This window comes from Ictidomys tridecemlineatus, chromosome 2 (genome assembly GCF_052094955.1).
Source record: "Ictidomys tridecemlineatus isolate mIctTri1 chromosome 2, mIctTri1.hap1, whole genome shotgun sequence".
Taxonomy (NCBI): domain Eukaryota; kingdom Metazoa; phylum Chordata; class Mammalia; order Rodentia; family Sciuridae; genus Ictidomys; species Ictidomys tridecemlineatus.
In genome coordinates this window covers 106,298,154-106,439,980 of record NC_135478.1, presented here as the reverse complement: position 1 = coordinate 106,439,980, position 141,827 = coordinate 106,298,154, and the positions used below count along the sequence as shown (strand labels likewise).

The window sequence follows — 141,827 nt, the reverse complement described above, 5'->3', positions numbered from 1 at the left end:
TGGACCCAGCCCCTGCCTTCTGCGTGGCCTCCTCTCTCCGCCCGCTTCCTTCAGGTCTCTTCCCAGGGCAGAACCCACGCGATGTCCATTCCCAGCCCAGTCTTCCCTCTGTGTCCTTACCACCAGCCACCCTCTGGGGCTGACCCTGGGGGCAGAGTCTCAGAGAAGCACCAGCTCCGCAGCTGGGAAACCGAGGCCTGGAGAATGGACTGCTGTGGCCAGAGTGAGCAGGTGAAGGATGAGGACAGAAGCCAGCCATGCTGGTCTCTGGGGCAGAGCACCTCTCTAAGCTGCCCTGTCTGCTGACGAAGAGGGTCAGCAATGCTGATTCGCACAGAGGACCGTCACCTGTCCATCCCAGGAGCGGCTCTGCCTGGGACCTGCCACTCTGTGGCTGTGACCTGAGTGATGTCATCGCATGGCCCTCATGGCTCACGCTTCCCAGAGTCCTTGGAGCTGTGCGGTCTCTTAAGAGTCCTGTTTCAGATGCGCCAAGGTGTGGCCAGCTCTGAGAAACCTTGGTCTCGTCTCGTCTCCTCTCTAAACAGAGCGTGGGATCAAGGAACATCCAGACCCACCCCACTGGGGTCCAATAGGATGTCCCCCCTGAGATGGCCAGAAGCCTCTTGGGGGACAACAGTGGGGTCCCCCAGGGAGAGCTGCACTGTTGCCAGACCCAGCCCCTCTGCCTGTGGTCCCTGCTCTCGGTGCCTGTCTGTGTTAGTGACGGCCACCAGCACCCCTTCGCCTTCCTCCCAACAGGATCGCAGGGCTAACAGTGTGCGTGGGGTTCAGCAGTGGGAGTGTGGCTGTTCTTTAGAGCTCACTCGTTGTTCACAACCTGATTCCAAATATCCAAATGAGAATCATTCAAAATAAATGTTGCATCAAAAATGGATGTCCATTCAGTGTGCTCGGGCCTCATTTTCCGTATGAGTCCACACACCGGCCACGTGGGCATCCCCTGGAGCTTGTTAGGGATACACTCTCACAAGCCCTGTGAAGACCCTCACATCAGAACCTGCATCCCACAAGCCCAGGTGGCTCACATGTACCTAAGCCTCTAGGATCAGGGTTGATACCTGCTGTGCACTGAGACCCACAGTAACCTCAACTCAGAAATTAGGAGCCTTGTAGGATGTAGTTAAAGCTCCCAGGTGACGCTAATGTGTCAGTTTCCAGAACCACAGATGGAGGGTACTCTGTAAATGTAAACCAGGAGAAAGGCCCTCCAGCAGTGTGTGGCCTTGCTCTACAACAGGAGGGCTGAACTTGGTCCTGTAGCATGGGTGACTTTGGTCCACTCCAGCAGTGGGAGTCCTGTGGCCACAAGGGCTGACCATGGTCCTCCAGCACTTGGTGCCCATAGGCCAGAAGGGCTGCCGCTGGTCATGAATCAGCTGTAGTGAGTGCCCCCTAAGGACAAATGCAGGACTAGAAGGCAGGGCACAAGCCCAGAGCCTGGTCAGGCCCACCTAGGCTAGGGGCCATGGGGTCCAAAGACATCTTGAGATCTGTGGGGCCTCTGGCAGTTCATCTGTGCTGAGGCTGTGCCCTTTGTGAGGGTCATTCCCTGTGGCCTCCTACTGTGGCCTGCTGCAAACACTGCTGTGACCTAGGGACAGACTCTCCCTGGCAGGATATGACCCCACAAGGTGACTGGCTCTGTCTCACCTGGGGTGGCCATGGTGACAGGTTTAGGGCGATCACCCTCACTCACTGCAGGTGGGCTTAGGACCACCCCTAGGAAGGAGGCAGGCCTCCTAGCTGCCCTCAAAGGTCAGTGTCCCTGGCACCCAACCTGGTGCCCTGGGCACTCAGCTGACCACAGATGGACAACTGCCCCTGGTCGTGAGGGATGAGACATGGGCTACTGTACAGGAAAGATGTCGCACCCAGAGGGACTGGTCCTCGGCCGTGGATTTTGACCTTGTGGTAGAAGGGCAGATACGGGGTATGCACAGGCAGACGCGTGGGTGAGGTCTGGTGAGCAAGGAGGACCAGCCTCAAGGGTCAGAGGCCTGCACTGGGCTCCAGTTGAGGGACTCCTACTGGTGACCACCCAGCCACACAGAGCTGCCTCCCAAGGACAGAGCTGGGTGGCACAGACTCAGGAAGTGAGAGTTTTCCACAGCGCTAGAGACATGATTGTGTTCCTTTCTGGGCCTTGGAGAGAACTGTTCCATCTGACCCACGTGGGCCACAGATCCTGCATGGGAAGGCTAATTAGTGGCTATTGTGCAGAGAGAACGGCTGGCCAAGGAGGAGGAGGAGGCCGTCTTTGCAACTGTTGGTGCTGAGGTCCTCCGTGTAGACGGGATGCGCATTCCCAGGGCCTCAGCAGAGCAGGGCGCAGGGACTCCTTCAGTTCTGCCTCCCCTTGGTGACATTCCTGCCTGGCGTCTGTGTGGGGCACACTGAGGAGCTGTCCCCACCTGGCACCTCAGGTCCCCCTGGGTGGATGGTCACAGCCTCTGTCCTCCTTCAGGGAACTTCCAAGGTGCTGCCAGGGCCCAGGGAGGGAAGCGCTTGCCTGCCTGATGTCTCTTCCCAGGTTGTCAGGGGCCACCTGGCCTGGCTACCATCCATCCTGGTGGCATCCCAACCACCCCACTAGGACAATATGATTTCCAGTTCTAAGGGAAAGGCGCTCAAGGCTGCAGGACCACACTGGGCCAGCCCTGGGGAAGTGGCTGCTGCCCAAGTGTCCACACTGCTGTTTTTGTACTGTAGCAAGAGAGACACTGAATGTAGCTGGACACGTGGTCCCCTAGGATAAAGACAAGCCTGCTTCCTTTGCAGCAAGGCACTGTCTCACTGTCACCATTGCCAATGGCCAGGAAAGGCACGTCCCACTAGCAGGTCACCCTCCCACCTGCATTGCCCTCCCTGCTCTCACCCTGGGGGAGGAGGATGCCATGAACACCTGGGATCCTGGGGAGGAAGAAGAAGGACTCACCAGCCTGGGTCCAGCAACTATGTGGACAGCCTGCAGCCTTGACTCCTGGGGTTACCATGTGGCCCTGGGCAGCTTCTGCCCACAGTGTCAGGACAGACGGAAACCTGGTCTGTTCAGGCCACTCTGACTCTGCTCCCTGTCACCGCAGCTGAATGTATCTCATGGCAGGGCACCTTCTCACTCTGGGGAAGCTGGGGGTGTCCCATCCCTCAACCCAATTTCTGCATCCTCCCTGTGCTGGTCAGCTGTCAGTTACTATAACAAAATGCCTGACGTGATCAGCTGAAAACGGGGAAGGCTTGCTCATGGCTCACGTTGCAGACCATGATGGGCTGACCCTGTTGCCCTGGGCCTGTGGCTATCTAGTCCATCATGGTGGGGTGCATGAAGAAGGGAGCTCACTTTCTGGTGCCAGGGAGCAAGGAGAGAGGACAAGGCTAGGATCCCAACATCCCTTCAGGGCAACCCCAGTGCTTAAGGTACTCCTGCTAGTTCCCCTCCAGAGGTCCCCAGGTCCCACAGCCCATGGAGTGGCAGTCAAGCCCCAGCATCTGGGTGACATTGGACCAAATGGAAAATGCCTCTTTGCAGGTAGCCCTGGGGCACAGGAGGGCTCGGGCCACCTGTAGCACCCTTCTGCCGCCCTGGCCAGCCCTGCATTCTGGCCCAGAGGATGGACTTTAATAGCACTTGAATAAATAAGAGACAAAGACCTCCTATCCCTACCCAGTGCTACACAGGGGAGGACGTCCACCCAGAGGGAAGTGTGTTTAGTGGCACCCACGCTGTGGGCACATCCATCAGACCCTGACTTGCTGGGGTCAGGGCTCTGCCCAGGATCCCTTGGGAGGCAGCACCGGCCAGCAAGGGTGGAATCTGTCATAGGAGAGGCCACACTGCCTGGTGAGGCCCCTGCACAGCCTCCACACAGGGCCACAGAGGCCTCTTTCCACTTGAGTTTGCTCATGTCCACTGCCCTGGGAAGAGTGGACCCTGTGTGGCTAGGATATGCTGCGTGTGGGTGGACATAACTCAGCGGGCCACACACTCAGGCCTCCTTCACTCTCCAGAACATGAACAGAGCCTGTGGCTCGGGCTGGAAGGAGCCCTGGGGCTGGTGACCAGTGGCCCTAAGCCTGCAGATGGCCCTGGAGCCTCAGCTTGGTACTGCAGAAGAGGAGCAGACTAGGGGATAACTGTGTCCCCTCCTGCAGAGACTTCAGTGACCGCTGGGAAGTCACCTATTTAGTTTACTTACATGCCCCCAGGGAGCCCAGAAGGGTGGCGTGGGTGCTTGTCTTCTGTGCTGGCCACTCAGACTGGAAAGGCAGGTGCCCAGCTCTCTGTCTTCCTCACTTGACCAGGACAGCAGCAGTGCCCAGAGGCAGAAGGGATTCCAAGGGACGACTCCTGCCAAGGAGGACAGACACTGTCACCCAGAGCAATGTCAGCCATGTGTGGAATGGGGCAGCTTTCAGGAAGTGTCCCATCTCAGTGTGGCCCCCCAGAGTGGCCAGCCTCATCATCTGGATGCTTCGAGAGCACCTGTGTGGACTAGCTCTGCCATCCAGGGACCAGGTGTCTCCTGAGGCTCTGACCCTGTGCTAAGTGGTAGCCAAGGGCAGGAAGTGACCCCAGCAGGCTGAGCTGCATTTCCATGACTGTCTGGTGTGGGTAGCCCCAGAGTCTGGACACCTTCACAGGTGGGAGGAGGGCCTCATTCCAGGTCCAGCAGAGGTGGGGCCCTGGATGCTCTGCTCCAGGCCCCTGGCGCTTTCTGGCCATTCCCTTGACCCCTTTCTGGACACCTGTGTCTCTCTCCATATAGCCAGCCCTGAGACTTCTCCTTGGACATCTTTCCTCTGCTCCTGAGCTGGCCTGGCCCCGTGGCAGATTGCTGGGAGGGCCTCAGAGCCAGTGGGGCAGGAGCCAAGGCCATACCAGAGGTGCACTAGGCCAGGAGGTTACTGCCTCAGGCGGAGGTGGAGGTGGGGCCCGTCACCCTGGTGTGGGCTCCTGAGGCTGTTAGAGGACTCAGCCTGTGATGCCCGGGACCAGGAACAAAGGCCCAGGGTGGCCGAGACCTGGCTCTGAGGGAGGAGAGAGGAGGACATGCAGACCCCTGGGACTCGTGCCTGGGATCCCGCTAGGCTCTGGGGAAACGTCACCTGGGAAACCGCGGATTCTGTGACACAGGGTAGGAGGTCCATGTGGGAAGAGGGCCCTGGACCAAGGAATCACCCACCTGGGGAAAGAGGCGAAGTTGCCAGGTCACCTAGAGGGTGATCCATGTCTGGGACACATGATGTCAGAGTGTGGGTCAGCACCAGGGACAGGACACCAGGAGCCTGGCCATGGAGGGAGCAGGAGCCCAGAGACCTGGAGCCTGACAGAGCCAACACCTGGCCCCTCAGCATGGCTGGTGAAAAGGTCAAGAGGAGCCCCACAACTGTGCCGAGTTCCTTTACTCCTGGCAATGGTTCCTCACCATGTTGCTGTCACATGTGTGCAGGGGATGGGGACACGGGGACATGGGGACATGGGGATATGGGGGCTACAGGGTGGAGGTGAATGGGAGCAACGGTTCCCACCTGAGGCTCCCAGGGAGACGCTGACAAGGGACAAGGTCACACTGCCCTCAGTGTGGACGCGCTGGCCCAGGAGGACCCTGTGGGTGGCACTCTGGGGGAGGGGGGAAGCGTGTGGGGTGCATGGGGAGAGTCACCCAGCAGAGGAGCCCGAGCACTTGTGTCTGCTCAACAACAAGCCCTTCTTCAGGACAGAAGAGCCTATAAAGGCAGAAGGACAGTGAGCTCAGGGGGTGAAGGGCACGATCCTACTGACCCACGTGGCCAACCTCCGCTGACCCCAGCCAGGAGCTCTGCAGGGGCACATCCACACGGACAGGCAGTCCACGGCCAGGTAGAGCACACCTGTCCTCCCAGTGCCCCTGGAGGCCCAGGCAGGGGGACCACAGGTTCCAGCCCAGCCTGGGCCAGTCAGCAAGACACTGTCTCAAAATAGAAACTATAAAGAGCTGGGCCGTGGCTCAGTGGGACAGGGCCAGGTTCAGTCGCCAGTCCAAGGACCCAACCAAACCACGAGGACTGTCGCTAGAGCCATTCAATGGCCTGCTAGGAGGAAATCTTAGGGCAGGTCCTCTAGTAGGTAAATTTCAGCAGAAATAGGGAAGGTGTCATTACATAGTCTTTCAGGGTCCCTGGAGGTGGAGGGACGAGGAAGAGGCAGGTGCAGGAAGGGATAGCTCACGAAGCCAGACACCAGCAGGACTCTGGGAGGACAGGTGCATGGACAGAGCTGGCCACAGCTCAGCCCTGGCTCTGAAGGACCCATGGGCAGGTAGGAGCCTGAACAGGGCTCTGAGACCCCAGGAGAGAGGGCAGCGGGCTGTTCCTCCTGTCTCTCCTCAGGGCCCTCCCTCTGGGCACCCCACCCCATGACACCACTCCATGCTGCCCTGTCTCCAGTCTCGTGGCTGGGCTCTAGATGCTGTCCTGACGTGTTCCCTGGCCTGGGAAGGCTGTGCTGGCTCTGGCCCGCAGTTCCCTGCTGTCCTACCCCACTGTCCTACCCCACTGCCTGCGGCAGACACAAGGAGGAGCCCACCCGGCCTGTGCCCCAGGGGAGGAGGCTGTGGGGCATGTCCCTGGGAGCCCTTCCTCTGGCCCCAGGTGACAAGATGCTCACAATCTGCAGAGTCACTCCAGAAACAGGAGAATGACGGATGGCGCTGGAAACAGCCACTGGCATCAGCAATTTTTCTGCATTTCTCATTTTGTTTCAATTTCACCTCAATCGAAAGGTTTTAGATGTGGGAAACCGTGGGCAGCATCTGTGAAGGTGGCCTTGGGAAAGGCTGGTGGGTGGAAGGTACAGATTTCAGGCAGTGGACTGAGGCCACCCTCTGTCACCAGGGTCGTAGAGGCTGAGGGTGAATGAGCCTCTTGGTGTGGGTGTCCCTGTGTTACAAATGAGAGGCTCCCCGCCCCTGCAGGCTGTCCTTTCTAACCTTTGTGTATCATGTCTGCCCAGCTGGGCTCTGGGGTCCCCCTGGCCATGGTCCTGGGACAGCTCTGGGCCAGGTGCCACTCTGTCCCCTGCCACTGGGAACAAAGGCTGTGGCCAGCCTGTGTATAAACTTCCTGACTCTCCTAAGGCACTTGGAAGTACAAGGGGCTTTGCAGGTCTGGTGGGCAGATCTGCATGGAGCCCTGCCCTGCAGGGTGAGGGGCAGCTGTCCATGAGCCCTGTGGATGCCTATGTCCACGTGTGGTCAGGGTAGAGCCTCATCATGGGGCTGAACCTCCTGCCTCATGTGGGCCAGGCCTTGACCAAGGCTCAGGGTGCAACTGCTCCTGGCCACAGCCTGTACCAACCTCTCAAAACCCAGAGACCTGCTCCCTGAAGGCCTGCCACGTGTGTGGGGACAGATCAGAATGCCTTCAGCAGGCCAAGGCAGTAACGCTGAGAGTAGAGTGAGCGCCCAGGTGCCATGCCTAATGTGCCAGCCACCTGAACCCTTCCTCCCATTTCCGACAAATGCCTATTGGAATCCTACTCCCTCAGGTGGGCATGGGGAAGGTCCAGGTATGACACATCACAGAAGGGCCCTGACAGCTCCCGGCTCCAGGGATGGCCCCGGGCCCTCTGCCCTGCAGTTCCCACGGCACAGGACAATCAGGCAATTGAGCGCAGGCCATCTGGCCCCCGGGAAGGCCAGGGCTGGATGCCTCCCTGTGCAGGACCTGCCTGAGGTCTTCCTCATCTCAGGCCTTGCCCTGAGGCCCTTGAGGAAGCTTTGTGACAAACCTCACTTCACTGTCAGGGAAACAGAGACACTAGGAGTCTGTCCACGGTGACAGGCTGTGGGAGGGCTCAGGCCCAGCCTGCTGTGGGCATAGACTGCCAGCCTAGCTGGGCCCCTGACGGACATGCTGCCTCCCAGATCCATGAACAGCCTAGTGGGCCCCAGCCTCTCTCAGATGTCACGGCCATTCAGGTCCAGTTTCCACACAGACCAGGACACAGGATGCTGGGCCCCTGCTGCCATGGCTGGGGCTCCCCCACAGGCCTGCAGGGATGTGGTTGGCCAGGCCCTGGTCCTAGGCCCAGAAGCCCTTGGATCTCAGTGCCTCTGGGGGACCTAGTATTAATCTGGTGAACACCTGGAGGCCTCAGACGTGGGATTTGAAGGAGTGTCCTTCCCTTGTCCAAATGGACCTGGTTCTCTGGGGGACCTTAGAGCCCACGCTGACATGAGCAGCCAGGATCCCCTTTATTCTGGCTGCAAGATCAAGAGCAGATTCTTGTTCTGTGTGGTTTGCTATGAAAGAGGTCCTAGGCCAAACACCTGTGAAAACGTGCCCTTAAGTTCAAAAAAATGACAAATCTACATGAAGGTAAAGAAATGCTAGTTTTGTGCCCAAATTAGATGAGGTGCTTTTCTTAACCATCCTGGGAGCTGGGGGGCGGGGGTTAATTATGGTAATCAACTACCTGGCGCATCCAGTCCCTTGGAAAAACAAATGCCATTTCTAGTGTTGTAAAAATAAATCCAGTTCCAAAAGCACAGCAGGAATGAAAGTTGCTAATCACCCTGATAAACCATCAATAGTGAAACTCAATTCCACCCCAGGAAAATAAATCAGGTCTGCAGTTAAACTCATCAACAGAAATAAACAAGCCCAGTTTCTGGGGCTGGGCATTTCTCCTGCACCTTCTCTTCAGGCACAGACCTCAGAGGGGTGCAGCTGGCAGTGGAATCCAGACCTCAGGCAGGAGAGGAGAGCCCTCCAAGGCCTGCCTCCACTGTGAGGGCTGGGAGGGGCAGTTCCCCAGGGCCTGCTGCACTCCTCTGGGTGTGGGAACAGAGCGTCTGAGCTGCCCACACCTGCCAGGCTCCCACCAGGTTGGTGCAGCCCCCTGGCCACATGGGCACCTGCCTGAGACCCCATCCCCTGCCGGCCCCTCCAATCAGAACTTGCAGGTAGGGATGCTCAGAGGCCCACATCAGCAGGGAGGGATGGGACCTCTTATGAGTGACTGTAAGGAAAACTCACTTCCCTTAACCACTCTCATTCCTAGGCCTCTTCAGTTAGGATGCGGAGCCCAGCAAGCCTCCAGGCACAGCGTGGGGACCTATATGGGAGACTGATCACTTCCTCCCCTGGAAAACTGCTCTTCATGTTACTTTCTGAAATGAAGCCTCTGCTTGAAATATGAGCCTAATTAGTTTCTGCAATAATGAACCCGAGCCGTGAGCAGGGGAGATGCGTGCCAACCTCTCCTCTGTGCCCATCTAAACCCACTGCACCATTTATAATCCAGCAGGAAGCCTTATGTTTGTGATTGTGGGTGAAGAGCTAGCGGGCACATCATCACCGACAACATTTATCAGGTCCCTGGCGCTCTGCTGGAGGCTTAGGCACCAAGGAGGTGAGGGAGCTGGGAGGTCCCCTGGAGCCCACCTCAGGCCACGATGGCTGCTCCTTGCTCCTGGATCAAGGCCACACAGCCCCTGCCTGCCCCTCCTGCACCCTGTCCCCTCTCATGCCTCTACAGCTGTTCCTCACACAACTGAGCTCCCGCCCTGGATGTCAGGTGGTGGGGACAGCAAGATCCCCTGAGGACAGGACATTCAAGAAGAGGCCTTAGAAATCAGTAGAATTTGGCTGGTAAAGGCTGGCGGAAGGTGTCCAGGGAAGCAAAGTCCACAAGCTCAGCATTCTGGATAGGAAGGAGCTTGGCAGGTACCAGGATAGGGAGGGGCAGCTCTAGACGGGGCTGGACAGCTGGCCAGGCCCAGGTCTACAGGGCCCATTAAGCGAAGGAGTGGCACAGGCCTTGGCAGGTTCTGAGGACAGGAATGGTGCACAAGAGGCCCCACTGCTCTCTGGAAAAGCGAGACTGGCAGGAAAGGACAGCAGGGCCACCGCCAGGATGTCTGAAGGACTCAGGGGGGAGCCAGGTCAGTGGGGCTGGCCTAGGGATCCAGAAAGAGGCAGGAGGGTCTGCAGATGAGCAAGGTGCCATGGGGGATGCATGTTCCCAGACTCCGAGGTGCAGAAGGTGGAGGTCTCCCCGACCTCTGTGCTGGGATCTCTGTCACAGGAGCCTTCCGAGATGACCAGCCTCGTGCCCACAGAGGATGGAGGCCCAGCGAGCTCTGGTGGGCCTGTGACGTGTGCCCACAGCCTCCTTTGCTATCAGTAAGGCCCTCAGAGCAGCCTCCACCCTGTGGAGCCTGTGTCCCTGAGGCCCTCGAGGGCACACTCTGCCCATGCCCCCTGCTCTTCGTTCACAGGGTGGGAGCAGGGCCCTGGAGCTGAGCTTCCCACTATCCTGGGTGGCAAGACTCAGGCTAGGTCCAGGTAAGACTGCCTAGGGAGACAGGATGAGGGGGAAGGTTTCCTAGCTCCCCTGGGTCTGCACCCCCCACCAGAGGAGGCCTGGCTCAGGCACAGGGACCCTGCCCTTCACACCCCAAGGGAGGTGAGGGACCCTGCCCTCTACAGGAAGGCAAGGGCACCCATCTGCCTTGGGGCGCTTGACCCCGCCCCTTCCTGCAGAGCCCCCACAGCCACACCTTCTACCCTGTATGTTGAACCTTGTGAGTCCTCCTAGAATTGCCTAAATCATGTTTTCTGCCTCTGTCAGAATATCGGGGCGAGACAGGGAGGAACATGGAGTTATAGGAGAGTAATTGCATTTGGCCCGACTGACTCAGGATCTGAAATGAGGCCTCCACAGCCGGAAGAGCCTGCAGGACAGGGACCACCAACAAGCAGGCTGCTTCACCCTGACCCCACCCAGGCCCAAGGACGGGGCCTCCGCCCAGGCTGAGGGGAGGGGCCTCTGCCCAGGAGGGCCTGTTTCTGGAGCTGAGACCACGGGGAGGGCCTGGGTGGGAACCAGGTGAGGATGCCTCTCACTGTCCACTGCACATGCCCTTGGATTCAGCTCCCCAGTGACCTGCCACACCCTCTGTCCCCCAGGCTGCCAACCTCCTGCTCCAGTGCTCAAGGCAGGTGCTGTAGACCCCGTCCTGACAGGACAGAAGGGGCTGCGGCATCACATAGCCCCAGGAGCCTCAAAGGAAGGAGTCATAGCAGGTGTGGCAACTCCTCTGTGAGAGGACAGGGCTGACCCATCCTGCTGGACACAGGAACCTCAGCTCTGAGGACTCGGCTGGCTTTCTAGAGCTGCCTGGTCAGTGCCTATGTCCCCAAGGTCCCCACCCCACACACAGGCTCCTGCCTCTCTCTGCTGGGGACAGTGGCCCGCCATGTGCTTGGCTAGGTGAAGCTGTAGTGCACCTGCACATCAGGATTCAGGGGACTAAAGGTGAAGAGGACACAGGCTGCCCTCAGGAATTCCAGAGCCTGTTCAAGTCCACAGGAAGGCCCTGTCCCATGGTCAATCAGGGCCAGGCTGAGGCACCTGGTCTACCAGCCAGGCGTCCTTTCTAGAATCAGCTGTGGCCACCACCCCAGTCAGCAGAGGCACAAGGAGGGCATGTTGGGGTCACCCTGGAGAGCTCAGGGTCCAGCCTCGGGCATGGCCCTCGTCCCTTCTGTGACCTCCAAGGGACACTCAAGGTCACAAGCTTGGTCAGCTACAAGGCAACCTGAGAGATGGAGTCCAGCCCTGTGCCCTGTAGGAGGATAGACAGGGGCAGCTTTGGCCAAGCCCCAGCTCTGCTCAGACTATGCTGAGTGTCCCTCATCGGGAGCCTCAGACCTCCCAGGTGTCCCTGCTGGCTTCCTGGGAGCCCACGCGTCCCCTGGGCCATGAGTCCTGTGTTCTTGCCTCTGGCAGTAGAGCAGCATTCAGGGAGCCGCTGGCCAGGGGCCAAGTGCCCAGGCCGTGTGCTGCAGCCTCTGCACCAGCTCAGTGCTGACTTCCAGCTGAGAAGGCCATGAAGATGCTGGGCATGAGCCGGGCTCCTGAGCGGGGGTGGACAGGAGGCCTGGGGTTTTCCTCGACATTCGAGTCACAGGAGCAGAGGGCACTTTGTGGCACAGAGATCCAAGGGCTTGAATCTGCTCGGGGAAACACAGTCCCAGGTGCACGGAGGTTTCTGCTCAGACACGAGGGGCGGCCAGACAGAAATGCCCGCGGTCCTGGAAACAGCACTGGCAGAAACCGTCCCTCTCAAATCCAACTGTTAAAATTGCATTTCTTTCCCAAGTGCCCCTGGGCAGGGAGAGGCCTGAGCTCCAGATGTGCACTGAGTTCAGGGCATGAGAGCTCAGAGGTCCAGATGTGCACTGAGTTCAGAGCATGAGGGCTCAGGGCTCCAGAGGTGCACTGAGTGCTGAGCCAAGAGCTCAGGGCTCCAGATGTGCACTGAGTGCTGAGCACAAGAGCTCAGGGCTCCAGATGTGCACTGAGTGCTGAGCACAAGAGCTCAGGGGTCCAGATGCACAGTGAGTGCTGAGCACAAGAGCTCAGGGCTCCAGATGTGCACTGAGTTCAGAGCACAAGAGCTCAGGGTCTGGCTGCCCACCCTCAATGACTGCAGCATGTGTCACTGGCAGGACGAATGGGTGCACAGTCTCCTTCCTCAGCATCTTCTAGTGAAGGATTTTTCCCCACACTGTGGTCACGAGACACCCTCTGTACTGATGCTGTTTGTTAGGAGTGTGAATCACTTGCTGAGTGCCTCAAGCTGCAGCCCAGGGAGCTTGGCTGCTCCAGCTCAGCCAAGGACAGTCTCCTCCAGCTCTAGGACCCACCATCGTGCAGCCAGGAGCAGGGACCTGTGTGCCAGGACACTGTGGCTCAGAACCACCCCATTCTGCTGACTAGTGCCACTCAGGCTGTACCCAACTCCAAGGCAGAGGGTGGGGACCACAGGGAGGACAGGGACACCAGAGCCGGGTCCACACAGGCCCTCCTGGTCACATGACCCACCATGAGGCAGGGCCAGGACTCCCCAGGAACACAGGAGAGGACATGAGCTCTAGGTGACCACACCTGGCCCTCTAAGGAGGACACAGGTCTACCAGGTGTTCAGCTCAATGTAGCTGAAAGGGTCTGCGAACACAGAGAAAATGAGGGTGATAGACCAACAGCCTCTCAGTCCCAGGACGACCACTGAAACCAGTCATTGAAATTCTGAGGGAGGGGGAGATGCTAACTGAGCCACAGGCTGAGGGGTGTTGAGGGTGAACCCAGCAGACAGGCCCAGGTGCCTCAGGAGCCAGCCAGGCAGGGAGGGGAGAGGAAGGCTCCAGAATCCAGAGCGCTCTGAAGGGCCTCACACACCTGCCCCAGGTGGGCTTAAAGTACCTCTGGAGGGTCTCACAGAGCTGGGCCCCATGGAGGGCACTGGGGATTCACCTCCATGGGTGATGGACATCCTAGAGGAAGTGACAGGTGTTAGAGTCAGAGCACGTCATGCCCCTGCGAAGATGCACCAACTCTAAGGCCATCGAAGAGTCCAACCTAGCTGTGAACTGGAGGAGGAAGAAAGGATGCCTGGGGAGAGGATGGGCTGGGGCTAGGGTCTCCTTCTGGGTAGGCACTACCTGGAGCTGGGTCCAGGAGCACAGGCAAGGAGTACACTAGAGAGGCAGGGTTTGGAGGGAGGGAGGAGGCAGGACACAGGGCCAGCATGTTCAGCTGGGGCCACTTGGGTCATCAGCACCCCCTTTATGTTGATATTCTTTAAAGTCTCCCTTGGGAAGGGAGGAAGTCTCCAGGAGCTCTGGGGTCTGACAGCGTAGAGACACAGACATGGGTCTGTGTCTGCAGACACCACCCTTCCCTGGAGGACGGGTCCTGACCCTGCATGCCCACTCTGCCCCTCCTGCTGTGTCAACAGTCACATCACCAAGATGTGACTCAGAGGCCCTGCCCAGGTGCCCAGGGGGTCCAGGCAGAGTGAATCAGGTCATGCCTGGGTCTGGACACAGGAGGAGAGCACGTTTTGGGTGCGAAGAGTGTGGACCAGGGGACCACAGAGCACCCTCCTGTGACGACAGGGGACTAGGGCAGGGATGTCCACTGTGATGGTCACCTGCTGATAGACTTCATCCTCCTACCAAGCTGACCCCTCCCAGCCCTCTGGTGAGCCCACCCTCCTCCCCAACCATCAGGGTCAACACCCTCAATGCAGCCAGCAGACCCCCAAGCTCCCTGCCAGGGGAAGGCAGTACTCAGCCCAGGGTCTGCAGGGGTAGGCCCTGGGGAACTGTGTGACAGGGGATGAGCAGGTCATTTCCAGGATATGACACACGTGAGGGGACCCCAGAGCACAGGGAGCAAGGGGAGCCCCTGAGGCAGGCAGGTCTGGGAGGATGGTCCAGACGTATGGGATGTGGAGGGGAAGGGGCCCTGGGGGACAGGCCTATGCTCTGAGCAGCCATGAGCCTGGCAGGAGGGGCCCAGCTGGCGTTGGGCTGGGACATGGATGTTGACACAGCAGGAGGGGCAGAGTGGGCATGCAGGGTCAGGACCCGTCCTCCAGGGAAGGGTGGTGTCTGCAGGAGTGGAAGGCACTTGTGTTCACAGAGCTGGTGTGAAGGACCACGTATGCATCACTCAGTGTTTGGTGGAGGACACTTGAAGCCTGGAAAGAGTCAGAATATCTCTGGTGCCCATAACAACCCGCGTCTGTCATCTCCCCCACACGTTATTCCTTCCCAACTGAACAACTCTGAACACACTGTCTCTGTAAGTACATGAATAGCACTTGAATTTGGGGTTTTTATTCATAGTCAAACAAATTAAGCAAAAGCAGAAAGAAAATGTACTCCAGTTTCTCAAGGAAATCAATGACATTAAAAGGACATTCTTAATAAGGGAATAAAGGAGAACGAGGTGAATATGTTAGTGATGGTGATGGTGATGGTGATGATAGTATTGATGGTGATGATGATAGTGATGATGGTGATGGTGGTGATGGTGATGGTGATGGTGATGATTATGATGTTGATGATGATGGTGATGATGGTGATGGTGGTTATGGCAGGATGGTGGTGATGGTTATGATGGTGGTGGTGATGGTTATGATGCTGATGGTGATGGTGATGGTGGTGGTTGTTATGATGGTGATAGTGATGATGGTGATGGTTCTGATGGTGATGGTGATGGTGATGGTGATGGTGGTGGTGATGGTGATGTTGGTGGTAATGATGATGGTGATGGTGATATTCGTGATTATGTTGATGGTGGTGATGATGATAGTGATGATGATGATGATAGTAGTGGTGATGGTGATGGTGGTGGTTATAATGATGATGATGGTGATAGTGATGGTGATGATGATGGTGGTGATGGTGATATTGGTGGTAATGATGATGATGGTGATGATGATTATGGTGATGACGTGATGATGGTAGTTATGGGGAGCCACTCTGAATAATTCATGCCTTCCATCCTAAAGCGAGAGGCTTTGACTGGTTACCACATTTCATAGTGACCTGGATATTGTCCTGGTTCAGGAAGTTGAAGGCGTGTCTTCAGGTGTAGGCATGTCACCGTGAGGTTGAGCTACGTTCACCTGTTCCATTGTAATCTTACCCCGTTGCCCTGTTTGGGACAGAATGTTCCATGGAAACTCCCTTTGTGTGTCCCCTTCTCTTGCTCTGCCTTTGGGTGTGGCCTTCCTAGATGTCAGTCAACCTGCTGCCAGCAGACATAATGAAGCTAGACTCAACCCCCTGAAACCTGACCCTTTGCCTCATTTGAATGGCTTCTCCTGAATAAAAGGGGTCAGCACATGATCTCTCTTACTCTCTTTTTCTGGGAACACTTAAGGTCAGAGGAGCCATCACAGGACCCAAAGAAACAGGTATTTCTGTCTCTGTGTGGTTATTTTGTGCAGCCCAGTTCCTCTGGAGTGACCCTGAGTATTTTAGTTGTGGAACGCGACAGGTAGTAGTGTGTGACCAGGAGTTTAGAATGGTCACTTTTTCCTTTTTCCCCCCAGAAATTCCAGTTCCCACATTACCAACATAGTTTTTCATTTCTCTGAGATGACAGAAAGCCAGGACATGGGCTTGGCCACCACACCCTACCCATGAACTCAGAAAAAGCGCTTACTGGGCTGAGCTGATGTGACTGTGTGGGTCATCACGGGCACAGGCACATGGGCGGGGATTCAGCCTCAACCACAGAGGCCACTGAGGAGTGGGGTCAGTTCTGGTGTCTGTGCCCTGGGGTGAAGTGACCATTATTTCAGGAGGCACACAGCATGCCTAGCCAGCATCAGCATACAGTAAGCACTGAATAAATGCTGCATGCTTCCCTCCCCTCTGCCTGCAGTGCTGCTGTCATTAATACATGACAAGGAAGGAGTGCGGTCCTCTAGCAGGGGCCCTATGTGTGTCTATTCCCTTCTCCCTCTGCTCATGGAAGAGTGTCCTCAATTTCCACACCCCAGGGACATGCAGGAGCACCCAGGATCTGGAGAAATGACCACCCTCTGAGGATAGTTCCTCCCTCTGCAGCCAAGGACGTGTCCCCACAACCCCCAGCAGGAGAGGATCTATTTATAGACTGCAAGTACCCGCAGATCATCTCATCAGTAAACGGCTGCAATCACACAAAGCTGAATAATAAGGAGGCTCTTGACCTCATTGCATGGAGTAGTTTTCCCAGTGGTGACTTGAAGACATCAGATAAAATCATACAGCAAACAGCACAATAGATAAGGGACACCATTCCTTCAGACGAACGGACATTATTTATTTATCTATTTCATCTTTAAAATTATTTTAAATTACACTGTGATGCATGAACCCAGGCCTGGTCCACCATTGTGGGGGGTTAATTCAGCCAATTGCCCCTGCAAACATTCCCCCTCACACAGCTAAAGAGTGGACAGAGGGTAGAGCACATCCCCGTGTATCGGCACCTGGGGTGACCTTGTCACCTGTAATGCCCGTGGGGAACCTTCGCTGGCCTGTGTGGCTTCTCACATGTGCAGAGCAGCTTGGGACATGGCACTTGGCAAAGCACCATGAGAGTCACCGGCGGGACCTTGCAGTCAGGCCACATCCCTGGATGAGGCTCAGCGTCAGTTCTCTGCTCTGATTCTGTGCCTTGGTGTCACCAGGTGTCACAGCTGGGGAGACGGGGTCAGGTGCACAAGACCCTTACAGTAGCTCAGGACCCGGCAGCTGTCCATGTGAACCTTCAGGTAGCTCAACCAAAAAGTCTAACCAAGCTCACTTAATTAACCTATGAGGGCATAGATTTGTGGAGACGATAGTGGATCTGTGCAGATAACTCTGCAGGCACCGACCATCGTGCACACTGCCCTGCCTCAGGAGCATGCCTGGCCTATGGGTGCTTCCTCAGGCAGTCAGAGAATAGCCATCCCCAGGAGCAACTATAAGGACAAAGATGAATATGTGGCCCAAGACACCAGGACACAAGGAAACCCAGTCTGGGAACTTCAGTGGGAGGGACTAGAAAAGCCAAACTCTTCCCCTTCCAACAGGGGTCTTGAGAGGCTGAGGCAAGTCTTGCAACTTCTGGAAGATGTCTGGGCCCCTTGACAAGGGACACATGTCTCAGAATGCACTGACATACAGGAAAGCACAGTGGGAGGTGGAAAGAGAGCTCTCCTGGATCCAGCCCTGCCTGAAGTTAACTACCCCTGGATGGTTAAGTTACACTCATCAACGAACACTTCTGTGTTTAAGCCAGCTCTAGTGTGTATCACTCACAACTGAAATGGAATTCTCATTATACTGTAATATCTATAGCACCCACATGGAGGAGAGTAGAGCCAAGAGGGGAAAAGAGACAGCATTCAGATAATCTCAGTTTATCTCCTAGATCCAGCCATGCCTGAGACTAACAGACCTGATTGTCATACTGAATCTACAAACTTTCCTTCTTAGGCCAGTTTGAGTTGGGGTTTCTGTCAGCTAAAAAGAAAGTCATGAGCATCCATCTGTATCTCAGTGGATGCTAACCACACCCAGTTGAGCCTGGTGAAGGGCGGCCATTGCTGGTGAATAAAGGGATGATTGGAAATGAACATGGGTGACACCCTATCATACCCTCTTGCTCAGCTCCTGGGAGGGAACAGATGAGGGCTCTGAGAGGGCCCAGCAGATCCCATTGTTACCGCTGTTGACCGGTGACGAGTTCTTGCTCCCCGATGTTGAAGAATAACACCAAAGAAGCACGCCGAGGTAAGGTCAGAGTAGAAATTAGAAGTTTATTAAAGGACAGCAGAAAAGACTTCTCCCGGAGGAAGAAGGGGACCCGAGAGGTGGAATCCGTGGAAGTGAGGTTGTCTCCCCTTTTTATAGTTTTGGTGATGGAATGTAGGTTGGAAGGCCCAAGGGGTGGGACACTGGTGGGCCAAAAGGGCAGGAAGGACTTTTGGGATGGGCTTATCACTTCTCTGGGATGGGCTATCTCCAAATCTGTTGGGGGCTGTTCATTAACACTTCTTTGAGGTGGACTTTGGCCTAGGGCCTTTTCGGGACTTCACTAACATTCTATGAATTGTCCTGAGTTTTCCCTGAGTCATTCCCAGCATGGCCTCCATTTTAGATTTCACTCGATATTAGACCCGATTTACCTAACTACACTAACTACCTAACTTTAAATCTGGCTTCACCATCTGGGGGGAGACTACAGAGGGCATGGGTGAGCTGGGGCTTCATGGAGGGTATGGTGTGCGGTGGGGACCCCATGCAGCAGGCAACAGGGTCCAAGGCCCCAGGGCTGGAGTAGAGAATGGGAGGGACTCTGGGTGCTGGGGCAGAGGACCCCTGGGACGAGAGGTGTGTGAGGGGCAGAGCCAGCAGCCTGAGAGTCAGGGTAAGGAGCAGCTCCACCAGCGTCCACCAGGCTGGGGATCCCCGCAGGGCTTCCTCCAGGAAGGGGCAGCACAGGGGTCCTCATGGAAAAGCTGAGGGCAAAGAGGGCTTGTGAGGGAACCGGGACCTGCACAGCCACCTGCCACTGACCCTGCGTGAAAGACCCAGGCAGGGGCCTGACCTTGAGGCACAAAGCACTCTCTGCAGGACACGCAGCCACACAGAGCCGGCTTCTCCCCCCACCTCCCTGTGGCCACCTCAGCTAGTTTAGGTAGAGACCAGCCCAGTCAGAGCCTGTGAAGTGCAGCCATCCTGGGCTCAGGGACACCCAGGGAGGGGGAAGAGGGGCCTGGGGGCAAGAGCGAGGACAAGCAGCTGCCTTCCTGCCTGACCCTCAGGACAAGCCCTGGAGTCCAGGACCCCAGAAGCCCCACGTGAGCAGCTCTGAATGCCCCTCACACTGAGTGGGCATCAGCCTGGAGAAAAGCAGCCGTCCTGGCGAGAGCCACAGGAGGGGCAGCTAAGTAGTCAAGCCCGCGTCTTCAGCAGGGACGTAAGTAATGGCGTCCCATGGTAGTATGATTTCAAGTACAATTACCAATCCCACTGTCTCTCAAATGTGATTTTCTTCCCTTGGAATGGATTAGTGAAGTGGTCTGGCCTGAACACAATCAGCATTTGCAGCGGCCCCTGGCAGATGCTGATGTCCCCACTGTCTCCCTGCCCAGTCTCTCTGGTCCATATCCAGTCTCTCCTGTGGGAACAAATGGCACCAACCCAGGGTCAGAACATGGGGTCTGCCAAGTGTCCTTAGAGGGCACAGGTGCCCACTGCCAGGAACACACTGCCTAGGGCCCATGCTGGTCACTAGCTGCCCAGCTAAAAGCCATCAGCCATCTATCCATATTGACCTGTAGCTGTGGGCTGCTGATCCCAGTGACCCTCTCAGCAGAGACTGGGACACACACTTGTCATCTGGACTGGGGCTCTGACTGTCAGTATGGGATTCGTTCTCCTGAACACAGTCACGCTGGTGACTGTCCAGTGTCAGCAGCGTGGTCTCGTGGAGCTGAGGGACTGTCCCAGGGCTCTGTCCTGCAGCTCTCAGGACAGGAGGAAGGGGGAGCTCTGGGTGCCATGTCCACCCCTCTGCTGGTCTTGGTGGCCATGCTCTGGGTCCTTGGAGCACCTCTGAGTTTCTCTGGGGGAGTGTGTGTACATGTGTCCCGGTCCTCCCAAGCTCTGTGCCTGGTTTTCTTGGGTGGGCATGTTTCTGGGCACCTGCCCTGACCCCGCCCATCCTCCCTAGTCCTGTGGCAGGACAGATATTGAGGGTAAACCAGGCCATGTAGCTCCCTGGACACACCCTTCTGCAGGGCCATCGGGGGACCCCAGCTGGATTATTGGAGTGAAGACCCGTTCAGCCGCTTCTCAACCGTCACGTGAGCGCCGGTTACCAGGTCTGGTCACGAGCAGCTCACTCCTGGTGGTGCTGCCCCTCGGCCCCAGGAGGTCACACTGATGGACAGGGCTCTGAGGCTGTGCATATCCCACAGGACCCCATTGAGCTGATCTGTGGTGATCAGTGTGGACACCAGGAAGCATCCACTGCAAGGCCCCTCAGCCCAACCCATAGCCGTTCTGCTAGCCCTGGGAGCTGGACATCCACGCTCCATACTGGCTCCCTGGATGCCCAGGTCTCCTTTAGTGCCATCACCTGTTTTCCTGGGCCCTGTCCTTGAGTGGGGTTTCATGGGGCTTCCGACTGGTGCCCTGGGTCCCATGACTAAGCTCACTATGAGGACACTGCTGTGAGGGAAGCTGGGAAATGGAGGCCTGCTCTCCTCCTCCGAGCAGTGAGGTGCACAGGAGGGAAGTGTGCTGACTGGATTGGTGTCCACAAGGACCGCCATGGCCTGAGCACGGCCAAGAGGACCCAGAGGCCCTGCTCTGTACCTCGTCACTACTCCCTCCTGCCTCAGCCACATGGCCACCTCTGTCCATGCCAGCCCCACCCCACCTTGGTTCTAGAACTCCCTCCCACATGTCCATCCAGGCCTGGCCCAAGAGCCGCCGCCTCAGAGAGGCTTTCTCTGACCCCAGTGAGGTGGTCCTCCCACCCCCGTCCTCCAGAGTGTGTAGCCCGTGAGTGCTGACCCTGCCAGGGGCCACCTCTGCCCTGGCCTCCCATGAAAATCCTCCAGGTGTTTCCACTGGGCTGACCCAGCACAGGGTCCAGCAGGTCCAGCTTGCAGTGCTCCCAGGCATCCTCATCACAGGCCCAGGGCTCCCAGAAGCCCTGTCGGGGGAGCTGGCCCTCTCTGTCTCGGGGCCATGCGAGGGCTCTTTCAGCAGACTCGCCCCAGGCCCTCCCTGCCAGCTGGGCAGAGTTGTCCGAGGCCCGCCTTTCCCTCTCACGTCTGTCCAGGGGCGATGCTGGGCCTTCACATGCCTGGTCCTCCTGGCCCTTTGTTCAACCTGGGTGGATGTTAGAGAGGATGCCGATGCTCGGGTGGAAGGAAGCCCAGGACTGGGATCATCTGCCTGCGCCTGATGCAGGGTGGGGAACATGCTGTCCTGTGTCTTCATGGCACTCCATTTCCCAGTCTCCAGAAAGGAGCCCAGCAGTTCAGGGAAGGAACACAGCTCAGATGGCCCAATGGGGTGTGGGCCCATGTGGCCGGCCGTCAGGGCAGCCATGGTCATTGTCCATGGCCAGTGCTCACTGGAATAGCAGGCGGCCCCCTGATATCTCCTGCTGACCTGGGGACGTTAACTGGAGGGTCTCAGGAAGGACACTGGGGTCAGCCTTGTCACCCAGGGCCTTCCCCACTTCCAGGCCTCGTGCACACCTTGGCTCAGCCCCCTGCCCTCGAGGCCATCAATGGGGTACCCACTCTCCAACCCCCTCTTCCCTCCTGGTGCGTCCCTCTAGGCCGGCTGGGACAGGCCTTCCACTCTGAGGACCCGTGCGATGACCCTGGGCCCATCTGGCTCCTCCAGGCCCCCTCCCACCTCCAAACCCCTTTCCCAGGTCAGGGGGCATGGTCACAGGCTCCTGGTATTGGGGCTGATGTCCTTGGGGGCCATCACTCTGCCAACCCCATCACCGTGGGCTCAAGCTGAGGTTCTCCCCATCTTGCTCCCACATGAGACATGGTCCTGTGACGTGCCCAGGTCCTGTCTGTCCCCTCTTGTGACGTGAAGGTTACATCTCCTCAAGGTCAAGGACACTCGCCCAGTTTCCCAAGGTCATTCAGTGACCATGATCGGATGTGAAGTGGAGTCTTCAGGACCCCCTCTTGGGATTCCAGGCACAGTACAGGGGCCCTAGCTAGGCTGGTCAGCACTGCCCCTTGAGGGCTGCCCACAGCTTGGCACCAGGCACTGGCTGCCACGTGGGAAGGGGCTGGTTGGTCCTGACTGTCCTAGAAAACCAGAAGCCAGAATTTCAGGCAAAGGCCCTCAAGCTTCAAGCATTGGATTCTGATTCAAAATCTCTGGGCATTGATGAGGTCAGGCCTGAAGGATCCTCCTGGCCTGTGGCCCCGGGTGCATCTCTGTCCTGGGAAGCTTCCCTTTTACCACACCAGCCCCCTGCATCCTGACGGGCTTCCTGGTCAAATCTGATCTTGTCCCTGCTCACTTCACCCCCAGAGGGTCCAGCCTGGGCAGAAGGCTCCCTCTTGGGCCCTCTCTAGCCTGTCTGGCTGCCCCCCGCCCCACCACACACACACAGGGCCTGTCTCCCCAGCAGTTCCCATCTACCCTGCTCACTCCTGGGCCTTGCCCCCAGTTCCCAGTTCTAGGTGCCCTGCCCCTCGCCATCCTGGAGAACCTCCCTTCGTGGACAGCTCTGCCTCCATCTCCCCACAGGCCCTGAAGCAAAGAGAATACATGTAAAATATTAAGAGTGGCTGGAAGTTGTTTGAGTAAAAACACTAGAACTGATGAAGTGGACACACTGGAACTGATGAAGTAGACGTTCCAGAGCCCTGCAGAAGAGGTGGGTGTCGGACACGCGGGTTGCAGCTCTGTGCCCAGGAATGCAAGACCAGGGGTCCCAGCTGAGCCTGGGGAGTCGCCAAGCATGTCCATGAGGGGGATCAGTCCTGATGGCCATGGCTCCTATTCCATTTGAAGTGCTGTCTGTGGATAATGCTACCAAATTAAAGGTCTGCAGCCATGACACACCATGTCCTGATCTTCCTGTCATGGCCCTGTCTGCGGGCAGCTGTGCCCTCTGCCTGACGTGCACCTTCAGTGATTCTCTGCCATGGCTGCTGCCCCCTCTGTGCGGGGCAGACAGGCTCTGAAGGGACTCACCTGTGAGTCAGACGCCCTGGGATGGAAGTGGCCACGGGGCCTCCATCTGGTAGCACTTTCCCCTAGGTGGAGGGGCACACATATGGTACACGTAAGGGACCCACTAATTGCCCCCACGAGCATCAGAGCAGGGAAACCGAACACCCCACAGCAGACACAGGCCCCATGAGCAAATGCACAGAAACAGCACGTGCCAACCGCACACAGGCACAGGTGACACGGGGCAGGACACAGACTCAGTGACACATGGCAGCATATGGGCAGGTGTCTTAGAGGACATGCAGTAACATCAGCGCAGCACACGGATGAGGATCACATGCAGACAGCAGGATACTGGCAGCACTCACGGGTCACACGTTCACAGTAGAACACAGAACACAGGTCACGGCACACACAAAGCACGCGTGGGGAACACAGCATTACCCATGTGGGACACACAGTGGCAACCCACAGGTCCCCCTGTGAACGATTCACACGGGAACCACACGATAAGGCCCAGCTGCTGACACTGGTACCAGAAACTACCCTCAGGACACCAACTCTCGATTTCCGACCAGGGCCCCCACAGATGACACGGCACAGCCCACCCCACCCCAAGCTCAGATCGGAGGAGCGGCCATGGGCAGATCTTCCCTCTGTCCTGAAGGCCAGTGCTCTGGGGAGCACAGCAGTTCTGGAAGCCAGGGTGGGTGGAGAGGGCAGTGGGCTTGGTCTGGGGCTTGGTCCTTAGAGAGGTGGGCATTATCAACCCCTGGGCCTGGGGTCCAGCACTTCTCAGCATCATCCAGGGGTCACTGCACCCAGGTTTCCAGTGTCCCTGGTGCAGGGAGCGCTCTGCAGTGGCTGTCCCTCCTGCACAAGCTCCATCAGCCCCCTAGGTCCCTCTGCCACAGCTGCAGGATGGGGCCACCCCTCGCTGGAGGGTTCACTGTGACATCTGTGGTGACAATTGAGACGTGAGACCCAGGTCCTAGGAGGCCACAGGAGTCTCTGGTGGCTGGCGAGGGTCCCTCTGCCTCCTGCGTCCATGTTTAACACCACAGAAGCAGGACGAGGCCGGGTTGCTCGGGGGATCCTAACAAAGCCGTGGGAGGTGCTCCTGAGGACAGTTCAGATCTGTACCTGTTAGGTGATGTGGCAAGTTTTCTCCCAGTGCTCAGGGAGCCAGGCACTCACCGAGCAGGGCCCAAGGGAGCTGCTATCCCAGGAGAGTTTGCCCATGCCCCTGCGGGGACCGGTTCCCAGGTGAGGGATGGTGCTGTCACAGGTGTGCCTGTGGGCCACTGGGCCTGAGCTCCCCTCTTCCTCCATCACAGCCACACACTGGCATGAGAACAGGGATGGACACTGCAGTCAGTGGGAGTCCATTCCACTTCAGGGCTTCCTGGTGGTCAGGTGTTAGGCTTGATGCAGAGGCGGACAGAGCCTGGTTGGTAGGTCGTAGGCCTGGCTGAGCTCCTCACATCGAGCCCCCTGGCTGTGAGGGTGAGTGGTGGCGAGGAAGGGGGTCCCGCAGGGAAAGCCTTTTATCTGAGTTGGCCAGAGTCGGCCGCGGCGCTTCCCTGGTAGAGATGATGGCCTGAGACTCGGGTCCCTGGGAGCACAAGTCCCTCCTGCAAACACCCTGACTGTCCCAGCTCAGCCACAAGACTGGCACCCCCCACCCTCTGCATGTGGACCCCAGGTGTCCCCATTGCCACCTGCATGGGATGGGTTGGGGAGCTGGCCCAGCTGACTGGCAGCTCTGCTCATCCTCAGCTCCCCTCCCAGCCTGTTACCTGTCCTCAGAGCTCTCCGCAGAGAACTGAGGGGAAAGACTCTGTGAAATGAAAATGCATTAAGGCTCTCAAAGACATCAAAGTCAATTTCAGCCGTGGAGAACAAAGCGCGTGTCATGGAACAGCACAGCAATTACCTCCCTCACCAGCACCAACCCCCTCAGCACCTCTCCACCGCCTGGCCTCTTACGCATGGTCCTCATGAGGAGTGACGTCTGCCTGGGCTTTAATTACCAGCTCCTAATGCAGCAATGATCCCCTCTGAGGACAGCCGTGTGCTGTTACCGTTTATTTGCCACATGTCTCATTACAGGACTTGGGGGGAGCCAGGGCACCTGTTGCAAGCATTTTTCTGAGTTCTGGCCACATGCCAGGGTCAGTGCTACTGAGGAGGTAAATCTGTACACGACAGAGCCAGCCCTGCCCTCACGGAGCTTCATCCACAGAGAGATAGAGAGACTGAGAATCCCCACCAGCCTAGAAGTCAAACCAATGGGTGTCATGGAGGAAAAGTCCCACAGGCTGTGGGAACGCAGGCGGAGGCAGAGGAGCTGAGAATTCTGAACAGGCAGATGAATGACCCAGAGGACAGCCTGGTGTTTGCCCTGAGGTCACAGACTATCGGGGTGGAAAGGGTACCCTGGGAAACGGACCTGGCAGCCCCAGCCCCCAACCAGACCTGCCCACAGCCTCCCCGATGTGGGGAGGCACCCTTCAGATCCCATGTGCTGCCAGTCAAGAGCCCTGCAGAGGACATGGTCAGAAATGACAGACAGGCAAGTGCCAGAGGAAAAGACCACGGATCTGCAGAAAGCTACAAGGCATGCGTGGGGAACACAGCATTACCCATGGGACACCATCACACACTTTGGTCACCACGGGTTTGGAGACATGGCTTGCCTCAGACATTCTCCTACATTTCCACATAGAATCCCTCCTCCCAGCCCCAAAGCCCTCCTGGGGAAATGACCACAGGCCCATCGTAGAATGACACACAGGGCCCCTCGTTCAGGATAAGCTGTCAGACAGCCACAGGGTCACGCTTAGCTTGCCTCTCCCCCAGGGCAGGGACCTGAGAGGATGCATGGGCTGTCCCCTGACACTGCCCTGTCTTCAGGAGCGTGACAGTTTTGGGTGGCGCTGTTGGGGACAGCAAAGTCCCTGCAAATGCAAATAGCTTGTGGCCAGAGTAGGGTACATGCGAAGGGAGGGAGATGGGGCCACCAGGAAACAGGAGCCAGGCTGCTGGGACCTGCAGGCCATTCCCAGGAGCAGGCTTCACTCTAAGAGGCAGGAAAGCCCTGGTGCCTCTGAGCTATGTCCAGCCAACCTTCCACAGCCACAGTCAAGGCCAGCCCTCTGCATGTGCGTTAGCTGAACCAGGTCCCTGTACAGTCTCCACCCGCGCTCTCCCTCCTGAAGCCCTGGGGCCCTCAGATTCCTCCTTCCCCAGGCCAGACCCCCTGCAGACCCACAGTAGTGTGTGTTTCCTCCTGGCTCTTGTCACATCCCCCACACAGGCAGCACGGGCTCAGGACTTATCTGTCTCTCGTCACCTCGGGATCCCGCCCCTGGAGGAGCCTTGCCATGGTGGTTGAACAGAACTGACCTGATGAGTGAGTGGACATGTGAGGGAGCCCACAGCACTGAAGACAGTGAGAATGCCACCCCCAGTGCCCTCTGAGCTGTGGGCACATAGGCACTGCCCTTCCCCGTCCTGCAGTGGGCACCGCCTCTGCTTCCTACAGTGAGTGACCCTCCTAGCGTGACATGGTACTGGGAGGCTGACTAGGCTCAGTTTCCAGATCACACCCACGCACTGCTCTGTGCACGTGCCTCTGGGGCCAGTGGGGGCTGCCACCAGGCCTGGCTGCCATGAGCAAAGCTGTGACACTCGCAGCAGCGCAGGCACCCGCGACACCCAGGCCTCACGTCCTATGGATGCAAAGCTGGTGGGGAGTCGCTGGGTCACACAGAACTTCTGCTTCTGATGATTTGCAGACCCTCCTGGTGGTCAGTTGACAATACTATCCTGCACATTTGCTAGAGGGTGGCTCCCATGGGTTCTCACAGGAGAGAGGGAGGAGGGGAGGAGAAAGAAAGAGAGGGAGAGAAACATGTCACCACGCCAGGTGCAGGTATGTGGAGCACCTGACTGTGATCATCTTAGCCTGCATATGGACCTCCCTGGGGCACCTACATATTCAGCGCCACAGCATAGCTGTGTCAGGAGGAAGTACAGCCCAGGAAGGAGGACCATAGGCCTGTGTGCCCACACACTCAGGACGGCCGTGAAGCTCTGCCGGCTCTCCAGGGCCATGGCCCCGGGGGACTCCTCCTTCTTTCTGGTTATTGATAATCAACATTTTCCACAGTAGTTGTGAATTTTATAATAACAGGAATAATCTTCCCAGTGCAGCTCTTGTCACTTGGGTCCTTGGGAGTGGACGAAAGGTAATGCCACTAGAGGAACCAACCCCAGGGAAGGTTCCAGAACCCACGGGAGCGACCTGGAAATTGAGAGTTGGAAATGACCATAAATAAATTGGTATCCTTGGAGTCCAACAATCGCTGGATTTTTTTTTTCTCTTTTATGGTTCTGGGGATATAAAAAAAGGTAAGCGCTTGACTAGTATTTTCCTTAAGAAACCACTCTTCAAAAATTAATAAATGCACACTTAAATAAAGAGACAGGCTCCTGGGACACTCCTAAAATTTGATTCCCCGTCCAAAACCAAGCTGGAATGATGGAGACATTTCACCCAGGAAGCAGAAGGCCTGGGGAGGGGGGTCTTCCTAGACCAGGTGGGAGATCCGAGATTCTCCATGTGATCAGGTGATGCCCAGTTGGCTGCTTGCAGAGCTGCCTAGGATGAATGCTCAGCCTCCCTGGACTCCAAAGAGATGCCAGGACAACAGAGGAGTGGGTCCTCCAGCCTGGACCTGCCAAGTCTGCAGGACAGACATGGGGGTGACGATGGGGGAACCCTCTGCTTCCGCTCCAACCCATTGTCATGCAGGGAGCTGAGTGTCTGCAGGTGAGACCAGGGTTGCTGTTGGCAGCCCCACTTCCCACCCAGCTTCTGGAGGCAGAGGGAAGTTGTCCCAAAACCCAGCATGACGGGTTCACGGAGAGACAAGTTTGAATAGAAACTATGAACCGGTCCCCGGTGTCCTCCCAGGACATCATCGCAACCACCCAAATTCCCAGCTATGGAGGGACACTCCCGGGGCAGTCAGGAGAGGCCAGGGGATGTATTAGTGTCCCTCCAGGCTGAAGAGCACTGGAGTGCCCTCCAGAGTGCCCCATCCAACAGAGCCCAGGCTCCCCCAGGCCTCCACTTAAAATCCCTTTGCCCACAGCTTTCCTCAGAGGCTGGACACGTGTCCTGGGTGGCAGGTGGGAGCCCAGCAGGCAGGTGAGTGCTCAGCCTGCTCCTCCAGGCATGGCCGGGGGCCTGGCAGACATGCAGGAGCCCAGGCCTGGCCCTGCCCAGGAATCAGCATCTGCCTTTGCACCAGGGCCGCCAGGGGACTTGTGGGCACACTGTGTGCTGAGGAACACAGGACTGAGCCTCAGGTAGAGGGGACCTCCTGCAGCCACCTCCAAGCCTGGGGACCAGCGTCCCACGCCACACAGCAGCCTGCAGCCTGGGATGAGCATGGGAAGGACAGGGCCTCCTGGCAGGCCAGGTGAAAGGGAGGACTCTGCAGACCCCTGCCTCCCACACACACACAAGGAAATCCTGGCCAGTGTCCATCTCTAGCCCTCACCAGACAGCAAGGGACAGACTCCACTTCATGCAGCTACGGGAACCAAGAGTAGAGCAGTGACAGGCACTGGCAGTGCAGCTGATGAGCACAGCCTGTTAACCTGAGGGAGCAGAGGCGTCTCCAGCAGCCCCAGTTACAGGAGCAGCCTGCCCCATGCAGGGGGAAGCCATTAGCTCATCCCCAGACAGACACCATCAGGCCATTGCTCTCCCTGATTAGATCTGAGTACGTGTGTCCCAGGGGAGTGACAGGGCAATCACACAATTGTCCACGGAGACATGAGAGCAGCAGATGGTAGCCCTTCAGGCCCCCCCCTCAGCTCCAAGCTGCAGGTCTCCAGCACACAAGGTGGGGTCTTTCCCACCACAGGTTGTGCCCACCCAAGACCCCGGGAGCCCTGCTTTGGCACAGGAGAGGTGCCAGGGCCAGGGCCTGGAGAGCCAGGGCCCTGCCTGGGCACAGGGCTGTCCACAGCCTGGCCCTGGAGCCACCCTGGGGCCACGCTTCTCCCTTTCCTCACATATCTCACCTCTCAGTTAACTGTGACTAGAGGCTCTGTTTCCTTGTCTCCGTCAACCTTACCCATCTAGAAAGTGAGCTTTACCACAGGAACACACAGGTGGGACCAAGTGGCATATGAGTAGGGCCCATACGGTCACAGATTCAAGCATCCCTTGGAGGCCTTGGAAGCATGGCCTGGAGACCAGGTGACCACTGAGTACTGTGGACAAGTGCAAGGAAGGACAGGGACAGAAGGGCCAAGAGGGAGGAGCTGGGGTTGTTCCCGGGACCTCAGTGCCCGCGCCGTGCTCTTCATGGAGATGGATCTGGGCAGAGTGGGAGTTGCAAACTCAACACGATCACTAAAATCAAAACCAGAGTCTGAATCCATCAATACTTGAAGACCCAGTTGTGCCCGTCTCCACTGCCAAGGGCCCGGACTGGGGCTGGAGGCTCCTGAGCAGAGGGGAGGGTGGTAAAGACCAGGAGCCAGAATCCCAGCTCTGAAGACCCAGGATCGATAGACGCAATGCCACTAAGACACAGGTGCTGTGACAAGGGGGCCCTTCATCTCACTTCTCCCTCCCCGGGCTTCTGACCATCAACCTGAGGACAACACTGACACCCCTGCTGGGAGAGCCATTCGGCCGTCCCCGTGCTCATCCAGAGCAGGAGGAAAATGATTCCACTTGTATATTTATCCTACACCAACTCAAGTCATAATGATGATGGGAGGGACAGCAGCAGAGCAGATGGTGGGGGAGCCAAAGGGGAGGGTGATGAGACCCACCAGATCATGGCACATGCCTAAAAGCATGGTATCACGAGTGCCACTGTCATGCATAGTCATAATGCACCAAGAACTAAACAAAAACACAAGGAGTGTCAGGACCTGTCCTGGCCTAGAGGGACGTAAGACATGACCACGTGCCATAGGGCTGCCACAAAGCGACAACTTCCATGTGCCACAGGGGCGCCACAAGGGGACAACTTCAAAGAGAAACAAGAAAACAGTGGTAACCAAAGTCCTGTCTGAATCGCCAAATGGAAAGAAAGCTGCCATCAGCCAGAGGTGGGAGACTACCCCAGGTGTCCCAGGCTACCGTGCAAATGAGGCACTTGGGGTGGGGGGGCTCTGGTGGCACCAGGGACCACATAACACACAGTGACCCAGACCTCACAGGAGAGCACAGAAGTCAAGGCCACATGCTGCAGGTCCCTCGCAAAGACCCCGCATCCCAATGAGAAGCAGAGCCTCAGGCGGCATCTGAATGTGACCTGAGGATATGTGTTTTAGAAGGGAAACTGGCACAGACTGGCATGGAGGCTACACAGAGGGTGGGTAGGAAGGAGCCAAAGGTCCATCACCAGAGGCGGGGAGCAGCCAGAGACGAGCAGGCCTCCTCCCCTCCTCCGCCCACACCAGCCTCCTGGGAGCATGGTCACGCCTGGGGAGCTCAGAGACCAAGGCCTCTGGGGGCTGCTCTGGGGCCCAGGATTGCAGGGCAGGAGTGGGACACTGTGTGGAGGTGAATGGGAACCCGGCCCATTCTGGGGGGTCAGCCCGGGGTCCCCTTCACCTCTGTTCCACCCACGCATGCCTAGGGGCCATGAAGGAGGGGTCCAGGCTGGGGCCTGGGGGATGTAGGACAGGAGGAGGGCGTGCCCTGGACAGGGCAAGAGCGGGAGTCCAGGCACACTGCCCTGGTCACTCAGGCCATCCTCCTCCAGCCTTGCAGGTGACAGTGGATAGCAGCAGTATTCAAGGGACTGGCTGCAGGTCAGGGTGTCACCCACCCCAGCATACTACCCGGGTGGTCCATGGGGCTCCCACCAGAGCTCACTGCACACTGACCTGAGGGGAAGGTGACCCAGGCAGCCTCAGCACAGAGTGAGAGAGCTCCCTGGGTAAATGGGAGCCCCCAATACCTTCAGAATCGTCACCCACTCAGAGAACGCAGGGACATGGGACACCACCAACCTCTGCTGTAGCCAGAGGCTTGCAGATCAGGAACTGCTCACACACGTCACACTGGTTACCAAAAATACTGGTGATGCTCTTTGCTGGTCAAATCTTTGAGAGTGTCTCCTTGACAGTGAGAACAGACCCTGGAGCCACTTGGTCAACAACATGAAAGCAGCTTCAAGACTCATGGAAGGATTGATCTTTCTGATGCCAGAACTCACTTTTTATATTTTGACTTGGAAAAGAATTGATACACAAAAAAAGTAAGAAAAAAAAGTCACAAGTACAGAGACATTGAAAACATGGATATCTGTACATCTATTATCTATCAAATATTATAGAAAGTTATAAAATATATTAAAGTACATATGTAGTATATAAATATGTCTCAAAATACATGTACATATAAATAAAGTATCTGCACACGTGCCTAAGTGTGTAACACTGATGCACAAAGGAGCCCAGACCACCTGGTGCAAATGGTAAGGTGAGCTGTATGTGCACCCCACGGCGTGAAGTGTCGATGGGTAGAAATGGCCATGAGCACTGGGCCTAGGGGCAGTGATGGCACTATGGGTGATATAGGGCAGTGGCTGTGGCCCTTCAGCACTTGGCCTGGGTGGGTGCAGCCTGGAGCCTCTGTTGCCGTGTCCCTCCCTCGTCCACTCCCAGCACTGGGATGGAGGCTGCGAGTGCACTGGGTACCCAGGAGATGCTGAGTGTGCGTGTGAGCCCCAGCCTTGCCCTTCACCCTGTGCTTCCTTAGTAGAGACTCCACTACTGACAGATCTCCAAGGCCACACTCCACTCAAGGACACTTCGGTTTTATTGCATGAAAATCACAACATATATCAGTACTCAGAGGCCACCATCGTCTCTCCTGCGAGAACTGCTTTAAACACACATTTCTTGCTGATTTTTTAAGAGGACCACACCGAGTACAGATGGTAAGGTGGGCGGAGGCCAAGGCACCCAGTCCATAAGCAAAGCCCAGACTCTGTCTAGACACAAAGTCTCACAGGCCCTGGGAGCCGCCAAGAGCTGAGGAGCGAGGAGCAAGGACCCCTGTGGAAACCACAGCTCCTAGCACCAAATCTGATCCAGTGTCTGCTAAGGGACCTGGTGTCTAACTTGTGGGTGCTGGCGGCAGGCCAGAGGCTGGCCAGGGCTTACTACTGGTCTGGTTTCAGAAATCACAAGAGACCTGAGCGGTGGCCCCACACACTGGGTCTCACAGTGACCTCGGCCTGTGTCACCTAGGTTCACACCATGGCCCGGCCAGAGGGTGTGGTCACAGTGGGCTCAGCTGGCTGGTGCACTGGGGACTAGCCTGGACATAACAGAGGCTGGTTCTATGGACACACGGCTTTGACTGACAGGGACGGGTGCCCTCCCCATGAGCAGGCCAGCTGTGGAGAGGCCAGTGATGGAGAGGCCAGCTGGGTTGCAGCTCAGTAGAGCACTTGGGGCACTTCCCAGGGTGCGCAGGGCCCGAGGCCAGATCCCAGCACAACAAAGAAAGTAATTGGTTGTTAAAAAAAGGCTCTAGATGACGGTGGAAAAGTCCACAGAAGCATATCAAGTCCAGCGCTGGGCAGGGCGGGTGCGGTGAGGGCCATGACATCGGGTCACAGTGTAAAGTGGAGGCTTCCAGTATCAAAACCAGGTGGACCTGGCTGTGCACTTCATGCCATGCTCAGGCCTGGGTTACAGTGCAGCTGCTCGCGGCCTGTATCAGATGTCCATGGTGTCCCCTCTGCGATCCAGGGCCGAGCACCCAGGAGTGGTCACAGTGGTCCCCCCTCCCCAGGGACCGAGCTGAGTCCATCTACTAGTGCCAGGCAAAGGACTGCCAGGCCCTGCTGGGTCCTCCCTCGGGAGCAGGAAACCTCTATGCAACGTGGCCACCTTGGCAGGACAGGGGTCACTGTGCTGCCAGTGTCAGTCTGCTTCCTAGACACGAAGGAGAAATTGTGGGTCCCTCCCTGGGGACAGAGACACGAGGACACAGGAGATGCAGCAGGAGGCGGTTGGCTCTGTCGGGGCAGATGGGTAGGAAAGAAGGCTTCCGCCAGGAAAGGGCATCTTCAGGCTGACCTGGGTCCAGAGAGGTAGCACTCTCGGGCGTGGGCAATGTCTCTGACAGCCCAAATCCCAGGCCACTGGGCTGTGCCTTTTCCAAGGGTGGACGACCAGTGTGGGCACACCTGCCAGGGCGGCATGACTCCAGCCCAAGTCCCCAGCATGGGTGGAGACCCCAGAGCTGACCACTTGGCAAGGGCTGGCCTCAGTGCTGTGACCCTGAAGGAGACCGTGCACCCTAGCTAGGGCTGGCTCTGGGAGCTGTGTGGGTGGAGTCAGCAGACCAGGGACACCCCACTCTGTTCCCCACGCTCCTCGGACATTCTGGTTGATCCTCCAGGGGTGCACAGAAACCTAAACTACCCCCGCAGGACTCCTCTGGGCCCCTATCAAGGCAGAGGCAACCCCATCCTGAGCGACAGCCTGTGCCCCACGTGCCACAGCTTTACTGGGTGCATGTGGTAAGGAGGGAGGCTCATGATGGGTGTCACAGTGGGCCACCATGCACTCCAGTGTCCTCAGGGGGCAGCCAGCCCTCGGGTGCATGGGGCAGGATCCAGTGTCCTCAGGGGCAGCCAGCCCTCTGGTGCGCTGGGCAGGAGGGCCCCGAGGTCTCTAGGCAGGCAGCCCTGAGTGTCAGGCTGCAGGAGCTGGTGGGTGCTCTTCTGTAGGGTCACAGGTGGAGGCTGCGACCTCATGTCCAGGCAGCAGGGAGAGGGTCCCAACGTGGGTAGGGTACTTGTTCTGCTCTGCTCTGGGAGGCAGTCATCACCAGCTCCTGCTCACACGGTGGACAGGTCCACGCGGGGGGCAGAGTGGCTGCTCTTATCCCAGGGGCTGAGCTTGGTGGAGCCTGTGCCGGGCCTGGTCCCATTCATCTGCAGGCCACAAGCAGGTGAGGAGTGGGAGCTAGGCCCTAGAGGAAGCCCAGACCCCATGCGGGCATGGATGCCCAGAGGCAGGAACCCGCAAGGGTCCACTGCAGGGGCAGAGGCACAGGGTCCCCCTGCTCCCCTGAGAAACAAGGACCTGAACAAGAGGACCCAGACCAGAGCAGCCTCACGGTCCCCTCCCAAGTCCAGGTGTGTCCACCCTCTGCTCCTGTCCCTGTACAGCTGTGCTCTCATTTTCCCTTTCTTCATAGAGCCCCAGGGCCAGGTCCTGTGTGGGCCGTGGGGTCAGAGTGGCCAACAGAGGTAGCCGGCTCCTTACTCCCATAGCATCGTGTTCCAAAGAGGCCAGACAATGGGCAGAATGGCCAGCAATCACGCGCAAGGGCGGAAGCATGGGGATGGGTGGGGCACCCCCACATGAAGTCCAGGAAGGAATCACCTCAGCAAGGACCCATAGGGTATGTGGGAGGAGCCCAGCCCAGCATCTGCTCCAGTTGCCCAGTGGGGCAGAGCTCAGGGAAGGAGAGCCATCTCCGGTGGGCAAGGTAACCACAGAGCAAGAGCCCAGGTCAGCGAGGGCCGCCATTCCAGCAGGCTCAGCAGGGAGAGGGGACCCGAGGTGGGGACCACAAGCACTTACGAGGTCTGAGCTAAGGGGCTTTGTGTTGGCACTGCGGGCGGAGCTGCTCACCAGGGACCAGACCTTGGTTTTGTGCTTGAAGGCGGCTCTCACCTTGGAGGAGATGGACAGGAGAGGCCAGTTAGGACACTTCAGAGGCTGGAGAAGCAAAGCCAGAGGTGTTATCAACAGTGCCCAGGCAGCTCCCGCAACACCCAAGGCAAGTGAGGACCCAGATAGGCAGGATCGGTTGTTATCAGTGTCGACACCTGCGAGCTGGTCATCAACTGGCTGGCTAAGGGTGGCATGGCCAGGCTCCATCTGGCAGGGCAAGGCTGTCCCGCACACTAGGCCCCTTTAGAAATGAGAGCTCCTGCATGGTGGGGAGGTGGGGCGGAGGGAGGTGGGAGGTGGGAGGGTGTTGGGGTGGGGGGGTGGGGCGGTATAGCAGTGGGGAGGTGGGGGGATGGGGATGTGGGGAGGTGGGGGGGTGGGGAGGTGGAGGGTGGGGGTGGAGAGGTGGAGAGGTTGGGGGATGGGGAGGTGAGGGGATGGGGAGGTAGGGGGATGGGGAGGTGGGGAAGTGGGGAGGTGGGGAAGTGGGGAGGTGGGGAGGTAGCGGGTGAGGAGATTGGGGGGTGGGGGATGGGGAGGTGGGGCAGACATACCTCTGAGTTCAGCAGGCAGTGGAAGAGGAAGATGAAGAGGCCCTGGAGGAGGGAGGAGCAGAGTTAGAGTCACCTGCATTTGTCACCCACAAGGAGCTCCAAGGGCTCTTCCCTCACATAGCCCTGGGGCGGCACTGACACCTCGCCTGGGGACTTGCTGCCACACTGTTCCACATGGGAAGGGGCTCTTAGACCCCTCCTGTGACCCTGCCTAGAGCCCAGCAGCTGCTGTGACAGAATCCAGAGGGGGCTGTCCTGTTTGCCAAAGGTGCAGAAACAGGTGGATGCCCAGAAAGGCTTGACTCAGGGAGGGGTGACAATAATGGGCTGGACATTGGCCTGACACCCTGAAACCACAGACTCCCACCCCAATGGAACCTCGGGTGCTCGCCTACAGACCAGGGAGGACGATGACAGTGACAGAAAAGGACATCACCAAGCACCCAGACCTGCCAGCCAGCACCAGCAGACCCTCACGGAGAGGTCCCGCTTGGTGCAGGAGCACCTTAGGGCATCCTGCTATGGTCTTGCTCCTTGGGAAGGACACTGGAGAGGATGGCAGAGGGTGAAGGAGGCCCTGGAGGGCACAGGGGCTGGAGGGGCCACCTACCACCCTGCCCTGTAAGCCGCGTGAGGAAAACTGAATGCTCACAGCAACAAGGAGCTGGACACCAGCTACTGCTGGCCATGGGGCACCCCCACACTATGTGCACCTGCTCAGGGCATGGTGGGAACTGGGCCGTGCTGGTGAAGGAAACCTGCAGCTGCCCTCCCTGGGGATGAGTGGGTCTGAGGGCTTAGACTCTAAGTGTCCCACGTCTGTTTCTGAGGATGGGCCCCCTGCCTCCCCTTCCCACAGAAGACATAACCCCGTCGCCTCCTCTCCCTGCCTGCCTCCCTCCTCAGAGCTGCTGGCAGACCGACCCTCTTCCCTTTTGGGCCGGATGTGCCGCCATAGATGCTGCTGGAGCACAGGCGCCCCACACTGAATGGGGTCCCAGCCCTGGGGCTCTGCCTTCGTAGAGCCCTGTCTGCTGTCCTCAGGCCTGGGGGAGACCCACACTGTGGGCTCAGGGTGGGTGGAGGCTACAGAGGCCACGCCCCCTGCACAATGGCTCGTCAGGGCCACAGCCCACTGGCCTGCCTGGCTGTCCTTGTGGTCTTTTACCTGCAGGGAGTTGAGTATGGCAAACAGGTACTGGAAGACCAGGGCCCCGTCGTTGACGGCAAGCACACCAAACACCCATGAGGTGCCCAGGATGGGCAGCAGCACGGCTACGGCTTTGGCTGTCAACCTGGAAGAGAATGGTGAGGGAGCTGGGGGCAGGTAGGGTGGCCCTGAGGACCGGCCTTGAAACTGAAGGGACCAGAGGATCTAGTGAGGCCTGGGCCTGGGCTGAACTGTGTTCACCTGCTCAGGAAGGATGTGACCCTGACTGTACCCTGAGAGCTGGTGGGCAGGCAGGAGCTCAAGTATCACCTGGGGTGGCCCAGGACACAGGCAGTGGCCCATCCAAGCCTTGCGGAGTGTGCGAAGGCCAGAGAGAAACCAGCCCCGACTTCTGGGGGCCCAGAGAGGTCGGTAGCAAGCGCAAGGTCCCGCCTCTTGGCAATCCAAGAGCACCCAACCCTGTGACGAGAAGCCACGGCACTGGCCTCTCTCCAGGCCCCATGGCTTCAGCCATGGGCACTTTTGTAGCACAGACCTGGAGCTCGCAGGGGACGGGCAGCCTGGCCACCTCCACTGCTCGCAGACATGGCTGGAGGAGGCACCAGACGAGAGCTTGCTGAACCGCACTGCTGATGGCCCCATCCCCTCCCACACAGGGTTTATGGCGGGCATTGCTGTCTCCTTGGCCCACAGGTCCCTTGTACAGGTGGGGCAGGGGACACTCTGACCCCAGAGGCCCCACAACCCCCAGTGACGGCTAAGACGGCACAGGTTTCATCAGTGGCAGAACCAGAGGGCCTATAAATGTCCCCCCCCTCCTGGCCAGTGCTGACCCCCACCCTGCCCACAACCTAGGACACCTCCAGGCAGCTTTCTACGACTCAGATTTGCCCTGCCTGAGCGGCAGAGCCCCAGAGCCTCTCCTGCAGGGCATCACCCCTCCTGGGCTTAACTCTGCCCTTTCCTCATTGGCTGAAGTCTCACCAAGACAGCCAATCGTGTTGCCCACTGTCCTCTATAGAAAGGAGCATGTGACTCAGGCCAGCCAACCAAAGCAAGTCTCTGGGTGAAGACCATAGGAATCTTGCACAGGCCGGCACCTGACCCTGTCACAACTGCTTCCTCTCAGCCCTTGACACTTGTCCCTGTCTGTGGCCTTTCTGCAACTGGTCCCTTAGCCTCTTCCGTGAACCACTGGCTATCTCTCAAGACAGGATTTTCTGTGGCAGCCTAGAGCAGTCCTGCAAAGGAGCCCTTCCCCATGAAGTAAAGTGGGGAGAGATGGCAGAGGTCAGGCACAGACCACCTGGGCACAGAAGTCCCTGAGGGCCAACTCTGCTCTGGCTCACAGTACTGTGCCCTAGTAGCTGGCGTTGGGTGCAAGAAGCCAGGGGCAACCTGGGCATGCTCAGGCAGACCATCCTACCCAGCCAGTGTCCGGGCAGAAGTGCCAGTCCCAGCTGCCACAGTGGGAGACACACCAGCCTTAGAACGTCAGGAAGAGAAGCCTCACCAGGGCACCCTCAGAATGAGAGCCTCAGGAGACTGAGTCTCAGTCCCCACTGTGTCTACAGAGCCTGGGACTGAGGTGGCATGGAGTCAGCTCTCAGCACACTCCAGGGGCTGCGTGAGTCAGGGGACTGGCTGTCTGGCTCAGGGCCACTTCTGACATGTGCTGAGCTCATGGTACACAAATGCCATCTGTCCCGACTTCCAGGACAGCTGGGCGCTCTGCAGTGGGGGCCTTCTGCCTTCACACATGGGGGAAACCCAGAGAATAATGGGGCCCTGCTGCCCAGCGCAGCCACTGCCACATGCCTCAGTTTACCCCTCGTAGCTCAGCACAGAAACTGTCTTGGTCTCCCTCTCCACTCTGTGATGTCCGAGACCAACTTTGTCCTTTCAACACTGCAGCCTGAAAGTGCAGCACTGAGCCAGGACGCAGCCCTCAGGAAACGAGCCGTAAACCAAGAAAGGAGGAACAAATGGACGAGTGTGAAGAAGCATACAACAGGGTGCAGTGTCCCTCCCGAGGGGCATCAAGGCATGGCCATGACGAGCCCCTGTCATTAGACCAGGACCCTGACACCGACAGCTCCTGGCAATGGACCCCGTAAACCAAGGGCTGTTCCAACACGTCCGCTCTCAGGGAGGCTGTGGCCCTGCTTTGATGATGTGGGTACAATAAAAATAAACCCTGGTCCCTGGAAACAAGCGCCCTGCACGCTCCAGCCACATCTTTGTCCTGGGAAGCTGGAGGACAGTAGCAGCCTGAGGAGCAGGCATCAGATGGGCTGCTACTTCAGGGACAGTGCTTTTGCTCCTGAGGCTACAGCAGCAGCAAAAGGAGCTGGGGGATGTGCACCTGCTGGGGGCTCTCTGGGGTCTGTTAGCATGGCCAGGCTGCCAGCGCCACCTCATCACTTGGCAGGGGAGGGGCCGTGGCCAGTGGAGGCAGCTGGGTGGCACTCTCCTCCCGATGCCTCACAGCCCGCCCAGGGCAGTGGGCCTGGTGTGGGGGCTCAGGCCCTGGTGAGTCTCCCTCCCAAGGCCCTGCCAGGGTGCACCCATGGGCCCGCCCCTCGCCCCACCACAGGGCCTGGGTCTCGTGGCAAACCTGTCTGCGTTCTGCTGCTTTCCTGTAGGTTTGGAACTGCAGCCAGTTAACAGATCTGTGAAGAGCGGAAGGCAGCCCTGTGAAGGCCCCCAAGGAAGCCTCTTGTCTTGTTACCCACTGGACACGCAGCTGGGACAAAGACAGCCACCAGGCTGCACCTTGATAAGCGTAGAAGGGGCCGAAGGAGCTTCCAAGGTGGCCGCAGTTGCTACCTCCCTCTGCCTCAGAGCCCTGGGGGAGGGGAAGCTGGTGTGCCTCGGAAACTGACCAGGCCACAGGGAAAGTCAGGACAGCCCCGGTCAGACCTGGTCACTTAGAGAAGGGCAGCTGGTGTCAACGGGCTGTGCTGGCTGTGCCCCAGAGACAGCCACCCGCCTGGACAGTCTCCTGGAAGGCCACGTCCCTGGCTGCCATGTGCAGCCTCAAGGCTACCAGGGCAATGCCACCCTGTGGCTCTACAGACACTGACCAGCTGGCCTAGGCACTTCCTTAGGGGATCAGGGACAGCTGCCAGCCCCTGGGGACCCCATGGAGAAAGATGAGCAGGGGGCAGGCTGTCTCCCGGTGGGCTCTCAGGAGGGCGAGGAGGGAGAAGCGGGTCAGGGGTCGAGGGCACAGGAGTGTCCTGGGGACAGGGAGAGCCTGGTCCTGCAGAGCAGCTCTCCCTCTGCCTGTCGGTGCAGGAGGAAAGAAAGAACTCCTGACCCCAGGAGCATTTTCCCTCCCTGGCACAGGCTGGATTCCTGCGGGGGCTGGAGAGCTCCAAAGGGCTGCAGCCCCTGGAGGGTTAATTTACAGAGTTTGGATTTGTTACAGAATAATTATCTCATGGATTCGTTGCTGGCTTGTTTATGGCTTTTGCTCTCAGATCAGAAAAGATACACTAGAGCTAGTCATTTACAGTCAGTCAGTAGTTTCCAAACTCCCGTGAGAGCTGCCTTCCCACCTTCAGCCCTGGACCTGGGGGGCTGGCACAGCCTAGCATCAGGGTGGCCCAGGAGACCCAGGCCCACCAGTCCTGTGGGTGCATCCCACCCTGCCAGGATGGATTTGAGGATGGCATGAGGCCCAGCAGTCCTGTCCTCCCCGTCAGGCACAGGGTGCATCAGAACAGGAGGGAGGGGATCTTTCCCTGGATTGAACTGTTGCAGCCATTCTGCCACCAGGAGGCCACAGTCACTCTGGGAGGGACACCAAAGTGGAGGAGGAAAGCTGCGGGGGAGGAGCTGATCTGGAGACAGTGCAGCCACCCAGCTGTGGCAAAAGAGGTGCTGAGCTCTGCACCTTACCATCTCCTTGTGCACAAGTCCTAGGACAGCTTGTGTGGGGCATCAGCAGTACCCTAGAGGATATGGCCAGAAGGCCAGAGGCAGCAGGTTGCGTGGACAGGACTGTCCCAGAGAGCCCGCTCCTTCTCCAGATGGCCAGCCCAGCACAGGGGGAAGCTCTGCTATCAAGGGTCTTCTTCCACAAAGTGGACCACGAGGGGGTCCTGTGGTCATCCACACTCCACAGTGAGGAAAGCCAGGCCCAGAGGCTAATGGACTTCAGGGTCAGCAAATGGTGGGCCACCTGCTCTAGAACTCCCCTCCCCCCTCAGCCACCTCTCACCCCAGAGGAGCATTCCCAGGGGGACATTCACTCAATCCCTCTCTGTTCATGTGGGGGCTGCCAACCTGGGTTAGGACCTTGCCACGGGTCCTTGGCAGAGAACAGGGACCTTTGTGAGGACAAGGGCCAGGGTTGCCTGGTGAGGTCCTGAGGACCCTTAGCAAGATGAAGACTTGGGTAACGGCCATGGCAGCAGCATAGCCATCCCCTGTAGCCTGTGAGCAGCCTGGAGGGCAGCTTGACAGGACTGTAGAAGCCGTGGTCAACTTACTTGGAGGCACTGGGGTCCCCGTGTATCTTATAGCTGTCGGCACTGATCTGGGAGATGACCCTGGTCACAGCCACGAGGATGCCAATGTTGACCTGCATGGGAGGACCACCAGGAGGGACAGTGAGCAGGCCACAGCATTCACAGGGCCTCGGCGTCCACCCCGCAGCCAGCTCTCCTAGGCCAGCTGGTGTTGACACTGGGACAAATGTGTCCCAGGCCTCTGGGTGTCCCCAGCAGAAGACACGCAGGCCCGCCCAGGTGAGCTCAGGGGTGCCAGGAGAAGAGCAGAGATAGACTCTAGAGTCTAGAATGACCTCTTGTGTCTGACCTGAGCTCCCGCTCACCTCCCATCTGCCCAGGAGCCCAGACCTGGTCCTCAGAGACTCGCTCCCCTCATGGTGAGAGAATAAGACGCTGCGATGCAAACTGACCTTCAAGGGTGAGAAACCCCACCTGGCAAGCCACCCAGGCCTAGCCCTCACTTCCTGCCTCTCATGGTGCTTGGACACTGTGGTGGTGGGGTCCATCTGCCCAGCACCCCCAGACCTGCCGGGAGGCTCCCTCAAGACACTGGAAGAGGCCCCAGCACATCTGTCCCTTCTCTCAGGCAGTTCTCGGGGTCCCGAGCAGGAGGGGCCAGGCGGGGACAGCAAGGGGAAGAGGCCCTCAATTTATGTCTGAGACAGGATGCACAGCTGGGCTATGGGTTGCATGGTGGCTGGGGCTCTACCCCTTGACTCTGAATGTGTCTGAGATGCTGGACACAGTGAGAGGTCAGCTCCAGGCCCAGATCCTTCATGCTCCTGCTTGTGGCAACGACACCTGGCAGTGTCCCCCTCAGGCCCACCGGTAGGCTGCTGGCCTGTGCCTGCTTTGGTACACAGACACAGCAGGAGTCCCTGGGGGTGTGGTCAGGTCACCCGCGACCTCGCTGTACGATGCCATATATCGTCAACAGTGGCCACATTCTGGGCCTTTCTGAGCCCCTCTGCTGGGCTTATCCTGGGGCCTGGGGACACTTTCCCTCTAACTCCGCGTCCACTACCTTTGCACTCCCAGGGCCCCCACCTCCTCCCAGTTCCCAGGAGCCTTTGCTGAGGGCTCTCTTCACAGCAAGAGACACTGTCTGTGCAGCGTCCCTGGGCAAAATGGGACCCTGTCCCTGACCTGCCGAGCCTCTTGCTGCTCCCACAGCAGGAAGTGAGTAAGGCTTAACCATGTCTCTCTGCCGGGCACCCCGTCTTCCCTGGCCACCTCCATGTGGCAGCTCAGCCCCCCCACTATCCTCTCCTCTGTGGAAGGAGAACAGAAGTCTCCCAAGGGCAGGGAGAGGGAAGGACTCAGCAGGCACCACCCAGCCAGCACTGCACAGAGAAGAGCAATGTGGCAACACGGCTGCCCAGCCAAGAGCTCACTCTGCCCACGCCTCTGCCCCGAGCTCCAGCAGGAAGCACCAGGACCTGGGTGGCCCTGAGGGGGAGCCCAGGGCCTTCCCGGGACTGCAGTTGAGCCCCAGGGAGAGCAGGAGACAGCAATGCTGTGCCCTTGGGTGTGTCTTCAGGGAGCCCATCCACAGCCCTGCTCTGAACCCTTGTGTGGGCACCTACCACGATGACCAGCAGGGCAGGGGCCACGAAGGCCCAGATGGCGCCACTCCCCAGGGAGAGCCAGCAGCTGTGGAGGGAAGCAGAGTGTCACCTCGGCAGGGCAAGTTCCCCGAGGTAGCTGGCCCGTGGCCCCATCTTTTCCTCCATCCCCACTGCTCTCAGTCACAGTCCTGGGCCCAGTCCCAGTGCTGATCCCACAATTACTTTTCAATCCCCGATAATCTCATGTCTCATTCTTGGAGAGGATCTTCCAGTCTACAGACTGGGTCAGCAACCTCTGAAGAGCCCAGCCAAAGCCCAGAGTGGGTTTCCACACAAACTCTGCCGGGACTGGCCTCCTCCAGAGCACTTCAGACCGTGGCCTGGCCAGTGCCCTCCCGAGGCCTGGTAGAATGGTGGCCATCATGGGAGGCACCCTGTCCTGCCCACTTACCAGGGGCTGCCAGTCAGCTACACCTCTAGGTCACTGTTCTAATATCCCAGGAGGCAGGGTCCAGTTTAAAGATGTGAAATTCCTCCCTGTTCCAAGATGTGACCCCAGAGCTCAGGCAAGAAGGCCAGGTCCCTTAGAGTCCCTACCTTCACAGAGCCTCCTCAGGCTCCCAGGAGATGTCACCCTTCTGGCCCCCAGAAGCTAGTGTTCCCAGGACACTGAGCACATTGATGGGGCCTGGCCAGGCGTGGGGCAAAGTCTGGCACATAGTGTGATGTCTCGGGGCTACCTTTAGTTCACAGCAGGTCTGGCCCACGCATGACAAAGCCCAGCCTGATTCAGGTCCCATTCAAGCCTACACAGCATCCCTTGGTAAGGCTGTGGTCACTCCTATCCCACAGATGGGGAAACTGAGGCCCAGAAAGCCCAGGTGACCCTCAACATGCAGGAGCCCTGTCCCTCTTCACCCACCCCCCTGGACCTCCTAGACCACGGGACACCAAATGCCCTAAATAGCTGAGAGTTCTGTGTGAGGCCATGTGTGTCTGGACACAGCCCGGGGAGGACACGTCTTGTCTGGACGCGCCAGGCGAGGAAGTGCACTGCCAGGACTCAAAACCAGCTCCCTGGGCTCCTGAGGGGTGGCAGCACCACCCAGGCAGCCTGCACTTCCTGACTTTCATCCAGAATGGTGCATTTATAGGACCTCAGGACCCTCCTGACCCCTGAGCCTCGCCAGGCTACCCCCCAGCTCAGGGCAGGAGAGGCCAATGTCAGAGCTGGGTGAGGGGGTGGCCAACACGCATGAGCTATAGGGGCTCAGAGCAGGGCAAGTTCCCCGAGGTGGCTGGAGAAGGCCACTCTCTGCCATCAGGGCCTCAGCTTCTAGAGGCAACAGGATGGAGGTGCTTCCTCCTCAGTCCTCTGGCTCCGCCCCTCCTCCGGGCCTCCATGGCCCTCGCTGCCCGGAGCAGAGGCTGCTTCTCCCCACTTGCCGACACACTGCCTCCCGGCCCTGGGGTGTTCCACTGACTTCTCTCCTCCATTCAGCTGCCTCCAGCTGCCCAGCCCCTGGCCCCTCAGCCTGGCAGGACAGGCTCAGCCTCCTGGGACCCCCAAGCAGCAGCCCTCCTCTGAGAAAGGGAATCTTGTTGTGGAAGGTGAGCCCCTCCTAGCTGGCTCCCCATCCTACCCCAGGGGTGCTGTGACATCCCATCCCTCCCCTGGGATGCTGTGTCACCCCCATCCCACCCTTCAGGGGGCTGTGTCACCTCCATCCCTCCCCTAGGGCACTATGACACCCCATTCCCACCCCTAGGGCACTGTGACATCCCCACCCTTCCCCTGGGAGCTGTGACACCCCATCCCACCCCTGGATGTGCTGTGACATACCCACCCCTCCCTTGGGGTTCTGTGTTACCCCCATCTCTCTCCTAGGACACTGTGACACCCCCATCCCTCCCCAGGGGCACTGTGACACTCTGTATTACGTGTGCCCAGGACTGTTGCACTGCCAGGGCCTGGGGCAAGGGACCAGTGAGCTTGTAGCCAGAACAACAGAGGGCCAAGGCCAGCAGGCCTACTGGAGCCCTTCCCCACAGAGGACCCTCCAACCACAAGACACTGCCGGGACTCCTCACTCACTTGTCACTGGTCCCGTAACTATCCAAGGCAGATGCTATGGTGATGATGCAGATGAGTAGCGGGGACCCTGTGGAGAGGAGAGAGAGAGCTTGTCAGCCCGCCCACTTCCTCTGTTACACCAACTTCAGCCAATGCTGGCCACAGAGCCCCTGCCCTCAAGGAAGCATGGGCAATGGAGGCCAGGCATGGGCACTCACACCCACTCACTCTCCCAGGCTCTAGCCAAGAAGCCCAGGAGTCTAACCCAGGGACAGGCCAGCTGCACTGACAGGTAGGGAAGCCCCACTCAGCTTGTGTGACCCGAGGCTCTCACCAGGTGGAGCTGACCCAGAGGGACTGTGGCAAGAGCTAAAAGCATTTCTGTTATAATGGTGAACCCCTAGGCATCAGGTGGGAGGCCAGAGGTTCTGCTGACCCCATAGTACACTGCACCCCAAGGATAATCATAGGCAGAGCCATACACAGTGCACTGCAACCCCAGGAGGATCATAGGACAGACCTCCTCATAGTGCACTGCAGCCCCAGGATCACAGGAGGATCATAGGACAGACCTCCTCAAGTGTACTGCATTCCCAGGAGAATCATAGGGAGAGCCATCCATAGTGCACTGAAGCCCCAGGAGGATCATGGGACAGACCTCCTCACAGTGCACTTCAGCCCCAGGAGGATCACAGGACAGACCTCCACACAGTGCACTGTAGCCCAAGGAAGATCATAAGAGACATTTCATCATAGTGCACTGCATCCCCAGGAGGATCATAGGGAGAGCCATCCACAGTGCACTGAAGCCCCAGGAGGATCATGGGACAGACCTCTTCACAGTGCACTTCATCCCCAGAGGATCATGGGACAGACATCCTCACAGCGCACTGCAGCCCCAGGAGGATCATGGGCAGACCTCCTCACAATGCAATGTGTTCCCAAGAGGATCATAGGACAGACATCCTCACAGCACACTGCAGCCCCAGGAGGATCATGGGCAGACCTCCTCACAGTGCACTGCAGCCTCTGGAGGATCATGGGACAGACCTCCTCACAGTGCACTGTGTTCCCAAGAGGATCACGGGACAGATCTCCTCACAATGTACTGCAGCTCCATGGGATCATGGGACAGACCTCCTCACAGTGCACTAAAGCCCCAGAAGGATCATGGGACAGACCTCCTCACAGTGCACTGCATCCCCAGAGTTTCACAGGACAAACCTCTTCATAGTGCACTGAGCCCCCAGGAGGATCACAGAACAAACCTCCTCACAATGCACTGCATCCCCAGGAGGATCATGGGATAGATCTCCTCACAGTACACTGAAGCCCCAGGAGGATCATGGGACAGACCTCCTCACAGTGCACTGCAGCCCCAGGAGGATCATGGGACAGACCTCCTCACAGTGCACTGTAGCCCCAGGAGGATCATGAGACAGACCTCCTCATAGTGCACTGCAGCCCCAGGGGGATCATTGGCAGAGACCCCACAGTGCAGAGGATCATGGGACAGAATCAGTGGTGTCAGCTGAGACCCCCTGAAGATTCACAGGGAGGTGGGGAGGGAGCGAGCTCAATTGGCCCTGGAGTCCTGGGCGGCCAGCTGCACTGTTGCGGACACGGTGCCCAAGCAGCCAATGTTTGAGACAGTGCTGCTCAGGGAGCCACACCACCTCACCATCCATGTGACTCAGGGGCCTCCTGTCCCTGGCTCTAAAGGCAGGTGACTCACAGGGGCTGCTGGGACATCCAGTGCTTGGCCACAGTGACTAGTCAGGGCACTTAGCCCTGATGGACAAATGAGACCCTGTTAAGGGACTTCCTTGACATGGCTGTGCGAGAAGCTCCCACTGGTTCCTGGGAGAGCGAGGACCAGGGGGACCCTTATCCACCCAGCCGCCTTGGCATCCAGGGCAGAGATGCAGGACCAACTTAGAGAATGTTAAGGAAAGCAAAACTTTTTTTAAAATTTTTTTTGTACTGGAGATCTAACCCAGGGCACTCTACCTCTCAGCTATATTCCCAGCCCCCTTATTTTTGAGACAGGACCTCATTAAGTTGCTGAGGCTGGTCTGGAACTTTGTGATCATCCCATCTCAGCCTCCCCAGTCACTGGGATGACAGGTGTGCACCACCATGCCTGGCAAGGAGGGCAGATGGTGATTGTGGATCAAGCTGAAGTCCACCACCCTGGATCTTTTTCATTAGATAAGCCATTAGACTCCCTGCTTGCCTAAGCCAGTTTGAGCCGGACTAAGTGTGACTAATTAAGTGCTTTCAATGATTTACAAAGCTGTCAGACTGTGTGGAAGAGGTGGAGGTCAAGGGAAATCTCAGAAAAAACACCTGGACTGGCAATTCCCAGAGATTTCAGTGTCTCAGCAAAGAAGGGATTCAAGGGTTGGATTGGTTTTAGAGGCTCTGCCCTGACCCCAGGTGAGCTGGCCTCCAATCTCCCTCTGCAGCTGGGAAGGGTCAGAGGTGAATGTGCCTGTGACTGAAGGGGAGACACATCGCAGCATGGCCCAGGCTGAGCCACCACGGCACCCGCTCCAGCAGCCAGTCCTGCACACACACCTGTGCTCTGAGGCAGAGCCCTTGTGAACCTGTTTCTGCAAACAACGTACCCAGCGGCTCAGAGAGCAGAGCACCCTGCAGGAAGCTAGATCTGGCGCAGCGGCCCCATGGGGTGTTGCTGCTCTCCACCCTCTGCAGAAGGATAGCCAGGGCCAGCTCCCTGTTCCACCTGGGCCTTCCCCAGAGGGCCATCAAGGCCCTCTTTAGTTCAGATTGGGGTGGGAACACGGGGTGGCTCTTGGTTCCCTCCTGGCAGGTTCTGCACTGGAGGAGAAGACGGGCAGGCTGTCCTCCCAGCGCCTCCAGGCCACAGCTGCCCAGCACCCTGGGAGCGGGGGCGTCCTGCCCCCTTCTTGAATACCAGGGTTTCGGATTTTGTTTTTAAATTAAACACCTTGGAAAGAATCTTGCCCCTGAAACACTTTGCTTCAAATGTGGAATAAATGAATTACTGAATGTCCCAGTCTCATGAGAGAGACTGAATTGCAATAAAGGGAAATAAAACAGGCCACCTTCCTTCCTCCCCTGCTGAGCTTGTGATCAGATTCCTCTTTTGCAGGGAGGTACAGACTCTGCTTCTCACCCTCCCCTCCTCTTCTGGGTGTCCCCACACTCCTGGGGGTGGTGCCACTCCACTCACCTCATGCCCCTCACAGTCCCCGCAGAGCACCTGGCCCCCAGCAAGCCTTAAGGACAGTGGCTGACTTGACCACCCTGTGCCCCTACCTCAGCTCTGAACAGCCTCGGGGCTTCCAGAGCATGGTACTGCCAGCGGGTTCGTACATGGCCAGGTAAGGAACAAGCGTCCATCTCCAGGGCTCCAAGGGCTCTGCCTGCAGTGTGGCCTCTCCTGCTCTGGGTCAGCCTCCAGCTCCTTCTTAATTAATGGCAGAGGCTGGGAGAGCCTGCTGCCTAGAGACTGTCTTTACTTAGGCCCAAAGCCAAGGAGCTGGGTTGGGATGACGGACGCAGCTCACGGGCTCCTGATGAAATTAATTAAGGGGAAGCTGACAGGGAGATAGATGGAGGGCTGAGATGGCACCTGGCTCTGTTTGTACGCAGCTTGCGTCGGGGCCACAGACTCAAACCCTGCAGGGACCGCAGGCGTCTGTATCAGAAGCCACATAGTTGCAGCCTGTGCTGCCTAGCAGGAATACAAACTCGGTGTGTGTGGACCTCCTCGTTCTTCAAAAGAACTTGGTAATTTTATGCAAAGTCCCTCAATTTTCAAGTATTGGCAAATAACCCACTTTTCTCCAACATGTCTCCTGCAGGCTGCATCGATTCAATTATCACACACACTCCCACCCGACGACCTTGGCGGCTCCGCTCACTGGGCTCCTCTCTCCCCCTCAGGACGGATTCACCAACCCTTTCCGTACATTCCTCTGTCTTTGCTGGGGCTTATTATTCACGTGCTGCGTGAGCACGCCTGCGCCTCTAAATGGCGTGATTCTTTCCTTGGAGAAACTGGAAAACTGCAGGTGGCGGGCAATCACCTTCTAAATCCTTGCTAATGGAGTCAGACTCACAGGAAGAAGCAGCTCTCTCCTGGGGAGTCAGGAAGGACTGTGGGAGCTGGTCACGCTGGGAGTGGACAGGGGTAGACATTTGGACTTGGGGCCAGTGTGTGCAAATGGTGACCCTGCAGCGGGGGCAGCAAGGTGGGCCCGGGACTCCGTGTAGACCTCAGGGATTCCCTGCAGGGGCAGCTGCAGTGGGGAGGAGGGGCCTAGGTCTCCTGCTCCCTGCTCCCTGCTCCCCGGGGAGGCCATGAGGGATGCATAATTTAACTCCACTTCATTCCTCAAATAAATTACATTTGCCAATTCAAAGCACAAAGTAAACAAGCTTAATCTTCTCCATGCATGATGAGGGCTGCGAAAATTAAATCTATTTGGAGAAAACTCGAAACAGGCAGCAGGTCCCCAGAGCCGGATCCACACCTTGCAGCAATGGTAAGAACACCAGGTAACAGCCCAAGCCTTGCAGAAAGGGGGCCCTGTGCTCGCCCGGACGCCCCAGCATGGGCAAGAGTCCAACCCACTGGCTTTCCATGGGAGAAGACGCCCAGGCCCGGGCACAGATGCTCTGGCTGAGTGGTTTAAACAAACTTTCAGTCTGTGCATTTTCCTAAGGTGCCCAGCAAACGAAGGCAAGTTCACTCGGGAAAATTCCCTACTCTGGCTGAGAACTCAACTCCGGCTTCTCCACCATCCCCATGCGTGCGAGGAAGCCACAGCTCCAGCAGTGTGGACACTACAGGCCTTATCAACCGCCCTGCCCAGGGCAAGACTCCGCCTCCCACTCCCAGAACCCCATGTCTTGGAACCCTGAGCCAGGGGCAGCTGCTGCAGGGGCTTCCTGCCCTCCGGCTCCAGCTGGCAGTGTGCAGGGCCCCACGGTAGGTGGGCTACAAACATGGGGCTTCTCTGTCCCTTCTCAGCTGGCTCTCAGGGCAGAGGCCATGTCCCCCTGCCCCTGGTCTTGGGGAATTTTCCCAGGAGAGAAGCAGGGGGTTAGACCACAACACTCTAAAGTGCTCCACGTGGGACCCGAGTCCGTTGGAGGAGTGTGGAGAGTTGGAGCCAAGGGCACACCCTGCAAAGGGATGGGGCCTGAGGGTGCACCAGGAAGAGGAAGGTCCCAGAGCACCGCACTGGGGAGAAGAGGCAGGGAGAGCCAGGCAAGGGACCCCACTAGGCCTGCACCTCAAAGACTGGCCTCAAAGCCACCCTGCAAAGGGCCATGGAGTGGGGTGTGCCCTAGGTCCTTGCTGGGAACAACAGCAACCCACTGGCACTTGGAGGAGCCTGTGGTGGCCCACATCTCACAGGGAGGGGTTGGGTGGGACCCTTCAGGTGAGCCTCCAGCATGCCAGGGGCCATGCTCTTGCCAAGGCTATGCCCCTGACCCAGAGCAGAGCCCCAAACACCGGAAGCATAACCCATAGAACTGAAGGGAGAAGTCACAACATAGCAGGTGGTGACTTCAGGACCCGCTCTCCAGGGACAAACAACTAGAGGAAAATCAAAGAGGAAACAGAGACAGGCCTGAGCGGTCCGCAGAGCACCTGTCCAAGCCACAGTGGCCATCTGCTCACCTCCCAGCACAGCCATTTACCTCTGTACAACAAACCCCACAAGCTCATGAGTCAGACTAGCCATTCCAGGGGAAGGGGCAGAAATCCTAGGAAGAGGCAGGAGAGGCACAAGTCTGTGGAGGTCAAACAGCGAGGGGTCAGAGAAGGATGTTTGAGAACCAGAAAGGCTCTGAGGTGCACGGAAACACACACCCATGGAGCACGGGGCAGTCAAAGTAGCGCCAAGAGGGAAATGCACGCCTGGTACCCCGCAGTGGGCACTGAGCCCATACTGTCCCCACACACAGGAGGAGAGAACAGGGCCTGAGCAGGGGGCAGGAAGGGTGAGATGAAAGCAGGAATTCATGAGATGGTCAACAGAAAGGCAAGACGCCCAACGTGGGTTCTCTGTAAAACCAAGCCCCCAGCCACGTCGGGACGTTGGAGTGTTTCGGGAGACATGGGAGCTTTGCCCTGGACCAGCAGGGCTCCTTCCTCCCGGCCACAGAAGGCACCATCACCCAACCTCCCTCCGCATCTGCCCTCATACCCCGGCCCACCTACCCCAGCCCAGCCCATAGTAGTAGAGGTGCTTGCTGTCCTCCGAGCCGAAGACCTTGACCACCATGCTGTAGAGGTGCAGCCCTTCCACCAGCATCCAGGCGAAGGCGCTCAGGAAGAAGTAGTGCAGGAGCATGGCCAGCACCTGGCAGGGGATCTAGGGGTCGGCGGAGATGGGGAGACCGGGGTGAGGGGTCTGCTGTCGGCCCAGCCTCCGCCTCGGGCAGCTTCTGCTCAGGTGGGCTCATTTTCTTCCTGGGGAGACCAGGCTGCCCTTTCTGGTCCTGGGGTTTGTCTGTATCTGCTCAGGGCTGGCCAATCATCACCAAGTCCCTCCCAGTGATGTCGGGGAGGCAGAATGGCCCCAGCATGAGGGCTACCCACTCACCGTTCCCGGCTCAGCATGGAAGCTGATGAGCAGCAGGACCTGGGCCACCAGGACAGCAAAGGACAGGTTGGCATGGATGTGGTAGCGCTGGTTCCTGATGGTGCTGACAGAGCTGAGAACACAGTGGGGCGTGAGTCCCAGTGCCAGCTCAGACTCTGCCACCCCTCCCCAGGCGGGGCACCTGTTGCTCCCACAGTGGTCCCAATGTCCATTCCCTTGAACGGAGTCTTACAAAGCTCAGCCCATTGTTGCCCCTCCTTGCTTGGATTGTTCTGGCTCCCGATTGCTCTTAGATGGGATCCTTGCCCTTCCACAGCCCCAGTGGCCCTGCAGTCTGAGTCCCCGCCTCCAGCCCCAGGGCATTTGTACCTGCTGTTCCCAAGCAGGGCTCTGCATGGTGGCTCAGATGCCTCCTCTCAGACAGAGCTTCCTGACCTTCTGCCCTGAGCAGCTCACCTCATTCTGTCCTGTAGGCTTTCCTCCTCTCTTAACCTCTGACAATACCCACTCAAGTGTATCCCTGTCTGTCTTGGCACAGCCGGGCCCTCAGAGCTGACCACATGCCCAGTGTGGCCTGCTGAGGAACAGGTCGTCAGCACAGATGCCATATCTGCCCTTGCCTGGGTCTGGGCTTGGGGTCTTTGCAGGCCTTCCTGTGTGGCTGAAGCCTGGGTCCCCACTCCACAGCCCTTCCCTGCACTGCAGATTCAAGGGCACAGGTGCTGGGTAAGGGTCATCGGCCCAGGGTGAACTGGGCCGGAGCAGGGCTGGGCTGTCCCGTGGGACTGCAAACACCAGGAGGAGATGCAGGGGGGCAGGGGAATCGACATGTCTGTGAAGCTGCCCACCTCCCGGAGCTGGGGACAGGGTGACTTACGACAGAGCTGCGAAGGTGACCAGCGTGGCGGCCAGGCAGAGCACCGACAGTGAGCAGCCGACGTAGCTGATGGACGACAGCGCCACCTGGTGGCTGCGTGTAAGCTGCAGGAGCAGAGAGGGGCGTGGGCGCAGGCCAGAGGGCCCAGATCCGGGTCACAGCGCCCACCCCCGCGCCTGCAGTTGCCCCCATGGGCGGTCTTAAGTGGTGCCCCTGGATGCACAGCACCTGGGGTGCTGTAGGCTTCTCGGCTGCCCCCAGATCCCTCAGGTCTCCTCCTCACACCTCCTGCCTAGGCTGGGCTGCCTGCAGAGGGGAGGAGCAGGATCCAGAGCAGACCGCCAGGGTTCAAGTCCAGCTGGTCTGTGTCCCAGTAGATGCTCTGGAACCGAGCGGGCTGCAGGCCTCTGGCCGTGAAATGAGACTTTGCTGTGCCTGTGTCAGGGCACCAGGGGCTGAAGGGATTTATTTACAGTATGGCTTGGTGGGTGCCTGCTGGGTGGCATGCTGTGACCCTGTGGCGGGTTGGTGCCCACTCTGCACCCCCATCCCACTCCACCCCACCAAGAGTGACAGCCCTTGGCATGGCTGCTCCTTCTGCACTAGCACCCACAGGCCCCAGCACCTGCAGCCTACATGGACTTCACATTCACCTCTGGGGTGTGTGACACCTTTCAGACATCAGGCAGTGTGTAAATGCAGATGCCACAGGCCACCCCACAGCACAGCCTCAGGACAATGGCTCCCGTCTGGGCCTCAGGGTAGGACACATATTGCCCTGGGCCCCACCTGCTCCTGAGGCTCGAGGCTCAAGGCCAGGCCTGCTGCCTGTTGTCAGAGGCCTGGGTCCTGAATGCCTTGTGGATGTCTTGTCCAGAGGCCACAGACCACACACCAAGATCCGTCCCTAGGACAGGAGGGGGCCTCCAGCCTCCAGCCCCCACCTGTGGCACTGCTGGAGGGCCTAGAAGCTGCTCCCCAGCACTGCTCATGAGGAGGGGCAAAGGCCTCACAGAGGGAATGCTGTTGGCCAGGGGAGGAAACGCTGCAGGCCCCAAGGCCCAGCCCAGAGGCAGAGGTCAGGAATGGACACGGGGCACAGGGACTGTGGGAGTCAGTAGTACTGGCCACACACCCTACAGTGTGTGATTCACAATGGAGGTGATTTTTCCACAGGGTCAGGAAGCCTGGCCTCCTCTCTGGATCCAGTCCTTGAGTGCTGCAGGATGCATCTGCAGGGCACCTGCGGGCTGAGCAGGGTCCATTGAGAACTCCCAGCTGGGCAGAGCTGCCTGCCACAGGCCCCAGCCCTGAGTGTGGGGCTGTGTGCCCTGCCTTGGGGCCTCAACCACCAGCCAAGGGTCTCAGCCACCCAGCCAGGGGTCTCAGATGCCAGCAAGGGGCCTCAGCCACCCAGCCAGGGGCCTCAGCCGCCAGCCAGGGGCCTCAGTCACCCAGCCAGGGGTCTTAGCCATCAGCCACCAGCCTCAGCCGCCCAGCCAGGGGCCCAGCTGCCAGCCAGGGGCAGGATCCTCCTCTCCCTGCAGGTACATGGGGGTACTTTGTCCTGAGCACCCAAGTCAGGTCCCAGACCTTGAGTTCTTGGGTCCAAGCTGCCCCTGCCCAGCTCTGCCCACAGGCTGACCACTACTAGCTGGGTGCCAGGTCCCTGCCAGGTGGGACAGGCATTGTGGGGATGAGGTCAATGGCCCTTTCTCACTGTGCCATGGGTGGCTTTGGGGGCAATAGTCACATCTCTGTTATGGCTCCTGCCGGACTTGCTGCCCTATCGAGGGCTCTGCCCTGCATCTGAGACAGATGGCTCCTCTGTGGCTGGCCCTCATGCCTCACCATCTCATGGAGCTTCAGGTCTTCCTCCCTTTGAAGCAGCTCCTGAATTACCTCTCCACTCTGAGAGGCCACTTCCCCAGTTGCCCCCCTCTGAATTGCATATGGCGCCGCTGAGGGGAGCGAGAGAGGTCCAGGTGGGTAGCAGGGGTGAAGTGGTCAGTCCTGGGTCCCTCGGTGGCCCTGTAAAGAGACCACTGCCTCTGACGAGGGCAAGTGGCCTAGGAGGAGTCCCCTCTGGACACCAGCCTGCCCCGCAGCAACCAGGCTGCAGGTGGCTCATTTCCACCTGTCCTTGGATGCCAGTCCACCTCCATCAGAGGACCCAGCCTGGGAGGCTCTCTGCCTGGAGCCGGCAAATGCTCTTGCCATTAAGACCCAGGATGGTCACCAAGCCAGGGCTGCCTGGGTGGGCAGGAGCAGCTCACCAAGAACTGGAGGGGAGAGAAGAGGCATTAGAGGGCAGGCAAGGAACAGGGGTAGGCACGTACCCACCAGCCTGGACTGCTCTTTGGCCTCTGTCCACTGGTCCTTCCCTCAGCTCCATGCTTAGGGTCCCTGCACAACCAGTGGAAGATGGACCGCGAGGGGTGGGGCCAGCGTCCCTGCCAGCCCGGTGTGTCCCTCTGGGGTCCCAGCTCCTGCTGCATGGCCCCACCAACCCTGCCTCATAAGGAAGGCCCCTAAGGAGGCACAGAGGCTGGGGGTCACACGGTGGCTCTCATGGGCACGGCCGGAATATGCCATCAGGACACCTAGACCTGTTTCTAGGAAGCGAGCCGTCCTCACACGGCGCCACCCTCTGTCAAAGGACAAAGCAGGGCTTAGGGCCTTGAATGGAAAAGCCCGGCTTCTTCAGAGGCTGTTTGGGAGGGAGACAGGCAGGTGGTCACCCGAGGCTGTCCTCAGGCTCGGACCTGCCTGTTGCCCGACTGCCTCCCACACCTATCCTTACAGAACACAACAGGCTCCCCTCTTCTCGTGCCCCTGATTTCCCCTGCACCCCAGGGCAAGCCCCAGGTCCCTGCAGGCCCTCACTCCTGACAGGGTGGAGGCTGGCGGCCGCCCAGGGGTGGTCCCACTGCTGCTGTCTGGCTTCCAAGACGAGGCAGGTTCCTGATGCCCACAAAGCACAGGGGTCACCCGTGCCACCACAGCCCCTCCAGCCCTCAGGCCTCCAGCTCTGAGCTGCCCACCCTGTAGACACCTAGCCCTTGGCCTGCTGTGGGCCCTCCAAGATGGGGATGCTCCAACCCAGCCTGGCCTGTCTCCACACCTGGCCACCAAGCCCCCCAGGGTGAGATCCTGATTCTGAAGGCAGCCCCTTCCCGAGATGGGATCCCCAAGATGAGGTCACCCCTGGAGGCTTCCCTCTGCAGAAGCTCAAGCCCCCCCCCACACACACACACACAGCTCCAAGGCAGATTCTTATTCCTGAAGATTCTAGAATAAACCAAGCCATGGCTGTCTTTCCCCCAATAGTAGTAGCCTAGGCCTGGCAAGAGGGCTAGTTTGGAGCCATCCAGTTTGGGAGTTGGGTGCTTGGGGCTGGGCACTCAGCCTTGGTGGTGCCCACTTCTCCCACAAAGAGGGTCCTGCCACACTACAGATGGGGAGGCGCGGCTCAGCAGGACCCTGCCAGGGCCACTCAGCACATACTGGGTGGGGGGAGCCCGCATCTCTGGCTACCAGTGGAGAGGACTGCTGCTGCCCCAGCCCTAGAAAAGACAGACCTAGCGCAGAGTCACTCACGGGGAGTCCTGACACAGGCCAAGGAGACCCTGCAGGATAGGAAGCTGTTTCCTCAGAGCCATGGCATATTGTGTCTACCGTGGAGAATTGCAGCACAGCCCTGCCCAGCTCTGCCCCTGGGACATTGTGGCTCACACAGCGGCTCCCCAGCCCCAGTGCCCCCTTGTAATGGGGCACATGCCCAAGTCACGGTGCCCACCCTGCTGACTGAGCCCTTGCAGTCAGCACCTACTTGGGTGCCGCTGAGCATAGCTCCGCCAACCCACCCAGGGTGTGGATGGGCCCTGACTGGAGGGCTCCTGTGGAGCTGTGCCACCAAGTGCCCCAGCTGCCCTTCCGCTCCCACCCTTGGGCAGATTTAGAAATGCCAAGAAAAGCCTGGAGTTTGCTTGAGGACACGGATCCCTGAGTCAGAGACCACAAACTCAGACTTCCAGAGAGGCTCTGGATAAAATCCCACTGCAAAAGGATGCTTTGTCTCCTGCTCAACACCAGCCCCCTGCGTGGGCCAGCACATCCCCAGAGGGAAGCCAGCGTGTCACTGTCTCCAACAAGCTGGGTGCAATGGGGCCGCTGCATCTAGGGGGCAGAGCCCGGTGCTGGGAGCCCACTGCAGCCTGCGGGGGCTGCGGCCAGGCAGCTCCAGCTGATCCAGTCGGGAGTGAAAGCTCAGTGCAGCCAGGCCTTCTGCCTTTTAAAACCAGGAATCTAGACCTCTAGACAGTATATTTGGGTTTAAACATTTTAAATGGGGACTACAGGAAACCTGTCCACTGGCCAAAGTCGGCCTGTGTACCATGGCGAGACTGTCCTGGTGAGTCATGCTTCCCGTGGTTGCCCCTGGGGGGCTTGTTGGAACAGCTTTCCCAGGTGACGCTGTGCTAGCCCAGGGCCCTTGCACATCCACCCCCGGGGCACAGAGCAGCTGCCTGTGCCCACATGGTTCCTGAAGAACCTGGGGAGAAACCAAGGATGAGGCAATGGGCATTGGCTTCTGCCAGCTCAGAGGTGGGCCCACACAACCTGGGGAGCACACAGGGCTGATGCAGATGGAGCTGTGGTTCCCTGAGCTGGGTGCAGTGGCTTCAGGGGTCAGCGCCAGCCCTGAGCCTCCTGGTCACTCTCTCTTCTGCCTACACATTCCTCCTCTAAGTCAGCTGCAGCACCCGCTCTCAACCAAAGCAGTGGGTGGTGCACCCCCAGGCCCTGGTGGGGCCAGTCTACAGCAGCAGCCACAGCATAGGGGGTCAGTCCCTAATGGCCTCTCTCAGGACAGTCTAAACCCAGCTCCACCTGCCTGCCTGTGCCCCGCAGCTGTGGTGCATATGGTCAGCTCTGCAGGCCCTGCCAACCTGTGGGGGAGTTCCAGCCCCTCCTGGTGGTGCTGACTAACACATACCTGGCTCACACAACAGCTGGCACAGGTGATGCGAGCCAGGCTCTCAGGAAGGAACAGTGGGCACCACCCATTCTTGAAACCACCACACCTGGAGGCTGACTTTGGGGACACCTTGCAGAGCTGGGGATTTGCTCCTCAGGGGCTTTCATGGGCTCCCCACAGACACACCAGAGTTCAGGTCCCAAGTCTGCCCCTGTACCGCCAGCCCTGTGCCCACAGCCCCTGTCCTGTGCTAACTGCCACATGCGGCCTCATTCAGCAGGATACAATGTCATACACACACAGAAACACACCAAACACAGGGAGCTCCCTGGGAAACCATGCTGGCGTCTCCCTGGTACAGCAGCCTGGGCACCAGTCCTAGCCCCAGCCCACCTGTCTAAGGTACCACTCAGGTGAGCTGACTGTCTGCCAGGGTTGCTCAAAGGGGCTCCACCTGCTCAAGAGGAAGAAGCCTCTGACACCAGCCAGATGAGGAAAGGGGCTGCGGGGAGATCGAGGAGGGGCCTGGGAGAGGGAGGCGGTGAGATGGGACATGAGCTCCTAGGGACAGAACCTGGGCCATGAACCCAAAGCCAGCAGGGTGAGCTGGGGGCACAGAGGAAGACGTGGGCTCAGCTCAGAGGAGGTAGGGCCACTGATGCCAGTGTGTGGTTCTAGGGTGTGCCGCAGGCTTGGGATGTGATCATGACATCTGCATTCATTTCTTTAACATTCATGGGAATGTTCATTTTTAGCAGAGATAATTTTAAACCATTTTCAAATCAACCTTTCCTAGCAATGAATAGATGGATTTGCTCCCACGGAGACACCCACAGACTCAATCTGCTGTCACTGATCTTGAGAGGTGGTGGATCCACAATCCCAAGGGTGCTGGGATGCCAGGCTGCTGGCTTGAGTACCGAGTCCCGCCTCCCTCCCACGGCACCACGGGTCAGGCCCTGCTGGACATGCCCTCTCCCACCCGTGCCACCCAGCTGACCCTCCCAGCTGCAGAGAAGGCACAGTCTTCTCAGTCCTCGATGTGGAGGACCTGGAGGAGACGGCTCTGCCCTCAGGCCTGGAGAACTTGGGAAGTCCCCAGACCCTCCCCCTGTGATGGCCACCATGATGGCTCCTCGTTAGGGGCCACAGGACCAAAGGGAGAACAGGTACTTGATGCAGTGCCCACCACAGGCTGAGCCTCCCGTGGCCTGCGTGACACTGGTTTCCCAGCAGATGTTCCGCCAGTGCCTCCCAGCAGCCAGTGACCCCAGCACCCTCTAGCAGGACTGACAGAAAGGTTCCCGGAAGGCAAGGCCTGCTGGCAGAACACCCGCCCACTGGTTGTCTGCAGCTCCTTGTAACCTGGGGCTCATGTCCTTGTCCCTGGCACATCTCCCTGGAGGCAGCCCCTAGGCTCCTACTCCAGGCTCCTACTCCATGACCTGTCTCTCCATGTCCCTTCAGCTCCCCTGAACCAGTGGATCCTCCACCTACTGGGGTCAGATGATCCCCAGCTCAGCCTGAAAATGTGGTAGCAGTAGGTGCGCCGTTTCCCAAGACATGAACCTCATAAGGCTGGCCCGTTCGCAGGGTGCCCCCTGCAAGACCTGGGACCCCCAGGAAGGAGGCCCTGTGTCTGCGTGATGCCCGGTTCCTGAGCCAGTCCTTACCTCCAGAGGAACCACCTGCATGAGGATGGCGAAGTTGGTGAGGTGCGTGCAGCGGCAGACCGAGTAGCTGAGGTTCCCCTCCGTGCGTGCGCAGCCCTGGCTTGACCAGACACCTCCACCGGAGCTGAGGACACAGCAGCCATGGTCAGCAGAGGCAGCACTGATCCCAGAGGGCAGCAGCTCTACGCACACAGGCCTGTGGCCCTGTGGGCTTGCTCTACCCCCCCAGGAATGCAAAACACAAAGCCTGTGGCAGTGGCCTCTCAGAGTCAGGCCACAGGGCTGGGGGCGCTGGGCTGCTGAGGCCACAGCGAGCAGGTCACAGGGAGCATGGACCTCTCTGGGGACAGGAGGGTAGAGCTGTGTCAGCACTGTCCTTCTGCACAGTGCTCGATCATATCCAGGGCGAAATGAAGTGTCACAGCCCACTGTCCAAACCCAGGAGGTGGCTGAACTGTCGACAGAGGGCACACACCCAGGGTCATCTGCCAGTCAGTATGACACTACCAACATACACAGGAACTGAAGTGTGGACCTGGGGAAACGGATACCAGGGCACCCCTGGGGATGGACTGCTGCGACAGTGAGAAGGAGCACCCGGCCTGTGGCTCACGGCAGGCACCGTGAGACAGGCGCACGGACAGCAGAAGCCAACAGTGTCAGACGCTCCACGGACGTGGGTTAGACCCACAGAGAGACGACAGAGGGCACTCAGAACCCCCATGGTGGTCCAGGACGAGAGGTGAGGGCCAAGTAGGACGTTTGCGCCTTTGTGATGCTTTAGCATTGAATACTGTGCTCATATCAGAAGATCATAGACAAAAACCACTTCAAACAAACACGCTCCCACATCAGCTGGCTCCTTCTCAGGGGACAGCATTGGTGGCCTGATTTTCTCATCTGCACTTCTGTTTTCAGATTCCAAATAGGACTCTGAAGTGGTTCTCTTGGTAGATGTGAGCTCGGTAACCAGCAAAGACCAACCTGCAGCCAGAGGCTGAGGGCTCCAGCCTGGCTATGTCCCACTTAGCTGCAACCGCAGTGCCACCATGGCTGCAGCAGGGTGCGTGGCCAGCGGGAGCCATCCCCACCTCCCTGCCATGTCCCCACACGAGGCACACACCAGTAGCACTGCTATTTCCCAAGGAAGACTGTGGGCACTGAGATTGTGACCCCATGTGGGTGGGACCTGAGAGGGTAGGAAAGGGCATTCGAGGTGGCTCAGGGGTGACACTGAGGCTGGTGAGCGAGAGGCAGGGACAGCAGCTTCTACCACAGCTTTCATGATTAATGAGCCGCCCTCCCGGGGAGGTGGGAGGCACTGAGCCCCCCACCCTGCCAGCAAGAAGAGCCAAGCTCCATTGGGAACAAGGGACAGAAGAGGGCCCTGCAGCCCTCCCATCGCTCCCTGGGCCTGATTTTCCCGGGACCCTTGTGTTCTGCACAGGGCCTCTGTCTACGGAAAATGTGAGGTGTCCCCTCAATCCGACCAGAGCAGGTGGAAAGACGTGGCTGTGAGGTGAACAAGGGCCCTCTGCTCAGGTGAAGGGAAGGAGACCACAAAGCTGCACCCCGCAAATGGAGCCACGAAGGTGTGACCCTGCTCAAGGTCCCGTCTCTGGGGAGTGAGGACCCACTCCCAGGGGAGGCGGTGGGGACAGGAAGGCAGCTCCGACTGTATAGAAATAAATCTGCCAGGGAAGCCGGCCAAGCAATACCGGATCACATTAAAAACGTGCCTAGGCCTACAGCCCAGGAAGGTTGCGTCCACGCACAAAAATGCTCACTCAGGTCCATAAATAAGATGTGACACATATAAATACAATAGGGAAATATGTGCCCATCGGGGCAGGCTGCAAAACCAAGACGAGGTGGAGCGATGTGAGAAATGTCAGGCTAAACAATACCGATGTGTCCTATGAACACAACATAAACCAACATCAGTTACCGAAAGCAGACACGAAAACTTCCCCCCGTTGTAACCACTGCAGGGAGAGGAGATCAGGATCAGAGGGAAGGTCAAAGGGGACTTTGCTTTTTTAAAATAATGCTTCACTTTTTAAAGGAATGATGTATTACTTGTAAATTTCTTAGGGTACATAAAAAAAGTAGCTCAAAATTCTAAGCCCAGTGAAAAATATCTTTCAAAAATAAAAAGAGAATTCTTTCCAAGACAATAATACCCAAATTTACTTCCAGAAGCCTTGCATTACAAGACAGGCTAAGGGAACACGCCAGGAGCCAGAAGCCTGGGTCTGCACCAGGAAATACAGCAGCTGGAATAAATGAAGGCCTACGTGCCATTACCATGGTCTTATCTTTAATTGCTCTGCAAGGTTACTGATGGTCTGGGGTGAAAATAACAACAATGGCTGTGTGCATTCGTGTCACTTATAAAGATCCAACTGAGGGCAAGGCACAGGGCCCTGTAGGAGGAACTGAGAAGCCATTGTAGTATCTTAGAAGACATCTGAAGGCTACAGCATGGATTGAAGGTAGACACGGGTGCATGAAACCCACAAACTGTAAGCTCAGCCTCTACCAAAGAATTAAAAGGAGGTATAAAACCAAGTGCACAGAGGAAGTCAAAAGGCATCCTACAAGAGCCCCAATCCAAATAAAGTCAGAGAGAGAGGAAAGGAGAACAAAGAAGATATGGCAAATTTAGACAGCACCCAGCAAAGTGGGGATTTTACTTCAACCACATTAATAGTCATATTAAATATAAATTGTGTAAACACTCCAATTAAAATAGCAATGTTAAGATTGGATTAAAAAGCAAGACCCAGTCATATGCAATCTAAATACCCCGCTTTAAGTATGAATATATAAATAGAATGAAAGTAAAAGGACAAATATGATAGATACGTGATACAGCACCTATAGAACAGCTACGTGATATAGCACCTACAGAACAGACACGTGATTCAGCATCTATAGAAAAGACATGTGATATAGTACCTATAGAACAGCTACATGGTACAGCACCTATAGAACAGATAGGTAATACAGCACCTGTAGAACAGACAGGTGATACAGCATCTATAGAACAGCTACGTGATACAGCACCTATAGAACAGACATGTGATACAGCACCTATAGAACAGACACATGATTCAACACCTGTAGAACAGACAGGTGATACAGCACCTGTAGAATACTAATCAAAAAAGCCAGAGTAGCTGTGTATAGATGGGACTAAGTAGCCCCCAGAGTAGCACATGTCCTAGGAGGAAGGAGGACACCCGGGTTGGGATGGGGCTCAGGGCAGAGCACTTGCCCAGCATGGGAGAGGTCCTGGGTCCATCCCCAGAATAAGAGCATTACATAATGATAGCAGGTCAGTTTCCCGTGAAGTAACAATACTAAATGTATGTGTTCCTACCAACAGCGCTTCAAAAGATAATAAAGGAAAATTCATACATCAGGGAGAAATGATAGCTTGAGCAGACAGCTGAAGAGTCACACCCCTCTTTCACTCTCCTCCAGTCCCTCCTGGGACAGGAGACCAAAGCCAGGGTGCTCAAGAATCTTAGATAACACTGTATGGGATCTGCAGGTAACCTGGGCTCATCCTCCTGAATACTTCAACAGTCTCTAGGTTACTCATGGAATCTTACATGTAAATGCTACGTGAATTATTATTACATTGTATATGAATTATTATTACATTGTATTGTTCAGACAATAATAACAAGGAAAAATCTGCACAGGTTTGATACAAATGCAATTTCTTTTTCCAAATATATTTGGTTCATGGTGAGTTGGTTGTGCAGATCCAGACCCCTTGGGCACAGAGGGCCAACTGTAACTGACAGAGAGAGTTGGCAGAAAGGCAATAATGGTGCAGAAGAACTGGGTGCAACTGTCAATCAACTTTGGTCTAACTAACATTTACGGACTGTTCAACCCAGAAAAGTATTTGGTATATTTGGTATATAAAAGTTCATGGTATATTCACCAAGATTCAACAGATTATGGTCAAATAAAGCTTTTTATAAAAAAAAATTTTTAGTTGTAGGTGGACACAAACCCTTTTATAAAAATTTTATTTTAATGTGGTGCTGAGGATCAAACCCAGTGCCTCATGAATACTAGGCTAGTGCTCTTCCTCTGAGCCACAACCCCAACCCCATATAACAGCTTTTAACAAATTTTAAAAGTTGAAGTTACAGAAAATAAATGATTAAAAGTAAAAAATCAGTAGCAGAAAGGTAATTGGAAAATGCCCAACTATTTGGAAATCAAGCAACACATTTCAGAATAATTTGTAGGTAGAAGAGTAAGTCACAGGAAAATTTCAAAATATTTTAAATTCAATAAAAATAAAAACAACATGTCAAAATCCGTGGGCTGCAGATAAATGAGTGCTTCCGGAAGAATTTACAGCATTCCATGTTTCTACCAGAAAATAATAAAGATCTCGTGTCATTTATCTAAATCTTCATGTTTATAAATTTTAAAATGAAAAGCAAAGTACCTAGAGGTAAATTCCTTCTCTGGAAGTAGGTTAAAGAGAATAAATCAATGCAACGGACAACAGAAGCCTAATGGAGGGAAAAAAATCAATAGACTTGATAAGCCTCTGGTAAGAGTGGGTAAGACAAAAGAAGAAAGGGGTTGAGAAGTAAGAATGAGGTTGCGGCCTCAGGACCACAACCAGGCACAGGTCCACTGAGAACACTACCACCAACACTGGGCCCCCAATCCAACCACTCGGATGAAAGGGACGAAGTCTTCCAAAGAGCACTAACTGCCAAAACGCATTTAAAAAGAAACAGATGGCCTAAAGAGTTCTGTATCCATAAAATAAATTGAACATAGAGTTAAAACCCTGTCAAAAATGAAAACGAGGCCTCCATGATGGCACTGGTGAATTCTACCAAAACATCAATGAAAGAAATGTGAATTCTACCCAGTCTTCCAAAGTGTACCTCTTGCAAAGACCTGATTGCTTCTCTACCAAAGCCAAAGGCGTTTTCCAAAAGAAACTGCAGACCAATTTCCTTCACGAACATAGACAGAAAAGTCATCAATTATTCCAGCAAATTAGAGTCAGCAACATACAAAAATGACAGCACATCACAACCCCATGGTTCCAAGAATGCAACCTGGTGAGACATTCCGCGTCACCCCTAATCCCCCCAACGGGGAGACAACCAGGCATTCCCCAGCTGAGAGCAGACCATGAGGTGCGGGACACTCCTCCTCGGAGTCCAGGCCGCGGCAGGACACGGCCAACACCGCAGCAGCTGGGCGTCGGCACTTGAGCCACACTGTGTCCACACAGGGAGCCAGCCTTGGAGGCTGCCTGCACTTAGCCCCCCATGTGGCATCTTTCAGAGACACAACCACGGGGACAGAGGATAAGCCGGGGTCACGAGGACTGGAGGAGGACGTGGGGACCTCTGAGGGGGATGGCCTTGCTCTGTGTCTTGGCTATGGTCCTGGCACAGCTGCATCCATTTGTCAAAACAGACAGAACTGGACATGGAGAGGTGCATGTTCTTCTGAACATCTGTCCCATGGTGACAGATAACAATTGCCAAGAGGAACAGGAAGGACACTGTGCTGCGCTCACAGTGGCTGCTCTCAGGCGTCATCCCCTGCACCGTGGGGTTCGCCCCACACCATCTTGATTTGTGAGTTCTTCAGTGGACAGACACGTGGGTGGACTCCACTTGGTGGCCACTGTGAACAGTGCTGCAGTGAACTTGGGGGTGCAGACACCCCGCTAACGTGCGGGCCTGGCTCCCTCTGCCTCTCTGCAGGGTGGGCATTGCTGGATCACACCGCAGTTCTGGTTCTGATTTTCTGAGGATGCGCCAGGCTGATCTCCTCGACTGTAGGAATTTACATTCCTGGAGATGGTGTGTGCTCCGCCTGGCCACATTCTCCCTGGGGCTATCTTCTGTGCCACCTTTTGTGCCTTGGATAACAGCTGTACTTGCTGGAGGGCAGCGGCTGGGGCTGGCACCTTCCTGACGGTTAGTGATGGGGAGCACTTTTCATACACCTGTTGGCCATCTGTATCTCTTCCTTTGGCAAATGTCTGTTTAAGTCTGTTGCCCCCCTTTTTAAAAATTTTTTTTTAGTCATAGTTGGACACAATACCTTTATTTTATTTATTTTTATGTGGTGCTGAGGATCAAACCCGGTCCCTCCCACGAGCTGAGCAAGCGCTCTGCCACGGAGCCACAGCCCAGGCCCCTGTCGCCCATTTTTTAATCAAGTTGTTTGTTTGCTTTTTGTTTCAGTTCCTACAGTAAAACCAAAACCCTGGAATTCCAACATCATCCAGTGAAGAGCTGCATCCCCATGCCCCTCTCCCAGGCTTCTCTGTTAACTCTCCCTGGGAGGGGGACAGTGAGGTGTCAGGAGGAATGCTTCCTCCGTCTGACCTCACGGCACCTCTGATTAACTGGTTTGCTCTGGGTTTTAAGAGACTGTCCTGGTGAATCCACACACAGGAAGACCTGTCCCAGGGGTCCCAGGGGCCACGGTGCCCTGTACCTGTCTGGGTCTTGCCCAGGTCTTGAGTGCTTCCAGTGTGTGCCATCCTACAGCTGTGTTGGCTCCAGACTCGTGCCCTGGAGGGCGGGCCTGCCTGGTACCATGCCCCAACCAGGCTCCCCCCGCCCCGCCCTCTCCCTGGCGTCCTCCTCCCCCATCCTCCCCCTGGTGCTCTCTCCCCCTCCCCCTGGCACCCTCCCCTGGCGCCCTCCCCCGGCACCCTCCCCTGTGCCCCTGAGACAGTACCTGAAGTTCAGGAAGGCACAGTACAGGAAGATGCGGTTGCTGGCATTGGTGGCATCAATGTGCTGCTTATGAGTCTGAAATGAAGGAAAAGGGACATGCATATGACATGGGGGCAGAGGAGTGAGCCCCACAACCAAGCTCTAGGGTGGGGCAGAGCTCAGCCACTGACTCTCCACCTGCTGCCCTGAGGTGGTGAGAGTGGCCAGGTGCCCGACCCGTCCCACGCCACCCTCTGCCCACACCAGCCCAAGCTGCAGTTCCCCTGGGCAGGCTGAGACCTCCCTGGTCTGCTCTTCCCAGAGTCCGCCTCGCCTCCACGCCAGGCCTCAAGCAAGCAATGCTACCCATTTCCTGTGCCCACTCCTCTCATTTCCTCTTCACAGTAGTGGTCCCATGTGGCACATTACAGTCACCCATTTAGTTGTTGTCCCCCTGGCATGCGCATGGGATGGGAACAGAGCCCCTGTCTGTTCTCACTCTCTGCCCATGAGCTGGAGAGCCTTGCATACAGCAGGCGCCTACTAAACATTTACTGGGTGAATGGCTAAAGGAAGCAGTGGCCAGAGGGATGGGACCCCTTGTTCTGGGGTGCGTGTCCTCTCTGGGACACCCCTGGGGATAGCTCAGGGTGCTGTACAGCAGCCTGGCCCTCATAGATGTAAGCTCATCCAGCAGCCGTACCAGGAGGCCAGGAGGCCAGGAGGCCGGGGGAAGCTTGCTCCGGGAAAGCCAGGCTGCTCGTAGGTGGTCTGGCTCCAGGGACACATGGCATCGGGTTGAGTCCCAATCAAGTCGCACCTCTCCTTTGGTTGTGGCAGTCACTCTGCTCTCTGACCCCAAGTGCCACCAATGGTGAGCCTTCCTGCTTCCTGAGACCCTTCTCTCCTGAAGACTGATCAGCCACTGCATCCCAAGTGGACTGGGCAGAGGGGTGTCTTCTCCCTCATAGGTGCATGGTAATCTAACCATCTGGTGGTCAGGAGTGCCCAGCAGGATGGACGGCCCCTCTAGGCAGCACCTCCAAACCTTCTGCGAAGCCAGAGACTGGTTCACGGTCCCCTTCAGAAGTCTGCCTGGCAGTTCCGGGCAGCACCAGGTGGTGCAGGCCCTGCTCCCACTGATGCTCTGGCAAAGGGGAACCCTCACTCCTCTCGCTTCCCCCCTGCATCCTGGGGTTCTTTCAATAGATGACAGAGCCTCTTAAAACTGCCCGTACCTGGGGACTCTGCAGGCCTCAGCCAGAACATTTCTCCCTAGACGGAGGCTTGGCCCAACCAAGTTCTCTTCACCTTCTCAGATGAGCACCTTCCACCCCCGCCCACCCTCCTCCCAGCCCCCTGTGACCTCCCATAGCATTAACCCTGGCCCTACCTTATCTGTCCCTAGGTCTGTGGTCTGCCACCCTCCACTACAAAAAGTGTCCAAGGCAGGGACAGTTTCCAAAAGACCCCACACTAGAGGGACACCCAGAAAAGCATGCCGCATGAATTGCTGTGGAAATCAAGCTCATGGGCAGGAGAACTGACCTCTGAGGGACGTCCATCTGCACCATGATAACCGTGTGCCTCTCTGCAGAGGACCAAGGGGTCAGAGGTACACAGCTGTGCTTCCTGCTGCTCACCCTTCCCAGAGAAACCAATCCCTGAATCCTGCAAAATGCTTCTGCTGACCCTCCCACCAAGAAACTGGGCAGCACAAGCCTGCAGGCTTCACAGGTCAAGGGGAACCTAAAAGGTCAAGCCTTCCTTTACCCTGACCTCGTGGCTTTCTGTATGAGGCACCTAACCCCTCTGAAGGCCACCTGGGAACCACCCAGCTCCTCCTCCTGGCTTGGAGGAGGTGGCTTCGGAGCAAGGTTCTGACCCTGGCCACCCATTCCGTCCTGGGAACATGGAATTGCATGTGCTAGGAGCTCTGGGCTGGGCCAGCCACCAGGGCTCACGGGCCCTTAGCTGACGCCAAGCATTGGAGAGCCAGGGACAGACTGTCCTCTGCCTTCCAAGGCCACACACGGTGAGCTCCACACTCAGGCAGGAGATCCTGTGTCCAGCAGCACCCCAGCCACAGGGAGATGGGTCCCATCCCACAGAGTGGGAGATATGAGCAAAACCTGGAGAGGCCACAGTCTGGAATCGAGAGCAGCATGAGGCCCCTGCACAGGCGGCCCCAGACCCAAATATCCAAGAACCCGCGTAACAAGGGAGCTCTCTATGTGACTTGGGCCATCTAGAAGGGCTTAAAGCAAGCAGGTGGCTGGAGGAAGCCAAATCTGACCTCCTCTTCTCCTGTGGGGCTCAGCCCTCGGAGCAGCCTTTTCCCATAAATGAGGAGGCCTCTGAAGTCCTGCACCCCACTCCAGAGTGTGGTCACCCTTCAAAGGAGGGCCACACCTGCCAGCCGGCAAGCAGTGCGTGTGGTCTGGGGGGGCAGACGGCCTTCCCTTAGGTCTGGGCCAAGACCCCAGCATGGAGCAGAATGGCCCTTGCCCTCCGGTCAGCCATTCCATCCCAGGCCCAGGAGCTGGGGAGCTGACCACCTCCAATGTGTCCAGCTGAGCAGAGGCTCTCAGTGAGTCTCCACAAAAGGAGGCCTGGGGCTCCCAGCAGATTGGGGCAGTGCATTTTGACATATGGGGACTCAGCTGTGGTGCCAGGGAAGAAGAGGGGTGCACTGGTCTCTATCCATGTTTCATTTCACAAAGAAAGGCCAGGGGCACCAAAAGCACCTCATCTCTGAACGTCTGGGTGAGGGAAAAGACCATTCCCACTGGTCATCCTAGCCAGCTGGGCCACCAGACAGGAAAACTCACAGCTTCCAGAACACAAGAGTCATGGGGACCCCCACCCCCAATTGCAGGCAGCCACGTGTTTCAGGAGCAGAGAGCAGCAGAAGAGAAGCCCCCTAGGTGCTGGATCCACAGGAACAGAAGTGCCTGCAGAGGGCAGCTCCTGCCTCAGGGCCAAGGTCAGCAAGGGGAGCAAGGCCCGGGTGCCCCCAGGAGCTCTACTTTGCAGCCTGCTGCTGGGCTGCTCCTGGCCCAGTCCTACCAGGGTCAAGGCCATGTTCCCCCTTATTCTTTTGTCAAGAAATCAACCTAAGGGTTTAAATACAAAGACCCAATTGTTCTTTTGCTTATCTGGGGACAAATGATCTCTGAGCATACCTGGGACAATTCACAGAGCGGGCAGAAGGAGCACTCACACCGAGTGTCTTTAAATTTTAAGATAAAGAGTTGCTGAGTCTTCAGGGGTTGCAGACCTGGTGATATTGTGTTAAACTGGGTGCAGAGCCAGATGCCAGGGTCACCAAGTGACCCAACTCTCACTCAGAGAGTCCCAGGACCCCAGTGTCCTGGAGGCCACGCCCCTTCCATCCCAAAACTCCCCTCATCTAATGCATCTTCGGAAGCCCGGCCTGATGTCAGGACACACAGACCCTCCGCAGGCCCCGCTGCCCGGACTCCCCTGGGGTGTGCGGCCTCAGCCCCAGAAAGCAGCTCTCCTGGGGCAGAGCAGACTGCAGTGCATCCCGCGTCTCTGGGCCCCACTGGCACCACCAGCCCCTCCGCCTCCCTGGCTTTGTCTCCATGGGATTCTGCCACCTGCCCCGGCATTAGAGTGGCTGATCTGGTGGCTTTGGGAATGTGGTCATGGTATTTAGTGCCTGATGGACCTCCCCAAACCTCCCCTAGTTGGATGGTGTGCACAGGGACCTGAAGCAGGATGGAGGCCAGCTTGGGTCTCCACCAGGAGGGCAGCTGCTGCTCAGAGGCTGGACTGAGGGACCCCAGGGAGGCTCAGCAGGATGGCACCTGCCTCTCAGGGCTCCAGAAGCCCCCATGGTGCCTAATTGACATTTACTTCCTGTTCCCACCAACAGAAGCAGCTTTTCTCTGGTGGGTGACGTGCCCAGCTGAGAGAGCCCAGACCCGAAACTTCAGTGCACAGCCCTGCCCTTTGTGCTCCACACCCTGCCCTGCCGTTCCCAAGCCTTCTGACCCTGGCACAGGTGACACCATATCCTGGCCTCATGTCCCAAATGGGCTTGCCTACAGTCTTGCCATACAGCCAAAGGTCCTGGTCCTGGCTCTGGGCCCCAAGTCCATCAGCACACCCAGTAACAGATCCTGACCAAATAGCTTTGAGTGGGGTCTCTTGCTGGGCGCTCTGTCCACCTGGCTCACCCAGCACTGCAACTCCCTGCTGGACACCCAAGTCAGGCCACTTTGTCCCTCTGCTCAGCCACTCTGGCAGTGTCCACCATACTCAGGGGAGAGCCAAAGCTTTCGGAGCTGCCCCAGGCCTGAGAGGACCTGAGGGCCTCTGTGACCTGCTTCCTGTGCCCTCCAGCCCCTGACCGCACCTCACGCACACGGGTCGGAGCTTCTCCCTTTGGCCCCTGTGCTCCACCCTCATCCTTCCAGGTTCCTGCAGGGCCCCCCACGGCATCCTCCTGCTTCCCCATTGTGCCCATCCCCTGGCCTCCCAGGCCCTGTCCCTGTTAAGGGTCAGTGTGGCAGGGATGTGGCTTCTTGTGCTCTGTCTTCAGTGACAGGCGTGCAGCAGGAGGCGCATGGCACCAATCAGAGACCTCGGGAGGAAGGACCAGGAGCCCGGGGTGAGGCCCAGGTGCTGGGAGCCAGCAGGTCTGTCACCCTCACATGCAGCTGCCCTTCAAAAAGCCACCCATGTGGTGCAGAGACCAGTCAACCAAAGCCCTGGTGTCACTTAAGAATGGCAAAAACACCCAGAAGATGACTCACGATATCAAGGTGGACAGACGCTAGGTTCTGTGAGAGCCACGGAAGATGTGACCACAAAGGACTTCTGAATGACCGCACAGGGCAGAGGACAGAGACCCAGAGAGAGATGATGGATGGATGGTAGATCCTATGAGAGGTAGAGAGACAGATAATAGGTGACAGATGGGTGACAGGTGGATTGATAGATGACAAATATATAAATGGACAGACGACAGATGATGACCCATGGCAGGTGGATTGCTAGGTGATGGGGGAGAAGCTTCTGGGTGACCCGTGATGGCTGAGTGTGGATGGTGGTGGACAGCTGTAGATGGGTGACAAAGGGACAGATGACACGTGAGGGCTGTGATGGCATCCAGACTGGGATGTCCTTTCTGTCACTTGTTCTATTTTTGTCATTGCTTATATACAGTTGTCAAAATGACAGAACCACGGTGACAGAGAACAGATGATGGTGGCCAGGAGCAGGGCTGCTGGCAAGAAGGGCAGCATGAGGGACCTCCTCCTGGGTGGCTTCGGGGACATCCCTCAATTCTGTGTTAAAAGGACAGGGAACTGCACATATGCGTGCCAGCCTCGGTGTCTGGGATGTGACCCCACGCTGCTGTTCTGCCACCTGTCACCGTGGGGGAAACTGGGAGGACACACATAGCCTCTCTTATCACCATCTTCGCCGCTTCCCACAGATTCATCATTTTCCACAGAGAAGTCATGCAAAGAGTTAAATCAGCCCCGTCCACATCCACCAGGGCCAGGTCTCTAGCTGAGGGTTGAGCCCTGGAGGGGAAAGAGGCCCAGAGAAAGATGATGGCAATGTGCAGCCCCATTTAGACTTGCTGCCTGCTGCGTGGGCGTGGGGTCAGCCTTGAGATTAGGGGCCGAGGAAAGACACACAGCGTTCATGCACAAGGGGAAAAGAACTTGAACCCCGAGCTCTACCCGCAGGATCCCCCAGGAAACAGGAGGAAGTAAGGCTGTCCTGGAGAGCGGGTACCAGCAGATCTGTCTGTGGCATCTACGGAACGCTCCATCCACAGGAAGGAAATGAGACAAGGAACCGGAGCGCTAGATATGAAGAAAGACGAACATCGAGAGCAAAGCCATGGCCGCAGGCCACGGTGAGCAAAGCCACGGCCACAGCCATGGTGAGCAAAGCCATGGCTGCACTGCAACTCCCAGTTTGCTGGACACCCAGCTCATGGTGAGCAAAGCCCATGGTGAACAAAGCCATGGCCACAGCCCACAGTGAGCAAACCCATGGCCACAGCCACGGTGAGCAAAGCCACGGTCCCAGCCCAGTGAGCAAAGCCACGGCTGCAGCCCATGGTGAGTGGGCTACCCCTCTGCGGCAGCACCAGCCTCACCTGATGAGATCACAGCCAAGGCTGAGCTGGGACTGCCCTGGGACTGCCCTGGGCCACTCCCAGGTGCTGCACTGACCCAGAGCTGGCCCCTTCCCTGCAGCAAAAGGGTGTGGGCAGGGACTAGGACCTGAGTGCTACAGAGGGTCACACGATGTGAGGACTGGGACTGTGGCCTCGAGATGGCCGACTGTGAGTCCCTGAAAATGCTGTCAGGAATTGGAGAGCCACAGGGTCCTGGGACCTGGGAAGCCACTGGCAGCTCTCAGCTCTCATTTTCACCAAGTTTGGATGTTACGTTAGCAGAGGCCCAGAGTGTCTGGGCTCAGAGTGGCTGGGCACCGAGAAGGATGAGCAGGTAGAGGACAGCAGGGAGCGGAGCAAGGTCGTCAGCAAGCCCAGCACTGACAGCACATCTGGCTCGGGGGGGCGACATGAGAGAGAGGAACATGGGCTGCGTCCTGGTTCACACCAGCCCCACCAGGTCCCACATCTGCCAGACCCTCAGGCTGTGGCCTCACCTGGGAGAGAGTCTTTTCAGATGTGACCAAAGTAAGGCTCCAAGGACAGGGCACGGGATTCGGAGGAACCTTACGCCAATCAGAGCCCTTACGAGAAGCTGGAGGGGCGCAGGCACAGGAGTGCTGTGCAGAGGCAGGGATTGAGACTACTGCCCTCAGCTGCAGGGTGATCAGCCTCCCTGGACAACACAGGCAGGGACAGAGCCTGCCTTCCCAGCTGCAGGATGGCCAGGTCTCCTGGATACTGGTGACAGACCCAGGATGGGGCTCTCTGAGCCTCAGAGAGGACCAGTTCTGCCACACTTTGATTTTAGACTCTGGCCTCCAAGCTAAGAAAACAAGTCTCTTGTGTAAAGCCACCAGTTAGTGTCATTTGTCACAGCACCCCCAGGACATGTCGACATCTGCAGGAACCTGGCCCTCCTTGCCTTCTGGCCCCTTCTCCACCATTTCCCGGCTCTGTGACTAGTCATCATCGAAGCTGACCCTGGCAACCCCAGTGCTCTAGAGACCCGTGCTGTGGCCAGCCCAGCCTCCAGGAAGCTCTGGAGCAGCAGCAGTGCTGGTGGGCAGAGCAGACCTGTCCCCACAGCGGAACAATGTGGCCACCCCGACAGCTTCCTCCCTTCCAGACCCCACCCATGATGCTGTGCGCATCTGCCCTCCTTTCCCAGGGCTGCAAACCTCAGTTCTCTGTTCATGGCCGGCATGGGGAGCCTCAGCCTCAACTAGAATCAAGAGCTGCCGGTCACTGGCGCCTCTAGGTCCCCCGGGACGAGGTTTCCTTGCACTCCCCCAGGGCTGTCTGGCCATCTCTGTCTGCATCCCGAGGCACAACCCTGAGCTTTGAAGTCAGGCATCTCCTGTGTGGTCTTGGCCAGGCCCAAGGGAAGGCGCCGTCCCTGGAGCGCCTCCTGCCCCGCCGTCCACCCACACCAGGGCTGTGTGCTGGACTCCCTCCCCGACTATTATTCCTCAGATGCCTCCTGCTCACGGAATGTTGGTGCTATAAATAGCACTCCCCTAGACACCTGGCCTGAGTGTTTCAAGAGGCCCCACAAACTTTACTTCTGCATTATCTGTGCTGTTATGTAAGAGGAGAGAAAGACCACGCATGGCTCTGGCACCCACAGCCAGGCCCTGTCTCCGCTGGCCCTTATTCTGAGCCAGGCTCTGCTGCGGCTGGTCCCAGCCAGACCAAGATGTGCTGTCCCTGACACCTTGGCCTGGCTGCTCCCATTTCCAGAGCCACAGCCCAGGGACTGTTCCTCAAGCCAGAAGACCTTGTCCTGGGCTGAGAACCAAAGCATCACCTAACATCTGCACAATGCATGTCTGCCGGTACCACCGGAGCAGCAAGGGCGGCCTGCTACCTGGGCCACTGGTCACCAGAACAGAAAAAAAACATTGCTGACAGTCCACAAAAACAGCGCCCGGTGTGCAAGCTTCTCAGGTACCAGGAAGCTCTAGCACAGTGTGCCCAGGGGTTCACACCAGCTCCTCCAGTGCCAGGCAGCACCACGTGGGTGTGAGGACCACACCACTCGGCTCACCTTGCAGCCTGATCCTGTTGACAGCAGTCCTTGTTGTGCCCACCTCTGTGTGCCATTATAAGAATGATGCCACCTCCCTAGAGAGGGCTACCCACTTAGAGAAGGGTGGGATGGCCAGCCAGTCTGCATTCTGGAACCACAGGACAGGCTGCAGGGTCTGCGGCAGGACCCGTCCCTGTTCATCCTGTTTCCCGTTCCCATCTGCTGAGCCACTTCCCAGCACGGCCGGCACAGTCCCCGGCCCCCAGGCCTGACCACAGGCACACACACACCACGCCCCTCCTCTAAGTCAGGGAAGAAGATGCACAGCTGGCCCGGGACTCTCACGATTGTTGAAGGAGGGCTTTAAAAGGTGAATTGTGACCCAGATGCCTGAGAAGCCACTTAACCCATGGATTAGCAGGCAACCAGCAGGTGCCACAGCCCTCCAGGGGAAGACCCAGGAACACTCATAGACGAGGCATGAGAGCCGGAGGTACTTTGCCTGGCAGACAGAGCTGGTCCACATCCACAGGGAGGGATGGTCACCGACTCCGCCAGGCACATTTCCATATCAGTGGGAAGATGATTGGTATTGCTAAGCCTCAGAGCCAGAGGCAGTACAAAGCCCCAAGAGCCCCAGCTAGCAGCCAACAGCCCCCAAGGCCCAGCTTCCCCTGGAAAGGCTCAGCCACCTTTCAGGGATGGCTCAACGTCCTCCACAGCTTCTCTCTTCAAATTAACTAAAAAAAAAAAAAACAAAACTAACTTCTTCCCAAAAAAGTCATGGCCAGGTTAAAAAATAAATCACACTACTGGGCACAGAAGTGGAGAAGAAATGCCAGGTGGAGGGGCCCCGAGATGGCCTCCTAGGTAGAGGGACAGTGGATGTCCTGCAGAACCAGCAGCACAAGGCCAGGTGTGACGAGAGCCCAGGAGCACCACCAGGCCAGGGCAGGGAGCAGGTCCAGGCCCCAGACTTCAGAGAGGGTCTGTGGTCGGTGGTGAGGGAGGAGGAGCCCAGGCAGAGCCCCACAGTGTTGGTGCCTAGAGCTGGGGGAGAGGACCAGAGAGGGCCGGCCAGACAGGAAGCCCTGAAGCCCAGCAGAGGACGCCATTGGTGACCAGAGTACCAATGGGAAGGACCACCAAATGGACCTCAGAGGTGGTACCCAGGACACACAGGCACTCCAGGGCTCATAACGGGTCCAGGTGGCTGCGGGGTGAAGCCACCTTCGCGGTCCCCTAAAGAGTACTGTTGAGCCAACTGTGCCTCCACAGACCTGCCTGCAGGCTTCTATTTGCTGTGAGAGGTGCTCTGAGCCCGAGGGCATCCTAGTGAGGAGCAGAGGGACTCAAGGGTTCAGGGCCGGTGGCAATGAACCTATAAGCCCGCAGGCTCCTGAGTAGCGGAGAAGGTGACTTCCAATAAGGCACACGGTGAGCAGGTCTCCTCAGAGCTGCCAGGCAGACCTCCTGCCCAGTAACCCTGGTTCTCAGCCCCCAAACTAGACAAATAAATAATCATGAGAAGGCTTGTGACCAGACACCTCCACAGCACCTGGCTGAGCTGGCCAAGCGCTACCCTCCCTGTGCTTTGTCAGGGAAGCTCAGCCACCTTGTGGAGGGAAGTACCTGGTCCCTGTCCTCTGGGAAGTCCTGGACATCATCCTCTAACTGAGCAGCATGACCTGCCCCCAGGGGACAGCAGGCCTGTCCTGCTGAGCTGTTCCTCACACAAGAGCTCACCTTCAGGACACGCTCAGAGATGGAGCAGACAAGAAGATGAACGTGAAATGACCACATGGTCAACGGCACCAGACCCCACCTGGAATACCAGGACAGTGGCAGTGTCTCCACACTGGCCTCAGGATACGGCTGACTGGTACTGAACTCAGGGGCAGGGGTCTCAGGCCCCTCAGGCTCCTGCAGCCTGACCCATACCTTGGACATTGGAGCCCACTCTGTTTAAACACAGAGCCAGAAAGGAGGCTGATGGCCCAGGGCCCACACCCAGGCCCCACATTCACGCTAGAGCCCTGCTGTGTGGTACGGGTGACCCCTCCCCTGTCCCTCTGAGCACCTGGTTCAGAGATTCTCTTACCATCTCTCCCCCGCCCTCCCTCCAGCCAGAGACCTGGCTCCACGTGGCTGTGGGTCTCCCCACTGACCTCAGGAAGCAGCATGGCCAGTTCTGCTGGTGGCCTCGTCCCATCTTCCTCCCATCCAACTAAAGCCCCCTGAGAGGCTGGCCTATTCCTGCAGCTTCCTGGGCTCCTGTCACAGCTAGGCCAGCAGCTCAAGGTCAGGGTGCTGGGTGTGATCTGGACTACATGGGAAGGGGCAGCCAGAGAGGCCACCAGTCGGGCTGACAAGTGCATGTGACCACTTAGGACCTACGGGATCCTTTGGTGTAGTCCATGGGTCAACACTTCATCAGTGACACGCAGGTTTCCGTCCCCACCAGAAAAGGACACAGGCAGCACTTTACCACCAGCAGTCCTGCATACGCCCGCTCCTGGCCAGAGACAGCAAGATCGCAGGTCACACATAGGAGCAGTGGTGCGGGCATGAAGGTGCACACTGAAGGTGCGCTAGGCTGCATCAGCTGTGCCAGGCCCAGGGTCTGCTCCCGCAGGACAGCTGGCGACACGGCCTGTGTCCTGCTGCAGGCGCTTCACTGGCCCTCATGAAGCACCACGGCCCCTCCCGACACAGTGGGAACTGGGACCAGAGGCCAGGGGCTGGGACTTGGGCACAGGGTGACCATATGGAGCAGGGAAGGCAGAAGGTGCTGATGCTTGGGCCCACTCCTATCCCTAAGGCCCGTCCCCTGGACCCCACCCTCTCTTCTTCTGAGTTCCCCTCCTCCTCTCGCCTGAGCGGCAGGAGAGGCCGCGCGTGCAGACTGACCCTAGAGCTGCTAAGCAGTGACCAACACCAGAGGAGAGGCCCATCCCTCACTGTCCAGAGAGGGGAGAGGGAAGGATCTGCCCAGCCCTGTAGGCCCACCCTGGTTCCAGATGCAAGGCCCCTTGAACAGGGGCTTATCCTTGGGTGCACAGGGTCCCTGCCAGCGTCTAAAAATGATCCAGCCTGCTCACAAATGAGGGCTGGTTTCTCAGAAGACAAGTCTTTTATGTGAGCTATAAAAAGCTGCTGGATCCACAACCCATGATCATCTGAAAGTCAGCAGGGTGGTGCTGGCCAGGCCCCCACCCTGTACACCCAAGGACTTCCGGATCACCAGGACCCCCTTGATGGCCATGCCCTGAATGTGCACACCCAGTTCACTCCTCCTCGGGGCTGTGGGGTCAAATTCGGGGATCTGGGCAAGCCCCTCCTCACAGCTGGGAAGCACCCCAGCTGCAGCTGCTGAGGGCACTGGGAGGCCAGGAGGCCCAGCAGAGGCTTCCGGCTCCACCACCCAGCTGTGCACTCCCAGCCAGCTTCAGGGTGGGCTGGAAGGAACTGTGCTCCCCAAGGAGGAGAAACACCCAGAGGTGACCCTAGACGTGACCCCACTGCCCCGGTGTCCACCACCTCACTCACAGCTTTAGGAAGACCGCTGGCCCAGCCTGGGCTTCACCCTTGGCACCCGCTCAGAGAACAGGGGGCACCAGCCCTGTGTGCGGGGTGACACTGGGCATTTGTTTCCACATTCCAGGGCAAAAGAGACCCTGATGGCCACCTACAATGACCCCTAGCAGCTGGCCCTTGTTGTGACCAGACTGCCTGGCGAGCGGTCAGGGGTCCCGTCTCATTCAGAGGACCTGCCTGGGCTTGCTCCTCTCTGCATGTCCCTCCCAAGACACAGGACGTGCAGGTCCAGTGGACCTGGGGCCTGGGACTGAAGGCTGAAGGGGCCGGGTCCCGGGCTCATCCTGCCGGCCCAGAGCCTTCTCCTCTGTGATCCTGCTTGAGAGAAACAGGCCTCTGTTGTGCTGCTGTTCTTCGGGTGGACCTTGGCAATGACGCCCCACTAGTGGCCATCTGCAGACGCTGCCCCCAGGGGAGGCCTCACCAGGATGGGTGCAAGGAGTGTGCAGAGAGGGTGGCACCAGATGTCTGCTCCTGAGAGCTCCCGTCCACCAGCCGATCATGTCTCCTAAGGAACCGTCCCAGCTGCATGTGAGGCAGGGCCCAGGTCTCCTGGGGAGTGTCATCAAATGCATCCCCCTCTGCAGGTAACCCCAAGTTTGCTTATTCAGTTCTTCACCTCTGAACACCTGTGTCCCTGCTCCCTCTCCCTGCTGAGGTCACAAGTGTCCCTGTGGTCTCACCCTCCTTCCTGGTCAGGAGGGCAGGTGGTCTCTGTCTGGACAAGGGAGGCACTGGGTGGCTGCCATCTGTTCTCAGGAGCTCTCTGACCAGGCAGACTCTTCCCAGACTGGGAGTGACAATTTGCTTCCTGGCGGCCCTCTGTCCCCCACAGTGTTTCTTCGGGTGGTGGCTTCCTGCTGTCCTGGCACCCTGCAGCCATCCTCTGTCCCAGGCCTGCTCCACTGGAATGTCAGCCCTGGAGGGTCTCAGAATCAGCCAGGGCCAGCTCCTCACTTGGTCTCCGGTCCTTCCCGCCTGCATCCCCAGTGCTTGGTGAGGGCTCTGCCCCTTCCGGGAGCACAGTAGGACATCTGCCCAGGTGAGGGCATCCGAGAAACAGCCACACTCCCACCATAGCTCGGAGCTCAGATGGCCCTGGGACCCACTGGGTGAGGACAAGTCCCCGGAGCAGCCACCACTCTGCCCCTCCTCAAAGTAAGTAGGGGTCAGAAACAGGTTTCAGGGCAGAAACAAGGAATTCAGACGTGAAGGTAAGAGTCCTATTGATTTTGAAACTATCGACTGTTTCAACACTAAAGTGCTGTCCAGGTCACCGGCAGGCCACACATGATGCTGGGGCCATCACACAGCAGGCTCTGACCAGCAGGCAAGCTCTAAAGTTCACAGAGGACTTTCCCGCCAACAGCCCATGAGGCTGGAACACTACCTTCACCGAGAACTCATGTTCCCAGGGGTTTGCCTGGGCCACTGCACAGCACTGACCCAAGAGCAGGCCACCCACCGCGGCAATCACAGGATGATCTCAGGTCCCCAGGAGCAGTTTCTGATCCACAGTGAGGCATCTATGCTAATGCACATTTGAAAGACAGGGCCAAGCACATGGTTTCAAGGATACTATTGCTTCAGACTTTGTCCTGATGTTAAAGACCACGCTGATTTAGGGGTATAACCTAAAACTCAACCACACAGCACAGCCATGATTCATGATCCTTATTCCTTTTGTGGGTGTCGGTCTGCTCAAGGTTATACAAAATTACATACAAGAGGAAGTGAGGGGAAAGGGGAAAAAAAACAAGGGGGAGAAATGAATAAAAAAAAAAAAGAAAGGAAGAGAAGGATGAAAAGAAAAAGGAGTAGGGAAGACAATGGAAAGGGGGAGGGGAAGGAAGAAGATGCCAGGAAGGAGGAGGAGGGGCCAGAGGGAGAGGCCCAGGGAGGGCGACCACAGCCTTCCCTAGGAGAAGGCTCCAGGTGCCCCTCTCCAGGATGCTGGGGGAGCAGTACAAACGGCACTAAGGCCTCACCCCTTGCCCAGGGAGGGGCTCTACTCAGGCTCCTAGTGACTAATGTGACTCAGTGGTCCCCAGCTGTGCTGGGCTCCAGAAGGAGTCAGTCATGTCCCCTGGGAGGCCAGAAACTCCTGATGGAACATGGTGGTCTGCATGTGAATGTGCCCTTCCCCAGGTCCTCGGTGTCCCAGGGAAGACGGGATCCAGACTGACATGAAATCTCCCAACTTAATATGCCTGTGGGTATTTCAGTCTTTAAAGTACCTGGAAAGCCCCCCAGGCCTCCTCGGCCCCCAACTGCCTTAGGAAGTCAAGCAGCCTCCCTGCATGGCCATGAGGAGAGGCGAGTCCAGCCAGTAGCCGCCCCACGGACACCCCTCCCTCCAAGCCACTGGCCCACTGGTTGGCCGAGGCTGGTGCGCTCTGGGTCAGGGATGGCAAGGCTCTTGGAGAGAAGCCCCAAGAAGATGCCCCCGTTAGGAACAGTCGCCCCCAGGGCCCGGATGGACCCAGCCATCCTGTCCTGGCCTCTCCCGGGAAAAGACTGACTTGTGCTCATTGTTTTCTTCACCATCCAGGCTGCTAGCATGACCTTGCGTTGGCTTCTTACAGGGAGGGTCACAGGGCCAGGGCCAAAAGTGCCTCTTCAAAAGCACACTCCATCTGCCAGCGGGGAGGGGCTGAAGGTGCAGCAGCTGCAGGTGAGGGGCAGGGCTGTGCTCAGCTAGGCCCAGGCCTGGGGACCAGGGTGGACTGCAGGGGCACTTTGGAGGTGGTAGGGCCACTGTAGTGAAAGATGAACCTTCAACAGCCAGTGTCCTCTGAGCTGCGGGCAGGCTGAGCCGCCTGGGCCAGCTGCCGCCTGCGGCATCCTGAGTGCCCTGTTAATTTTCGATCCTGTCACTGCCAGATGTTTCAGAAGACCCCACCCAGGCTGGCTCTGCTCCAGGCTGAGAATGTGCCATCAAGTAAGATGGTCCTTGTCCTCTCTCCCCTGTCCCTGTCCTACCAGCCCTGATGCGCAGTGGAAGAAACATTACCCTGGGCCTCGTCCCCCAGGGGAAGGACGAAGCACCACAGATGTGCATCTGTCCTGCTCATATAGCTCCAGAGTAGAAAGTGCAGCTGCAGAAAGCCCCAGGAGACAGAGGGGGTGATAGCAGAAGGAGCCTGCCCACCTGCAATGGCATCACCTGCTCTGAGCAGCACAATGACTGAAGTCTGGAAGTGACTTTTATGGACTCCTCAATTGCCTTCTGTGAAGACAAAACACTATGCTCTGCCTCCTGCCAAAGACCACACCTGATCCCCAGAACCTGTAAATGTCCCTTTACCTACAAAGCATGGTGGGGGTGGGGTGGTTCCAGTGCAGTTAAACTAAGGATCCTGAGACAGCAGGCAGGAGGGCAGGGCCAGAGGACCAGGTCAGCAAAGCAAAGGTTGGGGGAGGGAGAGAGAGAGAGGCTGATGGGTGGAGGGAGATAGGTAGAGGGATGAATGCAGATGGGAAGTTGGATGACAGGGTGGACAGATGATTGAGTGGGCAGATGGATGGGTGGGTGGATGGATGGGAGGATGGATGGATGGGAGGATGGATGGATGAGAGGATGGGAGGATGAATGGATGGGAGGCTGGGAGGATAAGAGGATAGATGGAAGGATGGGAGGATGGATAGATGGAAGGATGGGAAGATGGGAGGATGGATAGATGGAAGGATAGATGGATGAGAGGATGGGAGGATGGATGGATGGATGGAAGGATGGGAGAATGAATGGATGGAAGGATGAATGGATGGGAGGATGGGAGGATGGATGGATGGATGGAAGGATGGAGGATGGGAGGATGGATGGATGGATGAATGGATGGGAGGATGGGAGGATAGATGGATGGATGGGAGGATAGAGGGTGGGAGGATGGATGGAAGGATGAATGGATGGGAGGATGGGTGGATGGGATGATGGAAGGATAGGTGGATGGGAGGATGGGTGATGGGATGGGTGGGTGGATGGGATGGGTGAGTAGATCGATGGGCTGTGGATTTTTGATAGACTGATTTGAAGACATGAAAGGACAGGAACACCTTCAGAAGCCAGAAGGCAAGGAAACAGATTCTCTTCTGAGCCTCCAAAGGGAACGCAGCCCTGAGTCATCTGGGTTTTAGCCCAGTAAGATTGACTCTCTGCACCTGGCCTCTAAGATGACAAACACATGCTGGTTTAGCACTTCGTGTTTGGGATTGGTTACCGCAGTCATAAGAAACCAGTGCACTTTTTCTAGAGAGAACAGTCGATGCATTTGACAATATAAAAATTTTCAATTGCATGAAGCGAAAGTAGTCAAAATAAAAAATCAGGGGGGTGGATTGCATCCAGCACGGAGCTGACATCTGCAACGTGCGAAGAGTCCTTGGAGTCAATAACAAACCTCCATCCGGAAAATCAACAGAAGTGCACGACATAAAAGAAAAACGCAGATGGCCGAGGACCTAGGAGAAGCTGTCCAGCCGAGGCGCCAGTGGAGGGGTGAGAAAGACACCCCCACAGGTCCGCAGGGATGGGAACTGGCACTAACGAGCCCACCGGGAGTGCACCCACTGTCTCGTCTCCCTGGGCAGCAGTCTTGCAGGGTCCCCTGAACTTTAAGATGTGGAGCCCTGAATAGCCAAGGCCTCCTGGGAGAGGGAGGCTGGAGAGTCTTCTGCACAGCGGCTCTCAGGCCTTGGCACAAGCCCCAGCAGCTTTGTGGCACAAATGGCATCTGGGGGAAGAGCAGAGCCCAGAAACAGAAAGGGCACTTGGTTTATAGTGGCAGTGGTGCTCGGTGAGAGGGAGAGCATCGTGCCAACGAGGGGTGAGGCAGGCTGATGTCCACATGGGAGAAGATGGATCCCCTGCCTCACCCCGTCAACGGCACGCAGGACACAACCAGACAGGGCCATAGATCTCGGTAGGAAAGAGAACAATGAATGTTTCAGGCACCACGGGAGGCTCTTTGTAATCTTGGGTGAGAGTCCCCAAGCAGGACACAGAAAAGCACTACACAGAAGGGCTTGGCAGACTGAGCTGCATTAAAATTTAAACCTGCTGCTCGTTAGTAAACACCATAAGAACAAAAGGCCAGACCCAGTCCCAGAAGAAATCTACCCTACATATACCTGACAAATGACTCGTCCAAAATGCCCACAGAACTCTGAAAACAAGGAAGGAACCCAGCAGACAACACGGCAGATAAAGGGGGTAGGACAGGTTTTTTTTTTTTTTAGAAGAGTATTAGCATGTACAATAACGCAAAGAGAGGTCATCGTGACATGAAAAAAGAAAATGGCCGTCAGAAAGAGGTGACAGTAGCTTCCAGAATGAGCACTCTGGAAAAGACCAGCAATTCTAACCTGGCAACCAGGAAGCTCACATGCCAAGAGGGGAGTTCCCATTTTGGAAAATTTGCTTGTCGGCATCTGTTTCTGGGGAAGGTATGCACACCCAGGACCTAGCCACTCTGATACCGGGCTGACCCCAAACAGATGCACACCCAGGGTCACCAGAGAGACCTCAGAAAGTCGGCTGCTCTTGTAATAGCCAAAAAAAAAAAAAAAAAGTGTAGGCATTTAACCAGACAGTTCTGTTCCTCAGAAATTATGCTAAATAGGGTCGAGCGTGGTGGCATACGCCTCTAATCCTGGTGACCAGAGAGGCTGAGGCAGGAGGATCACAAGTTCAAGGCCAGACTAGGCCTTTTAGGGAGACCCTGTCTCAAAATGAAGAATAAGAAAAAAGGGCTGGGGATGATGAGCAAGAATGCAGGAGGTTCATTAGTGTGCTATGTGTAATTAGCAAGAATATGAAAAAAGCCAGTTCTCAGCCACGGAATGCTGACAGAGGTGGACTACTATGCAGAAATTAAAATGGGTACAGAGTTTCCAGCTACTGGTCTGGAAATAATAAACCAAAAAGCCAGAGCTGACTTGTGAGAAACAGAAAGTCTCAGAGGACAGGAGCCAGCTGTACATGCATGACTAGGGTATAAGGCAGGCCACTGGAGCGGGGAGCAGGATGGAAAGTTCCCAGCAGGTGACGTGGAGTGTGGAATTCCTAACCCCTTGACAGATGGCAGGGGAGAAGGAAGGCCCACCTGGCCAGCAGAGGGAGACTGCGTGGTGCCCCCAGGCACCCAACCAGGGAGCTCTCCTACCACAAGAGAACAGAGGGAGGTGGGCCTGAAGGTGTGTTTCTTTACACAACCCAGTGGGAGCGTGGGCACCTTCAGGAAGACTGTGCACCCACAGCACTCAGCCAGCGGGGAACGGGGAGGGGCCTTGTGCTCTGGGGATAGCATACTGGTTGTAGTTGCTCCCCGTCTGCTCGCTCCCCAGGCACCCGGTCCTGCAAGACCTCGCTAAAGCAAAACCTGGCTTTTTGCCATCCCTTGTCCATCCCTTGGGCTTAGACAGGTGAGCGTGCTTCTCGCAATGGCTATGAAAGGTTGGTAAAGGTGGACCGTGACCCAGGCATGGAGATGAGCGGTCCACGGCTGTCTGTCAGGAAACATTAAGCCAAGAGCCCAATGCAGGACAGCACCGCCGGCAAAGCCCACGTACACAGCACCGCACGCACTTCTCAGGGAAGTGCCTGAAGGAGGCTCATCCAAACAAAATCAGTGTGCCATAGGGACACAGCCACACGGATGTTTATAGCAGCACAATTCATGATAGCCACATTATGGAACCAGCCCAGGTGCCCATCAACTGATGGTTGGATAAAGAAAACATGGTCTATACACAATGGAGCTTTACTCAGCCATTAAAAAAAACAAAGAAGAATAAAATTACGGCTTTTGCAGGTAAACGGATGGAAATGGAGAACATCACATGGCGTGAAATAAGCCAGACTCAGAAATCAGGGGTCAGATGTCTCCTCTCATATGCAGAAGCTGGAGCAGAATAAGGGGGGGGCAGGGAATCCATGGAAATAGAAGATCAGTGCAGCAGAGAAAGAGGATTGAGGGGGGAGGGACGGGAAGAGGAGGATGGGTGGGGTCAAACTGACCACAGCATGCTACGCACACCTAAGAGGACACCACAGGGATCCCACCTCATGCACACCCCTGTGCAGTAATTTAAAACTGTAAATAAATTGAATGTCACCATCCATTCTTTCTGGATGGTGGGTTCCAGATGACGTTCAGATGCATTTGCCATGAGTGTGTGTGCCTAGCTGGGTGCCCTGGGCCCTGGCGCACCAAAGAAGGACCGCAGTCAGAGAAAAAAGTTTCCATCAAAGCATCTCTTCCCATCTGCCACAGATCCTAGAAGAACAGCTCTTGCCTCAGGAGAGCAACCCACCTGCTCCTGTCCCCCTCAGCTCTGGCTGGGAATTCTGTGATTCAGGAAGCAAAGGAAAGTGCTGGCGTTAATAGTCCAGGACTATAACAACCAAATTATAAGTCAATGGGCAGATGTGGGAGTTCAGATGGTGGGTGTGGCGTATGAGGGGCACCATCTCACTCTTACCATGGCAGTGATAGGCAAGGGCTCACCTGGGAATCTCGAGGGTGCATTGGGCTTTCACAGCTGGGGGCCAGGGATACTGCTCAGCAGCCTGCTGTGCTCTGGCCAGCCCGACAATAGAGCCCTGGGGTCCGTCAGTCTTACCAGAAAAACATGGAGCACGAGAGGGCAGAGCCATTCCAGCAAGCAGTGGACAGCAGACCTACCTCAGAGGCCACGTCTGGATCCTGCCCCACACCTGGGCATCATGGGCATGTTGTCTGCTCCTGGCGTACCAGGCATGGGGCTCTCGGCACCGCTAGAAGCCTCTGCACCCCTCTTCCCCTAGACTTACCCTCTCCGTGTCCCGGGAGAATGCATGCAGTTTGCTGACTTCAGTGACAAAGGACGCATAGGCACCAAAATAGGCCCTACAAGGAGGCCTATCTGCCCAGAGAGCAGTGTGTAAGGAAGTGTCCTGCCCTGGGGACACAGGAGGGGGAGCAGTGACCCAGCCACAGGACAAACCACATCCAGAACACAGGCCAACTCAAAAACTTCCTGTCCCATTTGTTCTCAGAAGCCTGAAGGTGCAGGTGGTGGACAGGGCCCAGCATACTCAGTAGAGCAATGTGGTCCCACGTCCAGGACCTCAGTGGGTCTGCCAGCAAGCCTGGGTCTGCAACGTGTCCACCTTCATCCCCAGGCCAGCCAGAGGCTCCATCTGGGTTGGGCTGGAGCTCTGTCCCTCGAGAGCTGGGGTTGCACCCCTCTGTGCAGGACAAGAAGGCCCCACAGCCCTGGGCTGAGACCTTGGGCCATATGCCGAGTGGTAGAGAGTTCTGCCCCTCTGCCCCCTCCTCCCCTCAGAAGAACAGGGGAAAGGGGGACACCCAGCCACCCCAGAACCTTTCATCCCCCCAGGTCATCGGCCCTAGCAGCTCAAAGACACATCTCCAGAGGCCCTCAGAAGTGTGACCACAGCCTTTGGAGGAAAACCCCAGGCCCAGAGGACACTGAGCTAAGCTTCGATCACTGGGATGACAGAGATCCATCTGCCTCTCTTCAAGACAAGATTCCTTATTCAACACATTCTTTGTGCAAAACATCTAGAGTAACCTAGAGTGACCGGTCATCAAGGCAGGGACTGTGCTTCAGTCAACTCACCCTTTCTTCTCTGGTTTTCAAATTGGCACCTTCTTACTTCACAAGGACAAAAATGTCCAAGGCCACCAGCAACAGCCTAGAGGCCCCAGAGCCTATCACTCCTCCGCAGAGGGCAGAAGGCCATGGGCCCCCAGACACCTGCTGCTAGGGATCCTGAGGACCAGGTAAAGAAGATGCCCATGCCCTGCCAGAGCTGGCCAGGCAGCAGTGCTTCTGGACAACCCCAGCTCCTGTGTCTGGAGGGTTCCATAGTGTCTCTGAGAGAAGAACATGTGTGTTCCCAAGGTGCAGCTCTGCTCCACAGTCTGTAGGTTCTTCTCCAGACACATGGGAACCCAGGCTCTAAGTCCCCCGGAAGCCATCACTGGCCTCCCTTCCACCAGAACACAGCAGGCTAGCAGGTTGAGCAGGCCCGAGCCTCTCTGGTGGCCTCTCTGCCCCAGAGAGTTCACAGAACACCTTCAGCCTACACCTGACCCCACACCCTCACTCCTGCCCCTCTGCTTCCTTGCTGTGCTGTGCTGGGATAGAATGCACACCTGGGCTTCCTGGACATGCTGTGCTGGGACAGGATCCACACCTAGGCTTTCTGGATGTGCTGTGCTATTACAGGATGCACACCTGGGCTCCCTGGACATGCTGTACTAGGGCAGGATGCACATTTGGGCTTCCTGGGTGTGCTGTGCTGTTACAGGATGCACACCTGAGCTTCCTGGATGTGCTGTGCTAGGGCAGGATGCACACGTGGGCTTGCTGGACATGCTGTGCTGGGACAGTATCCACACCTAGGCTTTCTGGACATGCTGTGCTATTACAGGATGCACACCTGGATTCCCTGGATATGCTGTGCTCTGACAGGATGCACACCTGGGCTTCCTGGATGTGCTGTGCTATGCCAGGATGCACCCCTGGACTTCCTGGATGTGCTGTTCTATGACAGGATCAGGATGCACCCCTGGGCTTCCTGGGTGTGCTGTGCTATGATAGGATGCACACCTGGGCTTCCTTGATGTGCTGCGCTATGACAGGATGCACACCTGGGCTTCCTTGATGTGCTGTGCTATGACAGGATACACACCTGGGCTTCCTGGATGTGCTGTGCTATGACAGGATACACACCTGGGCTTCCTGGACTTGCTGTACTAGGGCAGGATTCACACCTGGACTCCTGGATGTGCTGTGCTATGACAGGATGCAAACCTGGACTTCCTGGATGTGCTCTGCTGGGGCAGGATGCACACACACCAGGCTTCTTGGATGTTCTGTACTGGGGCAGAATGCACACCTGGGCTTCCTGAATTTGCTGTACTAGGGCTAGATTCACACCTGTACTCCTGGACATGCTTGTTATGACAGGATGCACACCTGGGCTTCCTGGATGTGCTCTGCAGGGGCAGGATACATACCTGGGTTTCCTGGACTTGATGTACTAGGGCAGGATGCACACCTGGACTCCTGGACATGCTGTGCTATGACAGGATGCACACCTGGTCTCCCTGGACATGCTGTACTAGGGCAGGATACATACTTGGGCTTCCTGGATGTGCTGTACTAGGGCAGGATGCACACCTGGGCTTCCTGGACATGCTGTGCTATGACAGGATGCACGCCTGGGCTTCCTGGACATGATGTACTAGGGCAAGATGCATACCTGGGCTTTCTGGACGTGCTGTGCTATGACAGGATGAATACCTGGGCTTCCTGGACATGCTGTGCTATAACAAGATGAACACAAAAGTTTCCTGGATGTGCTGTGCTATTACAGGATGCATACCTGGGTTTCCTGGACATTCTGTACTAGGGCAGGATGCACTTCTGGGCTTTCTGGATGTGCTGTACTAGGGAAGGAGGCACACTTGGGCTTCTTGGATTTACTGTACTGGAGCAGGATGCATATCTGGGCTTCCTGGACTTGCTTACTAGGGCAGGATTCACACCTAGACTTCTGGACATGCTGTGCTATGACAGGATTTACATCTGGGCTTCCTGGATGTGCTCTGCTGGGGAAGGATGCACACCTGTGCTTCCTGGACTTGCTGTACTAGGGCAGGATGCACACCTGGACTCCTGGACTTGCTGTGCTATTACAGGATTTACAAGTGGGCTTCCTGAACATGCTATACTAGGGCAGGATGCACACCTGGGCTTCCTGGATGTGTCTGCTGGGGCAGGATGCATACCTGGGAATCCTGGATGTGCTGTGGTATTACAGGATACACACCTGGGCTTCCTGGATGTGCTATGCTATGGCAGGATGCACACCTGGGGTTCCTGAACGTGCTGTGCTGGGGCAGGATGCACACTTGGGACTGCTAAATCCAGGCTTTGCTGTGCCCAAAGTCACTGCTGGATCACTCAGAAGAACACCCAGCAAGGCACCCTCAGGACCCAGTTTGTGTCAGTCTTCCTTGGCAGTGTACACCTTCAGAAGTGAGTTTCATGTGTGCATGGTCCCAGGAGAGGTGCTATGGTGTGCCTGGCTGCCAGAATTCATTTTCACTACCCCACCATGCAGCCAGAGGGTCTCCACCTTTCTGCTCTTTGTCATTTGGCTATAACATAACCAGAGTTCAAAATAAGGAGAGCAGAAAGGGCGATTGGGTCCACCTGTGAACAAACACCAACCTTCCAGAGCACTAGCATGCAGCCACCAAGAGGCCAGTGGTCATTCACTGAGACCAGCAGCTTAGCATTCCAAACACTGGGGACGATGACAATGCCAAAAACATGGGAGGGCCATAAACCTCATGTTTCGCCCAACCCGGCTGCAGGACACCTGGGCTGTTTTGGAGTCATTCCCAGGTACAGAGTGAGTGCCAGGTGTCTTTAGTACCCCACCCTTCCCAGGAGCCTCTAAGGGAACCACCAGAGAACACAGGGTAGGAAAGGTGGGCTGTGGCCTCATGAGCTCACCACCACTTCATACTCCACAGCTTACCCGCCCAAAACTACAGGAGGAGTGCATATGAGTGTGTGCTGGGTGTGTGCCTGAGTGTGTCCACATGTGTTCTGGGTGTGTTAATTGGGATGTCCTTGACACTTGGCTGTGGCACAGCCCTGGTTCTGTGCTAGGCAGTCCATCTCTGACCCCTGGGGCTCCTCCACCTGCCTGTTCTCTCTCCTGCCCTCCTCCAGACTCTTCACTGGCCCTCTGGGCAGGACTTGAACATCTACTGTCCTGCACTGGCCCCCTTCACAAGGACAGCTCCACACAGTGTCCCCGTGTCCTTCAGGGCAGCACAGATGAACACACCTGGTGTGGCTGGTCCTCACAGCTCCATGCTGGTTGCACAAGTGGCACTTCCTTGGGAGCAGCATTAGTGCCACATTTCAAACACAGGACCACACAGGAGGATCACAGTCATCTCGAGGGACAGAGGCCCTGGTACCTCCCACGCCTGTGCCCTTCTCACCCAGTGACGGAGAAAGCATGGAGGGAACTGAGGTTATGACACAGGGAAAACTCTTCTTGCAAACCTGAGGCTGGAGACGCTTGTGCTGAACTTGAGGAGAACCCAGATGAGCCCTGCACCTTGATCCCGTCCACTAAACACTGTACTGAGAGACACACCTGTCCCTGTCCTCCCAACAGGACGTTAGTCCTGACCATTGGCATGTGTGCGATCCCCATACACATCTCTGTGCTCAGAGGCCCTCCAGCCCTCCCTGAACCTCCTGCTGCAGTTCAGTCACAGGAGCAGGGACTCTGTGCCAGCACCACAGTGTCCTCATACAGTCACCCTGATGGCAAAGCTCCTCAGCACAAACCAGAGGGAGCACAGGACGAGGGGCAGTTGGCAACTCACCAGCCTGTGCCTGAGGTGAATCGTGATGAGAGGAGACCCCGAGAGATTCTGGGAGACCATGGGTGGTGGGGACACCTCCAGGGAAATCAGGTAGCTGGCAGCGGACAGCAAGCAGGTCCTGCAGTTGGCTGCCTCAGCAATCCTTGGAGACAAATGGGAAATGTTAGGGACAACAACAGAAGGCGGCCTGCAGTCAGAGCTGGGCACCAGGCCTGCAGCCTCGGAGACACAGACCCTGCTGGGAAGAATGCCACTGCCACCACTCAGGGCTGCTGCACTAGGGGGACCTGCCACCCACCCTCTGAGCATGTGCGTGGACTCTGATCCTTCAGCACTGCTCTCTCTCTGGGGCAAGGCCAGAGCCAGGAAGGGCCTGCCTCAAAACACCCGGGGAGTGCACGAGAACAGAAAGACCCGGACCATAGGGTCCCAAGGCTGCATGGCCCTGGGAAGGTCACCCATCCTGCCTGAAACCCCCCCTTCCCTGACTCTGAAGCAGCATGCATATGACCTGGCCGAGCTCTACTGCTCTGCCCTGGCACCCATGTTCCTCTTCCAGGAAAACCTCCTCAGCTTCTCTCCCAATGGCCCCTAACCTAAGAAGAGCCTGGAGATAGAACCTAGTGACACCAAATGGCTGCTGGCTCAAGCTGCCCCTGAAGCCAAATGTCTGTGGAGCTTTCAGCTCACAAGGCTCAACAAATTCCCCTTTTGCTTAAAACATTTAATCTGGATTCACCGTCACTTACAACCCAATCTACAGAAGCTTGAGTGGCACCAACGGTACTGGTCTCACTGGAAACCAAGTCTGAAATGATATTCAGGGCCAGGACCAGACAAGGACAGCCAATGCCTGGTGTGTAAGATTAAGGAGGTGCTCACGTCCAGGTGTGAGGAGTAGGCAGTGCAGTGACCCCCGGGTGCACCTCTTTAAGTTGCATGTCTGAGCTTCCTTGCCCCAGCTCCTGCCCCACAGCAGGAGCTCCACAAGGATCTGCTGCAGGAATCTGAACTTGAGACAGCTGAACTAGAAGGGAAGATGGTCACCTGACTACCTTTGGACCCCGTGAGTGTCCTGCATCAGCTCCCCAGGCACTGGCTGAGGATTCTGCAGGTCCCAAGGGCATTCGCCCACACAACTGCATGCAGAGCAGGGGACAGGGCCTGGGAGCTCTGGGCCCCCTCTTCCCTCCCTCATCTGGCTTTTCTAGTACCTAGATGGAAGCACTGTGTTTGGTGACCCTGCTGGACATGGGGGGTGAAGCCCCACATGCACCCTTGCCTGGCCCCAGGTCCTGCAAAAGTGTCCCCACTTGGGTCCCTGGGAAGTAGCCTCCAGGAAGCACAAGGGGTGATTCCCGGAACTGTGAATATGGAGCCTACGGCCTCTGTGTCCTGAGGAGGGGGCTCTAGGGACCTTCCTGAGACAGAGTCTGCAGTCAGGAGAGGCATCAATTTCCTGTGCCCGCAAATGACAACAGACAGGGTCCTCCGACAATTCCACTTGAAGATGTCACTGACTCCAGCCAACCCTCCACACAACCACAAAATAAAACACACAGCAAAAGGAATAGAGGAAATGCTGGGCTACCAATTCCACCCCTCACCTTCCACGACAGCCCCAGGAGCCCTCGCAGCTTGACGTTCCCCATCGGGGACCACAGACCAGGCCCTGCCCCGTGCCTTGCACAATGCTGGACACTGTGATTCCCAGACTCATGGCCTTAGAATGGCCTTTGCCCTTGAGGGTTTTCATCCTTGGGAATGCACAGGGTGTGGCCCCACAGAAAGGAGCATCAGCAGATGTCAGAGGTGAATCAGGGCCAGGATAGAGCCTGATGGCTCAGAGCTGAGACAGTGCCCGCCTGCCCTGTGAGGCCATCCTGTGGGGCCCTGGGCACCATGCAGCTCCTTCCTGAAGAACTGCACCAGCTCCTCACAAACACCCAGGGGCAGCTCCTCTGGCCAGATGGGGCTTCCACGTGAGCAGCCACAGAGGCCACAAGACGAGCCCAGCCCCTGAGCTCAGGGCCTCCCACCAGAGCGGCCTCATGCTCCTCTCCTGTGGCTCATCACTGGTTGCCATCACCCTGCATCTGAGCCCCATCAGGGCTCCGTTCCTATCCGATTTGCTCCCCCATCCCCTCAGCACACAGTGGGAGCTCAGCACACAGTGGGTGCTCAGCACACATCAGTGAATGAGGGAATGCAACCTCCCAAGGCAGACAAGGACATGAGCAGATCTGCTGACCTGTTCTGCAGACGTGTGAACAGGCTCAGAGGGCCTGAGTCACTTGTCCAAGGCCACACGGCCAGGCCCAGGTGAGGCTGACCGTCTTCCACCTGTGCTCCTGAGCACCTCACTGTCAGCCCGTCCCACAGGACTGCCAGGCCCCAGGCAGCAGCCACCAGGCGCTGGCACCCAGGGCGCTCTGGCAAGATGGCGCTCCTCATGCAACAGCACGGGGGTGTTGCACAGATTGGCCACCCAGTAACAAGGACCGTCCTCTGCTGTAGACCCGAGACTCACTCTGTACTGGCCGGATGGATGTTGTTCAGGTAGCAGTGCATGGAGTGGTAGAGAAGGCCCACAATGGTGGTCCAGGCTGGGGACAAGGCAGAGTCAGGGACGTATCAGCATTCCAGGGCAAACAGACAAGCACAAAGCCCACCCACCATACACATAGCCCCTCAGGCCCAGGGACCAGGGCAGCTCCTGGGGACAACAGAGGCAGGGTATGCAAAGGCCAACACACTGTGGCCATGCAACAGAGTGCTGGACCGTGACAGTGACTCCCTGCAGACGTGTGCTGAGCTCCTGGGAGAGCCAGGCTGCCAGGGATGCCGCAGGCCCTTCATGGGAAGAGGGGTGTGTCCCTGGCCAGGCCCAGGTGGGGTGGCCCTCGCCATTGACATTTGGCTATCCAGGACTGAGCAGACTTGGGACATGAGAATCCCAGGGAAATGGCCGGACTCACTGAGTGCAGATTCCCAGCTCCCCACTCCCAAAATTCCAGTTCATTCGGTGGCTGGCGTGGAATTAGTGTTTGAGGGACACCTCGGAGCTTGCGCTGAGGGTGCCGGAGCACACTTTTGGGCACACCCCTTGGGCACATGCTCTGAGCACACCCGGCCCCTCCCACAGGGCACTCAGGAGCTCTGGCCAATCAGCAGCCCCCAGGGACTCTGGACCACCCTGGGGACCCTGAACCACCCTGGGGGCTGCCCAGAGGGGCCAGATGCTGCACTCACCTGGGCTGCAGAAGGCCTCTCTGGGAATCTGGATGTAGCTCTGCCCGTGGGCAGGGAAGCGGTAGTGAGGGGCGCCCAGCGTCCTGGGGAGGACCTTTGCCACAGAGAAGTCTGCAAGGGAGGGAAGAGGAGGCAGGAGCTGGGCACAGGCTCATGGCAGCAGGAAGGGCACTGGCCACCTGCCTTTCCCTTGGGAGTGTCACCGCCCCTAGAACGGATGGCCTCAAAAACACAGGGCCCGAGGTCGTCGCTGCCCAAACTGAGGCTCCAGCCCAGAGAGGAGGGATCTTGTCTTGGGGTGACCTCACCCCCTGCAGCCCTTCCTCTGGGGCCTCAGTGAACCAGCAAGATGCAAGGCCCTGCTGCTAGGTGGCTGTCCTCTGCCAGCCCGGGGTCCCACTGCTGGACCTGGCTGGCACGGCACCTGCAGTGAGCCGGGGCTTGCGCGCCCTATGAGGGCCACCTCCACCCTGGCTCTAACCTTGTGCCTTCCTTCAAGACACAGCAAAGGTGGGTCCACCTCAGCTCCCGGTGGGCGTGAGACTGAGCAGCAGAGCCCACAGGGAGCACCAGCCCCGGCCCCCCACCTCCACCTGCACACCCGCCTTGCCCCACTGGCCCCCGGTACCTGCCATGGAGGAAGAGCCCACGAGGGAGACCTGGGGTTCACTGGGGTGCAGGTTGGAAGACACGTGGCCCATGACTGTGTCGATGGTGTCGATCAGGCCCAGTGCCAGGACGCTGTCCTGCAAATAACACAGACCGAGGAAGCCTGAGAACCCCCAGGCTGCACGGGACGGGCAGTCAAGGGCAGACACATTCAGCCTAGTCAGCCCAGAGACTACACCTGTCACCCCTGATAATGGAGGCCGAGCGGGGAAGACGGCACATTCCAGGCAGCCTCACCACCTCAGCAAGACCCTGTCTCAGAAACACCAACCGCACTGCCTCTCCACAGCCGCACAGAGAAGCCATGCTATTACCCCCATCAGGCTGGATAGTGGCCATGGGCCCTCCCGTGCTCACAGAGAGGGACTCAGCATAGAGCTGATCCCATGCTAAGCATCGGCTCCTGGGTGCTGAGAGGCTGAGTGGCTCAGACCCCTGGTCCTGGCTCCATTCTGCACCCTCCAGGGGACACAGAAAATCCCAGTCCTGCCCCTTCCACTCCTTCCACTCTAGGGGCAGGGGATGACAGCCCAAGTCCTCTCTGGCATGAGGGCACCAGCAGTTATGGCCCACTGTTCATGGAGGCAGGAGGTCAGCACCCCAAATCATGTCTGGCCCCCTGAACTTGCCCTCCAAGAGCCTCGGTGCCCACTGAGTCCACAGGGCAGGGGAACCTTGTGGATACTGTCCCCAGGGAGGCAAGGCCCCCACACGCTTCTGCTGTCAGCTCAGACATGTGCCCACTTGGTATGGCTGCCCTTGTTCAGGCACAGGGCAAGGAGGGGGGTCTCACTGCCCTGTCCTGCCCTCCCCGCCCTCCCCGGCAGCCCTCTGCCCTCCCCTCCTCTGGGCTTTCTGAGTTGCATCTGTCTGCGCTAAGCTTGGCTTCTCACAAACACACGCTCCAGGAGACCCTAATGAGCTGGAAATGGAATGCTGAGGCCAATTTTAGACGTTTTCTCTCGGGCTCTTGGCCCGATTTCAATCAGCCGAGCACAGTTAGGCACGTGAGCATCCGTGTCCCTGGCTCACACTCTCGCGGGGAGCGGCAGATTCCTGATTCCTTCGCTCTCTCTCCAGTACACGTTACAGCCTGCCTGAGTGCAGGACATTGCTGTCTATTCATAGGCTGCAGCAGATCCGCATATCTGGCGGTGTATTATGCATTCCAAAAGAGTTAATTTAAATTGATACAGAAACTCCATCTGTCTGAGCCCTCCAGCTCCTCTCTGGATTCTCAGGGTGCGGTGTTGTACACAAAGTCCCCTTGAAATCACCAACCCTGCAGGGCTGCTCCTTATAAAAAGAATCTGCTTCTAGGTAAGATTGCATTAGTCTTACATTCTTGACCTTTTCCCTCCCTTTGCCAATGTTAAACATACTCTCCATCCATTGGAAATTGTTCAAATAAAAAGCCCATGAAATTCAAGTCCTGATGCAATCTCATTAATAAGGAGAGAATGAGATGTCACTCTGCCTCTCTGGAAAACGCTTCCAAACATTTCTAATGACAAGAGTTCAGGAGAGGAGCACTTCACCCTGCTGGTGTGGCTGGGACCTGGGCCTCCTGCCTTCTCCACCCACCGGCAGCCGTGGAAGCCGTGTGTTACACAGGCAGCAGCAGATGGGCAGAGACAGGGTCCCAGAGCCACCCTGGACTCCATGTGCCCAAGGAGTGAATGTCGGCTGTGCTGAGCCTCTGAGAGGCAGGGCTGATCGTTACTGCAGCACAGCTTATCCTGTCCTGACTAGCACTACGCTGCAGAAGAAGGCTCAGTATCTTGGAACACGTTCTTGACAGGATTGAGGAAAAGCAGGCAAAACCAGATACACACACTGCTTGTAGACTCTGCGTGCACACGTGTGTGTGGAAACTCAGGCTGCCAGGGCATCTGCAGACCGACACCCACGCCCTCTGCAATCTCATCACCTGCATTTTCCAACTTCTCCATGACTATTTGTTGACTTATTCTTAAATAAGTGAAGTCCGTAGGTCTTTTGGAAGTAAAATAAAAATGACTCTCCTCCTTTGATGGGTGCAGAGAACGAGAGCTTTTTGTTTTGATACTTTTACCCTGAGGTATGAGCTGTTGTGTGCCAGCTACTCCCCCGAGTCTAGAGGTCTTTAAGTGCCAAACACAATTCGTATTACTGTTCCAGAAGGGTGCTGTGGGAAAAAGCACACCAGGTAAGTGATCAGCAAGGGTCCTCCCTTGTGGGGAAATCAGCACCTTCCTTCCTCAGAATGGAGGGCCGTGCACACGGCAGCCCTGGCGCCTCTGAGACTCGGCTCTGCCTCAGCAAGGTGTCCAGGCAAGGTGAGCACAAGTGGCCTAGATGTGCATAGCTACACTGTCCCCCTGACGGACGTGAACTGGCCGTGCTAGGAAGATCAAATGTTCTTGGCTCTTACCTCCGACACGTCGGTCCAACTGGGCAGTAGGAGCAGCTCGCCCACGGTATTCAGGAAGGTCTATAGGGGAACAAGAGGGGCACAGCTCAGCACAGACCCACAGCCCCAGGTCAAGACCTGGGATCCCCCATGTCCCCAGGACGTCTCCATCAACCACTGGCGGGGTTTGCACACAGCCAGAGATCATGTCACTGGAGAAGCGTCAGGCCCCCGGACCTGCTCAGGATCACGGCCCTATAAAGTCAGCGGCTAGCATGTGGATGTCAGATTGGACACTGCTCAGTGTGGCAAGAGCCCCTATGCCCTCGGCAGATGCCAATTAAATTAATGAATTGATTAAAAATCAGGGCCTGGGTTACGCTTTTCTTAAGGTGAGAAGCACAGTAGATGTTAAGCCGCTTGTGTTGACTGGAGATGACCTCTCCACAAAGCAGGGGGTACCCGGGGCTCCCTGGACATACCGCCTTAAAGACACATTTGGTCTGGCTCACCAGCATTCCTAATTGATGAAATTAGTTTCTAACGTTTCCAAATTGAGAGACTTAAGTGAAAATACACGGCTTTCCTGCCTCCTTTGAAAAAAGCAGAAGTTTGGACCTCCTCAGCCAAGTCCTCTCTGAACCACAATCCACCAAAGCTGAGCAGAAAGGCCACTTAGATGGGCAGGTGCCCCCAGGTCTCCCAGTCCGCGCCTCCCCCACCGCCTGGTGACCTGTGTCACCTGCCTCCCAGTGTAGATGCCAGGATTAAACTTGGAGCCTGATCTAAGTGTCCCTGCTTTTCTCCAAACTATCATCTCCAAAAGAGCCACACCCTCCTCCTACTTAGGGGACACAGCATCAAAACCTCCAGTCTTTTATCCTCTCTATCGGATAAATATTCATTAAGACCCGGAGGTGCAAGCCTCCAGGGCTAGTGAGACACGGTGTGGCCTGTCCTCACAGGCTGGGCCAGGGCTCGGCATCCTGTCTCAGGATCCGTGTAGGAAAGAGCTCAGGTTTCACAGGCCTCACAGCTCTGCTGGCCTTGGAGTGCAGGGACAGGGGTATAAGTGTGTGCCAATAAAACTTTACTCAGATGTGGCCTGGGGAGTGCAGTGGGCTGACCCCTGACTAGAGCTGCTCCCTCTAATAGAAATACACGAACCACATTTGTCTTTTTAAAGTTTCTAGCAGCCACGTTTTTTTTTTAATTTTTTAATATTTATTTTTTTAGTTATCGGCAGACACAACATCTTTGTTGGTATGTGGTGCTGAGGATCGAACCCAGGCCACACGCGTGCCAGGCGAGCGCGCTACCGCTTGAGCCACATCCCTAGCCCGCAGCCACGTTTTTAAAAGAAGAGCACGAGGATTCCCAGTGTGCCTTACGTAGCTCCGACTACACACAACACCATCGTCTCCGCACTCAGTGCCCCGAGGACTGCTCACCACATGCTGCCCGTGCTCTGTGGGAGGCCTGAGGTTGCTGCGTGGCCTACAGTTGCTGTGCTCCTCGGCTTACAGGAACCATGGCTCAAATGCTCGACAGCACATGGCCCCGCCCCACACAGCACAGGAAGTGACCCCTTGCCATCCTGCGTAATTGACAGGCAAGAAGCCAGGACCCTGCAAGATAGTGTGGTCACCAAGCACTTTTACCTGTCACCCAATCAGAGACTGGTGGCATTTGGGGTAAATCTGGGTGCTCTGTCTCCAGGGCATTGGAGTTGGACACCTTGGCCCTGGTCCACATAGAGGTCTCCACCAGGCCCCCGGGCTGCACCCAGCTCTGAGATGGGTTTATTGGGTCTGCACGTAATATTTTTTTTTTAAATGTTTCAGTTAGCTGCACACTTGTTTAAATTGTGAGATTTCTCATTTTAAAATTCCAGGCAGGGGCTTGCTTCCCTTGCAAATCCTGAGGAGGGTTAGCGTCACGCTAAAGGTAGAAATCAGGTGGCTGCAGATGAGCTGGGTGAGACCAGCCGTCCGCCCACTTCAATCATCTGGTCCTTGAAGCCACTTGAGCTTCTCTGGCTTGTGAGGTTTAGCGAGGGCGGGGCCAGGGAAGAAGCAGGCAGACAGGAAGTCTCCAAGCTTGAAATGGAAGTGCTTCTTAAGAGGACCTGCACTGAATTCCCTACTCTAAACACACACCTGTTAAAGGCCATGGAGCTACGTGTCCATCGACGTTCTGCAGCCCCACACTGGGCTCAGCACAAAGTGCTCGCCTGCCTGGCCTGGCCCTCATCCCTCGTCACTTCTGCCAGCCACCCAGCAGCTCCCCCCACCACTCTGAAGCCCTGCAGCAGCTCCCTGGCCCACGCAGCTCATAGAAGTAACAGCTTGCACCTGCCACAGTCACCCATTTGCCTGCTGCCACCGCAGTGCCTTGCAATTATCCACCAGCAGGTCGCAGGGCCAGGCCAGAAGGTTCGGGTGGGGGGGCCCTCAAACCAGCATCCCACAGACAGTTCTTGGGACTGGCCGCGTCCCGGGCTGCAAGCCCCATGGAGGCAGGGCAAAGCCATGGAGGCTCAGCCCTCAAGAATCCCAGGCTGGGCGGATGGAGCTGGTGCTTGCTATCTGGCCAGCCTGCTCAAGGGTAGGCAGTGGTGGCTCATTCAGAGTCCATTTCATGATTAGTGAACTCAATCAGCATAGCAGGCATTTAGCACATAAATGTCTAAGCGATGAATCCGCCACTGAGTTCCCCCTGCCTTAGATACCCTGAAACAAGCAGACCCCAGCTAAGTGCCTGCTGCACACCTCTGAGGACCCTTCATGGGAAACACTGCCACATGAGGGCAGGGCAGGCTCATCAAGATGTTCATTAGGCACCAGCTGCATACAAGGCACCAGCTGTCAGAGTGACCTCTTGTAGCCCAGCTCAATCCATACAGGAGAAAGATTAGTACTTATGCAGTGCTTACTGTATACCAAGGTGCAAAGAGTAAGGATCTTGGTTTTCATGCTGTAAATGTTGCATTCACTGAGTGCTTTGTGTAACTTTGGGAATTCCCAATGTGCAGACTGTGGCCTGTGACCTATGGCCCCCAGCTGAATCCCCAAAGACCCAGCTCCAACTTTCACCTGTTGCCAAGGAGGTGGCAGAGTTTAGACCAGGCGTTCAGACCCAAATGTCTCCGAAGGCCAGGCAGGCTCAGGACGGAGTAGGATGACCCACTGGGGAATGAAACACAGGCCCCTGGAATGTGTACCGGCAGCCAGAGCGGCACCCCATCTGCTCGCACATGGGAAGCTGGAAGTCCAGGCCTCACGTGAAAGCTTCTGGCCTCACTTTGCAGGCCGTGGTGTGGCTGCGCTCCAGCCCTGGGCCGCCCAAATGAGCATCAGAGCACTCACCTCCGTGAGGTTCAGTGCTGTGTCCTCTGAGAGGGACTTGCTGGGCAAGCTGCGGGACACGTTGTACAGGTAACTCAGCACGACTCCAGGTCTTTGGAAGTGTTCCCTCTCCTCTGTCAGGTTGGTTATGATGGGATGGTAGGCATCAGTGGGTGTCTGATAGAAATTGGCAACATGAGTTCCTGCCGAGAATGGAGGCCTCGCCGTTCGGGGCAAGCCCAGGGTTCCTGGTCCCACGTGGCACCTCCCACATGCCAGGCCCTTTCGTGAACTGTGGCACGTGTGGGCATGTCCCCCTCACAGCTTCCTCCCGAATCAGGAGCCACTCGACAGATGGAGCTAAGCCCCGAGAGGCGAAGCTCCCAAGACCTGAACCCCAGGTGGGTGCTCAGAGTCGGCATGCTGTCAGGAACATGGAAGCTCAGGGAGTCTGTTAGTGACAGGTGGTGGCTCTAGAGGGACCCTCATTACTGGCTGAGCTTCCCTCAGACAGCAAAGAAAAGTCATAGAGGGAAGCTGAGCTCCGCAGTGGGGCGGCTCCCACTGTCCAGGAGGGGACCTCGGGGCCATTTGCTCTGAGAGAGACTAATTGAGAATCTCATTTAGTCACTCCTTTTAGGCACCTGCAGTGACTGGCAGCAGGAACCAGGGGTTGTCTTCCCCTCCGTCACCATGAGCACCAAGAAAGCGCCCTAAAGTTGGCTTCCCTGTGTCAATGATCTCTTCCCAGACACTACACTGTCACCAAGGAAGAGCCCAGGTCATCTGATGGAACTCATCCCTCCTGGCACCCAGCCCACACAGAAACACCCCCCAAGGAGCAAAGAAAGTGCACCTGCTCACCATGGTGCCTGCTGTGGGTGTCACGGAGAAGCCTGGGGCCAAGGTCGACAAGACATGCTTTCCTAGAAAAAGTAAGTGACGCTTAATAAGGACAAAGACTGCGCCCCTTTTCCCACCCCAGGGAAAGTCTGTCTTTATCCCCAAGTTTAGCAGCTTGAGATGCATCGGAGAGAGGCTGGGGGTGTTTCCGGTGGGAATGCGGCTGGGAAGGCAAAGGGCCAATGAGCTGCTGATCAGGTGGGGATCTGGGTCTCCCAGCCCACGCTGCCTCTGTTGGATTCTAAGTTGCTTTTGATTACCCTTCATGCCCGTCATCATGGGAAGAGATGATCTTAGGCAAGGCGTCACTGACTTCAAAGAAATAAAGAATGAAAAATAGGCTTCAACTGCACCAGATGAGTTAGCGATAGACATGACTGAGTCTCAGGGCTGGAACAAAGTGCTTCATCCAAGGGACAAGTGAGCCAGGACCTCTGGAGGGGGAGACGGCTCCCAGGCCCTGTGCTCAAGGCCTTGCATATGGAGGACCTTCCAGACTTGAGGGGCCAAGTTTTGTGATCCTCCACCCCCCACTGACTTCCAACCCCAGTGCCTCCTGCTGGGGACAGAACACTACACATTCAACTTCACTGCTGGAGCAGACCTCAAAGTGGCTTCGGTGACCTGAGTAAGCGGAGTCGTCACCCTTGCTGGCTGGCACGACTCCTTGTATTTGGGTGGTAAACGCAGGTGTGATGCCCGTGGGAGACCTGGGCCCCAGAACCATACTGTTCTCCAAGCAAAGTGATGCTCATTGCTTAGCTGCCAGGGAGCCACAGAGTGACCATGTCAAAGTCCCATGGATGGATGGAAAGTCTGGCTTGAGGAAGTAACTGCTCAAGCTAAAGCCGACTCATCAAGTGCCACTTTGAAGGGCAATTCAAATCAGTCTGGCAGAGCTGGGTGCAGAGGGAGGCAACACCTGCCACCCCGACTGTTCAGGTTCCAGGCAGGAGGATGGCCAGGGACACTGAGCTACACCCAGCCTAGCCCCGGCCCCATCCCCAGTCCTGAAAAGAGAAAACAAGAGTCTGCAGACCTGCCCACACCCACGAGAGGTGAGCACCAGAGGCAGAGGGGAAAGGGGCTCAGCCGTGTCCTCAGCCCAGCTCAGCCCCAGTGACCTGCATCCCGCGAGCACCTGGCGTGCCCTGGGATCCCACTGGAGGTAGACAGGAGCCTTCAGCTCATACGGCTCTGAACACAGCCTTCCGCTTCCTCTGCCCATCTCTAGAGGAGCTGTCGCCCACTCTGGTGGCCGGGGTGGGGACCTTCCAGGGTGACAACACTTTGCCTTTGTACGAATGAGAAAAGATCAACCCATCTGGACCAATCAGTCAGAAAACAGCACCTGCCCCAGCTAATGGGCTTGGAAGAAGCCATCTCATCTGGACAGGCACTTGGAGAAGGGTCCTCTCCAGGATCTGTGGCCTGGCAGAGCCATGGGAACACCCAGATTCTCATGCACAGAGTGCTGTCCCCAGCTCCTGTGGCCTCAGTGCCCTCGGGCTGGGTTTCAGCTCAGCCCCAGTCTGGACTCATCTCCCCTGACCCAACTGATCTGGACGGCAACGGCATGTCAGTCCCCATAGAGGGCCTCCAGGGGCAGCCGGTGTCCTTCTTCCCACTCACACTCTACAGGACCAGATGGCCAGGTGGAATGGTACCCGGAAGGCTCTGGCCTGGCTCAGGCGGGCACAGGGTCTGTGTTCCAGGAGGCCAGCTAACCCAGCAACTCTTCTGCATCCCCCGAGGATGGGACATCCTCTATTCCAAGTGCAGAGGACCAGAGGGGCCTATCCCAGACACGACCAGTGCCCAGGGCTGCTACCACAGCTAGGGGAACCAGGGACAGCAGAGGCTCTTCTCGAGGCCACCAACCAGCAAACGGTCAGGAAGGAAGATGGCTTGAGGTCTTCCATGACACGGTGTTCTCGCAGTGACAGCTGTCTGTGTCCTGGGCAATGGGCAGAGACCAGTGATGTTTTCCTCTGCTGGACACTCCACTGGGCCTCTCTGTGCAAGTGAGCGAATGCCCCTTTCCTCTGAGGACACTGGAAAGCAGTACTGGGAGGCTGCCCTGGACACCCATCGGTGCTGCATGGCATCCAATCCCTCTTGAGACCAGCACCCTGACTGTCCCTTGGGGGTCCGTTCTCCACGTGTGTTTTGGACAAGGCTGGCCATGCTGCCATATCAAGAGTGGACAGTGTCTCAGTCAGCATTTCCTGCAGCCCCACCACAGTCCTGCTGACGGAAGGCACACACATTAACTCAGCCACTGAGAGTCAGGCCAGCCTGGCTGCAGGAGGGACAGGAGCAGACATCCCCTCTTCTGATGAGGTTGTTGGAGGGAGACGTGTGGTGACCCCTGCCTCTTGGCAGGTCATTCTGAGTGGAAATAAGCAGCATGTTGCTTGTGGACACCAACAAGGTGAAATCGTGACCGACAGGGAGAGACAATTCTAGCACGAGCTGAGTGCTAACATTAAGACCTTGCCACATGGGCGTCCAGCTAGTGGCTTTGCACACCCTGCCCTGCTACATCATGTGGCACTCGGTGGGGGTGGCCAGGAGCTCCCTTTAGGGGGGACACAGATATCTGGACAGAGATGGTGGCTGCACACATCACACTCTTACCAAATGCCACTAAATTGTCCACATTTTATATAAGAGGAAAGGAGGGGTAAGACAAGATAATACAAATGGAAGAAATGATTTACAGTTGAAGGGGTAGAGAGAGAAAAGGGGAGGGGAGGGGAGGGGAGGGGTGATAGTAGAGAATAGGACTGACAGCAGAATACATCAGACACTAGAAAAGCAATATGTCAATCAATGGAAGGGTAACTGATGTGATACAGCAATCTGTATACGGGGTAAAGTTGGGAGTTCATAACCCACTTGAATCAAACTGTGAAAGATGATGTATTAAGAACTGTGTAATGTTTTGAACGACCAACAATAAAAAAAAATAAAAATAAAAAAATAAATTGTCCACATTTACATGGTTAGCTGACACTATGTAAATGTCACCTCAATTTTTAAAAAGCGACTTCCCAATGTCTCATGGCTCACCAAGGCAGAGGGGAGAGTTGAGCCCAGGTATACAGGCCACTGTGCTGAATGACCACTGTATGCCAAACAGGAAGAGGGCATTTGGGGGGCTCCAGGGCCCATCAGGGAATGTGGCACGTGGGAGGTGGTTCTTGGGCAAATACAGTGATGGGCCTGGAATATTTGCTCTCCAAAGCCTCTCACAGCCATCCTCTCACGCACCCTGTGACCCAGGAGAACACAGCCTCGGTGTGCCTCTGGTAAATTGTTAACCACTTTATCTTAGGGAACAGGTGCTTTAGAAAGCACTGGGTTGGAACAGTTCACTGGGGCGCACCTCACACCTGAGGAGGAGACTGGGAGGGAGGAGGGCTGGGGAGGGGAGGAGGGCTGGGGAGGGGAGGAGATGGGGAGGGAGGAGGGCTGGGGAGGGGAGGAGATGGGGAGGGAGGAGGGCTGGGGAGGGGAGGAGATGGGGAGGGAGGAGGGCTGGGGAGGGGAGGATGGCTGAGGAGGGAGGAGGGCTGGGGAGGGGAGGATGGCTGGGGAGGGAGGACGGCTGAGGAAGAAGGAAGGCTGGGGAGGGAGGAGGGCCAGGGGTGCCTGGAGCACACACCAGGCCTGCCCACACCATCGAGCTCACTGACCTATGGCAGCTGTGAAGTACATGGCCACCTCATCTGGGGTCAGGGCACGTTCCCAGATGATGAACTCGTCGAAGGCCCCGTTCTCGTAGCGTTTGGTCTGGTCCTGCTCAGACCCAATCACCAGATTGGCACTGGGCTCTCCGTAGGCGTGAGACACCTTCCCACTTGGGTCAGAGGTGCTCAGTGTCCCGTTGATGTAGACCTTGAGGCCCTCCTTGGATTTCCACGTGAAGAGGACGTGAGTCCAGTAGGGACCTGGAGAAGAGCCAAGACATCATCCTGAGCGCCGTGGGCACGAGCGCCCCACGCACGCGTCTTCTCCGTTGCCACATGCACCCTCTTCCTGATGACTGTCACTGCTGGTCCTGGCCAGTCCTAAAAAAGGCCACCTCACGGACCCGACTTCCATCAGCCCTGTGGAGCACAGGGAAGAAATTGCCCTTCTACCTCCCTCCCCAAATCCCCAAAGCAGGTCCAGAGATTCACCATTTTAACACAGGAGTCACTGACCTAAGTGACCACAAGCAAAAGGGAAAAAATAGTTTTAAAATGCAAAACACGAGCACCTGTCAATCAGACCCAGAACCCAGTTGAAAACACAGCCTGTCAGGAGCAAGGGTGGGAGGTTGTCCTGTTCACAGGACCTCTAGCACCCTGGGTGGCACTGACAATGTCACAGACAAGAGAGAAAAGATACACGCTTGCATGTTGAGAAGGGTGACAGAATCATCTTTGCAGATGGCATGGCTGTCTACAAAGAAAAACCCCGAAGAATAAGAACAAATACAAAACGAACCTCCTGAAAATGGTTCCTGATTACAGCAAGATCACAGAGTACAGGTGAACAAGCAGATCAGCCGCCTTTCTGTCCTCAAGAAAAGGACAAGTGGAATTTAAAAAAAAAAAAAAAGGATCATTAACATTGGCCCTTAAAAAAAGGAAGAGAAGAAGAAATACTTTGGTATAAGTCTGACAAGCAATGCCTAAGATCTGAGGAAAACTACAAAAGGCCAATGAAAGAGACTAAACAAGAACTAAACTAATAGAAAGAACTCCCATGTCCATGGACAGGTGGGCTCAATACTGGCAAGAGGTCAGTTCTCCCTGTCGGGTTGCTCTGTAGATTCCAGGAAAACCCCAGCAAATGATTTCTTAGATAGCAACAAATTGGTCCTAGAGTCCATAATAAGGAAATGCCAAGAAGAGCCTCACAGAGTCAGGAGAAAAACGGCTGGGGGACTGATCCCCCTGCCTTGAAGACTCCCTAAACAGCCGCAGTACTCAGGCAGGGAGGTGCGGCGTGGGCAGGGAAGGCAAGCAGGGGACAGGGTGGACAGCCCTGGGCAGGACCAGCACTGGCCATTCACTGACACTCAGCAAAAGGGCAAAGATAATACCCTCGAGCAAAGCTGGCCTTTCCACCCAGTGACACCAGACTGCTGGGCACTCAGTGCAAAAGTAAAAATGAATAAACCCAGACCCTCTAACCCGGCAAAGATCAATCCAAGACGTATGGCAGGCCTGAAAGCAAAATGCAAAACTGTGATGCTCCTGGAAATGACAGGAGAAACAGGGGACGAGCCTGAGTCTGGTGACAGCTGTTTGCTGTGGAATCAAGGTACAATTCATGGACAAAATCCACGGCAGGTGGACGTCACCAAGATTTTAAAGACCTCCGCTCTGCGAGACAGCATCATGAGGAGGGCTTGCAAAAGACATGACAGACACTGTTACCCACAATGCACAGCTGTGACTCCGCCATGAGAAGACACCCACCCAGGGACAGGCCCAAGGTCTGGATAGATGCCTCACCAGCCCCAAGGGTGTCCAACTCCAGGAGTGGACCCCCAGGTGGACCACAGGCTGGGGTGACCATGACATGGCGCCGTGGGCTCATGGTCACAGTGAGGCCCCTCTGTAGAGCAGGTGACAGTGGGGTGCCTGGGGACAGGAGGTACGTGGCTCTCACCACACCTGGCTGTGCTGGGGTCTGAAAGGGTGGGAAACACAGGAGTCCACTAAAAACAGCACAGCAGAGTTGCAGAGAGGCTGGGAGAAGGTCAGAGGGACCCTGCTTTCCCTGAGAACTTGGTTCTGGGCCGGCTGCAGGGCACAGAAGAGTGAGGGGTGACTTCTGCAGCTAGGAGGCAGCCCCCACATACCCCACCTGCCATCAGCACAAGAACAAAGCCCCCCATGGCTCCTTTTTATTCCCAAGAGAGGTTGGGAAGTCTTAGTTCTAAAATTAAATCACAACTCATGGTCAGACCCAGAACTGTTCAAAACATTTTCTAGAGACATGGCCTAAGCAGCCCAGCATGGGACCGCAGAAGCATCTGAAGTCCCCGTTCAGCCCCCGCCCTGGGCAGCCCCCTCATCTCTGACGCAGCGTGTGTGACAGCAGCCAACGTGGCCGTGACGTGGCCATGATGTGGCAGGAAGACCAGCCTCCTGGCTGCCTGGGCAGCTCCACAGTGAGCCTCCAGGCGCCCTTTACCCTGGCATGTGGGCCATGCTCAGCCATAGGAAGCTGCATCCAACATGGATGGTCAACCACCATGTCATGGTTGGCTGTCCTCTGGACACATGTCCTCCTGCCCACTGGTTGCACCTCACCCAGCCGTACATCAGGGCCTCTAGCTCAGGATTGTGCAAACTTCTGATAATCTTGAGCCTCTGGACACTTGGATCCCAAACAGGCCCAAGGTGTCATTGCCCTTGGGTTCCACAGTGAGAAGGACAAATCCCAGCGATGACCCAGTGAAGAGCACGCTGCCCTGCAGGGCCTTTTACAGTCCTGTTTCCCCAGGGGAACGGCTGAGTTCATCTTAATACACGTTCAAGTTCAAGTTCAAAGAACCTGCTAGGTGTCTGGTTCTGTCTGTCCTGCCAGTCCAAGGGCACAGAGATGAGGTGCTGAGATTTGAAGCCCAGACAGCAGCAGTGGGAGCTCTCGACAAGGTTCAGACGGTGCTGTGTGGAGCGGGGCTGGAAGTCTCCTGCCCAGGGGGTCTGGGAGCTAATTCAGAGCGTATGCTCCCCACGTTCCCAAGCACAGGCGGACACGTCCAGGCCCCGCGCCCCTTGGCTCTGGGCCCGTGGGCCTATGGACTCCCTGGAGGCTCTGTCTCCCTGGGCTCAGGCTCCCTGTGAAGCAATCCTGTCACTCACATTGCAATGAGGAAACTGAGGGAGCAGGTGGGGTAGGAAGGTGTCCAGGTTCACGTGGCTACAAGCACAGGGCCCAGACCTGGCCCAGGCTGCCTGGCTCCAGAGTCTGGTGGGCCACCTGCCCTCCCTCCATTAGGCCAGTCAGGGCTCCCCTTGAGTGCTGCAAACCTGTCACTTTCTGGGCAGAGCACCAGCCTAGGCCTTCCTGGGTCACCATCCCAACCTCTGCCCTGCCCTCTGGGGCCTCCATATGGGCCCTCCCTGAACACTACCCTGAAGTCCTCCAGAGGCCCAGGTCACCTCTCCCCTTCTCCAATGTCCACTGCAGGCCTTCCCCGGCCTCCCCACACCACCCCCGCCCACACCTGTGACCTTAGGCCCTGCAGGTGAATCCATGACAGAGAAACTGAGAACCCCCCAGCAGAAACTCTGTGGCTTCTCTCCCAGCCATGAGCTCGGCCCCTCTGCTGACTCCCACCCTCCCTCCTTCACCAAGACCACTCGCCACCCAGTGCCCCACATCCGCCCCCCACCCCTGCTCTCTGAATCTGCAGCCTACACCCCAAACACTCTCTCACCACCTGGTAAACCTGGAAGTGGGGGCAGGAGGGGGACTGACCCCCACCCTCAGCTCACCACTTTCCATCAGGACCCCTGCCACAGCTGAGCACCTGCAGGGTCACCCGGTCCCCTGGTACTGACATGGAAACCCAGGCTCCCGCAACCACCTGCATGAGGCCAGAGCTCCTGCTCAGGGCTGCAGGCCCAGGTCTGACCCAGCAGGAAGCTGCTTGCCAGAGGCACAGCCTGCCCTCCTGGTCACCTGCCCAGGGAGCCTCTTGAAGAAGGAGCCCCTGACTGCAAATTGGTGCAACCACTCTGGAAAGCAGTGTGGAGATTCCTCTGAAAACTTGGAATGGAAGCACTATGCGACCCAGCTATCCCACTCCTTGATCTATACCCAAAGGACTTAAGGTCAGCTTACGATAGTAAGGCAGCCACATCAATGTTCATTGCAGCTCAATTCACAATAGCTAAACTGTGGAAACAAACTAGATGCCCTTCAATAGATGAATGGATAAAGAAAATGTGGTGTAGATACACAATGGAAATTACTCAGCATTAAAAGAGAATAAAATCATGGCATCTGCAGGTAAATGGATGGAATTGGAGAATATCGTGCTAAGTGAAGTAAGCCTATCCCCCAAAACCAAAGGCTGAATGCTCTCTCTGATAAGTGGATGCTGATCCACAATGAGGTGAGGCATGGGGAAAATGGAGGAACTGTGATTGGGCAAAGAGGAGGGAGGGGGATGGGAGCAGGAAAGATGGTGGAACGAAACGGACATCATTACCCTAGATATGTGTATGACAGCACATGTGATGTGACACTACACCATGTACAACCAGAGAAATGAAAAGCTCTGCTGCAATTGTGAACAATAAATCAAAATGCATTCTGCTGTCATATATGCCTAATGATGATAAATAAATTCATTAATTAATAAAAAAATAACAAAAGGTTTTAGGGCTAGATGGTGGTGATAGTCACACAGCATTGTGAATGTATTTCATGTATTTAATGTCATTGAATTGTATGCTTACAATAGGTGAAAATAAAAATGTTATGTTTTATATATTCATTTTTAAAAAATTTTTAGTTGTAGATAGACACAATATCTTTATTTTCATTTATTTATTATTATTATTATTTTTATGTGGTGCTGAGGATTGAACCCAAGGCCTCATGCATGGGAGGCAAGCACTCTACCACTGAGCTACAACCCTACCCCTATATATTCATTTAACATTAATTAATAAATTAATTAGAAGCCCCCCAAAAAAAGCAAGTGTGGTGAGATGCACAATGGGATCTTCTTCAGCCGTGAAGAATGAAATCATGCTATTTGCAAGAAAATGGGTAGAACCCAGAGCATTATGTCAAGCACAATAAACAAGGCTCAGGAGTCACAGGTCACATGTTTTCCCCCATATGAGGAAGTTGGGGAGGAAACAGGAGGGGAAATGTAGGGAGGGGTCTCACAGAACTCAAGGGAGGTCAGTAGAGTACAGTGGACGAAGATAGAGGGGGAGGGAGGGAGGTGCTGGGGAGCCGAGCTGCCACATTGCACTGCTGTATCTGTGTGTGGGAACATGCAGCAGCAACCGTCACCACGCACCACACCGGGGACCCAGGGCACAAGTGTGGGGAGTAGCGCTCGCTGTGCAGGCTGTCCTGCCGGGCTGTCACTGGGTCCATGCCAACACTCACCCGGTGGGCTGAAGGTGGCCTCCCAGGTCATGGAATTCTCACGTGTATACAGTTCCACGGAGCCTTTGCCACCTATGGAGCAGACCTTGAACCCGTTGGAGATGACCTGTCCCCCATATGCAGAAGGGATGGGTCTGGACTGTTCTTCCTGTGTCTTCCAGAAGAAGGAGAATGTGACCCCTGAGGAGAGAGAAGGATGGGTCAGTGGAAGGACGAGGGAAGAGCTGCTCAGAGCCCAGAAAGCACCTGGTGCTCTCAGCCGCCATCTGTTAGGGCTCACAGGATGCCAGGCACTTTTCTAAATGTTTCATATAAATTACCTCCTTTTCTGTTTTTTGATGGAACCCAAGGGTGCTCGACCACTGGGCTATACCCCAGCCCTTTTAATTTCTTTATTTTCAGGTAGAATCTCACTAAGTTATTGAGGCTAGCCTCAAACTCATGATTCTCCTGCCTCAGCCTCCCAAATCACTGAGATCACAGACCTGCATCTGAATTAGCGCAGCTGAATTGCCTCTTTTTAGAGTGCAGTAACCCTGCTGCCACCCCCATGACACAGCGGAGGCCACTGAGGCCAGTTTGCCCAAGGCCACCAACCCAGTGGCCAATGAAGATCAAAAGCGGCCTAACTTGCAGCACAGACAGAAATACATACCAGCCTGGGCTCCTCCCCTTCACCAGACCCATGGTGCAGAGCTCCCCCAAAATCTCCGCCAGAAACGAATTTGTGGAGAAAGGATCCATTCCATGCACATACTCATAAACCTCGTTCTTGGAGGAGCTGACCACCTGTGAGCATCCTCCCATCCGTAAACACTCTTCCGCCCGTCATTTTTATGTCCAAGCTGCGCCACATCCTAACCAGAACTCACAGCTTTTTTAAACAGCCACACTGTTGAGTCTTAGGGTTTTCTTCAAATTTTAGAAGAAATAATCCAAATAGAAGTGGAAGCTAGTCCCCCCCCCATACCTCAAATTCTATGCCTTTAGGGTAAATCCCAATTGAGACTTTCTTTCAGCTGCCTAGAAGCAGCTTCTAGGGTTTCCTTGTCTGTGCAGCTCAAGTCCAAGGGTTGAACCTGTGAGGCTGGTAGAGACACAGCAGCAAGTCCAGCCTGGACGCCGTGCTGGACTGGGTGGTCCAGCACGGCATCCCCAGCACTGGTGTGCAGGAGCTTGGACAGGGTGGACCTGTCCCTCCCTCCCCAGACCGTTGGACCGTTGGACTGAGGCCTCCTAGGGCTGCGCTGTGGAGCTGGTGGCCTCTCCCCCTCTGCTGCTCCTCTGCCTGCAGGTATCTCCGCCCGCCTGCCTTCCCTGGCATGCGAGAACAGAAGTAGGTGGCGTGTGCATGTCTGCTAAGCTGGCCACCTGCTGGACTCGATGTAAGGTGGACTGAGCCGCCTGCCTGGTCCCTCTTTGCTGGACAGCACTGTGGTGACAGCGTGCCTGTGACCTGCCCAGGGTTGATGGTAACAGGCCAGGCTAGGCAGGGGGCTGCACTTGTCCTGGGTCTATTTATAAAAATGGCAACAAAGTCACTTTAGGTCTAGCTTCAGATGAGGTTGAGGACACAGTTCTGAGAGCCCCTGATCACCTGTATGACCTGCGTCCTCCACTGCCACACTTGGGCAATGCCTTGTGGATCAGCACATGGAGGCGACTCCTCCAAAGGCCTGCGAGGGCGACCTGCTCTGCAGATGGTGGGTTCAGGCCGACGCCATCGATAGGAATATAGGAAACAGCACGATTTTTATCACCCGGGCTTGGAATTTCTCCTTTGTAGTTTTTCACAGAAGAGGAAACCTTGTGATTTGAAGCGTCCCCAACCCAAGAAATGACAAGCCTGTGGTGTGACAGAGGTACCTGTTGCCCTGATCTGCTCAGTGCCCGCCATACACATGCCTGGAAGATCTCACTGTGCCCCGTAAATAGGCACAACTGCTGTGTGATGACCAAAAGTGTGTTTTTTAAAAAGAAGAATCTCAAAAGCCGGAGGGGACCCGGGGCCTTCCTGAACCTCTGGGAGGTGCCAGCGTGGAGCCTAAGCCACGGAGGGTACTGCAGAGCAGAACCCTGGGGATGCCCGTGACCTGTCCCCATCACGGAGGTGCCACTTCAGGAGCATGTGGTGACATCAGGCCTGGCCTGCATCCACACTCACCCCCGTACCTTGGGGCATGGAAGAGGAGGGATCTGGGGTCAGACCAGCTGTTTCCCCCCAGCCTGCCTTGCATTGTGGTGGCTCCGAGGCCAGCGCCAACCCTAGCCTGCCTGTGTCTCTGCACTCAGGAACAGCCAATTTCACAGGGAAGTGAGCACAGCACATTGTGAAATTCCTGTTATGAAACGTATTCCCAGTGGAATTCACAGAAGTCAATCTTTTTACAAAAACTTGCTGCATTTAAAAATTCCTTTCACTCAATTAAAAACAATCCTGTCTTGGCCTAATGTCTCTCTGGCCAGAAGAAAAATAAAAATAAAAAATTCAACACAGTGTCAGGTAAGGGTCAGGTAATAAAAATTAAGATGGAAACGTAGGTTGGCGCTGAACCCGGGGACAAAGGGTGGGCAGAAGGCCCGTGGTGGAGGCCAGCCTTTCCTGTCAGCTGGCTCGGCCTGGCTTCCCGCCCGGTAGGGCCTGATCCAACCTCTGACTGCATCTCCAGAGGTCTGAAAAGATGCACAGTGACCTTGAGAGTGCCAAGTGGGGGACCATGTCTTGAACTTGGTCCAGAGGAGGGAAAAAAGATGGCACCAGAGAGGAGCAGGGTGCTGACAGGGGGAGTCCACACTGCTGAGCCCTGGGTGCCTCTCCATTCAGACACCAAGGAAAGGCCTTCAACAAGACGGATGGCCAACAAAACCCGGGAATCAGATGTGGCAGGTGGCAGAAATGTCTGCCATGTGTGCCCCACATAGCCAGTGGTGCAGGGACAGGTCTACATGACTTCTAGCAGACGAGAAAGCCACTCCCTCCTCGTGTACACAGTGCTGTACGTTCAAGGTGTGATCTCCAGAATCCAGGAACCACTTCCTGGCAGCTGGCCAGCTCCCCCATGACCTCCACAAGTGCCAACTCTTCATCCTCCCAACAAACAGCCAGTCCCAGCTTGAGGGCATGAGCATCTGGGCCTCTTGGAGGGCTGCCTGTCAGCCTGCCACAGTGTCCAGGCAGAGAAGGGCTCTCCACTGCTGTAGACATGGAGGCTCAGCCACTCACCTCTTAGGGAGCCTGTGGAGTGCAACTTGCCCCGGCCTGTGGGCTGTGAGTGACCAGCCCAAATCTAGCATGAAGGGGCAGAGGCTACCAGTGGCCAAGTGTCACAGGACCCCTAACTGCCAGCCTAGCCTCCCAGCAGAAGCCATAGGGCCCAGGCAGAGGGCTAGTGCCCAGATAGCTCCGTGCACTGCAAACAGACAGTCAGGAGTGGACAAGAGGGTTGGCCAGAAATGCACAGACCAAAGTCCACTCGGTACCCACAGAGTTTTGAGACTCATACAAAATAGCCAAAAGAGACACTGTTGAGTCAGGCTGGGTGGAAGGGCCACGTGATCCCAGCAGCTCAGGAGGCTGAGGCAGAAGGATCTCAAGTCCAAAGCCGGCCTCAGCAACTTAGCAAGGCCCTGAGCAACTTAGTGAGACCCTGTCTCAAAATAAAAAATAAAAAGCGCTGGGAATGTGGCTCAGTGGGTGAGCACCCAGGGGTTAGTCCCCAGAACAGAGAGAGAGAGAGAGAGAGAGAGAGAGAGAGAGAGAGTGCGATTGTGCACGAGCGCTCAGAAGCTGGAAACCTTGGACAAAGAAGCAATAGCAAGTTCTGAAATTTTTAAGAAACCCAAATCATTCTGAATCTGCCACTTCCAAAGACCTGTAGATCCTCAAAGGGGCAGGTGAAGCTCGTATGTTCTGAATGAGGTCAGTGGGATGTTAGTTTTGTCCTGTGGTTATACAAGATGCTGGCGTCCAGGGACATGGGTGAAGGACGTGTGAGATCTCATTATTTTTTGCAACCATTTATTGATTTACAATTCTCTCCAAAAAAAATTTTTTAACACCTTAAGTAACAAAAGATGTTTCTGGGCCAGAAAGGCCTGGGTTACGGTGCCTCTTGTGAAGTTGTACGGGCTTAGTCAACCAAGCTCCCTAGAATCAAATCCGAGTTTCTCTCTGTTAAGTGCATAGGTGACGCAAAGGGAACCTCCGGACTCTGGGGTTCCATCCAGTGTGGGCTCCATGCAGGACAGAGAGGCAGATGAGCAGCGCCCCAGGGCTGAGTCTCTCCACCATGGAGTGACCACCTGCCAGCTCCTCCCAGCCAGCCTGTGTGTGCAGCAGAAACTGCAGGGTCGAGAGCCTCCTGGCCAACCCAGGAGCACCAGAGACATCGAGGCTAGTGGCCACCAAAGCCCTTCCGTGGGCCCAGTTACCCCAGCTCTAAGGCGGGCACAGTGGATGAAAGCTTCTCTGAGGACCACTTCCTTCACTGTGGTCCCCTGACCCAGAGACCCAAGAAGGACAGCAGCTGAGTTCACACAGGGCTGGTGATCCCCAATCCATCCTCAGTCTCCACCCTGCAATAAGGGCAGCATTTTGCTGACAGCTTTTTTAAATGACCTCACTCAAAGGGAAGAGAGTCATTGAGGCCCAAGAGAGGGAAGTGCGCAGGGAGGTCCTCTAGCCACCGCTCCGGAGCTTCAGCAGAGCTCTGCGCTGTCAGAGCCGGGGAAGGTCTGGGCATCTTCAGGGGACAGAGCAGGACACCTTCATAGAGGGAGGAAGGGAAAGCTGAGGGGTCCCATAGGTACACGCCTTCCTGGAGGCAGCAGAAGCCCTCGCAGCTGAGCCGATCAAAGGCCACATGGAAGTCACTCAAGATAGCATGTGGCACAGTGTCCGGAACGGCTTTCCAACGTCAGAGGGGTCCAAGGTGGATCCTCCTTCTCTTCCTCTTGGTCCTCCTTCTCCTCTTCCTCTGGCCGTCACCCAGGTTGTGGTTTATTCCTTGTCGAATAGCATCACCATCACCAACAGCAGTCGATCTCCCGGAAACGGGAACAAGCAAGTGAAGCAGCTCTATGGTGGACCCTTCCGTGCTGGGAGGTGCCTGTCTTCACTGTCACTTGACCTTTCACTGTGGCGGGGACGCCTGGCATGAGCAGTAGGGCCACCCCCTCTCGTCAATAGACACCCCAGGTTGCTGCCTGTGGAAGGGACCCTGTGGCAGCCACGGTCCATCGCGGCACACCTGACAGGAGGCCTCTGAAGAGACCTAGGCACCAGCAGGGTGGTTGGCCTGGACGCACCTGTCCAGTAGATGTGCAGAGTTCAGGCACTCAGAGGAGTGGTGGTCGAGACACCGTCCTCACAGAGCCAAAGGCCATGTAAGGGAGACCTGAGCAACCAGCCCTGTGGACTGCAAGTCCTGGGGAGGACACGCCCAGGGACTGCAGGCACCCAGGACAGGAGCACCTGGCCAGGAGCAGGTCCCTGCCTGGGAGCCAGGAGTTGGCAGGCCTGCCGAGGTGACGGTCTGCCAGACCACCCAGGGAGGGGCCTTCCAGCCACTGTTCACACCGGGAAGCAGGTGCAAGGAGACCCTGGTGTGAAGGCACACAGACTATCCCTGGGGTCAGCAGTGTCCCATGGCCTTTCTCTCCAAGGCCCTCATGGCTCCTCTTCTTAGCAGCTGGTGGCCATGAAGTCTCCCCCGGAGGAACCCGTTTGCCAAAAGGCAAACCCCCCACGGCTCACAGGATGCAGGAAGCAGATGCTGGAGGAGCTGCGTGGGTGGGAGCAGAGGGAAGGATGTCCTCTCGCTGAGAGCACAGGGAACAGCCAGGCTCCTCAGATGGCCGCTCTCTGGAGAGCTCGTGCCTCACCCCCTCCCAACACATTCTTTTTAAAAATCAGCTGAAAATACAAGCGGAAAGGACATCCGGCTCTGGAATGGGGAATGCAAAGTGGCCTGGGGTGGGGTCCTCGCTCCTTAAGCGTTGGTCTTATTATAAGAATAATGGACTGTCACTCCATGTCCCCCACCAAGTGTGGAGGGGGTGGCTGGACAGATCCCCAAGGGCCCGTCCACGTCTTCCGAGTCCTAACTGTGCGACCTCCACCGTGTCCAGACACTGCCCATATTATTATGAAATACGGTCGAATCAACCTGCTCTGGACGTTTGCCCTCCTGATGATCTCACCCTGAGTGACGCGTGGAAACACATCTCCATGAGACATCATGTTAAAATAGAGCACAGCCCTCGGTTGTCACGTTCCCAGAGTCTCCTGACACAACCTTGCACCCCTCCCACTGTGAGACTTTGATTTGGACAATATTGGGCAGATGACCTTGTTTGGGGTCCCTGGGACCCAGGAAAAGCCCCTGACCAAAAGCAGTGAGTGGGAAATGCATGCATCACCCTGTGTGGGTGCAGCAAGCTGTGTGGGCCCAGCACCCGATACTCTGCAAGGCTGAAATCCAGACACGGGGAGAAAAGTCCAGCTCTCCAGGGCCAGCGTCCATCTCGCCAGCATCGTGACACAGTTGCCTCAGGCTTCCTGGCTTCCTCCTGGGTCTGGCCATGATGTCAAGTGCATATGTGAGAGACACCCCCCAGGGCTCCAGGTGGTCCCAGGGCAGGAGGCTGTCCCCAGGGCAGGACGTGAGGCAAGCCCCAGCTCTTCCTCACTCCAGCTCTGGACGTCTCACTTCTTCAGGGCTGAGCAAGTGAAAGCCAAGTGTGGGTGACCAGGATGGTGCATCCTGAAGCTCCAGGTAGGCCAGGGCCAGGGGAATCCAACCACGGCCGCCCGAGGCAGAGGGACCCCAAGGCAGGAAGATGGCCGTCCTATTGAGGAGAGACCCTGCTGCAGAAAGAAACTGGAGCTGCCACCAAAGGGCTGCAGACCCCAGCAGCCCCTCCACGGCTGGTCTCCGGTCCCACGGTCTGTCCCCTGGTCTTCACATACCATGGGAGGCACATGGGAGGCACATGGGGTGAAGCTCATTGACCTGTTTACTGATAAAGAGGTCCACTCAAAGCTGTGTGGCTGCCCAGGCCACCATAGAAAGGATCAGCCCTGGACAGGAGCCCTGGACATACCAACCTGCCAACCCGGCTGAGGTCACATTCGGGAAGCTGAGGACAGTGGCCTGGAGGGGGCCATGGTGGTCTAGAGACAGAGACACAACATAAAGCAATTTCTCAAGAAAATCGGAAATCCTTGACATTTTCTATTTGTTCTGGGGTTGTTTTGTTTTGTTTTGTTTCATCGTTGTTTTGTTTGTTTATTTTTTAGAGTCTTGGCAAGTTGCTGAGGCTGGCCTCAAACTTTTGATCCTCCTGCCCCAGCCTCCCAAGTAGCTGGGATTGCAGGCGTACTGAGCCTGGTAAAAGTCTCCTTTTTTTCAATGTCGGCAGCTAATTAAAATTTTAACCCTGCGTCTGACAAGCTGTGCATGGACCTAGGGCAAAGTTCACTCCAAGGCCTCTAGTTCTTGGCCTTGGAGTTGGGGGACTTGTCAGGATTCTGATTTCCAAAAGCCACCCTTCTCTCGGTGCCACCATCTCCCATCCAGTGGGCACCTGGGATGATGTCAGTCACAGGACACCTGGGCCCAGCCCTTTCAGCCCCAATCCGAGCAAATCCTGTGCTGCAGCCCAATCTGCGGAGAGGCACCTTCCCCATAGAAACTGCTCCCTGGAAAGCCAGACGCGGCCTCACAGACCTCGCCTCCCAAGCCTGGGGCAGGGACACTCTGTTCTCCTGGCTGCCAGCTGCTGTCACTGGGCCTGGGTTTGTTTGGGGTTTGGAGAGACAAACAGCCTGGTGTGTTTTGAGGTCTGACTTAGGACCAGCTCATACTGTCTGTGCGCCCAGCTGAGCGGCCGACTTCAGAGCTGCTCCATACAATCCCAGGTCCCCAAAGCCCAAAACGCCGCCGCCTCATGTCTGTGGCTCGTACAGCACTTGCTTATTTTTAGGGAATTGCGTGGTCTCCCAGAACCACGCAGTGACCCGTCACCTGAGGCCGTCTGCCCCCAAGTCTCAGAGCCTCACAGAGACTGCATCAACTTCCCCCCCAGAAATGGACGTTTTCCTTTTGCTTCAAGGAAGAAAACCCTGAAGGCCCCAGCTGGCTGGACGATGGCAGATGGCAGTCCCTGAGGGTTCCCGTGCGGCCTAGCACGGCCGTGTGGAGCCAGGCTGCACGCGCAGTCTGCAGGGAGAAGCAGGCAGGAAGGGCCCTCGTTTCCCTCTTGCACACGTGGACTTGCTGCGGGCACAGGCCTGCAACCACGGGCTGGGACAGTCCCATCCAGCGTCCCGCCACCCTCCCTGGGCCTGACAGAGGCAAACCTGCGCGAGGGTTAACAGGCACGCCCCGCCTGGCCCGTTACCCACATGACCAGAGCCAGAAATAACGCTGCGGTGGCCACGCTGTCTATTTCCTGCCCACAGACACCACAGCGCGTGAAGTCAGGGCCTGTGTCTCAGGGAGGGCTCCTTTCCCCTCTACTAGGTTAGGCACTTTGGTCTTGCAGCTCTCTAAGCCCGCACTGGGCCCTCCAACACCAGCCTCCGGTCAGGACGCAAGTTGCCCACATCCCCCACGCCCCAGCTCACTTTGCCGTTCCATGCATTCTGCAGTTACTGGGCCTTTGCAGTCCTGCCCAGAGGGGCAGGTGCTGCCCCGTGGGGAAACCGGCACCCAGAGGCCTGGCACTCACCCTCAGGGCCGCACTGGGTGGGGCTGCTGATGCAGGAGGTCCGGAGCCTGCCGTAGTAGAGCAGCGTCATGCCTCTCTCCTCCTTGAGGTAAATGCCTTTGTTGACCTTCCCCTCCACAATGTCTAGGGAACAAGAGGGTCAGTGTCACACGTGAGCCAGCCTGGAGCCTGGAAATCTGAGGACACCCAAGAGGTTGCAGGTAGCACCACACATGCACACCATATCCACCACCACAATGCACACGCCCAGCATCCCACATTGTTCTAGGGTGCTAATAGCATTGTTAATATTTAATTATTAGTAATTAAACGATGAATAATTTATAAGTCTAAATATTAGGTAATAAGTCACTGCATCCTATGAAATTGTGTTCTGTTGGCATCTCCTATTTATTACAGCATTATGATAATGTACCTATACCATTTTCCAATGTTGGGCCACCAGAGCGCGAGGGTGGTGGTCCCCGTCCCCAAGCACCAATGGCACCCACATGCTCCGCAGGCCCCCCACCCACCCACCTGCACTTACTCCCCAGTGAAGCATGTTCTAACAGGTCTGTGAAGCTACCACTGAGCCCTAGTCCCACACGTGTGAAGCCACAGCTTGTGGGGCCATGCTCCAGGGGACACCAGGATGACATCTGCATAGTCCCAGGGAGCACAAATCCCACAGAGGCACTTCTCTACCCAGACACCTGCTTCATGGCTCCCATCATGAAGGTGTCTGATGCCATAAGTGGCCTACGGAGCCGATGGGTGACGATTATAAACACCCAGGGCCATGGGCACCTGTGGGCAGGGGTCAGTACTCAGGCCCCCCTGCCCATGTAGGAGGCAGGAGAAAGTGTGTTTCCGGTACACCTGGAGCACAGGCCATCCTGACTGACCTGGCCCGGGCCAGCTCTCCAACAGCCACCATCACGAGAATTCCTCTGGCTCAGAGCTGTCTTTTCTGCCTTTAGACTCACTCATTATTTGTCTTCTCCTATTTATTGCCAGAGGAGAGCTGTGTCTTACCCCATGCGCTGGACAACTCACAGCTGCCCGACCAAGTTGGGCCATATAAAGCCCTGACCAGGCTGTTTGCTTGGCAAAATTAATTTTGGAGGCCAACCACCCCAAATTAGGTGAAGTGTCAAAAGAGATCAAGGCAAGGCCCTCCTTGCCCTCCATCAACCCTGGTCCTCTGCAGCCACCAAGCAATGCCAGTCTCTGTCCCTCTCACTGTGAGCTGCATGGGGAAAACCGGAGCGTGTGGCCCTGGAAGTTGTTAGATGAGACAGGGACTGAATCGTGGCCCTCAGGGTGTCTGAGACAGCTCCCCATGACTTCAGGTCACTGAACTTAAGGTTGGTAGGAGATCAAATTTGGGATGAGGTGTTCTCAAACCAGCTTTAATTTTCCATGAAGAGAGCATGATTTTTTTCTCCTCCCAAAATATGATCCATTTGAAAACTCTATTTTGTGTTTAGAAAAGATATCATTTGTTTTGTTCTGAGACAAACAGCGAACTGGAGAGCATGGCGCCGTGGTCACCTTCCAGAAACCAGGGCTCCTCCCTCAGACCCAACCCTGCTGGTCTTCCTGGCCCCTGGCTCACCCCTGGCTCACACCTGGTAACACCTGGCTCACCCCTGACTCATACCTGGCTCACTCCTGACTTATACCAGGCTCACATCTGGCTCATATCTGGCTCACACCTGGCTCACACCTAGCTAACACCTGGCTATCACCTGGTAACACCTGGCTCACCCCTGGCTCACCCCTGGCTCACATCTGACTAACTCCTGGCTCATACCTGGCTCACACCTGGCTAACTCCTGGCTAATACCTGGCTCACTTGGCTAACCCATGGTAATGCCTGGTTATCACCGGTAACACCTTGTAACACCTGGCTAACCCCTGGCTCACACCTGGCTCATACCTGCTCATACCTGCTAACCCCTGGCTCATACCTGGCTCACACCTGGCTCATACCTGGCTCACACCTGGCTAACCCCTGGTTCATACCTGCTAACCCCTGGCTCACACCTGGCTCACTCCTGGCTAACACCTGGTAACGTCTGGCTAACCCTGGCTCACACCTGGCAACACCTGTAACACCTGGCTCACACCTGGCAACACCTGTAACACCTGGCTATCATCTGACTCCGTCTCAGCCTGTACTCTGCTAGCCGCTCCTTTGCTGGCCAAGAGCGGAGTCCGGCAGATTGAGGGGATGGGCCTTGAACTTACTGTAGATCAAAGCCTGGGAGGAAGCAGACACTGCTCACCTACGGTCGCAGAGAGATTGGAGTAGGCAGAGTCATTGGCAAACACAAGGGTGGAATTGTGGGGAGGGAGCACAGTGAGGTTGTGGGCTTGCAGCGCTGGGCGGGCGACAAAAGAGAAAGACAACAGATAAGTGAGACAAGGAACAAGGGACCACATATCTCTCAACGCCACCCACCCTCCCCCAGCCCCTGCCTGGTACCGCAGAGCCCCCATCCAGGACCCCCGAAGGCCCCAGGGGCTGGTTCCTCGCCCCACAGGGGACGTGGTTGAGAGATATGAGAGTGAACGTGGCCACTGATGAAGGGAGCACTGACAGTCACAATGGCACAGGACCAGGGGACACAGCATGGACACAGCCACGTGAGACAGTGACAAAGGCACAGACAGGAGTCGGCCACAAACAGCCTAGCGGCTCGTCCCTGAGACGTCACAGTGGGTGGTGTCCCCACAGCGAGGTGCCAAGGGTGCATGTTCCCCCTCCTGTTCCTTAGGGGCCTGGCGACAGCAGGGTCACACAAAGCGGGCCAGCAGGGAGGGATGTGCTGTGACCATGCACTCCAGGGATGGGCAGGTGCTGTCGGAGTAGACACGCCAGGGAGCAGAACCCAACCCCGAGTCACTCATGTCTGAGTGACGGCCACTGCACAAGGAGGGTGTTCGCAGGCAAGGTGTGCAAAGCCAGGAACACTGAACCTACAGCAATGAGCTTGGGGACCAGGACAGAGATGTATGCATGGTTATTCAGGCTCTTGTTTAAAATGACTGCTGAAATTTTAGTGGCTGGGTCCTGAAAAATGAGCCATGTCCACTCGGTGAGATGACTGCTTTTCAAAAGCTTGAAAACAAAGGCCCTGGGAAAAGCACATTCGACCATAACCAGGGAAAGTGGCTGTTTCACTCTGAGTCCACCTGGGCTCACACCTGCACAGGGACATTCTGTCCCTGCTGTGCAGACCATCACTGGAGGCTCAGGCGGGGCGGGGGGGGGGGGGGCGGGAGCGGAGGCCAGGCTGGGGACAGGGCCTGCACAGCCATGTGCCCTTCAGGGCCCCTCTCCTTGATCTTGCCCGGGGGCAGACACTGGCTCTGCTGCCACTCAACAGGCAGGTTTTGAGGAAGCGTTTTAGGACCTTAAGCAGCGACTTCCACAGCACAAGTGTCCCAAGGACGAGGAGATCGCTGTGTGCTGGTGCAGGAGGCAGCCAGCCAGCCACGTGGGGATTCAGGACTGGCCAGGACATGGCTAGAGCCCTAGTTGGGGCGTATAGCCAGCCTTTGCCGTGTGCGTCAGCCACGCAGTGGACTTTCCAGCAATGAGTAGACCAAGGTGAACTGAACGATACCTCTGGCTGTTCACACTTGGGCCTTAAGGAGGAATTCTCACTGGAATGGGGAAAGTGCTCAGGGATAGCTCAGTTTCCTCCTGCTAACAGATGTCCAAGCTGTGAACCAGAGACCCTGTCACTCTCCACCGTTAGACATGTCCTAGGTGACATTTAATCTCCTTGGGAACTGACTGGGGTATGTGACGACATGGCTGTAGACAGGACAGCTTTGCCTGGTGAAACAGTGCCCTCCAACCTGTGAGCCCGTTGTGAGTGGCCCAGACCTTGACGCCTTGACGCCACCTGCACTGCAAACACGTACTGGCCTCACACTCAGGAGGCTCCACCGAGGAAATCCTGCAATAAGGTCTTGAGTAAATGCACATCTCAGTCGTGTTCTGAATCACAGATTCTGTCCTTCCCTCGTAAGAAGATACAGACGTTCTAGGGAAATATTTTGCAATGATCCTCAGGAAAGCTGCACAAATGCTGGTTCACCGGCATCATCTGGCTCCAAGCAGATGCCATCCACCTCCATCCTCCTCTGTCCTCCAGGGGCCCCGCCTCCACCACCCCTCCCTCCTATAGGCACACAGGCCAGGTCTACCTCCAGTTGTATCCTGAAGTTCATGAATCCCATCCACGGTTTCCAACGGCCAGTAATGGGAAGCAGAAGCCAGGACTGCAAACCCTGGGGGAAAAGAAATCAAAATCTCAAATCACCATTGAAACAATGAAAGACCTGGAGACGGGGAAGGACCTGGAGACAGAGGACCGTGGCCAGCCCATGGCTGAAGAGGCGTTTGATACAGTTCAACACAACTACTTGGACGGACAAGAACTCAACTAGAAACCAATGACCAGCTCCTTAACTGGACAAAGCAGGCCACATGGATGGAGGCCTCTTAACCCATGAGAACAGCAGCCTCAGCTCATGCTTGACAGTGGGAAGCCAAGACCATGCCCATTGGTGTCAGGAAAAAGGCGAGAATGTCCTTCATCCCGTCACCAAACGTGGCTTTAGAGATAGCACCTGATGCGGCTGGGCCACAGAAGGAAACTAGCTTAAAACAAGCTTAGAGGACCCTGTGTTTATGAGGACCCCCTCGAGGTGCTTGGCAAACACCTAACAATGACCTGTGGGATGACCGAATTCTGCACCTATTAGGGGAACCTCTTGCTCCAACCTGTGCTGACCAGCACACAGCGCTCACACACAGGCCTCTCTTCATCCAGTCCTGGTCCTTCCCCTGTGGCTGCTTCCTCCAGATGTCCTCTCTGAGACCAGTACTGTGAGCAGCAGGACCTTATGTGGATGTATTATTGTCTATTCTCAGGGCTCTGTGAAGGAATTGGTCATCCTTTTCCACCTGTCCGTTATAACAGAGCGAGGTGACATCCCCTCAAGATGGGCCACCATTCTCCAGCTGAAAAGAAGTCAGGGTCCCATCTTTGCTCCAGTGGGCTCTAGCATGGGCAGCCCTGAGCACATCCTTTTAGCCTTTGCAATTACTGCCCAAATGACCAGCTACAGCAGGCACCCTGGACGTCCACTGACATAAAGAGCCCTTTATATTCTCCATTGCAAAGAAACGTCACCAAGAAGAGAGAATGGTCATCACTGTCACGGGAAGTATGCCTGACAATCAGGGTGGAAAACTACTTCAAATCATTGAGGAATTGAGCAAGGAGTTTCGTTCAAATGTAATGTACAAAGTCGATAGCTTTTTGTATTTCAACAATAGACAAAAAAAAAAAAAAGAAGAAGTTCTCATTTCTAAATGCAACCAATGAAAAGAAAACATTTTAGAACAAAAGAACTAAAATCACACAAGATTCTCATGAAGATGCCCTGAGCAAATGAAGGCCTGACTTACTCTGGGGAGAACAGATTGATTAGCATAAAAATATCAGCTGCCCTTTAATTAATCTATAAATACTGGGAAAGTGCTGAGAGCTCTCTTGTGAGGGGAAATTTGATTATGGAACTCATATTTTTAAAAAAATAAAGAAGAACAAGGCAAGCACAGTGGCCACGCCTGTGATCCCAGCTACTCTGGAGGCTGAGGCAGGAGGATTACAAGTTCCAGGCCAGCCTCCGTGGCTTAGCAAGACCCTGTCTCAAAGCAAAACTGAAAAAGGGCTGGGGTGCAGCTCAGTGGGGAGCCCTTGCCTGGCATGTGTGGGGCCCTGGGCTCCATCCCAGCGCCACACAATAAATAAGCAAATAAGTAAGCAGAATACCCAGGACTGGACAGGGACAGCAGAGGACAGGCCCCACAGCAGGGTGGTGTCTGCCACAGTCTGCCCTTCAGTGGAAGGAGGGGCCACTGAGCTCCTGGCACAGGTGGCACTGATTAGGATAAAGCTGGTGCTTTAAATCGGGAGAAATCTCATTCCACAAAAGGAATGAGAAGCAGTTAGCCATTTGGAAAGAGTCAAGAGCCTCCCCCACTCCGTGCACCCAGGCAACCTAGATGAATCAGACTAAAGTGCAATAAAACCAGATATAAAAAGCTTTCCAGGCTTATAAATTTGACTGCATTAATTTTTTAAATTTCTGTGCAGAAAAAAAAAATCGAACTAGATCCAACTGGGGATAAGGTTTATATAATTCATGACAGAAACATGCTGATTTCTTTTTATATGTGTTAAACTCATTATGCTAATAAAACTCCTACAAACGAGGTCTGTGGCTCGGGGGTAGAGTGCAAGGCCCTGGGTTCCATCCCGGCACCACAAGCAAATCAGCAAACACTCCTGCTGTTAAGGAAAGCAAATCAACAGAATATCTGGGCATCAAACATAATTAGGCAATTCAAAGAAGAAGATGCAAATAGCTTTAGAAGTGTCAAACCACAGCAAGACGTGTGCCAGAACTGGACCCGAGAGAAAAGGGGGGGGGACTGAGCAGCACATCCCCTGTGTCAGGGGTGCAGTCAGTGCGGCCTCTCTGGAGGGCCATCTGGCACCGTCCACACAGACCCCAAGCGCACGGTCCCTTAGTGCGCTGATTCATCCTAGAGACGTAGGTATTCGTGATCCAAGACCCGTGTGCAAGGGTGTTTCTTGTGGAATTTCTTACAGGGTCAAAAGCCTGACCACAGCCTCAGTGCTCACCCACAAGCTGGCTAAATAATCGAGGGACATCCAAGCAACGATGGATGCCACTGAGGCTGAGGTGCATGGACCACTCTTGACACTGTAAGTTAAGAAGATACGGCATCATCGTGGGCAGATAGGAGCAGAAGTCCCCGTGTGCCACTGTGCGGCTCGGGGCTATCGACGGCACTGAGTACCACGTGCCTCAAGGAGCTTCAGAAAGGACCGAATGCTCTCACCACAGGAAGCGATGAACGTTTGGGGAGATTGTTGTCCACTGTATGAGTGTTGGTACTCAACATCGTACTCCTTCGCTACTACAACTGTCATTTTTTATGTCCCATTCAAATAAATTTAATTTAAAAACTCAAGTGAGAAAAGCTACAGGTAACTGTGATATGCATGTGTTCAGGACAGGGAGGGAGAGGAAGAGAGAGAGGCACTTGCATGGAAACTGAAACCAGGATTGGGGGGATAAGGAAACTGAGAAACGGGGTGTCACATGCAAGGAGATTCTTATTGCATTGACTATTATCCTCTGAATTTAGGTCCTGTGTACCTTTAAAACACACTTGATATCCACTGCACTGTTGAAGTGGCCCTGGGCATCAGCAGGCCACAGTGCAGAGGAAGGTTGGAGCCTCCTCCTAGGACCTGGATCCACCCACAGGGTGACCCACGCCTGCTCGCGTGAGGTCGCTGCCTGCGTTTGTCACTTGCATCTGTCCCTCCAATGTGCACTAGCCCCACATATAAGCCAAGGACGGAGTCAGTTCCCTAGCAGGTGGAGAACAGATGGGCACAGCCCGATCAGGTGCAGGGGAAGCAGCACTGCCCCCTGCTGCCCATAGGCACATGGAGACCCAGAAAGGCAACACCCAGAAGCATGCGTTCTCATCCTCCATCGTGAACCCCTAAGACCCAAGATTGTCCCTCTGGAGATGGGAAATCCTCATTGGCTGGTTATTCAATCACCTGGGATAAAACCAGAAATAAGGTAACATGTTCTACAAAGACGTGGCCATCAGAATCCACCTGCAGGTCGCTCTTCTGTCCCCATTCACAAAGGGCCACAGTGGCTCTGGGCAGAAAAGTGAGGAGGGAAGTGGTATCACCTGGACCATGATGGCCAGGTGAGAAGGCTGCCCACTGTCTCTGCTGACAAACAGCCCAGAGCCAAGATCTTGCTGCCAAAAGACCCAGAGGCTACTGCTGAGTTAGCCCATAGACAGGAAGCAAGCACTAGGGACAGCCATCTGCTGGCCAGTCCTGAGCAGGACCTTGGGGGACACAGGTGCAATGCTTGCCAATAGCACACATGTCCCTGGCTGAGCTCGGGCAGCGGAGCTGTGGCCAGGCAGCAAGCGTGCCCTGTCCACTGAAGGTAGCCATCCTAGGCTGGTTGACCTACTCAGTAGGAGGTCTGCCCAGAATCTCCAGGTCCCCTGCGTCTCGAAAGCACTCAGGGATCCAGATGTTTTAAGTTTGGAACCTCCCAGATCTTCAGTGTTGGCAGCTTTTTAAATTGAAGTCATGTGGTGCTAACGGGGTAGACTAGCTCCAGCCCAGAGGGTCCCTGTACACCCTAAAATCACTTGTAGCCCTAAAAGTTTTGTAAAAACCATAAAATCCATTCTTGGTAGAAAAGCCTGTGGCTCTTTTCCAGGGTGAGGGTGACGAGAGGACGCAGGGCCGGGCACAGGGCGCTCTGTTCTCACCGGGCGGCGCCTGCTCTCACGGGGACTTCAGACAGTCCCAGCCCTGAAAAATGAAGGGACAGAGAACAAGAAGGAGGGGGACAGGGGAAGGAGGAGGAAGCAGGGAGGGAGGAGAGGAAGCACAGGAAGAGGGAGAGGGGGAGAGGGACAGCGGGAAGCAGGGAGGAGGGGACAGGAGAAACGGGGGACAGGGTCGTGCAGGACAGGGATCTTCAGTGCTCATCGCCCAGTGATACCTGGGCCCTTGGGAGTCAGGCCTAGTGGTCCACTTACCGTGGGCGAGCCCCTCATAGAGTCAGGGCCGCCCCACCTTCCAGTGCTACCGTCAATCCAGGGAGCCCCCGACCCTTGGGCTGCTTCAGGAGACCTGCCCACTTGGGGGAAGCCAGCCCTGTCCCTCATTGCTGGCCCCTGGGCTCCATCTTCACTCATTCCCTGCGGGACTCTGCCTGCTATCCCCTGGCCTGGGGCATGGTCTCCCGCATTCTGCACCAATGCCTCCTTCTAATTCTGGACACAGGATGCTCAACACACAGGACGCTGCACTTGAATGGCCTCCCTGGCCTCCCAGACACCGCCATGTGCAGGTCCCTGCTCCTTACTGTTTCCGAAGGTGTTGGGGTTACTGGGCAGTTCTGGTCGTGTGTCCACACCTGCCCCTGTGCCGGACTCTGCTCTCCTTGGTGGGTGGCAGCCCCTGGTAAAGCAGGGCTTAGGCATGTGTGCTCATGTGTGTGCATGTGTGTGTGTGTGTGTGTGTGTGTGCTGGTGTGCATATGTCTACACGCGTGTTTGTGTGCACGTACATGTGTGTGTGCACGTGTGTGTGCACATGCATGTGTGTGCTTGTGCGTGTGTGCGCGGGTTTGTATGTGGGTAGGGGCTTCGGGGTTTTGTTTTTGAAATTTCCCACGTTTTTAATGTAGAGATTTAAAAGGTAACTAACAGGTAGAACCAAGGGGCCAGGATGAGCCACACTTGGACAACAGAGCATTGACGTTGCGTGATCCTGCTCCCCTGCAAATCTGTCTCTGCCAAATTTCCATTTGTTCAACAGGCCGTAGGCACTAGTTTTAAAGGCTCCATCACGAACACATTTCCCTTTCTCCAGGAAGATGAAGAATGTGGTGCTGCTGTGGCCTAGCAGCTAGGCTGTCCTCTCTGAGCTACGTGCTGTGTAAATACACAGAATCATAATGACTGCAATCATCTCGAGTCTCCATCCTCCTGGGAACAGGCTGGACTGTGCCGCTCCTGGGACCCCAGGACCAGCAACGACCGGGTCTTTTCCTCATACAAATGTGTCTATAAAAGGGCATGTTTATAAACTTTTGCAAAGTGGCTGCCGCCTCTGGCTGAGGCCATTTATGGGTTTGCACTAATCAGCCCTCCTGGCTTCGTAGGTTGGCCTGGGAGCAGGCCGCATGTGAAGCCTTGGTCCCTGGGAGAGGTCTTAGGTGGGCTGAGGGTCCCGGCCCTACCAGCTCCTGCTCCCTTCTGGATCTCCCTTCTGTTCCTGGTTTCCCTATGAAATGGGGGGTAGGCTGAGCAGAACTTGGGTGTTGCTTCCAACCTTGTACAATTCTCTAAGATGACGATCTGGCCGCAAGTGACAGTCACTGCAAAAGCTCACATTGACCTGGTGTTGTCTGTAAAGCTAACTCCCTCTCTGCCCAGCAGGCATCGGGGCACCAGGGCCAGTGTAGACAGCACCAACATCTGCCAATGTAGACAGACAAACAGGTACAAGCCCCTGGGGGCTGAAGGCACGCGGGTGGGCTAGCACGTTCACTTGTTCTGCCAGAGCGCAGCCAGTCCTCCAGGGTGGCGCACAGATAGGTGGGAAAATATCCATCAAGCACCTTTTGGGCAGGAGGCCTGGTGCTGGGGCAGGACCAGAGAGGGAAAGCTTGGAGGCCACGGAGGCCTCCCCAAAAAGAGGGCCTGGTGGTGACCAGTGTCCTAGCCGTGCGTCAGGCTGCCCTCACCTCCCGGGCCCCTGAACCTGCCTGCCTTCCCGCATCTCCCAACTGCCCTCGGCCATCTCTGGCATAGCACCCCCAGCTCCCTCACAGCCCTGAGTCCCTGTTTAGGCCCACAGGGGACTGGCTCTGTAGCTGGAGCGTGTGCTGTTGGCAGGACACACGGCTCCACTGGAGCTCAGGAGTGTGGACGCCCCTGGTTGGCTGCTGTGGGCCTTGCCTGGTTACTGGCATTGGCGGTGGCCCCTCGCACTGCCTGCTGCTGCCGTGGGTGACGCCCTCCTCACCAACACTAAGAGCAGGTCTCACTCTTCCTGAGGCACCCCAGGGCAGCTGTCACTCAGTGGGCACCCTGAGGGGACAGCCAGGGCGCAGCACCCCAGGGCTCTGGGGCTACAGGAACACAGTGCCCCCGGACCACTGAGGGCCTCCCCATGGGAAGGGGTGAGCAGAGCCCGAAATGCAGAAAGGAAGAGAAAGTGCAGGGCTGTGATAAGGAGAGGGACAAGGGAGTGGCCTGAGGAGGAGAAGGGGGAGGCCAAAGCAAGGTGAGACAGCAGGGAACAGATGGCAGGGCACAGACGGCAGGACTGAGAGAGGAGCAGGGAGACAGACACTAGTGTTCCCTGAGGGCAGTGTCATTGTCCAAAGCCAAAGGAAGGAAATAAACGGTCAATCCCAAGGGGAAGGAGTCCGAGGAGGCTGGGGAGAGATTTCAGAGGTGACAAAGGACTAGAAAGACAGTTGGGGACAGGGGGGCCCTAAAGTGGTCCCACAGGCCCCTGCGCTCTGCGTCTCAGTGGCCCTCGACGGCTGCAGGCACAGCTTGCTTTCCTTAGGTGGCCGGCTGGAGAAGAAAGGACCTCCACTACACTAAATCAGGACGGGCAGAAGCGACGTTTCTATGTGGAGGGAAAGACTGACGGATTCCAACGGCTCCCTGGAGTTCAGGGTCCAGAATGCGAGCTGTGAGGATGCTCTGTCAGAGGCCACCATCTGGGAAGGGCTGGCCCAGGGCCACCTCCTCAGCGGCACTCCCTGGCCAGGACACCTGCTCAGCTGCCCTCTCTCCATCTCCTATTCCAGCCTCAGTGGGAGCCAGGTCTGGCCCAACAGCCTCCATCAACACAGCGCTGACCTGTCCTCTGTGCCCAGGCCACAGGCTCTGCTTCTTAGCTTTAGTGTTTGGCCCAGGGAGGGGCGCAGCTTCAGCACCTTCTTACAGAGGACTCCAGGAGCATGGAGTGAAGAGAGGGCAGTCTCTATCCCAGCGTGGGTGAAGGGAGGTGATGACAAGGACCGATGGCCTGGCAGCATCACAACCCATGGGGGGAGATAGCCAAGTGGGCCCCACTTCTCAGGGTTTCCTGTGAGGGGCCCTGGGGGACCTGGCTGTGGATCTGGGCGGGCTCCCCAGAATGAGGGCAGGACTGCTCGCCACGGGGCGGCCAGGAACCCCATGCTGTCAGCCTGAGTCAGCATTTCCCGGCAAAGGGTCACTCGCAGGTCCCCGACGCCCCGACTGCCACCTAGAGGCACGGGAGCGCAGGGAATGCCAGGCCCGCTGGCTGAGAGCTGACTGAGAGCTGGCAGAGCAGTGCCCAGGCTGCTCCTCCGTCCTCCTGGGCAACCTCACCCTCAACCTCCAGATTGGGGAATCACATGGCCAAAGACAGGCCACTCTGGTGAGCAGGCCCCACGTCCAAGACTGGGCACACCAAGGGGCTGGGGGCTCCAGGGCTTGCTGTTCTGGGGGCCTCATGTCACCAGCACCTGATGCGAACTGAGACAGAGCTCAGCCTGAGGTCTCCTGGATCACAAGAGCCCTCCTGACCCAGCCCAGTGGGGACAGAGCCGCTTCCCCACCCACGGCCTAGGACACTGACGCAGATGAGGCTGGCGGGGCTGTGGGGTAGGGGCGTCAGGGCAGAGGAGCCCAAGAAGGGCCGTCACTGGTGGCCTCAGAGTGAAGCCAGTCGCTGGGCAGCACCCAGCTGGGAAGGAGGGAAGGCCCCACTGGAGCAGGGGATGGGTCTCTTACCTGGATGGTCCTGTGACCTGCCGTGGGCTCCTCGCACCTGCATAGGGAAGACCACATCATGAGAGGCGGGGAACCTCACACAGAACTCCAGCGTCCCTCCCGACCAGGCACATTACCTGAGCACTGCAGCAGGTGAGGAGCAGCCAGAGGGGCCCACAGCAGAGGGGCCGCGGCTGCCTCATGGCTCTCAGAGGCTGCAGGGGATCCAAGCGGAACTCCTGAGGGTGGAAGAGTGTGTCCTCTACCTTCTGGCTTCTTGGGAGAGGGACATCTTTTCAGGTTCGGGGCCAGAAAGTCTGTTTCCTCAAAGTCTGTGACACAGGTTCTGGAAGCACTCGGGGTTTCTCTCCTGTCTCAGAACTGGAGCTCCTTCGGTGATCCAGGAGCCCGGGCGTCCAAAGCCACGTGGAATGCAGAGGAACTCAGGCCAGGTGGCAGTCCCAAGTCCCCTCTCTGTTCAGCTGGAGCTGCGTGTCCCTCTCCTGCCTAGAATGGCGGAGCAAGGAGGCTCCCCAGCTGCGCGCCCTGGAGCTCCAGCTGCTCCCAGCGTCCCGCCCGCCTGCAGCCTCCCTCTGGTCTGGCTCCACACCTCAGCCAGCCGCTCTTGGGTGGAGAGGGAGTGAGGTCAGCTCTCCTCAAACTGTCCTCCTCTCTCTATTTATATCCCGCCCTGCTGCGTCCTTCCTGGGTCCTAACACCAGCCTGTTAGGAGCCGTGGGAGCAGCCTCGGGACCCCGGACCCAACGCAGACGGGGTGTGGGTGTGGGGTGTGCACACGGGGAGCTGTGTATAGATACCAGTGTGCGTGATGTGGGTGTGGGTGTGTCTGCGTGTACACACACACTATGCCGCCCTCACAGCCAAACAGTAGTGAGCTCCCGTTGCACCTGGACCTTCAACCTGCAGGGGCCCCCAGTGGAGCCCTGGGAGCTGATGCTAAGAATGGAGGGAGAGCCACCCACCAGGGCCCCTTCCCAAGGAGCAGGCGCCATCCCCCTCCCCCCCACAGCACCTGTGACAGCTCTCTGCACCTCCCCACTGAGCTCCTGGGCAAATCTCTGTCTCTCTCCCTGAAGTCCCTCATCTGCACAACAGAGGGGACACTCTGCTCCAGTGAAACAGGGCCCCAGAGAAACAGGGCTGAAGAGCAAGGCTCTGGAAGCAGTAGGTAAGGGCCGCAGCACTCAGTCGATGCCACCATGATTATTGTCAGAAAGTCGGAGATAACAGCCAATAAACACGTTGGATATCATCACAATCTCAGCTGTCCTGACTTTAAAAGGGAAATAGGAGTCCTGAGTCCAGCATGCTTCCTAAAGAGGACAAGAACTTCACTTCCAGGCTCCACGGGGCAGAAGCCCAGGGGTGTTCAAACGTACGGTGAGTTTAACTTGTGCCAGCACCTGACTCTCCGAGCTCCCTGCCTCCTCGATCAGGTCCCAGGAAACTGACCACGCTCCCCTCCTCTTGGCACCAACGGACCCTTGGGTGGCAGCAGAACTTATTCTGGTGCAGGCAGGTGGCTTCAGGGACACTTCAGCAGGCCTGCAAGCCCCATGCCTGCTGCCCCATCAGCCCACAGGCCCTGTAGCCCCTGCCCCATGGCAGGTTGTTCTCAGCCCTCTGAACACAAGGATCTTTCTCAGACTAAGCAAAGCCAGGGCGTTTCTATTGTTCACAAAGTTGCCCCCAGAGAGCAGGGAGCCCCAGTTCAATGGCAGCGAATGCAGCAGGACCTGCCCGATGGGGGGTCGGGACATGGTCTTCCTTTGTCTTTCACATTTTGCAGCCATGGGGATGGAGCCAGGCCTTGCACGTGCTGGGTAGTGCTCCACTGCAGAGCCACACCCCAGTCCTTAATTTATGGGGCCTCAATAAGCTGTGGGTGCTCCTGCCTCAGCCTGAGCAGCTGGCGCACAGGAGTGGCCTCACGCGGGGCCTCCCAACCCTGACGCCAGGCTGCAGGCTCGCGCCCACCTCTGCGCCCACCTGTCTCCGTTCTTATGCTCAGTTGGGACTGGAGCCCGACTCTCTCCTCAGCAGCATGGTAATTTTAAAAGGCTCATTACTGTTTCACTGACATAAAAACTGTGCATATCTATGGGTGTGGTTTTTCACTCCTTTCTCACCGACCTGTGAGCTTGAACTGGGCCTGTGAGGTGCTGTCAGTTTTGATCTATCAACATGTGGAAAGATTAAATCAAGCCAATTAACATGTCCATCACCTGTCATTTTTGTGGGAAGAAGGTTAAAGTTCATTCTCTTAGTAATTTTGAAGTATGTGAGACATTAGGAAGGACCATGGTCACACGCAGCCCTGGTGGTGGCTGGGACTTGTTCCTCCAGCTGGGTCCCACTCCGTCCCCTCCCGTCCCTTCCTCCACCCGCACTCTGCTGAGATGGCTTCCTGAGACTCCCCGTGGAATGAGGCCCGCAGGTCTCTGTGTCTGGCTACTTCACTTGGCTGATTTTGGAAACGTCTCTGGGTGGCAGGTGGACTTGGTAATAAACAACAGAATCCTTGCAGAGCCCCACACGGCCCCCTCCGGGTCATCCCAGATGCCCTCCTGTCCTCTTGGCATGCCTTCTTGCCATACGTCTCTCAAGGCCATCAATCACTGTCTGACGTACCTGCCTGTTCACTCACTTCACCTCTCATCAATCTTGTCCCACCCAGATGGCACCATTCGAGCTGCCCATCCCCTGAGGGGCGCAGCTTGGCACTCAGCAGGTTTCCAGCCTTCGACATTCCGCCCTCACCTGTTGAACGAGGGTGCCTGTGCCTGGCTTCAGGGATGTGGGCAAACCATGGAGTGGGTGCTGGACAGGCATGAGAAGGGACCTTGACTTCCAAGTGGCCGCTGACCCGTGTGATTTTACAGGGATGCTGCAAAGTGGAAGCCAGCTGGCCATCAGGGCGTTGCACAGGGCACAGCCCGCACATGACCAAGCCTGTCCTAGCCTCAGGGCACAGCACACGTGTGAGCCCACATGCCTGCCCTGTGTGGAGTATTGCAGGCAGAGCTACATGCCCCGAGGTGCACACCACACACAGGTCCTGAAGAACAGATGGAGCCAGAAAGTTTAGGACATGGGGAGGAGCCATCCAAGGAAGCACTCTGAGGAGCTAGGAATTCTCCTAACGGCCAAGGGAAGAATGTTCCAGAAAGAAGCTGGCAGAATGGGCTAAGCTCCCAGGAGCTCGTGGAGCTATGGGGTTCTGCAGCCCAGACCCCCTCTCCTCTGCAGGTTTCCCTTGGACAGCCCCTCGTCAACATGGGACAGTCCAGCACCTCCAGGCCTCAGCACTGGGATAGGGCCAGGGATGAACCACGACCCACCCAGCATTAATCAGTGCCTTCCCCAGGCGGGCTAGGTCAGCAGTCAGTGACTTCCCAGGGCTGACAGAGTGACAGAGTCCCACCCCCACGGGCATGGCTAACCCAGGGGGTCTTAAGTGAAATCTTATGATGCCCGTGGTTCTCTCTACAAAGAAAAGAAATAATGGGCAAAGAGTCCAGTGGTGAGCACTGGGCGAGGGTGGGAGAGGACTTGGTGGGTCAATTAAGCCCCAGGGCCCTGCAGCACTAAAAGACAGACTTCTCTGATAAGCACCAGAGAACTCACATTTTGGCTGAAGCAAGGTTGAACTTGGTTCTGTCCCTTGCAACTAGAGTCCAGGTCAACAAAACATGTTTGAGAAATGACAGTAAAGAGTAGGCTCAAGGGGGACACGGCAGCACCATGCCAGCCGTGCTGGACAGAGGCCATAGTTCTGCCACACAGGCCTGACGAGAAATGCTGTCCTGCCCTAAGCCCCTCGGCCTTGCCTCCCACCCCAGTTACAGCAAGGACAGTCGGCATACCAGCCACGCTCAGAAGGCCAGGGAGCTCTCTGCCTCAGGGAGCCTGGTCCAGCTCCAGGGTAGCACCCAGAGACACAAGGATCCACGCCACAGAGGGCAGGATCCGTGACGAACACCCCCTTCCCTCCACCATCAACCACCCTGATGGCACCTTGGTCACACCTCCTCACACTGATAGTCCCCTCTTCCGAGTTTTACTCCTCTGCCCCTCACTCTGTCCCCAGAGCCACACTCCAAAGTCCCAGACATACATCGGGTTTTGCCTCAGTCTCCACATTCGGAGAACCAGGAGTAAGGCACAGGTGTGTGTGAGTCCCTTGGATCAAAGGCAGTCCTAGAGGGATTTTGGAGAATCGGTAGGAGTCCCAGATCACACGCACCCTCTGTGTACGTGTGAATCCTTTCAGGAGAGGGTCCATAGCTCTCACTGATTTTCAAAGAGAAGGGAAGGACAAACCCTTGAGAAGCTGTCAACAGGAGCGTCCCAAGCCCAGCTGCTCAGCACATCCTGCTGTCTCCCAGCACGTGCTCTTGAGGGCCTTCAGGGGCTGTGGGCGGCTCTGTTTCACAGGGTCACTCCCTTTCAGCAAGCAGTGGCTTATGGATGAGGAGATGTAGGGGGAACACTTTCTAAAGGCCCCTTTGATTTCTGCTCTCCCTGGAGCCTCCTGACCTGGGTCTTTTTTCTTGGCTGCAACAGGGAAAGAAAGGGTCAGTCGGGGTGGGCAGCCACCCTGCAGCTACCCTGCAGACAGGAGAATGAAAACACAGCTTTCCTCCTGGGTGTGGAAAGCAGAAAGGGAACCACAAGAGAAGTCCAGCCCTGCTTAAACCCACAAAAGAGCTGGGCTGGGGAACACCCAGCCAGAGTCCAAGGAAGCCCAGCAGGCCGGGAGACAGGCAGAGCACTGGCTCACAGGTGGCAGAGCACCTAGGATAGGTGGAAAGAACCCAGCAAAGGCTTGTCATGAACTTGGGAAGCCAGTGGGGCTGGTGCAGGAACAGCAGCCCCACAGCTGTGCACCAGGGCTGGCCCCTCTCCCAGCCTCCTCTCCAGACCCTGAGCAGGAGCTCGTGAGACTGGCTGGACAAGAAAACCCACCTAGACACAGGGTCATGGCCACCTGAGACCTCCCACTGCCCCACTCCTGGCTGGAGAGAGCCAGCAGCTGGGACTAGGAGAGGCAGAGCAGAAGATGGCCAGGCACAAAGGAGGCCCCAACACTGATGTGCACAGAGGACTCCAGAGCCTGGCTGCCATGGAGGCCACCCTAGGCACAGAACCCCACCCCAGGTAATGCCCAGCTGGAGTGAGTTAACATACTGGTGCCCTCACACACATGCACGCACATGAACACCCACAAACACATGCACATGTTACATGCATGTCATATACACCACACATACACACATAGATAGGTACACAGAGACTCGCAAGTGCACATACATCCCTGGCGTAGAAGAAAAGAGGGGTTGCTGATTTCCTGGCACAAATTCTGCCCAACTTAGTTCTCATTACCTTACACATGTCGTCAGCATTCATTTCAAAATTATGACATGCAAAAAATCAAGAAAAAATGACCCACTGTCATGAAACAAAGCAATCAAAACTATAAGAAAATTTTAAATAAATCTACTTAAGGGCTGACACAGCAGCACAATCCTGTTATCCCAGCAACTCGTGAAATGAAGGCAGGAGGATCGAAAATTCATGGCCAGCCTCAGCAATTTAGCAAGACTCTATCAAAATAAAAAAGGCTAGAGATGTAGCCCCTGGATTCAATCCATTGTATGGCAAAAAAATCATGATTAATATGTGAAATACTTCACTGGAAAATGAACAACACTCATGAAGTGACAAATGACTGCAGAGGTGGAAATCACATGAGGAGTCAAACAGAAATGCTGTCCTAAAAGACAGACAGCAGAAAAGCCCTCCCACCCTGAGCTCATCCAAAGACCTAGCACAGGCTTATGACAGGTCAGTAGAAATGGTTCAACCGAAACACAAATTGAAAAAGAACATTTTTTAAATGGAGCACAAAAAGCAGTGCCACCATGTCAAATAATCTAACATAGGAGTAAATGGAGTTTCAGAAGTGCAAGTGAGAAAATGAGACCAAAAACGTTTGAAGATATACAGACTAAGAATAAAAAGAATTAGTAAGTGAAAGACATTCAACCAGATTCAAGATCTCCAGGCAATCTCAAGCAAGGTAAATACTAAACGTGTGTGCGTGCACACGCGCACACACACACACACACACACACACATACACCTTGACATACGTTCATCAAAGTGCTAGAAACCAAGTATAAAGGAGGAATCACAAGGATAGCAAGAAGGTGGCCTGATGACTAGCAGAGTGTTGCATGGGGAGGGTTGTCTTTCAAGAATGAAGGGGCCGTCTTGGAGGAGCGAGAGCAGGTAGTGCTGCTAACGGGTACAGGGTTCTCTCTAAGGTGATGAGAATGTTCCGGAAGTAGACAGCAGTGGGTGACAGCACAACCCTGTGAATGTACTGAAAACTCCTGAATTTTACACCTTGAAAAAGTGAATTTCGTTGTATGTGAATTATGTCTCAACCAAAAGGAAAAAGAATTGAACACTTTTTCAAAGAGAAACTGAAATAATTCATTACCTGCACATGAGAACGAGAGGAAATATAAAATGTCATCTTTAGCGAGAACAACATGACACTAGACCAATCTCGAAGCTGCATCAAGAAATAAGCGATGCCCGGAAGGATGCAGCCAGGAAAGTCCTTTTTCTTCTTTTCAATGGTTATAAAAAGAAAATTGTCTAAAGAAAAGAGAGTGGAATGAGCCGTGGGTTGGTAGCATATGTAAAAGCAGAACACAGGACAAAATATGACAAAAAGTAGGAGGGGAACAAGAGGGCCCTGCCAGGAGGAGCCCAGGCCACACACAAGGTGGCTTTGTTTCTGCGAGGTGATCTGTGATGAATTAAAGAGACATATCCTGTAGTCACTACTGAAAAACCTCAGGACAACCACTGGAAAAATTCATAGAGGTATAAATAATAAGCCAATAATGCCGTATCATGAATTCTGAACTAATGCAAAAACAGACCATAAAAAGGATGGGGAAGGGTAAAACAAAGGACAAATGGACAACTGAAAGATAACTGGCCAACAGGCGGACTTGTGTTCCAATCATACCAATCATTGCATGAGTGGAAATAGGAAACACAGACTGGATAAAATAGGAAGACCCAGCTGTATACTGTGTATAAGAAACACATTTTAAATATAAACACACAGCTAGGTGGACAGTCCAAGTGGTACAGGACATAACACATCAACGCTGAACAGAAGAAAGCCAGAGTAGCCACCCCACAGACAAAGTGGACCTCAAGATCAGGGTCATTACACAAGATCAAAGGAACAAATTTACCAGTGGCCCATGACCATCCCAAACAGGCATGCATCTAGCCACAGATACACACAAAACACATTTCAAAAAACTGCTACAAGTGAAAGGAGAAATGGACAAGTGTGGTTGTGTTTGGAGCGTCCTCTCTCAGTGACCGGTAAAGTCAGCAGACACAATCAGTGTGATACAGAAGAGCTGACCAACACCAGTGACGGGTGCTGGTGACCCCCAGGAGCACACCGGCAGCACATACAACCCACACCATGTCCGACACTGTGCTGCAAAACAACCCTCAACAAACACAACGGGCTGGCCTTTTGTGATGAGTGTCCTCTAACCAGGAGATTGAGTGTCTTCTAACTCAAAAGGGAAGAAGAGGTCTGCATTGAGGATGGCGAAATCCTCTAAGATTAGATCTGGTGATCCTTACATGGCTGGTGACACATTGAGGCACTGTCTGTCACACTGCAGGTGTGTGGACCTCTTACTAGAACTAATAGCAAGGTCACCAGGTCAGCATGGAAAGCGAGCTGTATTTTGATATGCTGGCGATTAAAATGTTAGCAAGCCACTCATAATCACATGCCCAATTGAACTACTTTCCCTTTTAGGAGTGATCTTGGAGTGTTGGCCTTTTGTGTCCTGTAACAGTGGCAGTTATGTCACCCTAGGTGACTCTCAGAACCCAGGGAACTGAACTCCAAGAAGGATGACTTCTCCAGTACAGGAGTTGCACCTGGACAAACCTGTGGGGACACCCCGCCAACTAGGAACGGCAGTGCAGAGGTGGGTGTGGGGTCCTTGGTGGCTCCAAAGTGTGTCTCTGTTACACACACTTGAAAATAGTCTCTAATGGCTCCGCGTCCCCAAAGCATCTCAGCCCAGTGACTTTCCAACATAGGTTCTGAAGTCCACCACCTACACAGTCACGGGGCCCGCCCTCAAGCCTGTTTTCGTCTCCCCTACCTGTGGCTGTGACTAGAGGACAAGGTCCCAACAGACAGGCTTCGACGCATCATTACCCCTGGGTCACCTGAGCAGTGACACCTGCCATCTGGAGTGAAATCAATCAATTAGCTCGTGCCTCGTAGGGGAGTCCAACAGAGCCTCTAGGCACCGCTGCAATTAGTGGGCACCTCGGAGTTACACTCCATGAAAACCTTCGAGATTGAATGGCTGGGCCAGGGATTTTCTGGGGCGAGCCTGAACCAGGGAGCGTCCTAATGGTGAATTTCAAGAAGCCCCTACAAATGGAATCAAACCAGAAATCCAAACGTCTGGTTGGAAATCAACAGAATGTCACCATGACTTTGCAGTGTGTGAGCCACCTTGGCTTATGCCATGACCACGGAAAGAAGTTTCTGTGACACCCTCCTAGACAACACCCCAGACTCAAGGGCACCTTGGCCTACTGAGTGGCCGGGACCCTAGAGAGTAGATTCTACGGAAAAATCTTTTTTTTTGCTTGCAGTCTGGGGAGGGAACACACAGCCTCGAGCCGTGCCAGGCAAGTGCTCTTCCACTGAACTACTGCACCCCAGCCTCTTTGATGGGATTTTAAGAATGGATTTCTATTTTTTCTTTTTCTTCTTCTTCTTCTCTTTTATTTTGGTACTTGGGAAAGCCTAGAAGTGCTCTACCACTGAGCTACATCTCTAGTCTATTTGTTTGGTTTTTTTTGAGACAGGGTCTTGCTAACTTCCCTAGGTTGGTCTCACATTTGCAATCCTCCAGCCTCAGCCTCCCAAGTCACTGGGATTACAGGCGTGTGTCACCACATTCGGCTAGGAATAAATTTCTACACTGAAATGTCTCCAAACACATGTAACCGGGGCGTTTCTCTGAGCTACCCTGAAAGGCTCAGCCCTTCTTCCGTGTGGGAAAGCACCACATGGGCCTTGCTTTAGATAGGTGCACTGGGCCTTTGAAAGTGAACCCCGGCCCCCTCCCCTCAGTGCAGGTTGCGTCCACCCCAGCACCACCTTTGTGGAGGCTGCTCCAGCCACCGGATGCGCTTCCCTGCTCTCCCTCTGACCTTTCATCTGCCTTCAAGACACAGGCCAGAATCATCTTCAAAGTCCAAGTTGGGTCACATCTCTTGCAGCTTACAAAGCCCGTGAATGTTCCTTCGGTGGGAACACTCCCCACCCTGCTGCGGGACCTCCACATCACCTGGCCCTTCCCACAACCCAAGATGCCCTGTCCACCTTCTCCAGCTCAACTGCCTGGCTGGATGTGCCAGACATCACCAAGCTCACAGTGAGCGCCCTAATTCCCAGTGTGAGGGCCTTAGTTGGCGGTCCCGGTGGGGATTGGGTTGTGAGGGGTCCTGCATCCTCACAAAGACAGGCCCAAGGGAGATGATCTCCCTGCCGCACACAGAGAAGCAAGAAGGCTCCCGTCCATGAGCAGGAGGCCCTCCCCACACTCACCCTCTCGGCCCCTGACCTGGACTCCCAGCCCCAGAACCGTGGGCAGCACACTCATGCTGTTTACTGGCCCATCTGGGTGTTTTGTTACAGCAGCTGACTCAGACGCAGGCCTTGCTCCAAGGTCATGTGGCTGCATGCCCTCCTGACCTCCTGCCTCCCCAGGACTGCCCTGGCATCTCTGCCTGGAATCCCCAGCCTCAGCCCTCCTGAGCCAGTCTGTGTGAGCGCTCTCCCTGACTGGGCAGCAGACACCAAAGGTAGGCGAGGCCAGTGCAGCAGCTTTCCAGCAAGGACTTGGGGCGGTGGACACCGCAATGGCCACCAGGATATGCCTGAAACAGGCTAGAAGAGCCGGGAGTGGGGTCTCCAGGACCTAGTCCTTCTTCTCCTCTCCCTGTGGCAGGCCATGGACCACACCTACGTCACTGACCCTGTGCTCTCTGTGCTTGGAAAGCAGGAGAAACACCAGACCCATCAGGAACTCGGGAGCAAGATGCCCGTCACTGGAATTTTAAACCGCCTGCGGGAATGGAGGAGATAACGGAAGAGACAGGGGTCCGAACAGAGAACAATGACTTAGGAGAGCCCCAAGGGCCTGTGACACTGCCACCCACAGCCCAGCAGGGAGGAGTGTGTGCTAAAGCGGTTTTGAAGAAATAAGGCTGTGACCTTCACAGTGTGACCCAGAGTCAGCGTCTGATGACTCGGTGGCACCATGACTCCTGAACAACCCATCTCTCTGTCCCTGCCTCTGTCCCACGGTCTTAGTCTCTGGCTCCTCTGTTTGTCTCTGGACCTGTCTCCCTCCCTCCCTCCCTCCCTCTGTTCCTCTCTCTCCCTCTCTTTCTCCTTGCACTGGGACCTCCATTCTCCTCCCCTGATCGTCAGAGCTGCAAGTCGACGGGCTTCAGACTTAGACTGGGTCACCACCGGCCTTCCTGGGTCTCCCGCCTGCAGACGGCATATGGTAGGACTGTCCAGTTCCATGATCACGTCAGTCCCTTCCCCTGTCTGTCTCTGGAGAGGCGGATTATAGGCCGATAAAGACAGAGGGAAGTCCTGTTGGCCGCGTTTCTGAGAGGCATCCTGACTAACACAGCAACAGAACTAGGACTCGAAAAATCAGCAAGGGACTAAGAGATGAGCTGCCTGCTGGGCCATCTGGATCTAATTGACATCCCGGAACACTCCACCCAACAGCATCAGGACACACGTCTCCTCAAGGGCACATGAACTAGTCACCAGGATAAACTCCATCCTAAGCCATAAAGTAAATTTTAATCAATATGAAAGAAGCAAAACCATATAAAATGTGCCTTCTGGACATCAGGAAATTGAGCTGTAAATCAGTTATGGAAACAAAACAGCAAGTCTACGTCACTAGGCGCTGAGAGGCACACACCACCCAACCTGGGGGTGACAACATGCCATCAAG

General features: G+C 56.3%; 1 protein-coding gene across 5 annotated transcripts; it reads right to left on the bottom strand.

Moving 5' to 3' along the window:
- Window positions 1-31,924: 31,924 nt before the first annotated feature.
- Adgrd1 (adhesion G protein-coupled receptor D1) lies at window positions 31,925-131,340 on the bottom strand. Of its 5 annotated transcripts, none has more exons than XM_078039406.1 (26): window positions 130,815-131,340; window positions 130,699-130,735; window positions 122,463-122,546; window positions 120,530-120,625; window positions 118,257-118,379; window positions 109,524-109,703; window positions 104,081-104,335; window positions 100,341-100,402; window positions 99,498-99,653; window positions 96,151-96,210; window positions 93,697-93,814; window positions 93,069-93,179; window positions 92,347-92,422; window positions 89,817-89,958; window positions 65,613-65,686; window positions 58,854-58,977; window positions 52,200-52,303; window positions 51,323-51,434; window positions 50,938-51,091; window positions 44,733-44,799; window positions 42,656-42,722; window positions 41,049-41,140; window positions 36,547-36,673; window positions 35,379-35,420; window positions 34,732-34,869; window positions 31,925-34,076 (listed from the first exon to the last, which is right to left on the bottom strand). In XM_078039406.1, exons 1-26 carry the CDS (start codon window positions 130,878-130,880, stop codon window positions 33,981-33,983), a joined length of 2,763 nt encoding a protein of 920 aa, XP_077895532.1. In that variant the 5' UTR covers window positions 130,881-131,340; the 3' UTR covers window positions 31,925-33,980. The 5 variants fall into 5 exon arrangements, with proteins under 5 accessions (XP_077895532.1, XP_077895533.1, XP_077895534.1 ...); XM_078039407.1 differs by having other exon boundaries at window positions 34,732-34,824; XM_078039408.1 differs by lacking the exon at window positions 120,530-120,625.
- Window positions 131,341-141,827: the final 10,487 nt, after the last annotated feature.

What these genes read in the sequence shown, in the direction of transcription:
- Adgrd1 (XM_078039406.1), bottom strand. Translation starts at nt 130,880, where the DNA reads ATGAGGCAGCCGCGGCCCCTCTGCTGTGGGCCCCTCTGGCTGCTCCTC. An exon ending in AGTTACGGGACCAGTGACAA is followed by an intron (nt 42,723 to 44,732) that starts GTGAGTGAGGAG and finishes TTCCCTCCACAG; the next exon opens with CTGCTGGCTCTCCCTGGGGA. An exon ending in AGCCCCTTAGCTCAGACCTC is followed by an intron (nt 34,077 to 34,731) that starts GTAAGTGCTTGT and finishes TGTGGCCTGCAG; the next exon opens with ATGAATGGGACCAGGCCCGG.